Source organism: Hyperolius riggenbachi, chromosome 9, assembly GCF_040937935.1.
Source record: "Hyperolius riggenbachi isolate aHypRig1 chromosome 9, aHypRig1.pri, whole genome shotgun sequence".
Classification (NCBI taxonomy): Eukaryota; Metazoa; Chordata; class Amphibia; order Anura; family Hyperoliidae; genus Hyperolius; species Hyperolius riggenbachi.
In genome coordinates, this window is record NC_090654.1 from 197,552,678 (window position 1) to 197,696,303 (window position 143,626).

At 44.0% G+C, this 143,626-nt stretch overlaps 1 protein-coding gene across 2 annotated transcripts; it reads left to right on the forward strand.

The window, feature by feature from the left end:
- Positions 1-12,126: 12,126 nt before the first annotated feature.
- HEATR5A (HEAT repeat containing 5A) lies at positions 12,127-111,303 on the forward strand. 2 transcript variants are annotated; one of them, XM_068253858.1, is made up of 36 exons: positions 12,127-12,356; positions 22,105-22,316; positions 23,668-23,776; positions 24,883-25,032; positions 26,114-26,276; positions 26,456-26,616; positions 33,177-33,426; positions 37,848-38,003; positions 38,106-38,356; positions 39,829-39,940; positions 42,491-42,643; positions 44,712-44,811; positions 45,337-45,446; positions 45,567-45,730; positions 47,728-47,903; positions 48,502-48,607; positions 56,462-56,652; positions 56,740-56,899; positions 63,773-63,962; positions 65,495-65,664; positions 68,062-68,088; positions 73,053-73,191; positions 82,096-82,275; positions 82,424-82,660; positions 85,156-85,337; positions 88,091-88,159; positions 90,276-90,452; positions 92,829-93,009; positions 93,751-93,999; positions 96,329-96,456; positions 98,173-98,320; positions 98,799-99,071; positions 102,666-102,890; positions 102,966-103,108; positions 105,753-105,966; positions 107,820-111,303. In XM_068253858.1, exons 1-36 carry the CDS (start codon positions 12,237-12,239, stop codon positions 108,125-108,127), a joined length of 6,084 nt encoding a protein of 2,027 aa, XP_068109959.1. In that variant the 5' UTR covers positions 12,127-12,236; the 3' UTR covers positions 108,128-111,303. The 2 variants fall into 2 exon arrangements, with proteins under 2 accessions (XP_068109959.1, XP_068109960.1); XM_068253859.1 differs by lacking the exon at positions 68,062-68,088.
- Positions 111,304-143,626: the final 32,323 nt, after the last annotated feature.

A 143,626-nucleotide genomic window follows, 5' to 3' on the forward strand; every position in this document is an offset into this window, starting at 1 on the left:
GGCCCATTCACACTAGAGCGTTTTGCCACGATTTAGGCAAAACACTCAAACGCTAGTGCTTTTTAAAAGCGCAAGTGTAATAAAACCCTATGGGCCCATTCCTACTTGGGTGATTTGCGCTAATCGCCGCAAATCGCCCAAAATTGCGAGACGCAAATGTGTCGCCTGCACCATTTTCAGCTGATTTCCCGGCGATCGCGTTTCAGTGCTATAGAAGCACTAAACGTGATTGCGGAAAAATCGCCGCAGTGTTCAGTGATCTTTCTGCGTGAAATTGCGGAAAAAAAAAATCACTCCAGGCCCAACTCTCACCCTCAGTCCAGCGCTTTCCCCCACTGAAATAACACGCTGAAGGCTTCAGAAGCATTGGTGGTCCAGGCTTGCACGTGTGCAGTACAGACCCACTCCTCTTCAGAAGTGCTCGTATGGTGTACATGAGTATTCCTGAAGCCTTCACAAGGATTCCCAAAGGCGGACTTTGGTGTGTAGAAGCAGAAGACATTCATGCTGTTTCTGGCAGCATCATCAGGAGGCTGCCCAATAAGTCACTAGCTGCTGCTAGTGTAATTTGCAGATCATAGATCCAAAGCATGTGTTCAGTATATAAACTTGGATCACCCACATTGTAACCTAGGAAGTTGCCTAGGACCTGGTGTTTCTCAAGGGGCCTAGCTGCCATATACTTTAAATAATGCTATACCTAAAACCTAATTCTTATCTAAAGTCGCAGTCACTAGCTTCTGGTAATATTGCAATTCAATGTAATTGAATTGTGGTCTGAAAGTGCACTAGACGCATAGCAAGCACTTTAGAAAAGCAATTACATTTTTCCTGTGCCCACTGCATTTGTACAGGGAACCAGATATTTTCAGGGGTGAAATAGAACTTATTTATATCAGGGGGCTGTAGAGTCGGAGCAATTTTTGGGTAGCTGGAGTCGGAGTTGGTGAGTTCATAAACTGAGGAGTGGGATGATTTTTGTACCCATTTCATAGCACTGCTAGGGCTGTGTAGTTGGAGTCGAAACAATTTTGGGTACATGGAGTTGGAGTCAGTGGTTTCATAAGCTGAGGAGTCGAAGTTGGAGTCAGATGATTTTTGTACCGACTCTACAGCCCTGATTTTTATATTGACAGTTGGGTAAAGCCAGCAATCGGTTTTAATGTGACATTTTAGGATGCATTATGAAGCACCCAAACATGACATCCTTTTATGTCAACCCCTTTATCTATTGTACAGCATTGCATAATATGTTGGCACTTTATAAATAATATTTTCCAATTATTTATATACAGTAAATCCGATCAGCTAAAGTCAAATTTTCACACAGGAAGAAGACAGGCTTGCATTGATGTTCCTGCCTATCACCCTCCCATTTCCTTCCCTTCCTCGATCCATTCACTATGTGGTGTTCTGATTATTTCTGTATTTTAGGGCTTGAAAGTGGTGCAACTTTTTTTTCTGTTTTTAGACCCTAAAATTCTGATCTAATTAGACTCCTGACTTAATTTCTGGTATCTTGGGGCATATGTCTTCCTAATTTTGTTAGGAGGCTTTTTAATATCTATCAGCCACACACTCCTAGTACAGGATCTTCTCAAAAAATTAGCATATTGTGATAAAGTTCATTATTTTCTGTAATGTACTGATAAACATTAGACTTTCATATATTTTAGATTCAAATACACACAACTGAAGTAGTCCAAGCCTTTTATTGTTTTAATATTGATGATTTTGGCATACAGCTCATGAAAACCCAAATTTCCTATCTCAAAAAATTAGCATATTTCATCCGACCAATAAAAGAAAAGTGTTTTTAAAACCAAAAAAGTCAACCTTCAAATAATTATGTTCAGTTATGCTCTCAATACTTGGTCGGGAATCCTTTTGCAGAAATGACTGCTTCAATGCGGCGTGGCATGGAGGCAATCAGCCTGTGGCATTGCTCAGGTGTTAAGGAGACCCAGGATGCTTCGATAGCAGCCTTAAGCTCATCCAGAGTGTTGGGTCTTGCGTCTCTCAACTTTCTCTTCACAATATCCCACAGATTCTCTATGGGGTTCAGGTCAGGAGAGTGGGCAGGCCAATTGAGCACAGTAATACCATGGTCAGTAAACCATTTACCAGTGGTTTTGGCACTGTGAGCAGGTGCCAGGTCGTGCTGAAAAATGAAATCATCTCCATAAAGCTTTTCAGCAGATGGAAGCATGAACCCACTTTTGTACCAGAAAAAGCGGCAGAAGCGCATGACCTGGGCTACAGAGAAGCAGCACTGGACTGTTGCTCAGTGGTCCAAAGTACTTGGGAGACTGGGGAGAGGGAAATGCCAAAATGCCTGAAGTCCAGTGTCAAGTACCCACAGTCAGTGATGGTCTGGGGTGCCATGTCAGTTGCTGGTGTTGGTCCGCTGTGTTTTATCAAGGGCAGGGTCAATGCAGCTAGCTATCAGGAGATTTTGGAGCACTTCATGCTTCCATCTGCTGAAAAGCTTTATGGAGATGAAGATTTCATTTTCCAGCACTACCTGGCACCTGCTCACAGTGCCAAAACCACTGGTAAATGGTTTACTGACCATGGTATTACTGTGCTCAATTGGCCTGCCAACTCTCCTGACCTGAACCCCATAGAGAATCTGTGGGATATTGTGAAGAGAAAGTTGAGAGACACAAGACCCAACACTCTGGATGAGCTTAAGGCCGCTATCGAAGCATTCTGGGCCTCCATAACACCTGAGCAGTGCCACAGGCTGATTGCCTCCATGCCACGCCGCATTGAAGCAGTGATTTCTGCAAAAGGATTCCCGACCAAGTATTGAGAGCATAACTGAACATAATTATTTGAAGGTTGACTTTTTTTTGTTTTAAAAACACTTTTCTTTTATTGGTCGGATGAAATATGCTAATTTTTTGAGATAGGAAATTTGGGTTTTCATGAGCTGTAAGCCCAAATCATCAATATTAAAACAATAAAAGGCTTGAATTACTTCAGTTGTGTGTATTTGGATCTAAAATATATGAAAGTCTAATATTTATCAGTACAATACAGAAAATAATGAACTTTATCACAATATGCTAATTTTTTGAGAAGATCCTGTAGTTCTGGTTTACCATATCTTGCTGGCCAATCTGTAATTAGTTATCTTATACTGTACTGTACTTGGTATAATGGTGACATCTAGTGGTAAAAAAGTAGACTGTAGTAGCAGCAGCTTGAACTGCACCAGTTAATGAAATTAGGCACCTGGCCCATCAAGGATGACAAACATTATTAAAAATGTATAAAAAGAATGGAAGTAAGGAATAAAAAAAAATGGTAAAAGTAATGTAGTGATACAGTACTAATATGGTACAAATATACAATAATGACAAAGTACTAGAATGAAAGGAGGTGGCCATATATTCTGTGTAACACATTAATTAGTATACAAGAGCAAGGATGGTAATTAGGAAATTATTCCAGTCATTCATGAAGCCCCTCAGATTGGAGGGATCCTAGCACCTTTATTGAATCTGCACATTGGTGCCCTCAAGATCACTATGCAGTGGCACTGATTTAAGCAGTGTTCACATCATAAATCGCTAACCCCAGCGTTTTGCGATTTTATGTGCGATTTGTTTTTAGCATCTCCCGGCACTTACCTGCGCGTTGTGATTTTTTTATAAAGCGCTTTTCTATGCGCTTTTGTTTTTTCACTTCCTGACGTCAGTCATGAAGTGAACTCTTTCACCCGGTAATGAATAAATACAATGTATTTATTCATAAAAGCGCTGGGGAAATCGCTATGCAAAGCGCTTTTTCAAGCACTTTGCGATTTCCCTACACCTTCCATTGAGGCAATTCTCCCTGAAAATGGTACAGGCAACGTTTAGGTGAGCGGACCGCTCATAGGTGAACACTCATTGCACAAGCACTACCGTCTTTCCCCGAAAAGAAGACAGTGTCTTAAATTAATTTTTGCACCAAAAGTTGTGCTAGGGCTTATTTTCAGGGGATGTCTTATATTTCTATGAACACACAAGTTTCTGTGCTGTGTGTCCACCTGCCTTCCCTACTGTGCCGCCTCTTGCTCAGCTGGGTACACCTCTTGTGTGCCTCTTTTTCCCCTTTGTACCTTTAGTGCCCCCTGGTGTCCCCCTCTGTAACTGTGTCCTCCTCTATCCCCTGTCCTCCTGTGTCACGTGTCCCATGTCTACTTGCCCGCAAGACCATGGGCTCCTGTAATAAAATTTCCATGTTTTTCCCCCTTACTGCCGCTAGGGCTTACTTTCAGGGTAGGGCTTAAATTTTGAAAATGCTTAAAATTCTTACTAGGGCTTACTTTCAGGGGATGTCTTAATTTCAGGGAAAGAGGGCAGTAGGGCAATTTTGAAAATTGCTGGTGCTTAAAAAAAAAAAAAAAAAAGCCAAAAGTGCCCTTAGGCCTTTTACACACTACATGCGATTCCGATTTTTTTATACCTCCGATTTTTTATTCTGATTAAAAAAAAGTAGCAGCATGCAGTACTTTTTTTTTTTTTTTTTTTTTTTTAAATCGGGATTAAAAATCTGATCAGAAAAAAAATAAATAAAAAAAAAAAAATTCGGAATCGCATATAGTGTGCAAGAGGCCTTAGGGTGAACAAGCCCTTAGGGCCCGTTCACATCTGAAATCGCAGTGCGGGAGTGATTTTCCCACGATTAACGTGGAAAAATCGCTGGACACTGCGGCAGTTTTGGAGTGATCGCGATTAGCGTGCTGGATCGCGGAACGCTAATTGCCGGAAAACCGCTGCATGCAGCGCGTTTGCAGTTATCACTAAAGTAAGAACACTGCCAATGGCTACAATGTGTAGCTGTTTTTACAAAACCACTAGCGGTTTGCCCTGATCGGGAATCGCGCGATTCCCGCTCAGGTGTGAATGGGCCCTTACTGTGGTTGAAGAGCAAAGTGATAAAGAAGATCTGCATTTGATTCATTAGAATTTTTCTGTAGTAGGGTGCTATAACTGTATAAATTGCATCTGGGTCATATCAGAATATAGTAAGTATTGATGAAAGTTAGCGAATCAGATCTTGTACTAGTGCAGTAGCATGCACACACACACACTTGTCAGTGAAATATTTTTATACTAAATTCATTACAATCTGGATTTAGTTATAAATATGTTTCACTGCCTGTGTGTCCAAGAGAGAGCAGTCACACGACCGCTTCTCTAACATTAATTGCAGAGTCCCCCTGCAGATTCAGATATGCACCAATCCCTCCTACTGAAAAAATCCAAATACTACTACACAGTGCAAAATGTTTGCAAACCTTACCTGAACCTGCAGGGGGACTCTGCAATTAATGTTAGTAGAGTAGCACAGGGTGAAGTGCTGCCACCAATATCACCCTGTGAGAGTTATATATTCATTCCCTTTTAAGGCTGTTGCACACCAAGAGCACTTCTGAATGCTTTTAAAAACGCTAGTGCTTTGAAAAGTGCTTGGCTAATGTATTCGTATGGGATGGATCACACCAGAGCAATGTGATTTTTTTCTAAACGCAAACGCGGGTCCTGTAGCATTTCTGTGCTTTTTTGAGACGATTCAGCCTCAATGTTAAGTGGAAAATCGCTCTGAAAAGCGCTAGAGCTGAGCGATTTTCCAAGCGTTTTGTTACAAAAGCTGTTCAGTTCCAGCTCTACTGTAACAAAATATAAAAAAGCTACACCAAAACGCTCTGACAATCGTTAGGCATGATTAGAAAATCACTCTGCACATGCCTAGAATTGCTCTGAAAAATTGCTTCAAAAAGAGCTGAGTGTTTGATTATGCTAGCGCTTTTTGGTGTGCACTGGCCACAAACAATACCAGTTGCCTGGCAGTCATGCTGATCCTCTAATGCATTGTCCAGCGAATGCATCGTACATGGAGGTGGCAAGAATGTACCCACTATACAGAGAGCAGTAATAACCCATAAGGGAAAAGCAAGCAAGAGAGGTCATCTCAGCGTTGCTGGCAGCCGTGTAGCGCCTGACTTGAGCACCACCATAGACATAATGTCATTACATCTATAGCAGCACAGTGGGATTTTAGATGTAATTTGGGGGCGCTGAATTATGTGCCCCCACATAATAGTAATTAAAGAGAACCCGAGACGGGGTTCTTCCATCGCAATCCATATACAGAGGCTGGGTCTGTCTATAGAGCCCAACCTCTGTTGCTAGTTAGTTTCTTTCAAAGCCCCCCCCTGCGCGCTGTCAGACCCCATAAAACACAGCCGCGCTGGCGACACGCAGCGTGTCGCAGCCGGCTGTGTTTAGCTCACTACTGTCAATCTTGCCGCTCCCCTGCCTCCTGAATCGCTCCGGTCCCCACCCACATCCCTTCCCTCGCCGCTGATTGGAGGGAAGGGACGCGGGCGGGGACCGGAGCGATTCAGCAGGCGGGGGAGCAGCCGAGACTGACAGTAGTGAGGTAAACACAGCCGCGTAGCGCGGCTGTGTTTTATGGGGTCTGACAGCGCGCAGGGGGGGCTTTGGAGGGAACTAACTAGCAACAGAGGCTGGGCTCTATAGATAGACCCAGCCTCTGTATATGGATTGCGATGGAAGAACCCCATCTCGGGTTCTCTTTAACGCTGCTCAGAATTTCAGCAGCAGCAGGTTGAACCGTCATTCAGCCCACCCTGCACCCAACTAACTGGGCGATGTAATAATATATACACATAGCGAGCCCTACCCATTTTTTGAGCTCACGTTCAGTGGGGTTAAGGGGTACAACAGTTTGCATGGGAAAGTAGTGTAGAGGGTGATAGTGTGTGGCTGATGGCTAGTATAGTATATATATATTTTTAAAGGTATATTAGAGAATATATATATATATATATATATATATATATATATATATATATATATATATATATATATATATATATATATATATATATATATATATTTATATTTGTTTCCTTACCATCCAGTAGCACTAATATCTTGGTCTACCAGAGACCATGATCTTAAAGGATACCCGAAGTGACATGAGACATGATAAGATAGACGTGTATGTACAGTGCCTAGCACACAAATAACTAGGCTATGTTCCTTTTTTTCTTTCTCTGCCTGAAAGAGTTAAATATTAGGTTATGTAAGTGGCTGACTCAGTCAGGAAGTAACTACAGTGTGACCCTTACTAATAAAAAATTCCCCTTTTTTCCCCCTCTTTCTTGCTCTCAGAAGCCATTTTCTGCTAGGAAAGTGTTTTATAGTTGGAATTTCTTATCAGTGAGGGTCACACTGTAGTCACTTCCTGTCTGAGTCAGCCACTTACATACCTGATAGTTAACTCTTTCAGGCAGAGAAAGGAAAAAAAAAAAGGAACAGCATAGTTATTTGTGTGCTAGGCACTGTACATACACGTCTATCTCATCATGTCACTTCAGGTATCCTTTAAAGGATACCTTAGTTCTAAGCAAAATCTAAAAATGACGCCGTGTGTGTGGGGAGAGGTGAACATAGGCTTACTGCACCTCCCATGACCCAGCGTCTGCCTCCGTTCGCCGTTAACCAGGTCCTGGTCGGAGCGTTCTGCGCACTTTGACCCAACATACTGCGCTGCGCATTTGCAATATGTCCTCTTTGGCAGCTTGTGACTTTGCTCGCCAGGAACCCAGTGTGCTGTACGCACACACTCCCAACACAGTATGTCAGGTCAAAGGGCGCCGACCGCCCCGACCAGGACAGTGGCAGCAATAGCGGGCGAACGGAGGCAGACGCCAGGCCATGGGAGGTGCAGTAAACCTATGCGCACCTACACACACACAGAGACACACACACACACACAGCAGACTGAGGTATTCGTTAAAGCGGTGGTCCTCAAACTATGGCCCGCAGGACGATTGTGGCCCCCTGAGCCTTTTTTACCGACCCCCCCACACATAAAATGTATTACTTATAGATGCGGTCAGCTACATCTTTAAATATTGGTGGTCCGCATATAGAAAAGCAGTGCTGGCACGACCCATCCACATGGAAGCAAGAAAGCAGTAATTCACTAGTTTCCAATCAAATTCCACAACAGGTGACACTGCTGTCCAATTGGACTGCAGGTTGTTACCTGGGTATGCTGCACTGTCTGGCCTGCAAAGACTTCTACATCATTTTATGTATACTTCGGCCCCCCCAGCAATCTGAAGTATGTTAACCCAGCCCTCGACCCAAAATGTTTGGGGACCCCTGCTTTAACCACTTGCCGACCAGGGCTTCCTGCAATGATCGGTGCTGCTTGGGCTCTCCAGCCCGCAGCACCGATCAGGAGTGAGCCAGGGCGATCAGACTACCCCCCTTTTTTCCCCACTAGGGGGATGTCCTGCTGGGGGGGTCTGATCGCCGCCGGCTCTGTTCGTTCGGCGGTGGGGGCTCCTCAAAGCCCCCCTCCGCAGCCATTTTCCGCCTCCGTCCCCCTCCGGCGTTTCCCTTCCTCCTATGGGCAGCGCAGGACGGAGATCCGTCCTGCGCCGCCTACAACAGATGCCGGCGAATGAGAATGCGGCGATCCCCGGCCAATCAGAGGCCGGGGATCGCCGATCTGCCTTACGGCGCTGCTGCGTATGATGTAAACAGCGGGGATTTCTTCCTCGCCTGTTTACATTTTGCCGGCGAGCCGCGAGCGGCAGCTCTCCGGCTGTTCACGGAGACACCCTCCGTGAACTGACATGGAAAGGCCGCTCGATCGAGCGGCCGTTTCCATGGTAACCCGCAGACGACCAGTTTACGCCAATCGGCGTTAGCTGGTCGTCAAGAGGTTAAAGTATAAATCCAGAAATTAAAAAAAAAAAAGTTTTACTTACCCCAGGCTTCTTCCAGCCCCTAGAAGTCTAGTAGGCCCCACGGTGTGGTTACGCTCTGAGCCAGGCCTCCACTCTCCCCTCCGTAAGATCGCAACCTGCAGCTGGGATCTTGTGATCATGCTTAAGGCGACAGGAGTGCCCAGCGCTTGCGCAGTTCAGAGACAATAAAACTGAACAAGCGCAGACTACTCTCGGCGCTATCACGAGAGGCTCTTTCATAGCCTATCCACCTACATCACATATGTCAAACCAAACCAGGTATAAATTGGAGAGCAGCAGAAGTTGGGAATCTCTCACCACTCTAGATGCAGTGCTGTGAATCCTTATGTCCCAAAACCTCCACTGTCTGGCATCTCCTGTGAGGCTGTGATAAGCTGGCACTGGAAGTGGTGACAGGATTCACGCCTTCTGCTGCCCTATACTCTGCATTTAAAGGCTCATACACATCAGACCATAGTCTTTTGAAAATGAAAGATCACAGACCAATTTTACCCCCTTCCATGTAGTATGAGAGCCATACCTACACAGTCTATTCTATGGAGCTGAATTCCCCATCAGACTGAAATCTTTGCAAGATGCTGCACACAAAGATGCTGTAGACATTCAAAAGATCAGTATCTGCAAAAGATCTGTTCCTGCAAAAGATCCGTTCCTGCAAAATGCATTCATAGTCTATGATATCTGCAGATCATCATACACACCTTGTTTAACAGACATTCATCTGCAGATCAGATCCACCAGGATGGATTTTCAGATCTGCAGATGATTGTCTGATCTGCAGTAGTGTTGTCTGGATCATGAACAAGTGATTCGGATCACAAAGGGGGCAGGTCCACCCCCCTCTCAGCGGGCAGCAGGGTCCTGGAAGCAGAGCCGAGATGGATCGCTCTGTTGGAGGGGAGCCAGCCTTGCAGGGACAGGTAGATTAGAGAGAGGGGACATGGGTGCCGCTGCCAGATATGTGTAGAGCACACGTACTGGCTGGAATGTGCTGCTCATTATAGGCTGTCTGTTCCTGCACAGTGAACAAATGGGAAACTTTTGGCTCAGAAGCACAGCTCAGTAACTTTGTAGACAGCGTGCTGGGCTAGGACAGGGTAGGCACTGTGATTGCAGGGCAATATGATCCTCCTGCACTGCTCTAAACAGCTGCACTTCACTTCTGGGAATGCTTTCTTTCACTGTGCAACGTTAAAAGTATACAGATGAACATATATGTGAAATATATGTAAAGCATAGGATTGCAGCATGTGGGTATTGTGTGCAAACAAACATTTCTGCTCTCTGCTCGTCCCTCCTCCCTTCTCTGTTCACTCCCTGCCAGTCTCTGTCTATCTTCTCCCCTTCTCTGTGTGTCCACCCCCCTCCCCTTCTCTGTCCACCGCAGGGAAAGTCCTGTCCTGCTAGTCATTTCACCCCCGAATGCTTCCCTAGTAAAATGATCCAAGATTCGGATCAAAGATCTGGATCTTTTCAATGATCCGATTCGAATCATCCGAATCATTGAAAAGATCTGAACTTCCCATCTCTAATCTGCAGATGAATGTCAGTTAAAGGCCTGGTGCACACCAGAGGAGTTTTTCTAAGCGTTTTGAGTTTTTAAATCTGCTGCTAATGTTATCCTATGTGTCTGTGCACACTGGAGCAATGAGGTTTTGTAAAAAAAAAAAAAATATAGCATTACATTGGGAAGAGCTTTTAGAGGTTTCAAAAGCTCTTCCCAATGTAATGCTATGGGTTTTTTTTTACAAAACCTCATTGCTCCAGTGTGCACAGACACAGAGGATAACATTAGCAGCAGATTTAAACACTGAAAACGCTCAGAAAAACTCCTCTGGTGTGCACCAGGCCAAACAAGGTGTGTATGATGATCTGCAGATCTCATAGACTATGAATGCAATTTGCAGGAACGGATCTTTGGCAGGAACAGATCTTTTGCAGATACTGATCTTTTGTGTCTGTACAGCATCTGTGTGTGCAGCTTCTTGCAAAGATTTTTTTTCTGATGGGGAGTTCAGCTCCATAGAAAAGACTGTGAAGGTATGGCTCTCATACTACATGAAAGGGGGTAAGATTAGTCTGATCTTTCATTTTCCAAAAACTATAGTCTGATGTGTGTATGAGCCTTTATATTGCTGCTGGGGGGGGGGGGGGGCACACAGACACCACCAGAGAGGTGGGAGGAAGACACCCACCACAGGGAAGCTGTATTGGGGAGGGAAGGGGAAAGCCCACCACAAAGTAAGCTGTATTGGGGTGGGGGGGGGGGGCAAAGCCCACCGCAAGGTAAGCTGTATTGGGGTGGGAGGGGCAAAGCCCACCGCAAGGTAAGCTGTATTGGGGTGGGAGGGGGAAACTCACCCCTAGAGAAGCTGATGAGGAGAGAGGGGGGAAAGCCCACCACCAGGAAGTAAGGAGGGAGGGTGGGAGACGACCATCAGGGAAGCTAGATTGGAGATGAAGCCCTAGATCACCAGGGAAGCCATATGTGGGAAAGCGGGAGGAGGCACTAGACACCAAGGAACTGTATTGGGAAGGAAGGAGCACCACTAGACACAAGGGAACTCTATAGGGGAGGGGGCCATTAGACATAATGCTACATGTAGGTGGAAAAATTGGTCAGTGATTGGCCAATAATTGAAATGGATTATCAGGCTATAGCATTGGAGAGGAGGTTAGGCCTGGGGGAAAGTTGGTGGGGGGCGGGGGCAATACAATAGCATAGTTTGACATACACTTTCTTGTTGTACTGCCTGGTAGGACAAGTTGACAAAGTAACATAACACATTAAAACACCAGCAAGTGCTAAGGGCACCATGGGGATGAAAGTGTTGGAGGATCATGTAACCAAAACATGGACAGATGAGTTACCTTTCTGCTTGCTACGCTGCAGTTCATGGGCCACAAGCCTGCCATGGGCCCCCTTGCCTCTTGGTCCAAAAAGACCCAAGGCAGTTGCTTTTGTTGCCTCATGAGGCAGTTGCTTAAACTTCATACCATTTAATGCAATTAACACAGCTATGCACACATCGGTCGTTTTCTGCTCCTCTGCACAGAGACCAGATTAAAAAAAAAAAATCTAAAATCAAACAGCCTTTCACAGTCAATGCCTGATATAAACTGTGACCCTTGATTTAATCAATCCATTGTAAACACTGCTTGGTGAATATCTAGCTATGATCCAAGCTATGTACCCGTGTGCACTGATCACACACACGTAGCGATCGCTGCCAGCCCAATGCTAATTTGCATTGCTAGGTCACTAGACGAAACACCCTGCTCCAATCAATCCTTTCGGCGCTCCGCAGACAGTGAAAGCCGATGGCCGAGCCACAGAGTTGACAGGCCTTGCAGGGCGATTGCCGATAGAGGGACTGGCGGCCCCAGCAGCAGCGCAATACGCGGATCGCAGATGTGAGAAGCTAGTATGGAGCACTCGGAGCGACTGCAGCTGTTGGACGTGGCGGGGCTGGAGGAGCCGCAGCGCAGTCTGCGTATTCTGGAATGGCTGCAGCATCTGCGGATAGCGCTGCCAGTTACCGCTCGGGTAATAATGGGGGCGGGTCTGAGGCGCTACCACTCCTTGTACATGGGGGCTTTTGTGAGCACTGCTCGGTTCTCTGAAATCAGCCCTTATTAGTAAACTACTAATGCAGCCATGCCCCTAATGTAACCTGCAGTGAAAGTAGTGCTTCCCACCTGAGCATAGACTATACACTCCCTCCATCTCTTCTGTGGTCCCTCCTCCTTAACTTGTCATCATAGATACCTGTCATTGGTGGGATAGGTGCAGGAATAGCTTGGCTTCCATTCACTCTTACTAATCAAAAAGTGAACCTCGCATTATTTTCCAACTGTCCCTCTTTAATCGGAGGGACAGTCCCTCTTTGGGAACACTGCCCCTCATTCTTTTCTCCTCATTTGTCCCTCTTTGAGGACTTTGTCCCTCTTTCTATGTAAATATATGTATTTCTCTACTAAAAATGTTTTTGATTGACTCTAAACTTTATTCCCATCCTTTAAATTGATATATTACTATAAATTGTAAAATGTTAATATGAAGGAAAATTAACCAGGATAGAAAGGAGGACCACTGTGGTTTGAATTATAAAACAACATATTTTTCTTATACGTGACTAGGGGTGTGATGGGGGCGTGGTCAGGGGTGTGGTTCAAGTGTCCCTCTTTCTCATCTCAAAAAGTTGGGAGGTATGTTATTATAATAGTACAGACATTTACCACAGTTTTTTGCAGAGTATGCTAGTGACTTGTATTACAGCATAGTATGCTGTAATACATGCCACTAAAGCTTAAGCCGTCCATACATTTGTTGATTTGTGGCATAAATATCTGGGCGATTTAAGCTTAATGAGATCAATGCCGCAACATAACCATTTATTAATTCGATTGATTTTCAGGAAAAAAGATCCTGCACAAATGGGCTCTGCTGGGTGCAGGGGTTAAACTAGAAATCACTGCCCTGCCCCCCCCCCCCCTGCAAATCTTTGGATGGGGCCCCATCCCCTACACACTGAATAGGGACTGTCTACAAATTTCTGTCTACAAAACTTTGTATGATTTGTTATCAGTGGCTGAGCAGATGCAGTCATTAGAACAATTGTGCTGACAGCAGAAAGATTTTTCTCTCCTTGCATTTAGTTGTCAGAATCGAGGATTGGGCCCCCTGTGGCTTCTAGGCCCCCCTAGAGCTGCATCCCTTGCAGGGTCTATTGTTATGCTGGGCGCATAGTGGTGACAGTGTTCGATATTCTGGCAATCAACAGACCTGATGGACCCCAGGCCAGTCTCCCCCATGTAATGCTGAAATCTATTGGAAATCAGTGTGTGTAGGCAGGTAATAGTTCCATCTCTGGTCAGATTTGATCACAGAGGGATCAATCAGATGGTTGATCAGGACTAATAAAGGGACACATAATGTTCTTCTAAAGTACCCATAGTGTAATTTCATAGGCACAGTGATGTAATAAATAGCCCGCTAGCCTTGCTGCACGAGAGAGAGAGATACACATAGCCATTTCCTTTTTCTGCCAAGAAAACGGACGTGAAATTTAGCTTTTTATGCTATTTTTTTTTTGCTTTCTATTCCATACTGCTACCACCTAAACTGTTGTGAACAATGTTTTCTGCTAAGCATTATCCTAACCTCAAAGGGGCACATTTTAGCAATTAAAAGAGAAAAAAAAGCTGTTTGTGAATAGCATTTCAGATGGTTTCTAGTGTGAAGGTTGAAAAGGTTGTTATAGCCCGAAATTTGTCATGTGTTGGAGAATAAACCCCTCTGAGTACACAACTTTATGGGTACATTTTTACTATTCTGAAGAAAACTGCAGTACATTATAGGCCCAGTGCACACCGAGCAGTTTTAGAAGCGATCCGCCAACCGCATCCGCCTGTGAAAACGCTAGGCTATGTATTTCAATGGGATGGTGCACACCAGCGGTTTGAGGTTTTTAGCAAGCCGCAAACGTGGCTCCTGCTGCACGTTTGCGGTTTGCAGAAGCGTTTCTGCCTCAATGTAAAAGCAAGAAGTTTTGAATCAGGATGATACCATTTATTGGCTAACTTAGAGATGGATAAACAGTGAGCTTTCGACTTATAAAAAGCCTTCGTCGGAACCAGTCCGACGAAGGCTTTTTATAAGTCGAAAGCTCACTGTTTATCCATCTCTAAGTTAGCCAATAAATGGTATCATCCTGATTCAAAACTTCTTGCTTTTACTCATGGCTAACACGGTACAACACTTTACTGCCTCAATGTAAAGTATAGGAAAAACGCAAACCGCTCTGGAAAACGCTAGATCAGAGTGGTTTTCAAGGCATTTTTGTTACAGAAGCTGTTCAGTAACAGCTTTTACTGTAACAATATTATTAATCTGCTACACAAAAACGCTCCCAAAAACTGTGGGCATGTTTAGAAAACGTCTGGTGTGCACTGGGCCATAGCCAGTGGCTGTATTCAGTATTTAAGACTGTGTACACACTACCAACTGATGTCACCCTTCAGTGTTTAGGACCTGATCCCATTGGGCAACATTGCTGGGCCGGGCTGCACACACGTGTCAGGTGTGTAGCTGACGACGGGCTGTGTTGGTATGCATGGGGGGGGAGGCGACAGAGGGCTGACGAGCCACGCGTACGACGTCATATAGTGGGCGGCGGAGCGGCGCAAACAATGGCATCAGTGTTGCTGGGGTTGAGTGGATCTGCCCAGAAGATCGATCGTCATTATCGGCCGCCTCAGCCAACTTAAGTCAGGTGTGCATAAAGCTCCATACACACGCTCAACAGCTGTCTTTTATACAGCACAATTGTTGAACAACTTTTGTTGTGAACCAAGTTGAAACATCTAAAAAAAAAGTTTTGCTATTGTTCAAAAAGCTGATAAGACTGATAAGAAGTCAATCCTTATACTGGGCATACATGGCTCGATTTTGCCACTCAATTCTCCCGCTCGATCGATTCCCCGCTCGATTCCGCAGCCGATTCTCTTATCTTCCGCTCGTTTTTCTTATCTTTTTTGCATTATCTTCAATGTGGAATCAAGCAGCGAAATGATCGGGCCGGAGATCGGACATGTCGGAAATTATCTATCGAGCGTGTATTCCCAGCATGCGTTTTGAGAAGACCTCAGAATTGTGACTCATTGGGCATGCAGTACTGCTTCCTCTCAGTGTGAGCAAGGTGTCAATGTGGCAAACACACCTCATTGTGATACTGAATAGAACGGACAATTATTAACCAGCAGTTGCTGTGGTTAGCAGGTCAGACAGGTTAGCAGTAATTTGCATTTTCATTTCCTACCTCAGAAAGATACAGGTGTGTGTAAAAGTCATGCAGCATCTACATGAAATCCAACTTACCCGAAGAGAAATTAGGAAGTTAATAATAAAAACATTAATAATGCATACTAAATTTTAATTGAGAGAAAAAGTAATGTTATATTTTATTCCAAAAATAGAATTGTATTATAACATTTAGTTTTAATTCTTCAATGACTTTTTAGGTTTAAAGCAGCGGTCCTCAAACTAAGGCCCGCGGGCCGAATGTGGCCCCCTGAGGCTTTTTTACCGGCCCCCCACACACAAATTGTATCACTTATAGATGCGGTCAGCTACGTCTATAAATATTGGTAGTCTGCTTATAGAATAGCAGTGCTGCCACCACCTATCCACATGGAAGCCAGAAAGCAGTAATTCGCTGGTTTCCAATCAAATTTCACATCAGGTGACACTGCTGTCCACTGCAGGTTGTCACCTAGGTAAGCTTCACTGTCTGGCCTGCAAAGACGTCTACATAATTTTATGTATACTCCGGCCCCCCAGCAGTCTGAAGTACATTGACCCGGCCCCTGACCCAAAACGTTTGGGGACCCCTGGTTTAAAGTGTACCTGAGATAGGGCAAGAGAAAAAAAAAACATACATACCTGGGGCTTCCTCCAGGCTGATCGCTCCCTTGCCATCCTCCGCTGCCTCCTGTATCTTCCGCTAATGGCCTTGGTCCCGGCAGGGCGCGCTCCCCCATTGCACTTCCGTGCCCGGAATGTTCTGCGTCTGCGCATTAGTACTGCGCAGGCGCAGAATGCACCTTTCGACGGGGGCGCCGGGCCATACAAGCGCAGCTGACTTACTGGAGCCGATTGCGGAAGATCTAGGAGGCAGCGGAGGATGGCATGGGAGCGATCAGCCTGGTGGGGGCTAGAGCAAACCCCAGGTATGTATAATATTTGTTCTGATGCCCCATCTCAGGTTTCCTTTAACCTCCTTAGTGGTATGCCCGACACTGTGTCGGGCATACCGCTCTGTGACCCCAGGAGTCCCCCATAATTAAATATTTGTGCCAAATGACTGTAAACCCTCTAGCTAGCACTAGGCTAGCTAGTAAAAGTTCCGGGCACCTGCCACTCCTCTGCGATCCCCTGGTTTATACATCACCCCCCCCCCCCCCGGATCCAGCGATAGCGCAGCCTCCCGGCACAGTTCCGGTCTCTATGGGGAGGATCGGGTTTGCGCATGACGTTGGCGATGTCATGACGTTGGTGACGTCCTGACGTCATGTGCGATCCTCCCCATAGTGAAGACCGGAGCTGTCCAGGGAGGCTACACCGATCGCTGGATCCAGGCTGGGTAATGTATAAACGGGGGAGCAGAGGGTGCCGGACACTTCTACTAGCTAGCCTAGTGCTAACTAGAGGGTTTACAGTCATTTGGCACAAATATTTAATGATCGGGCAAAAAGTAACAAAACCTCCTTAGCGGCGTAACGCTCAGGAGGTTAAAGTAAACCAGAGGTTCAAATAAACTAACGAGATAAACAATTGTATTACTTTTTCTACTCCTAAAAAATGGCTTTAGTAGATATCCCACAGTTTTACTTTATGTTTAAAAATTTACACAGTCTTTCAAGTGTCCCAGAGCTCAAATATATGAACTTTGACTTACTCTCAGAAGCTGTTCTCTGACAGACGTTTTATGGCTGCAATTCCTTACCAATGAGTGCTACACTTCTGTCCAACTAGGTTATGACTTGAAAGAAACTGTCACTTGTATTTTTAACCTCTTGACGACCAGCTAACGCCGATTGGCGTAAACTGGTTGTCTGTGGGTTTCCATGGAAACGGCCGCTCGTTTGAGCGGCCGTTCCATGTCAGTTCACGGAGGGTGTCTCCGTGAACTGCCTGCGAGCCTCCGATCGCGGCTCGCAGGCGAAATGTAATCACGCGGGGAAGAAATCCCAGCAGCGCCGTAAAGGAGATCGGCGATCAGAGGCCGGGGATCGCCGCCATCTGATAGGCTGAAGCCTATCAGAGGCGGTACAGGAGGTATCGCCGTCCTGTACCGCCTACAGAGCCAGGGAGAGGGAGGGAAGGAGAGGGAGGGGGGAATAGCGCTGTGGAGGGGGGCTGTAAGGAGCCCCCCCCCCCGCAATGCACAGGAGAGCGGCGGCGATCAGACCCCCCCAGCAGGACATCCTCCTAGTGGGGAAAAAAGGGGGGAAGTCTGATCGCCCTGCTGTAATGACGATCTGTGCTGGGGGCTGAAGAGCCCACCCAGCACAGATCAATAGGAAACCACTTGGTCGGCAAGTGGTTAAAATGTTAACCCTTTCAGGCAGCAAAAGAAGAAAAGGGAACACAGCCTAGTTATTTGTATGCTTGACCTTGTACATGCACATGTCTATTTCATCATGTCACCTTGGGTACACTTTAGAATAAGAAAAGAAAAGAATACTGGAGTAATTACTTGATCATTACAGCCAATAAAGTTACCTGTAGGGAAAAAAGTGCTCCAAAGGGGTACTCCACTCGGGAGAGGGAAGCCTCTGAGTCTTCTAGAGGCTTTCCTCGTCCTCCTACACTTGGCTGTTCCAGCGCTGCGTTCCCGAAAGACTATTGACTAGGGCTTTAGCATAAAAAGCCGCTACCGATCAGGTCTGTGCTACTGCACATGCACTAGCATCAGGAAAAAAATGATCAGTGCAGTAGCATGTACCCGATTGGACTCAGCTTTTTCTTGCGAGCATGTTACTGCGCAGGCTTTGTGCAACGTGCTTCAGAGGTCTCAGTGCTGGAACTGCCTGGCAGGAGTGGACGGAGAAAGACTGGAGGATACCCCTCCTAAGGTATAAAAAAAAACTAGGTAACAAACCTCACAGATTTGGTTTAAAGGACAACTGAAGCGAGAGGGATATGGAGGCTGCCATATTTATTTACCTTTAAAGGGGCACTATGGCATAAAATTTTAACATTTAAAATATGTTCAAACATAAATAAGAAGTACCTGTTTTCCAGATTAAAATGAGCCATAAATTACTTTTCTCCCATGTTGCTGTCACTTACAGTAGGTAGTAGAAATCTCACAGAAGCAACAGGTTTTGGACTAGTCCATCTCTCCATGGGTGGATTCTCAGGGATTTATTTATTTTCAAAAGCACCTAGTGAATGGCAGTTGCTCTGTCCAACTGCCAAAAAAACTGTGTAGCAAGCAGGGAAGCTGGCCAGCATCATTGTTTAAATCTTTTTTTAGGGAATATCTTTATAAAGAATAAAAGCCTTGCTGAGAATCCCCTATGAAGAGATGGACTAGTCCAAAACCTGTCGCTTCTGTCAGATTTTTTACTACCTACTGTAAGTGACAGCAACAGAGTAGAAAAGTAATTTATGGCTCAGTTTACTCTGGAAAAACGTACTTCTTATTTGTCTATGTTTGCACATATTTAAAATTTTACAATTTTTTTCGCCATAGTGCCCTGCAAATCCTGCTGATCCTCAGAACAAGAACAAGCATGCAGCAGATCAAGTGATTCTGACATTATTGTCAGATCTGATAAGATTAGCTGCATGCTTGTTTCTGGTGTGATTCAGTAACGACTGCAGCTAAACAGACCAGCAGGGCTGGTATTGTTTAACAGGAAATAAATATAGCAGCCTCCATATCCCTCTCTCTACAGTCGTCCTTTAAAATGTACCCGAGGCGACATGTGACATGATGAGATAAACCAGGCTGATTTGCTGCCTGAAAGAGTTAATTTCTAGACATGGAAGTGACAGCTTCTGTCTTGTTGGTACCTTGTTGTGAATATATTAAACATCACTGATAAGCTACTTACAACTGTAAAGGTAGCCATACACTGGTCGATTTGCCATCAGATTCGACAAACTGACAGATCCCTATCTGATCGAATCTGATCAGAGGGATCGTATGGCTACCTTTACTGCAAACAGATTGTGAACCGATTTCAGCCTGAAACCGTTCACAATCTGTTGTGGTGGTGGTGGTGCTGCCGCCGCTCCCCCGCCCGCATGCCCGCATACATTACCTGCTCCGCCGGCGCGACTCCAGTCCCCAGGTCACCGCTGCTCCGTCTCCGCTCTGGTCTCCGGCCCCGGCATGCTTTACTTCTTCCTGCCCGGCAGGAAGTTTAAACAGTAGAGAGCCCTCTACTGTTTAAACTTCCTGCCGGGCAGGAGGAACTGAAGCATGCCGGAGACCAGCGTGGACACGGAGCAGCGGTAACCGGGCGTAGACGTGCCGGCGGAGCAGGTAATGTATGCGGCTCTATTGCGTCGGTCGTCGGGTACCCGAACGCCGCTAGCGACGCGCTCCCTACCCGCGGGCGATCGACGCTAATTTTCCGCACGGAGCGATCGACGGGATCGGACGAAAAGGATCGAAATTCGGCGTGTAGCGTGAACGATTGGCAGCAGATTCGATCCCAGTGATCGAATCTGCTGTCGAAACGGCGGCGAATCGGGCCAGTGTATGGCCACCTTAAAAGTTTTCCTGATAGAATACTACTCCTGAGGGCAGGGGAGAGCTATAAACTGTCAATAGTTCATGTATTTTAAAGTGGATCCGAGATAAACTTTTACTCATTGTGTAATTGAGTTCCTTTCATATAGTTTATAGGGCATTCCTCAAGCCAAATACTTTTTTTGTTTTGTTTTAATACTCTAATTCCCTATAAACTAAACAAGCCACGCCCACAGTTTCTCCAGAGAGCCTTGGCACTCTGAGCCTTAGTAGCAAGGGCTTATGGTAGCTCAGTCTGGGCAGGAGGAGGTTACTAGCCAGAGATTTCAGAGGCAGAGGGGAGGAGGGAAGAGGAGAGTGAAGTTTTCACAGGCTGAGGGCTGGAAATATAGATCATCTTGCCTGTGTGTAATAGGACAAACAGAACATGGCTGCCCTCATTGTATCACAGGTATAAATAATCATAAACTGTTGAAGCTGTATGCAGCCAGATTTGCTGAGTAAACTATCTAAAATTTAGATAAGATATATAGACATGTTACTTTTTATAGTTAGTTTTTCATCTCGGATCCGTAATAGGCTGCCACTGATTAGAGACAATAAAACATTATGTGCATGCGCAGTGAGCTCCCGATGACGTGTGCAGGAGCGAGTGCGCGACCACAGCCGCAGTTCTATTTGTCTAGATGGACAAATAATTAGCAGGTTACCAGCGCGCAGGCAATAGAGCATCTGAGGAGGACGGCGCAGGACATTACAGCTGCAGGGGGTCGATAGAAGCCCCAGGTAAGTGTCAGTTTTAGCTTTTTTAATCATACCAGAGAACCCCTTTAAACCGTCCCACGCTGCGTTTCAAGCTGCGTCATGTGACTACTACGCTTCCTCCTTCAACCCGGAAGGAGGAAGTGTTTGTAGTAACATGACCGCGGCTTGGGACGCGCCATGGGACGGGTTAAAGAAGAAGGCTGCTGGATAGAAGGCTGTTAGATCAACAGGGCTGCCAGGCAACTGGAAATGCTTAACAGGAAATAAATATGGCAGCCCCCATATCCCTCTCACTTCAGTTGTCCTTTAAAGTGGATCCAAGATAAACCTTTACTCATTGCATAATTGTGTTCCTTTCATATAGTTTATAGGGCATTCCTCAAGCCAAATACTTTTTTTGTTTTGTTTTAATACTCTATTTCCCTATAAACTAAACAAGCCTCGCCCACAGCTTTTTAGAATGCCTTGGCACTGTAGCAAGTGCTTATGGGAGCTCAATCTGGGCAGGAGGAGGAGAAGGTTACTAGCCATTGATTTCAGAGGCAGAGGGGAGGAGGGGAGGGGACTGAATTTACACTCAGGCAAGCTGATAGCATCTCCAGCCCTCAGCCTGTGACAATGTGACAAACGGAACATGGCTGCCCTCATTGTATCACAGGAATAAATAATCATAAACTTTTGAAGCGGTTTGCAACTAGTTATGCTGTGTAAACTATCTAAACTTTAGATAAGATATATAGACAAGTTACTTGTTATAGTTAGCTTTTCATCTCAGATCTGCTTTAACCCTCTTCCCAGGCCTGTGCTTACTGTACAGTAACAGTGATGTGAGCCAGAGGGCGCCTGTCTGTCTCAAATTATTGTTACACCAGAGGGGCCTGTCTGTCTCACATTCTTGTTACATCAAATGCAGACACAAGAAATGTATTTGACTAGACATGCTTTTTACCTATTTTTGTGGATTTCCATTTACACTTGAGAGGATGTCACAGTGGTTGCCAGCTGGCAAACAACTAGTTTACCACACATGTTTTCCACTATATTGGCTCCTGATGTCTCTTTGAGGTTTCCTTACCACTAGACAATAATCTAGAGTTGTAAACATAAATGACACAGTAACTAAATATTTCAAAACGCATAATAATTACTCTTACAGCGTAATGAGAGTGGAAGCAGTCTATTTCTCATGCAGTTGTTCTGGAGGATTCCTGACATGGCATTTATCTTTTTTTTTTCTAACTTAGAGTTTCTGTTTTTCAGGCTGATGTGAAGCAGAATCAGAAGCAGCTGGTTGAGCAATTGACTTTGATCATGATGGGCTCTCCCGGCCCTCCAGTTCGTCGACTTGTGGCCCATAACTTTGCTGTAGTGTACAGTTCTGGAGATACGTTTTCTGTATATGAGACAATTGATCGCTGTAATGAGCTGATCCGAAGCAGGGATGACTCTCCTAGCGGTCTTCCCAACAAGCTGTACGTATTAGCGCATTGTGTTTGAATTCTACTTTTGCTACTTATGTTTTGGCCCTGCCCTTATCCTTTAAAGGGAAGGTTCAAGCAAAATAAAAAAATGAGTTTCACTTACCTGGGGCTTCTACCAGCCCCATGCAGCCATCCTGTGCCCTCGTAGTCACTCACTGCTGCTCCAGTCCCCCGCTGGCAGCTTGCCGACCTCAGAGGTCGGCGGGCCGCATTGCGTACATTTTTACGCATTCCCGCTAGTGCAGGAACATTAACACATACAATTTTACGCTCTACTGGTTGAATGCGTACATTTTTACGCATTGAACCAGTAATGCATAAAATGTATGTGTTAAAGAGACTCTGTAACAAAAATTGCATCCTGTTTTTTATCATCCTACAAGTTCCAAAAGCTATTCTAAAGTGTTCTAGCTTACTGCAACACTTTCTGCTATCACAGTCTCTGTAATAAATCAATGTATCTTTCCCCTGTCAGACTTGTCAGCCTGTGTCTGGAAGGCTGCCAAGTTCTTCAGTGTTGTGGTTCTGCTATGAACTCCCCCTTTCAGGCCCCTCTCTGCACACTGCCTGTGTGATATTTAGATTAGTGCAGCTTCTCTCTGCTCTCTTATCTTTTACAAGCTGGATAAATCGTCCTCTGAGCTGGCTGGGCTTTCACATACTGAGGAAATTCAGACAAAGGCAAAGCTGTTTGCATGAAAAAAGAGCAGCCTGAAACTTCAGTGCATGAGAGATGCAGGGGGAAAGAAACACACAAATGATCTCTTGAGATTCAAAAGGAAGGGTGCATACAGCCTGCTTGTGTATGGATGTATTTTCTATGTGTGGACATACTGTACATCAACCTACTTCCTGTTTTGGTGGCCATTTTGTTTGTTTATAAACAAACGTTTTAAAACTGTTTTTAACCACTTTTAATGCGGCGGGGAGCGGCGAAATTGTGACAGAGGGTAATAGGAGATGTCCCCTAACGCACTGGTATGTTTACTTTTGTGCGATTTTAACAATACAGATTCTCTTTAATGTTCCTGCACTATCGGGAATGCGTAAAAATGTACGCAATGCTGCCCGCCGACCTCCGAGGTCAGCAAGCTGCCAGCAGGGGACTGGAGCAGCAGTGAGTGACTACGAGGGCACAGGATGGCTGCATGGGGCTGGTAGAAGCCCCAGGTAAGTGAAACTCATTTTTTTATTTTGCTTGGACATTCCCTTTAATGCAGTGTTACTTTTGTCCTTTTTCCTGCACTTCTACTTTGATTTTTCATATGTGACTCAAATTAACCACCACATCCTGAAATATATGGGGGAAATTTGACTGTTCTTCTATTTTCTCATTATGCAGAGCTGCAGTTTCCTGCCTCGGAGCTCTGTATCAGAAGCTGGGTCGTCTTCTGGGAAGCACATTCGGTGACACAATTGCTAACCTACTGAAAGTTCTGCGTAATGCAGAGGTAAAGTCATGCATTCAACTTTCCTGGTATCAGAACAATGTTCTCCAAACTTGTCTTCAGGTCACCCAACCAGCTAATCGGCATTGTTAAGACCATTGGTAAGACTGGCAACACCATGGCTGATTTATCAAGACAGGTTAGGCCCCTTTTACATTATATGCTACAGGATGTGTGGTTGCCGAAAACCACCACATCCTATAGCAGAAGTAGGGATAGCACTATAGGACTATCACACTGAAAGCAATGCGGTATGTTGCGGAGGGTCCCATCTCTGCTCCACAAGATTTGCATTTGTGGTGGTGAGGTAACCCCAGAAGTGAGGCCTCACTGATTTCGTTGCATTGTGGCTATAGCACGCGGTGCAATGCAATCAATAAAGTCTGCACCGCAGCAAGTATAAAAGCTTGAATAGGAAACCTGGAGCAAAAAGTGGACCAGTTGTCCAGTGGAAACCTGAATGAAACAAGAACACCACTTACTCTGAGCAACTGCTCCAGACTTGCTCCAGTTTTCATGACATATGTCTTGAAAGATCAGTTTCAGTGCTATGTGTGTTCTCTATAGGTACATTTCATGTTTTTATCCAAAAACCACCAATGAGAACTTGTATACCGCATTCACTGCAGTACCCCATAAGTTCTGATACTGTCATGTGATTTATTCTGATTGGTCGGTTCGGGGAGTTTGTTCAATAAATATAAGTATGCTAGCTTTATTGCATTAGGCTGTGTGGCATGAACAAGGGCAGAGCCCCGAAACAGAGAGAGCCGTAGCCATTCTTTAGCCTTTTTGTCCTATTAAGTTTTAACTTTATTAGAGCTATTTTTATTGAAGCTGATCCTTTCTAGAGTATTGTTAACACAGCAGAACAACTTTGGCTGGTGCTGAATAATGCTGAGAAAATTCCTGGAAATGTAACTGTCAGCTTGAAATTTACAAAAAGTGAATATTTCTGTGACTGAAAAATCTTTATCACAAAAATATTGTCTTTTATGTTGTTATTAGAAAATTAAGAGTTTGGTTTGCTTTTATAGGCACTATATAGTGTTTGTTTTAGAAAATTGATACAAGAGATCCCAGGATCTCAATTTTTTTTTTTTATACAGTCTCAGGGCCGTGCAGAAATAATGATGAGTTTGGAAAAGATAGTGGCTGGCCTTGGACCCTCTGCTGCATCCTGCCATCGAGATATCTACAAGGCGGCTCGTTCATGTCTGACAGACCGTTCCATGTCAGTGCGCTCTGCAACTGCACAGGTACACAGCTCCATACGCTGCACTTCCTTCCTGTGATTGACTAGGTAGTTCTAGTGTGAGATAAAGTTGTGTGTACAAGTGGCCAGAGAGAATGGGGTGACTTAGTACACTGATCATAGACTAGTGGATATGTCTGGGCTTTGTGGATTTAGACCTCAGGATTGAGTGCTGGGTGGTTGTGCTGGCAGGGAAGGAGTTATGTACAGGGTGACTGTGAAAATACGAAACTACTTGACAGTGGTGAGGACTATTGTCTTGGGTAAACAACCAACAAAAACTGGTACCTGACTGTGTTGGCTAATCTGAAACGCCACATGGTGATATTTATTTTTTTGTTTTGCTTTTGTTTTTTATTTCTTTTAATCGGGTTCACTTTTAAGTTCTCATTTTGTCTTAGTAGTAGTGCTTGTGTAGATGGGAATTAGAGGAGAGGAGGTTGACAATCACCCACCAACTACCCTTAAATTTCACTAGGTATATGTGTGTTAGTAGTAGTGCTTGTCTTAGTAGCGCTGCCAAAAAACCTTAAACTGGGTGCACATATGAGACTACTGTCTCCGCAACAGGGATCAGGATATGATCTCTTTAGGCGACAATTCGTCGCTGAGGCTGTACAGACACATGCCTAGTCAGCAGGTTAGCGATGTGTTCCATCACTGGAGAGCCGTGGACAGACAATATGAAGCACGCAACAGAGCGGGCAGAGTGCGGGAGATAACAGTGGAGTCGGGTTGTGCTCGGGCGAGATGATCCGGTATGCTGGATCTCTTGCTGATGTATCTGGCCCAATGCGCAAACACACCAGATTCTTGCCCGAGGTGGTCTTCAGTGTGTATGAACCTTTTTTTTTTATTAAATTATTCTTTATTGATTTTCAAAATATAAAAGACAAACAAAAACATAGAACCTGCCAGTCCACACACGCAGGTGGGAACCAGATAACTGAGCATCAAACAATCCTTACTGATTTATATCATGCAAAGCACACCCCCCCCCCCCCCCCCCCCAAATTCTCAGGATACATGGTGCAATACTTATATGTGTGTGTATGAACCTTAATCTTCTCCTTTTGTGTGTACAGTGTCTGCTCGCTCTTCAGAATGAAGCATCATTTATGTGGAGCTCTGACCTGGAGAGCTTAGTATCCCTTTGCTTCAAGGCTTTTGAAGGAAGCAGTTATGATGTCCGCCTAGCTGTCGCCCGATTACTGGGGAAGGTGTTGGCAAGAGCAGTGCAGGGAACATGTAAGCCAAAAATAGTTTACACTGCTACCTCTTTAGAAAATAAAAGGTCCTTCTAAAAATGTTGTTCTTAATTTCATATGGTTTAGTTGCAATATGAATTTTTGGTTTTATATTGGAATGCCATCTGTAGCTCGATCTTAGACTTTAATTCTATTTTTTCATGATTTTTGTCTGTTAAGCTCCCTCGAGACAGAGCATTAGGAAGCTTTCACTGCAGGAAGCTCTCGGTCTGTTGTCGACTGGATTCCTTAGAGGAAATTCTGGCTTTTTGAGAGGAGGAGGAGACATGCTAGGAGGAAATTCCAGCACCACTCGCCATGTGCGGCTGGGAGCAACTCAGGTACAAACAAAAACATGATTTCTGATCTATGTGCTATAGATATTTTGATCGTAGTATTGAATGAAAATGCCATTGTTTCAATAAATTTACATTAAGCCCCATCTACACCATCAATTCGATTCAATCAGACATGTCTGATCGGGATTCAATTCGATAGTGTGGTCGAATGTCATTGCAAAACAATGGCAAATCGATCACACTGCAGATCGAATCCCGATCAGACATGTTGGATTAAATTGAATCGGTAAATCAAATCGCACAAAAAATTGTGTGGTGTAGATAGGGCTTAAGATTTAGTATGTTTATATTTAATGCTTAATGTATTGAAACAGTCACATAGTGTATGGATACCCTACAGTGAGAACAAAGTGATGAGATAAACAATTGTATCTATTTTCCTACTCCTACAAAAAAATGACTTTTAAGCCTCATCTACACGGTACAATTTTCCATCAGATAGACGGATCTACAGGGAGTGCAGAATTATTAGGCAAGTTGTATTTTTGAGGAATAATTTTATTACTGAACAACAACCATGTTCATAATAAACCCAAAAAACTCATTAATATCAAAGCTGAATATTTTTGAAAGTAGTTTTTAGTTTGTTTTTAGTTTTAGCTATTTTAGGGGGATATCTGTGTGTGCAGGTGACTATTACTGTGCATAATTATTAGGCAACTTAACAAAAACAAATATATATATATATATATATATATATATATATATATATATATATATATATATATATATCCATTTCAATTATTTATTTTTACCAGTGAAACCAATATAACATCTCAACATTCATTCACAAATATACATTTCTGACATTCAAAAACAAAACAAAAACAAATCAGTGACCAATATAGCCACCTTTCTTTGCAAGGACACTCAAAAGCCTGCCATCCATGGATTCTGTCAGTGTTTTGATCTGTTCACCATCAACATTGCGTGCAGCAGCAACCACAGCCTCCCAGACACTGTTCAGAGAGGTGTACTGTTTTCCCTCACAGTAAATCTTACATTTTATGATGGACCACAGGTTCTCAATCGGGTTCAGATCAGGTGAACAAGGAGGCCATGACATTAGTTTTTCTTCTTTTATACCCTTTCTTGCCAGCCACGCTGTGGAGTACTTGGAAGCGTGTGATGGAGCATTGTCCTGCATGAAAATCATGTTTTTCTTGAAGGATGCAGACTTCTTCCTGTACCACTGCTTGAAGAAGGTGTCTTCCAGAAACTGGCAGTAGGACTGGGAGTTGAGCTTGACTCCATCCTCAACCCGAAGCGAAAAGGCCCCACAAGCTCATCTTTGATGATACCAGCCCAAACCAGTACTCCACCTCCACCTTGCTGGCGTCTGAGTCGGACTGGAGCTCTCTGCCCTTTACCAATTCAGCCACGGGCCCATCCATCTGGCCCGTCAAGACTCACTCTCATTTCATCAGTCCATAAAACCTTAGAAAAATCAGTCTTGAGATATTTCTTGGCCCAGTCTTGACGTTTCAGTGTAACGATCGGTGTAACACAGAGAGGATCTGATTACTGGTGATCTGCAGTATCACCGAGAATACAGAATATACCCGATTATTGATGATCTGCAGTATCACCGATAATCAGATATATCTTCTAACCTCTGGACACCTGAGAGATGAGAGTGTTTGGTGCAACAGTAATACTTTGAGGAACGCACCCAATAGATGGGTGCTAGACAGTAAGAGATACTGCTATGCGTCAGATTCCTTCTACAGGCCTGCAGCTCCCCAAGGGGCGGAGCGAGGCTGAGAGAGAGAAGGACAGAAGGTGAGTGACACCAATGGTGAAGTGTCACTGACAGGTCTGTGAACTATCTCCAGACAGGGAAGATAGTTCTCGAGGTCGGACAGGCTAGGTCGGCAACAGACAGACAGATAAGGTACAGAGACAGAAGGCAGATGTGGATTCCAGAGACTAGCCGAGTTCAGCAACAGAGTATCAGAATGACAAAGGTACACAATCAGAGATCAGAAGAATGGTCAGGAAAGCAGAAGGTCATAACAAATAATCAACAATGCCTAGACTTGAGTGTGAGCTCCAAGATTCTCACACTCCAGGAACTAGACTAGATAATACGAATAATACAGATGGTACAGAATTCCTAGACTAAGGTGTGAGTTCCTTGGCCGTCAACACCTTGGAAACTGATCTAGATAACAATACAGATGATAACAGAATTCCTAGACTAAGGTGTGAGATCCTTGGCCATCAACACTTTTGGAAACTGGTCTAAATAACACAGATACAGACAAGGTCTGAGTGCTACCACGTAGTGATCGCAACGGCAGACAACCAGCAAATGCCCAGCCACCAGTTTATATAGTTCAGCGCTCTCCAGCGCCTCCCCCAAGTGCTGGACCAATGGAAACCGTTTCTGGCGTCAGCTGACCAGCCTGGTCAGCTGATCCCCCACTGACTGGTATAAAGCTCTTCCTCTCAGCGCGTGCGCGTCCACCTAAACCTATGTGGACTACAGCTCCCAGCCACACCAGAACCCTGCTGTGAAATGCCTGTTGTGCTGCACGCGGAATCCGCCGCCAGCGCATGCGGCGGTTCCTCCGCGTTCAGGCAGACACAAAGACGAGTGAGCACATACATCAGTGGTCACGCTGGACGCAGAATCCGCTGCCCTGCCAGAAGCGCATGCGGCGGTGCTTCCGCGTTTTCTCACATTCAGCTTATGTGTCTTGTTCAGTGATAGTCGTCTTTCAGCCTTTCTTACCTTGGCCATGTCTCTGAGTATTGCACACCTTGTGCTTTTGGGCACTCCCATTATGTTGCAGCTCTGAAATATGGCCAAACTGGTGGCAAGTGGCATCTTGACAGCTGCACGCTTGACTTTTCTCAGTTCATGGGCAGTTATTTTGCGCCTTGGTTTTTCCACACGCTTCTTGCCACCCTGTTGACTATTTTGAATGAAACCCTTGATTGTTCGATGATCACGCTTCAGAAGCTTTGCAATTTTAAGAGTGCTCCCTCTGCAAGATATCTCACTATTTTTGACTTTTCTGAACCTGTCAAGTCTTTCTTTTGACCCATTTTGCCAAAGGAACGGAAGTTGCCTAATAATTATGCACACCTGATATAGGGTGTTGATGTCATTAGACCACACCCCTTCTCATTACAGAGATGCACATCACCTAATATGCTTAATTGGTAGTAGGCTTTCAAGCCTATACAGCTTGGAGTAAGACAACATGCATAAAGAGGATGATGTGGTCAAAATACTTATTTGCCTAATAATTCTGCACTCCCTGTATTAGATAGATCTAATAAGAAATTGCATCATGTGTAGACGTCCAAATTGTTTCAGATTAATTCTGAGATAGATTTTGCTTTGATATGTACCCAAAATCTATTGCAAAATCTAACGCAATCCAATTAGACGGGCTGGAAATTATCTAATACATCTGTCTAATAGATCCGATCTGATGGAAAATTGTACCGGTTTTAGCAGTCTTTTATTCAAATAATATTTCTGTTGGTACATTTCAATTGATTTTTTAGGTCGTATTCTGTGTACACCAGCAATGAGGTTACAGATGTTTCGGTTGTTTTGTGACCTTTCTTGCTTATTCTATAAGCAGTAAAGTGTTGTACCGTGTTAGCCATGAGTAAAAGCAAGAAGTTTTGAATCAGGATGATACCATTTATTGGCTAACTTAGAGATGGATAAACAGTGAGCTTTCGACTTATAAAAAGCCTTCGTCGGACTGGTTCCTGACCAAAACTGAAAAACACAGCTTATATACACTGACATACAGAGGAAAAACATTCTTTGCAAACAAAAATGTAATTAGATGCCTTAACTGTTACTGAGGAGGCTTTCCCAGGCATCCTATCTAAATTGATAAGATCAATAGAATCCTCAACATGACATAAAGCAGACTCTGCTGATGGGGAGACATTGTAAATTCCGAATTCAAATGGTAATACTTACAAAGATTGAGGAAGAATACCTGAATACTTGTCATATAAAACCCATGGCCTACTTCCGTTTTTATCGACGACATCTTGATCATCTGGTCTGCAAGTGAGGAGGATCTTACCCAATTTCACAGGAACTTCAGTGCCTTCCATCCCACAATCAAACTGAAATTGAGCTACTCTCACAGGGAGATTAACTTTCTTGACACCACCATATACATCAGAGAGAACAGCTTACAAACGTCCATGTACCGCAAACCGACGGATCGTCCCACATACCTCAGGTATGACAGTTTCCACCCCAAACACATAAAGAATTCCATAATTTACAGCCAGGCAATAAGATGCAATCGGATCTGTTCTGACAAGGATGACAAAGACAAACACCTGGATTACCTGAAGAAGAATTTCATAAAACGGATACAATCCTCTAATGGCTGAGACCCAAATCAAGAAAGCTAACAACATCCCTAGGACTCAGCTCCTGGAGTACAAGCAGAGCCAGGAAGAGAGCCGTGTCCCACTGGTAGTAACCTACAACCCACGCCTGGAAATCTTAAGAAAGATTGCAAAAGAACTTCATCCTGTTCTACACAAGGATCAGAGACTGAAAAAGATATTCCCTGAACCTCCCCTCCTAGCGTTCCGACAGCCACCGAATCTTAAAGGGAAGGTTCAGGGTGGCTCTTAAAAAAATAAAAATGCCCATCCACTTACCTGGGGCTTCCTCCAGCCGTGGGCAGCCAGGACGTGCCCTCGGCGCCGCTCCGCAGGCTCCCGGTCCCCTCCGGTGGCCGACCCGACCTGGCCAGGCCGGCTGCCAGGTCGGGCTCTTCTGCGTTTCAAAATGCGCCTCACGGGGGCGCGCTGACATCATCGGACGTCCTCCGGGCTGTACTGCGCAGGCGCAGTAGTTCTGCGCCTGCGCAGTACAGCCCAGAGGACGTCCGATGACGTCAGCGCGCCCCCGTGAGGCGCATTTTGAAACGCAGAAGAGCCCGACCTGGCAGCCGGCCTGGCCAGGTCGGGTCGGCCACCGGAGGGGACCGGGAGCCTGCGGAGCGGCGCCGAGGGCACGTCCTGGCTGCCCACGGCTGGAGGAAGCCCCAGGTAAGTGGATGGGCATTTTTATTTTTTTAAGAGCCACCCTGAACCTTCCCTTTAAGCAGATGATAGTGAGGAGTGCCTTAAATAGGCAAGAACAGAATGGAACATTCCCCTGCCGAGGGAAAACGCGTGGGACCTGTAAACACATCCATTCCACTGACAGGTTACTAATACCAGGTACACAACAGGAATACAAAGTACAAGGCACCTTTTCCTGTGACTCATCTAATGTGGTATACATGATCATGTGTGCAAAATGCCCCAAAGGAATTTATGTGGGAGAAACAAGTTAACCACTGCGTGATCGCATGGCACACCACAGATCCACTATTAACAGCAGGAAAAAGGATATTACAAAATATACTGATCTCCCAATACCAACACACTTTTGTTTACCTGGACACAGTTTAAGCGATTTTCGCGTCACTGTATTAATGGGTGGCTTCAAATCGGGAAACATGAGACTAACACAAGAAACTAAGTTTATACATTGGTTCAAAACTGTAGAAGATGGTTTAAACAAGGGCTCTAACTTCTTGTGCTGGTATGATGGGTTTTAAATGCCACAATTCTTTAAATTTAAATTTTTCTATCTTTTCATTCATTTTTGTGCCATATGCTGTGTAAGATGGAATTCACTGTCACTATTCATTTTATTTGCTTTCAGGTGCTGGCTTTAAATGCCACAATTCTCTTAAGCTTAGAATTAAAGGGAAGGTCCAAGCAAAATAAAAAATGTGTTTCACTTACCTGGGGCTTCTACCAGCCCCATGAAGCCATCCTGTGCCCTCGTAGTCACTCACTGCTGCTCCAGTCCCCCGCTGGCAGCTTGCCGACCTCGGAGGTCGGCGGGCCGCATTGCGTACATTTTTACGCATTCCTGGTTCAATGGTAAAAATGTATGTGTTAATGTTCCTGCACTAGCGGGAATGCGTAAAAATGTACGCAATGCGGCACGCCGACCTCCGAGGTCGGCAAGCTGCCAGCGGGGGACTGGAGCAGCAGTGAGTGACTACGTGGGCACAGGATGGCTGCATGGGGCTGGTAGAAGCCCCAGGTAAGTGAAACTCATTTTTTTTATTTTGCTTGAACCTTCCCTTTAATGGTGCATGTAACCAGGCCAGTTACCATTTGAATTCGGAATTTACGATGTCTCCCCATCACCAGAGTCTGCTTTATGTCATGTTGAGGATTCTATTGATCTTATCAATTTAGATAGGATGCCTGGGAAAGCCTCCTCAGTAACAGTTAAGGCATCTAATTACATTTTTGTTTGCAAAGAATGTTTCTCCTCTGTATGTCAGTGTATATAAGCTGTGTTTTTCAGTTTTTGGTCAGGAACCAGTCCGACGAAGGCTTTTTATAAGTCAAAAGCTCACTGTTTATCCATCTCTAAGTTAGCCAATAAATGGTATCATCCTGATTCAAAACTTCTTGCTTTTGCTTATTCTATAAATGATATTTTCTTGTTTTTCTTTTTACTGTTCCTGTAGGCTTACATTGTCTTTATCAACACACTTGGAGGACAGTGGCTCTCCAGAAATGTCCCTTTGCTTTTGTCACACGTGCTAGAGCTGGTCTCTCATCAAAAAGCGACACAGAACCCAGTGGAAGCTTGTTGCACTAGACGTTGTGTATCCTATATTCTCCGAGCTACCGTAGGGGAAATACTGGGTGAGAAGGCCCAGCTGGAAGCTGCTCGAGAGATCTGTGAAGTAGTCAAGAAACTCATGAAGTCTGTGGGTATGTGTAAACTGTGTAACTAGCGGAGACAGAGAAAAGTGAAATCAACAGCTTGTTGGTTTATAAACAAGAAAAATAATTATAATGATAATGAAAAATGTATTTTAACCTCCTGAGCGGCGTAACTAGGGTGGCCATCCGTCCAGATTTAGGCCGGACAGTCCGGATTTTGGATTGCTTGTCCTCCGTCCGGCGCAAGGCAAGGAAGGACGGCCAGATGGCCTCCTTTTTGGACGCTGGGCTGTGTGGAGGAGGGAGAGAGCGCAGAGAAGAGTTAGCGGTGGGAAAGGGGGGCATATCCCCCCCCCCTCACCTTTGGGCTCCCCATTCCTCGCTCTACCCTCTAGAACTAAAGTTTTGGGGTGGCTGGCAGCGGGCGGGACTTACCTTGCCTCGCTCCAAGCGCTGCGTAGTGATGTCCGGTTCATGAGTCATTTGATCCTGTTCTTTCCTGTGAGTTTAATGATCCGACTCATCCACTGAACCGAATCAGTTCCTGTCTCATCCACTGAACTGATTCGGTTCAGTGGATGAGTCGGATCATTAAACTCACAGGAAAGAACAGGCTCAAATGACTCATGACCCGGTTACTACTGCTTCGCCGTGGAAGGAGGCAGAGGTAAGTCCCGCCCGCTGCCAGCCACCTCAAAACTTTAGTTCTAGAGGGTAGAGCGAGGAAGGGGGAGGGGAGCCCAAAGGTGAGGAAAGGGGGGGGGGAGATGTCCCCCCTTTCACCTACCGCTCTCCCTTCACTGAGCTCGCCCCTCCTGCCGGGAGGGGGGGGGGGGACACCTACAGACCTGGCTACATATACTTGGGACTCATAGACCTGGCTAAATATACTGGAGACACCTATAGACTTGGCTATATATACTGGGAACACTATACACCTGGCTATCTGTACTGGAGACACCTATACACTTGGCTAACTATTCTGGGGGAACCTAAAGACCTGGCTACATATACTGGGGACACCTATAGACCTGCCTAACTATTCTGGGGACTCCTACTTACCTGGCTAACTATTCTGGGGACTCCTACTTACCTGGCTAACTATTCTGGGGACACCGACAGACCTGGCTACATATACTTGGGACACTCATAGACCTGGCTAAATATACTGGGGACACCTATAGACTTGGCTATATATACTGGGAACACTATACACCTGGCTGTCTGTACTGGAGACACCTATACACTTGGCTAACTATTCTGGGGGAACCTAAAGACCTGGCTACATATACTGGGGACACCTATAGACCTGCCTAACTATTCTGGGGACACCTACAGACCTGGCTACATATACTGGGGACACCTATAGACCTGCCTAACTATTCTGGGGACACCTACAGACCTGGCTAACTATTCTGGGGACACCTACAGACCTGGCTACATATACTTGGGACACTCATAGACCTGGCTAAATATACTGGGAACACCTATAGACTTGGCTATATATACTGGGAACACTATACACCTGGCTATCTGTACTGGAGACACCTATACACTTGGCTAACTATTCTGGGGGAACCTAAAGACCTGGCTACATATACTGGGGACACCTATAGACCTGCCTAACTATTCTGGGGACACCTCAAAACCTGGCCATCTGTACCGGAGACATCTATAGACCTAGCTAACTACTCTGGGGACACCCAAAGACCTGGCTACCTATTCTGGGGACAACTATACTCATGGCTACTTATACTGGGGACACCTATAGACCTGGCTACCTATGCTGGGGGTACCTATTTTGGGGTAACTGCTGTCAGATTATCTGTATTTATGGGGAACCACTGTTAACAGATTAAGTGTATTTGGGGGAACTGCTGTCAGATTATGTATGTTAGGGGCACGGCTGCTGCCAGATTTTGCGTATTTTGGGGAACTGCTGCCAGATTGTGTATGTTTGGGGGACCACTGCTGCCAGATTACATGTATTTTGGGTGTTATGTGTATTTTGGCTTTTGGGTGATCCGCTGCCAGGTTTCGCGTATATTTTAGGGAACTGGTTCCAGGTTATGTGTATGTTGGGGGAACTGCTGCTGCCACATTGTCTATTTTGGGGGAACCACTGCCATATTATCTGTATTTTGGAGGAACTTCTACCAGATTACGCGTATTTTTGGTGAAATGCTGTCAGATTACATCTATTTTTGGGGGCTACACTACGGCAGAGCTCAAACTTCCCAGGCAGACCATTTACACCACTGCTAAGGTCATGTATATTTGGCCCCACCCACAACTACGCCCACTTTATGCTTGACCACGCCCACTTTCGGCACACTCAGTATGATGTCCTCCTTTTCAGGGTGTGATGTCCTCCTTTTTGGAGTTCTGCAAGTGGCCACCCTAGGCGTAATGCTCACATGGCTGTAAAACCTGTAGCTAGCACTAGGCTAGCTAGTAAAGGTGTCCGGCACCGCCCGATCCCCAGATCCAGCCAGTTTATACATTATCCAGCGATCGGCGCAGCCTCCCCGCACAGCTCCGGTCTTCACTGTGGGGAGGATCGCACATGACGTCATGCGCAAACCTGATCCTCCCCATGGAGAGACCAAAGCTGTGCAGGGAGGCTGCGCGATTGCTGGATCCAAGCTGGGTAATGTATGAATGGGGAGATCCAGGGGTGCCAAACACCTTTACTAGCTAGCCTAGTGCTAGCTAAAGGTTTTACAGCCATGTGAGCAAATTATTTAATTATGGAGGACTCCTGAGGACAGAGAGCGGTATGCCCGACACAGTGTCAGGCATACCGCTAAGAAGGTTAATAATGTTTAAGAGCCAGCATGAATTAACTTATTACTGTGTTTTTGTTCTTCATTTTTGTATGCATTGGGAAGAGTTAGATCTCCCATCAGTTTCTTATTCTTGTTTCTAGATCACTATGGTAAGTTCTGCAATAAAGCCAATGAGATTCTGCTAACAGGAAGCGAGGGAACATCATCTCAGTGGGGACAACAGAATACCCAAGCAGCTCGGGGTGACTCAGAACCACTAGGAAAGCAAAGAGAACTAGAAGAGACAAAAAAAAGCCCTCCTACTAAAAAGCAACACTCACTGTAATTTTCCTCCTTAAAACAGAAGTTTTTTTGCGATAATTCAGCTTTAAAGTGGATCTCCAGCCCACAAATTTAAATCCGCAAGCCTTCCTGTAAAAGAAAGTTATAATTACCAGCGCTGCCTTGTCCTTCGAAACCGCCCCAAAGACCCCCAAATCACCTGACTTCCGGCACGTAGCTCCGCCTCCCCTTCCTACCCGGAGAAAAACCGCAAGATGTTTACTCCTGTAAACATCTTGGCGTTTTTCTTTGGGGAGGTGGACGTTAACAAAGATCAGTAGTGGCTGATAGTGTAATGGTTAAGGGCTTTATCTCTGACACAGGAGACCTGGCTACTGCCTACTGAGCGCTCCCTTGTGGCTGCAACCGCTTGGAGTCTGCCAAGAGAAAAGCACAATATGAATGTTATTTGTCTTGTCTTGTCTAGTGAGTGGTAGTAAGTTGTTTTTGTTTTGCATTGCAAGTCAGAACATGATGGGCTTGATTCACAAAGCGGTGCTAACCTACTTAGCACGTCTAAAGTCTTTAGACGCGCTAACCAGGGTGCTAAGTAGGTTAGCATCGGATTTCTCAATCAGATCGCGTGCTAACTTTGCGCGCGCAAAACATTACGCGCGCAAAGTCCTATGCGCGCTAAGCCCATAGGCTCTAATAGGCACTTCGCGCGGAGCGCTCTGTGCAGTGCGCGCGTAAAGTTTTACGCGCATAAAGTTTTGTGCGCATAAAGTTTTACGCGCGAAAAGCTTGTTTAGACGTGCTAAGGGGGTTTTCACAGGCGCGCTAACAGTTAGCACTGCTTTGTGAATCAAGCCCGAAGGATCTGTATATGCTTGTTCAGGGTCTATTGCTAAAAGTATTTCAGGCAGAGGATCAGCAGGATAGCCAGGCAACTAGTATTTCTTAAAAAGCAATTAATATGGCAGCCTCCATATCCCTCTCGCTTCAGTTGTAAGCAAAAAATATCTCTCATGATGCATCACTATTGAATGTGCAAATCATCCTTTGTTATGCCTTTGTACAGCTGAACACACATCCAGAACTGCTGGAGTGCAAAGTATACCTATGGCCATATTAATCCATCTTTCGCATTAATGAGGACCAGCTAGTCCAAAACAGCTGTATGCATGTTGGATTAGCATGATATGTAAAATTAAGAGGCCATAGGGACACTGTGCAGTCCAGCAGTTCAGGATGTGTGCCTCTTACCATACTAGTTTTAGGTCACCATGAGCTCACTGAGGTCTCTGTAACAAAAGTCCTTTTGAGAACTTTGTTCTTTCCTACTGACTCTTACAATTGGTGTACATGTCATTCTAGCTACGTAACCTTTTTTTTTTTTTTTTTTTAATTATGTACTAGATGCTGTGCTTAATGACGGTAATCAGGAGACACGGTTCTCTCCCACTGATGTCTCTGCCAGTCAGCATGTGTTGGTGTGTGCCCTGCAGGAGCTTGGGGATCTTATTTTGGGACTGGGTACCACAGTCTCTCCTTTGCTGCGTGACTCCAGTATTGGTAATCTATGTGTGTTTGTAGTCATGGGGCTGATTGTCATGTCTGAGGATGGGATAACTAGACTAACCTTTTTCTTTATGCTGCTTTACCTCTGTCTTATAGGGGTCCTGGACACTGTGATTTCAGTAGTTCTTCACCCTAGCCTAAGTGCCCGCTTAGCCTCCGCTTGGTGCCTTCGCTGTTTGGTAGTGTCTATGCCTTCTCTAGCAGCCCCTCTCTTAGATCGATGTGCTGAACGGCTGATAGCTCTGAAATCCGCTCCTGAAGCAGTGAGTGGGTATAGTCTTGCAGCAGCTGGACTGCTTGGCTCTATTAGACTGTGCTCACTTGGTGTACCACAGGGGAAAGGCAAGGTAAGTATGTTTGCACTATTAACTTACACCTATTAAATCAATTACTGACCACTATGTGGACTAACTCTTTTGCATGTTACATAGTTGCATATGTTGTCTTTAGTTGCTTGCTGTTGTCACTTTGCATGCTTTTTAAGAAATATATGTTTAACTGCATTCACAGCTTTTCTTGTTACCTGTAATCACTGTAGTTGCAGTACTTGCTTTTCTGTATTGGTTTTCTTCACAATTACTGTTGCCCATTACAACCAATTCACAGTTGCTGTTGCCTATTACAACATTCCATGTTTTGTTTTTTGTGTTGGTTTTTTGGTTCAATATAGCAAATGACACTCTTAAAAAACATTGGTGACTAAAAAAATGATGTGAAATGCATTACTTGCTTTTGTTCTAACGTCCTCCTTTCTTAGGATGTACCCTCCACCCCTGTTTGTTCTGCTGCTATGCTGTCTGTTTTCAGGCCTTGACTTATATTAGCCATGACGTTTGATCCGGAACGAATCACACAGACACCGCTGTCCACTGGTCGGAGTACTGTGAGGGAGCCCCAGGCAGGAGGAGGACGCCAGGAGCGAGGACAGCGCCGTCGGAGGTATTAGTTCCGGATCAAAAGTCATGACTAATATTAATCAAGGCCTGAAAATCAACAGCATAGCAGCAGAATGGCAGTGAAAGGGGGAAACCAGAGGGCACAGCCTGAGAAAGAAGGACTGTCACACTTAACACTCCTGGGTTCCAACAGAACTCTTTTGTAGGTGACAGCGGGGGTGTGGCTTCATCACTGGTGCGGAGTTCAGGGTATTTAAACCCCGACCAAACAGTGCTCAGTGCTGTTATGTCCTTGTATCTCCCGCGGCGTGTGTCCATGCTGTTCCCTGTGCCTGTCAGTCCTGACAGTCCTCACATCAGTCATGTCATACCGGTCACGCTAGTCCTTTCAATCAATTCTGTCATGTCAGCCCTTATTTCCAATCATTTTTCTGATTGGTTTTGTATGGAAGTGATCAGAAAATTGATGAGAAAAAGAATCGGAAATTAGATTGGACCTACCGGAAATAATCGATTTGACCCATCTATCTGATGGGAAATTACATGGTGTGCACCAGACATTACATTTATCCAGGCCACATTTGCTGGGTCTCTGATTTTTCCCTCTGTTCTCCAACATAGTTGAACCTTAGTAAACCATTTTGTTTAATTTGGTTTACAGAAGGGAATCCATTTGCTTTATTACAATTGGATTGCAGCCTTCAGGTGCTTGTATATCCCTTGGTTTTTAGTGTTGTTTTGCAGGACTTGGAAGATATGTGATAGCAAGCTTTGGAATAAGCAGTTCACCCGCTGCTGCATCTAGAGGATGTTTATTCTGCTTCTCTTCACCACTAAAATGATTTGTGAACCCCATGGTGTTATAAAGAGCTTTTCCGGATAGACCGTGCTTGTCTACTTCTGAACTGAATTCTTTATTGCAGGTGGTAATGAGCCTGGCAGAAGACTTGCTGTGCTCTGCAAGCCAGAACAGCCGCCTCTCCATACACAGAGTACAGGCTGGTTGGCTGCTTCTCGCTTCACTTATGACTTTAGGTAAATGTTGATTGTTAGATTTTTACAACAAGAACAAAAGTACTAAAAAAAAAGTTAGCACTATGATTTTGTAAATGTACTAGCGTTTAGTCTGCCAATTGTCACAATTGTCAGTTGGTTTGGGTGGGCATCTCAGACGCCAAAGAAGTTGTTGGCTAATGGGTCGGTGATTTGGAGACACTGTGTGCCCAATAATACCTAGCCGATCGGCTATAAGTATGTATTACATAGGGAGTATTTAGAGAAGCCGTTCGACTATATGTAGACAATTGGAATAGGAGAGGGTAATAATGTTAGGGGAGGGGGGAGGGAGTTGTGGTAGTGTTAGGCATGAAGGGGGGTTAGTGTTAGGCACCAGGAAGGGGGTTTAATGTAAGGCACTGGGGTGGAGGGGGGTTATTATGATAAGATGCCAGGTGAGTATATGGTATAGGTGGCCACACACCATACCATTTTTTTAAATATCTGTTCAATTCAAGAATAGCAATCAATTTTTTCTGGTTGATTGTAACATTTCAAAAATTGGACCATGTACCACACACACATGTTCTATTTTTCCTCATTTATGATAAAAATGATTGGAAACTCTGAGAAAATTGCTTGGGTGTATATATTAATAAATTGAAAATCTACCACACACCCTTCAATTTTCATAAAAATTGGTGATCAGAAAAATCCACCATTCCCGATCAAGTTTTGTCGAATAAAAACTGGAAATCTGATTGGATTTATTGCTCAACTAAAAAAAATAGCTTTTGATTTTTTGGGGGAAATCCAATTTTTTTTTTATTGAATTGACGTAAAATTGGATCATTATATTTGTTATGATCATGTCTGCAGCGTTTACTGCTGGCTGCAGTGGTATTGTAACCCAAGCAGTTCTGATGTCATTACATGCATTTTCTTGCATAGTTTGGTTTGCACTTAAACTAGTTGCTGATTCCATCTGCAGTCACTCTGAAATTAATGACAGTTTAACATGCTCTTGTGTAAACAAACATTGTCTGCTGCAGTGGAGGGGCAGTCCCTTTCCTGCAGGCTGCATATCATTGTCTGCCTTTTCCTGCTATCAGCCTGTGATTAATTACCATTCACTTGTGTGGGAATCTGCAGGTCTGCTCCCATTGGATGACCTCAGTATAAAGAACTGCTTCCTGCAATGTCTCATGGGCTACCATAGTCTCAGATTCAGTCTGTTACTCTGCTCGTGCCCCACCTCGTTCCTGGTCTGTGTGGACTGCGCTGACTCCTGCGAAGGGGTCAGCGAGTCCTCCTAGTTCTGCTCTTGTTCTAGAAGTTGTTACTTGCTTGTCTTGTGTCATATATTGGTTCATCGCCAATATATACGCATACTTGCGCATTTTGTTATTTTCTTTGTATTCGTGTTACGTTGATACATCAGTGTCGCTGATATATACGTACACAAACTGTTTATTTCCTGTGTTCAGTCAGTCAGCCTTCCAGCACGCTTTGGTAGTTTGCGCGTATCGTGAGCACCCGTGCTGAGGTAGTATCCTGTTCCTGGTCCTGTTTGTGGATTGCGTTCATCTCTGCGAAGAGATAGCGAATCCTTCTGAGTCCTGTTCCCTGTATTACTCCAGTCTTAGTCAGAGTTCCTGCTTATGTCATATATCGGTTCATTGCCGATATATACATATGTTAGTCAGACGTTACAAATAGTTTCATTGATAGCTGTAATTGTAATACGCTAGGAAATCATACTTATTGTATATTTATCTGTGTTACGTTCATCTATCTTGATCCTGCTACTTCCTGACTATCCTGTCCTGTCTTTGTGAGGCACGCCATTGCTGCTAACGCATTGGCTACCTCATTCCAGTCTGTTTTATTGTGGACGCTTGCTGTCACTAAGTAGTGGCTAGTTTAGCAAGCGTTCATTCTGTCTACCTGTCCTGATCTCCTCAGTCCTGGTTTATGCGCTCAGCGCTACTTTGCGCTGAGACGTTATTACGAAAGTGTTGTTTGTGGCTGTTCGGATCTGCACCGGCTCTGTGCACCACAATCTCCTATTGGAGTCAGTCCTCTCCTCCACTAAACTGGGGATATCCTGATTCCTTGTGCTGGTGTGTGTACCTCCTTCACGTCAGCTTGTGTTGTATGCTGACTGTGGAGATTACACCTCCAAGCGTGACAATATTGTATTGTGTGTGTGTGTGTGTGACCACCCTAAAATATCAGTAGTAAAACCCGGTGCCTTATTGCAAGTGCAGAAAACACAGCTTTTGCAATGGACAGAACAATACACATTCTAGATTATTTGCAGTTAGTTTATGGCCATGTATGCATGCCTGGGATTGGGAGTAGCATGTTGATATTATTATTCCATGCCAGGGGAGGGCAAAACTGTACCTGAAAACACAGCAAAAGGCAATGTATTTATATCTGTTTTCCTAATCTGATGGACAGATTTATTATAATTCCAATCACAACTTTCATGATGTAATTTGCTGTAACTGTATAGGAAGTTTAGATGTGGTACAGGAATCTCGATTATCGTACTTGTTTTACCAACATGAATACATTTTCCAGGTCCTGCCATGGTCCGGCCCCACTTAGGCCGAATTTTACTTCTTTGGAGGAGTGTTTTCCCACAGGGCCCCCAGGACTTGGACACAGAACAAAGCAGGGGAGATGCTTTCACCTGGCAAGTGACACTGGAAGGCCGATCAGGGGCAATGAGTGGTAAGTATGATCTGATAACACAGTGAACCACTTCATGGTATAGAAAGCTTAGGGGTCACATGATAGGTACTGGGCTCCAGTAATGCAGCCTTATGGGTCTCACATCCACATGGGCAACACTTAAGCTGGCCACTAACGGTCCAATTTCTAGCGAAAAATCGTTCGAGCGATCAGAAATTCTGATCGGATTGGTTGTAAATAATCTCCATAGGTGGACACAATCGATTATGAACGAGTGAAAAAAATGTCGCCCGAATGAATTTTCGTCGAACGAAAATTTGGATTTTCTTGGTGGTCGTGATAGATAGGAAGCAAAGATTGGTTAGTTGATGGTGTAGTGAACGATTTTTCAGGCGATCAGAATCTCTGATCGCTCGAACGATTTTTCGCTAGAAATTGGACCGTTAGTGGCCACCTTTACCAGAAGAGCTGAATATATTGCAAGAATGTATCCAAACCTCAGTGCAGCAAAATGACCTCTGATTTCTGTGTGTCAGACACAAGCACACACAGATGTATAGCTAGTTACCTCAGCTGCTGGGCAGTGGTAAAAAGGATTGTCTGCAATGGCTTGTAAAACACCCATTTCACAACCAGGCATACATTTTAATGTATATACTGTACTGAATGTAAAGACTTTAGGATTTTTGCAGTCAGGACAGCCAACATTGGATGCCCTTTGTCTTTGTATCTTCATTTTGAATCCAGTTCAATCCATTTCAAACAGGAATCCACAAACAGGAAGCACAGCCCGTATCCTTGTAGATGCCTCGAAATGCGTACATATTAAATAGGCGTCGGGTAAAAAGGGCGCAGGAAATAGTCGCTAGTGGAATAGCGGTAAAATTACAGATATTCTACTACTTACCAATTCCAATTATAAAATATTGGTAATCTTTACCAATATTTTATTATGACCAAACTCTACTCTCACTCAGAACCCTCCCTCTACCAATGACTAACCGTAAAGGTGTCCACTAATGATCCAATCTTTTTTGTTCAATCTCACCCTTTCCAATGTAATATAAGGGACTGCCTAAAGTATCCATCTAATATATTCGCTCAGTTTACTCTTCTACTGCATGGATTTGGTAAGATCTTACAAAAAAGATAGGATCATTAAAGTGGACCTGAACTTCCTTTAAAGGGGTTCTGTGGTAGTGCAAAAGTAAAACAAGCTGACACTTACCTGGGGCTTCTATCCGCCTCCTGTAGCAGTAATGTCCCACGCCGTCCTCTCCCGATGCGCCGTTCCCCGTGTAATCACGCGAGTGATTACACTGAGGCTGCACAGCCGAGCTCTCGCTTCCGCACGCGTTATCAGAGCTTACTGCGCAGGCACAGTACAAGAAAACTTCGTACTGCGCCTGCGCAGTAAGCTCCCGATGACGCGAACGGGAGCGCGCATCATTTGTCTGTCGGCAGACGAATAATGCCCGGTGCCGACGGCGGGGAACGGCAGATCGGAGGAGGACGGCATGGGACATTACTGCTACAGGGGGCGGATAGAAGCCCCAGGTAAGTGTCAGCTCGTTTTACTTTTGCACTACCACAGAACCCCTTTAAGGGCCTGAGCCCACTGACGCAGTTCTGTCCGCTTTTCAGTTAAACATCAATGTTAGAGATGCTGAAAAGTGGATAGAAGCGGATACAACTGCATCAGTGGGCTCAGGCCCTAAAAGATACGCAACAGCAATAATAACCTTTAAACAAAATACATTTCTTTGTTGCAGCTGATACAAAGCCTAAAATAAATCTTCACTGTTTCTACTTCTTGATTCATGGAAGCAGACATATTGTTTACTTCAAATGAGCTTATCTGCCATCTCAGCCCAGGGCCCGCTATTTTATCAGGCGTCTAAATGACCTCTGGTGCCCTTTTTACCTGCTTCGCTAAAGACAGTGTCTTCAAGCAGGTGGATCAATTTTGGGGTGGGATTAGAATGTTTGATTGATATTTGTATTCAGTAGATACATTATACCTTTGTTTATTTGCATTAAGATATTTTGTAAGTAAACCTGATTTAATTAATGAATTAAACTCTGACACATCCCTGCTTTCTCACAGCGATACAGAGCTTAATATTGCACTGTGGGGAGCTCCTGACCGAAGATGTTCTGCAGAAACTTCTACCTCCCTTACCTTGTGCTGTGACACTGCTTACTCGGTATGTGTTTTTAGTTCTGTGATTAGTAATAACAGAACCTGCTGGGTGTTTCAAATCCACAGAATAATGAAAATAAACTGATGACATAAACAATTATATCTGGCCTACTCCTAAAAATTACTTTTAAAAAAACTCAGTTTTATTTTCTTGTTAAAAGCTTAAAACACATGTTTACTGTCTATTGACCTTTTCATCTATCCTCTGTGTGCAGTAGCTGTTCTCTTCCAGGAATTCGTTTTATGGCTGTAATTCTTTATCATTGAGGCAGAGTATAGTCCAACTAGATCCCGACCAGAGAGTGAAACTGTCACTTGTATATAAAGAAAAAAAAAAAGAACACAGCCTAGTTACGGTATATGCTTTAATGACACTGTACATACACATGTTTATCTCATCCTATTACATGTCTGTTTAGGTACCCTTTAAGACTGTTGTGGAATAGGCTTTGTGTTTGAGATCATATCTTGTTTGGGTTTTATTGTTTTTTTTTTCCTCTTATTAATCTAACCTCCTTCTTATGTCTAGACTACCTAGCCTGCAGAAGTTGTACGGAAATCCCTTGAAGGCTTGCTCTGTGCTCTACAGACAGAGGTTGTATCAGCTGCTGAAATTACTGCCACCTAAATCATATGACGGTATGATGTCCTCTGAAGTGTTCAGTCACAGAGTATGGCGTATTTCACAACCAGAATGACACTGATAAAAATGTACTATGTAGCTTTGATAGCCTATTAATTGTTCCATATTATTTGCAGGAAGCATTTGTATGGTTATGAAGGAACTGGTTGCCGACCTGTCCTCCCCTGATTACAATCCCAGTGGTGCTGTGTTCCTGCTGCAGTCACTCTGCCACACTGATGACTTGGTGCTTCTGGGGCCATCACCAAGCGAGAACAGTCACAGAGCTGTGGAAGAGCAGGTAAAGTCTGTTCCTTCGCTAGGCATCTGATAGTTGTCCGATATGTTTTGTACATAATTGGACTGAGCAGAGTTTAGTAGTAGTTGATGAAATGCTGTCTCTTTTGTTTATTTACTACTGTGCAGGGGCGTAGCAATAGCCATAGCAGCTATAGCAACTGCTATGGGGCCCTTGAGAAGAGAAGGGCCCAGATGGTACTTGATGTCTTTACTATTAGCTTTGCTTTTTTTCTCCACCCTCTGACTTTGTCTCAGTGCTCATGGACTATACACAGTGTGCAATGCATGAGACTGTAAATTGACCAATTAAATCATATTCATAGAGTAGGGACAGGTAGCATTGCTCAAGAGTGTCCAGATCTGATGGCCCCACAAAAATTGTGCTATGGGGCCCCATAATGTCTAGCTACACCACTGCTCCTGTGTTTAGATTTTTTTTTTTAGATTTGTTACAAAAAAAAAAAGAAACCAATAAATATATTACTGTTGATTCTTCAAAGAGAACCAAATGACAAGTACTAAAATCAATATTTGTTTTTTTACCTTTTTAGAGTATACATTTGAATGTAGTATATTTAAGGTTACAGAAATTCAATCTATTTAAAGTGTACTAAGTCTGAAATCTACTAGGCACACCTGCAGCATATAAGCATATACAGTGTGTGTGTGTGTGTGTGTGTGTGTGTGTGTATATATATATATATATATATATATATATATATATATATATATATATATACATGTTGGAAAATATACTGTAAGTACCGTGTGCAGGATGCAGTGGAACAGATGTGCACATTGTTTGAAATGGTCCATACACTTCAAATTCTTACATTCTACTTATATTTATTTCACTTCTGAACGATGCATACTATTGCTCAGTAGAACATGCTGAAATGTCCATCTGTTGACTACTATCATTTAATCTGTATATTGTCCATCACAATTCCCTGTATTTGGTTGGCTGATCAGACTTCTTGTTTGACTTGTGCTACCATTCACAAATACTTTCTGCCTTCCCCAGACCTGCTTATCTCTAGCTGTTGGATTTGGTGAGACAACATATGTCTGTGTCAATACTTGCCCACCTATCTCAGCAACTAAATGCAGATTACATTGGTTCGCAATCAACACATGCCCACAGCTTTTGGGGATAATAAGCTATTTACACATTTAAAAATTTGTTAATATTATTGATCTACTAGTCGACCTAAGCTCGCTTAGAAGCGGGCTCTAGGTCTGTCACCGCCGCCACCACCGCATGTCAGCGCACGTGCATGCCCACTTGATGCGCACCAGCTAAGCACGCACAAGCCGGCGTGCACACATGCCCACCTAGCCCCCCTGGCCCGTCCTCGTCCCGTCCCAATGGCTGTCAGTGCGGCACATGCGCAGTATTGCAAAAGCACTGACACAGGGACATGGGACACTGGCAAATTATTATATAGGATAAAGTGCCAGCGTATTCCATGGTGCTGTACAGAGTAAGAACAAAATGTGGGGTACATAATGTACCCCACATTTTGTTCTTAGTAATACAGACAGAGGCATGCACAAAATACAACACTAGTACCTAATGCAGAATTAGTAGACCTAGTCATTAAACAAAATATATAGCAAATTCTAAGACACACAAGTATGAGAGAGCCTTGCCCTTGAGAGCTTAAAGTCCAAAGGAATAGTGGGGAACAAGAGGTGGAGTAGTAAAAATATGTAGTAATACTTAAAGCTAGAGGCAGTGTGTTTTAGGTTCTATATAATAAAGAGTTCAACTTGGCCATAGGTTGGAGAGGGAATAGCCTAAGCTAGAGCATATGCTTATCGGAAAAAGTGAGGTTTGAGGGAGCGATTAAAGATTTCAAAAATTGGAGAGTGTCAGATGTGTTTTGGGAAGGAAATTCCAGAGGAGTGGTGAGGCCGTGAGAAGTCTTGTATACATTAATGCTTGTTGGTGTCTACATCTTACATGTTGTTTTTTACTATGCCTCTCTTGTACAGCTCCTCCTCAGCAGTGGCATTCCAGGGGGTAGTTTGGAATATGATCCTCATGCCATTTATCAGATGCCGCCTGAAGGAGAGTCTGTGCCTGCATCTCTGCCTCCAGCCTTCACAGTCATCCAAGCTGCAACCTCACTCTTTGGTGTCTTGCTGTCAAATATGCCAGAGTCACAAAGGTAGGTTTTAGCTAACCTTGACATTTTTAGAGTGGAAGTGTTACTTATGGTTTCTACACACTTCAAATACAGGTCATCCAAAGTGATAATTTTCTTATCATTTCTGGTGGGCTTTTGGTGATCAAATATGTTGCTGTTTGCATGGGGGAATTTGGAGTGAGTGAGCTGTTGGTGCCTGCGGTGGTGCATAACCAAAATTGACCATGATTTTTCTGTAACATTCGATCGAAAGGCATCAAGGGACACCTGGATGCTTTTGGAAAAGGTCCCCTAAATCATTGTTCCCTAACCCTGTCCTCAAGGCCCACCAACAGGCATGTTTTGTGGAAATCCACAGAGGTAGTTAATCCACACTGCTGAGACACTAATTACCTCACCTGTGCATGTTTGTGGTTTCCTGCAAAACATGTACTGTTGGTGGGCCTTCAGGATAGGGTTGAGGAACTCTGCCCTAAATGATCCCAAGCAATCATTTTGGCTGACCCAAGTTCCATGTGTGTGGTGACCTACAGGATTGTGATGTCTTCTCCATGCAAGGATTGTGATGTCTTCTCAATGCAAGTATCAATCACTGTGACCTTCCTCATTGTCATTGCAGAGTTCAGATACTGGAGCAATTGTTGGATTCCATCAAGCAAACAAAAGGCTCCCGTCAGCAAAGTGTTCAGCTATCAGTTCTTACAGCTCTCTGCTGCTTCCTTAAAGTAAGTCTTTCCACCTTTGTGTCAGAATTTAAAAAAAAAACAAAAACAAGAAGGGAAAGATCCAAGAGCCAATAGTGTAGATGGTTGGAATTACAGAATGGTAGTGTAACGATCGGTGTCAGCACACAGAGAGAATATGATTATTGGTGATCTGCAGTATCACCAAGAATACAGATATATACCTGATTATTGATGATCTGCAGAATCACCGATAATCCAAGTATAACTAACCTCTGGACACCTATATAGTGTGAGTGTTTGGTGCGACAGTAATGACTTTGAGTAAGACCACCCGAGGAGCAGGTGGTCTTTGGCAGTGAGGGCGATACTGCCTTCTGAGAAGTGCAAAAACCTTCCAGCAGCCTGAGACCTCCAAAGGGGTGGAGTCCCAGGCTTAAAGAGAATCTGTATTGTTAAAATCACACAAAAGTAAACATACCAGTGCGTTAGGGGACATCTCCTATTACCCTCTCACACAATTTCGCCGCGCCTTGCCGCATTAAAAGTGGTTAAAAACTGTTTTAAAAAGTTTGTTTATAAACAAACAAAATGGCCACCAAAACAGGAAGTAGGTTGATGTACAGCATGTCCACACAGAGAAAATACATCCATACTCAAGCAGGCTGTATACAGCCTTCCTTTTGAATCTCAAGAGATCATTTGTGTGTTTCTTTCCCCCTGTTCTCATGCACTGAAGTTTCAGGCTGCTCGTTTCTTCCTGCAAACAGCTTTGCCCTTGTCTGAATTTCCTCAGTATGTGAAAGCCCAGCCAGCTCAGAGGACGATTTATCCAGCTTGTAAAAGATAAGAGAGAAGAGAGAAGCTGCTCTAATCTAAATAATACACAGGCAGTGTGCATAGAGGGGCCTGGAAGGGGAAGTTCATAGCAGAACCACAACACTGAAGAACTTGGCAGCCTTCCAGACACAGGCCGACAAGTCTGACAGGGGAAAGATACATTGATTTATTACAGAGACTGTGATAGTAGAAAGTGCTGCAGTAAGCCAGAACAGATTAGAATAGCTTTTGGAACTTGTAGGATGATAAAAAACAGGATGCAATTTTTGTTACGGAGTCTCTTTAAGGTAGGAAGGACCTGTGAGTGAGTGACACCTGAAGGTGGATGTCACTAGCAGGTCTGGAGACTATCTCTTAAGGAGAGAGATAGCTCTCAAGGTCGGGCAAGCCAGGTCGGCAACACACGGACAGACAAGGTACAAAGACAGAAGGCTGATTCGGTATCCAAAGGCAGGCAGGGTTGGCAACAGATAATCAGATATGTGTAGGTACCGAAGCAGAGGGATAGTCAGAAAAGCAGTAGGTCATAACAGATGTCAAACAATGCCTAGTCTTGGGTGTGAGGTCCGTGGTCTCTACACCCTGGAACTAGTCTGAAGTATAACACAATGATAACACAAAGTCCCTAATCTTGGGTGTGAAGTCCGTGGTCTCGACACCCTGGAACTAGTCTGAAGTATAACACAAAGATAAACAGAAGTAATCTGGCTCAGTGTGAATTCCCAGGTCCTCCTGGTTCTAACACACTGTAGGATCTGACTAAGGTCTGAGTGCTTCCACGTAAGTGTTCGCAACGGCAGACAACCTGAGACTGACCAGCAGTGACTATATATAGAGCAGTGCTCTCCGCCGCCACCCATCAGTGATTGACCAATAGTCACTTGCTCTGAGTTCAGCTGACCAACCTGGTCAGCTGATCCCTCCTCGGCTGTCATAAAGGTTCTGCCTCTCAGCGCGCGCGTATTTCTCAATCTGTGTGAACTAACAGACCCAGCCACACCAGACGCACGCCGCTGCGTGCAAACCGCCGCGCTGGACGCGGAATCAGCCGCCTTGCTGTCAGTACATGCGGCGGCTTTTCCGCGTTCCATTACAGTACCCCCCCCACTTCCCACCAGGCTTTCCAGGGTGCAAGTCATGGAATTCCTTCTTCAATTCCTCTGCGTGCATACGACAGTCTGGCACCCAATTTCTCTCCTGTATGCCATCTCCTTTTCAGTGAACCAAATACTGCACAGAGTTCTGCACAAGCCGTGAGTCCAGAATCTTTTCAATCTCATACTCAGGTTGGTCATCAATCAACACAGGGGGGAGCGGAATCCTCGTGTACCGCCGGCTTGAGTAAGGACACATGGAATGATCTCACACCTCGCATGCTGGTAGGAAGATCAATGGCATAGGTGACATTATTGATTTTTCTGGTCACTGGAAAAGGACCCACAAATCTAGGGCCTAGTTTGGGTGACAGTTGCTTTAGAGCCAAATGTCGTGTAGACACCCAGATCAAATCCCCTGGAAAAAATTCCCATTCTATGGAACGTCTCCTGTCAGCCTGTTTCTTCTGGTTCTGAAAAGCCCTCCCCAAATTTCCTTTAACCATTCCCTAAATCTGTTTCAAGGACTTCTGCCAATTCTCCAGGGCTGGAAACGGAGTAGAAGCCACTGGTAATGGGGCAAACTTAGGTGACCTTCCCGTCACCACCTGAAATGGGGAAAATCCTGAAGAGGAACTCTTCAGATTGTTGTGTGCAAATTCTGCAAACGGCAAAAATTTTACCCAGTCGGTTTGTGCATCTGCAACATAACATCTCAGAAACTGTTCCAGGGACTGATTGACTCTTTCGGTCTGGCCATTGGTCTGTGGGTGGTAGCCTGATGAAAAAGAAAGATCCATGTCTAACTGATGGCAGAAGGCCCTCCAAAACTTAGATACAAATTGGACTCCCCGATCTGACACTATATTTGTCCTTTTAGGGGGACAAAATGAGCCATCTTACTGAATCGATCGACTACCACCCAAATGACCGTCATGCCCTCAGACCTGGGGAGTTCGCCCACAAAATCCATGGACAAATGGGTCCAAGGTTCACTCGGAATTGGTAAAGGCTGCAATGTTCCAACAGGTGCCTGACGGGAGGGTTTGCTCCTAGCACACACTGCACACTCTCTTACATACTCCTTACAGTCTGTTGCCAATGACGGCCACCAAGCACATCTAGCAATTAGATCCTGAGTTCTGGTGGCCCCCAGATGCCCAGCATTCTTGTGGGAATGAAACAGCTGCAACAGTTGTAGGCGAAAAGGCAATGGCACAAACATGACCCCCTCAGGCTTCCCCTCTGGAACATCCTGTTGAAATGGACTCAGAGTGACAGTCCAGTCTTTCCAGGTCTCAGTGGCTGCCAGGACCACCTTCTGAGGTATAATGGTCTCAGGGTCTGAGGGCTGTGCTGTCTCGGGCTCAAAACACCTGGATAAGGCATCAGCCTTGATGTTCTTACTACCAGGGGTATACGTGATTACAAATCTGAATCTTGAGAAAAATAACGACCACCGGGCCTGTCGGGGGCTAAGTCTCTTAGCGCCCTCAATGTACTCCAAATTTTTGTGGTCAGTGTAAACTGTAATGGTGTGTTCTGCCCCTTCTAGCCAATGTCGCCATTCCTCAAAGGCCAACTTGATGGCTAGAAGTTCCCGATTGCCTATATCGTAGTTTTTTCTCTGCGGGTGAAAACCTACGGGAAAAATAGGCACAGGGATGCAGTTTTCCCTGTAAACCAGAACGCTGAGACAGCACAGGCCCTACCCCTACCTCTGAGGCATCTACCTCCACGATAAAGGGAAAGGTGACGTTTACATGTCTCAATATGGGTGCAGAACAGAACAATTTCTTCAGAGTGAAGAAAGCAGCATGGGCCTCTGGGGACCAGTGGTGAGTATCTGCCCCTTTCTTGGTGAGACTGGGGAGAGGCGAGATCACCGTAGGGTACCCCTTTATGTACCTCCTGTAGTAGTTGGCGAACCCCAAGAATCTCTGGAGAGCTTTTAGTCCTACAGGCTGAGGCCATTCCAAGACAGCTGAAACCTTTCCAGGGTCCATAGAAAGGCCAGAGGTCGAGATTATGTACCCCAGAAAGGCGACAGAGGTCACTTCGAAAATGCACTTTTCCAATTTAGCATACAGCATATTCTGTCTCAACTTCCGTAACACAAACCCAACATGTTTCCTGTGTTCTGAGAGGTTGGATTAGAAAATCAGTATATCGTCTAAGTACACCAAGACAAATTTGCCCAACACCTCTCTGAACACCTCGTTAATCAGCTCTTGGAGGACGGCCGGGGCATTACACAACCCGAAGGGCATCACTAGGTACTCGTAATGCCCGTCGGGTGTGTTAAAGGCCGTCTTCCATTCATCACCGTCCCTGATACGCACAAGGTTGTATGCACCCCTAAAATCCAGCTTCGAGAAAATCTTAGCATTGGTGACCTGGGTAAACAAATCGTCAATTAAAGGCAAAGGGTAACGATTTTTTACTGTAATCTTATTTAAGCCCCGATAATCAATGCATGGACGGAGGCCTCCATCCTTCTTTTTCACAAAAAAGAATCCTGCCCCTGCTAGTGACCGAGAGGGACGAATAAAGCCTTTAGCTAAGTTTTCTCGGATGTATTCTTGCATAGCTAATTTCTCTGGCCCAGATAAATTATAGAGATGACCTCTAGGGGGCATACAACCAGACCTGAGATCGATGGGACAATCAAAAGGACGGTGAGGAGGAAGTTTATCTGCTGATTTGGGACTAAACACGTCTGCAAATTCTGAATACTGGCTTGGCAAACCTTCCACCTGAATCTTGGTGTTACCCAAGGTTGCCTTCGCTAAACAATGATGATGACAATGGGTAGACCAACTCGTTAGCTGACCTGAAGCCCAATTGATCTGAGGAGAGTGAAGTTGTAACCATGGCATGCCAAGAATGATCGTGGAAGTTGACATCCGCAAAACCAGAAACTGTAGACTCTCTTTGCGTAATACCCCCACCGTAACCCTTAACTCTGGGGTCTGAGACAGAGGGTATTTACTCTGCAGAGGAGAGCCGTCCACTGCAGTGACCAGAATCCGTTGATTCAAAAGGGAAATAGGAATCCCTAATTTCTTTGCAAATTCGTAATCCATAAAGTTGGCTGCTGATCCAGAGTCTAGGAAGGCCTCAGTGGCCACTGTTTGATCTTCCCAAGATATAGTACAAGGGAGGAGCAAACGTCTATCGTCTAGAGGTAAAGACTTCGCGCCTAGGGTATTACCTCCGACTACACCTAGGCGGCAGTGTTTCCCGACTTCTTGGGACAATTCTGCACTCTGTGACCCTCTTCTGCACAGTATAGACAGAGCTGTTCTGTTTTTCTGCGATTCCGCTCCACCCGGGACAATCTTGACCGACCAATCTGCATTGGTTCTGGTGGAGGTCAAACGGGTGGAGGAGAGGCGTAGGAAACATATCTCACATTGTTCCTACTCCGAGTCTGTTTCTGGTAACGTAGACGACGATCAACCCTGACTGCTAATGAAATGGCCTCATCAATAGACTTTGGCTCAGGATGACCCAGCATTAGATCAGATACCGCGTCTGACAACCCTGACAAAAAACAGTCCAGAAGTGCGAATGACCCCCATCTAGCTGAAACTGCCCATTTTCTGAACTCAGCTGCGTAAACCTCAACCGGATCCCTGCCCTGCCGCAAAGTCTTGAGCTTCCGCTCAGCGGTAGAGGCAATGTCAGGATCATCATAAATTATAGCCATAGCTTTAAAAAATTCCTCAACTGCCTCATGCCCTGTCTGGAGACTATATGCCCAGGTCTGGGAATCCCCTGACAGCAGAGTCTTAATGAACGTAATTTTCTCTGCCACGGTTCCCGATGAATTAGGTCTCAACTCAAAGTACGATAACACTCGATTTCTAAAATTCTGAAAGTCAGATCTGTGACCAGAAAACTTTTCGGGCACAGGCATACGTAAGTCTGTACCTGGAGGAGATCGCACTATATTCACAGCCGTCTGTAGGACTTGTGCAAACCCAGACAAAGCGTTGATCTGGGTCTGATGACTGTCCAGCACTTGGATGAAATTCTCCACCGAGGTGGTGAGTGCATCAAGACGGCTGTTAAGTGCGTCCATTTGGTTTTGGGTCTGCCGTTATGTAACGATCGGTGTCAGCACACAGAGAGAATATGATTATTGGTGATCTGCAGTATCACCAAGAATACAGATATATACCTGATTATTGATGATCTGCAGAATCACCGATAATCCAAGTATAACTAACCTCTGGACACCTATATAGTGTGAGTGTTTGGTGCAACAGTAATGACTTTGAGTAAGACCACCCGAGGAGCAGGTGGTCTTTGGCAGTGAGGGCGATACTGCCTTCTGAGAAGCAGAAGACAACCTTCTGAGAAGAAGAAGACAACCTTCCAGCAGCCTGAGACCTCCAAAGGGTGGAGTCCCAGGCTTAAGGTAGGAAGGACCTGTGAGTGAGTGACACCTGGAGGTGGATGTCACTAGCAGGTCTGGAGACTATCTCTTAAAGAGAGAGATAGCTCTCAAGGTCGGGCAAGCCAGGTCGGCAACACACAGACAGACAAGGTACAAAGACAGAAGGCTGATTCGGTATCCAAAGGCAGGCAGGGTTGGCAACAGATAATCAGATATGCGTAGGTACCGAATCAGAAAGCAGAGGGATAGTCAGAAAAGCAGTAGGTCATAACAGATATCAAATAATGCCTAGTCTTGGGTGTGAGGTCTGTGGTCTCTACACCCTGGAACTAGTCTGGAGTATAATATGATGATAACACAAAGTCCCTAATCTTGGGTGTGAGGTCCGTGGTCTCGACACTTTGGAACTAGTCTGAAGTATAATAGAATGATAACACAGAGTCCCTAATCTTGGGTGTGAGGTCTGTGGTCTCGACACCCTGGAACTAGTCTGAAGTATAACACAAAGATAAACAGAAGTAATCTGGCTCAGTGTGAATTCCCAGGTCCTCCTGGTTCTAACACACTGTAGGATCTGACTAAGGTCTGAGTGCTTCCACGTAAGTGTTCGCAACGGCAGACAACCTGAGACTGACCAGCAGTGACTATATATAGAACAGAGCTCTCCGGCGCCACCCATCAGTGATTGACCAATAGTCACTTGCTCTGAGGTCAGCTGACCAACCTGGTCAGCTGATCCCTCCTCGGCTGTCATAAAGGCTCTGCCTCTCAGCGTATTTTTTCAATCTGTGTGAACTAACAGACCCAGCCACACCAGACGCACGCCGCTGCGTGCAAACCGCCGCGCTGGAAGCGGAATCAGCCGCCTTGCTGTCAGTACACACGGCGGCTTTTCCGCGTTCCATTACAGGTAGTTATACGAGTAAAACTATGTTCACAAAACTGAGTTACCTTCAGACAACCATCTTATGTCCTTGTGGGGAAAATTAGCCTGTACCACTCAGAACTGCCAGGGTTTTCACAGAATGATCACTCTCCGGCTAAAAAAGTCAAAAAAGAGGCAGGAGGTAAAGAAAATGAGTGTAAGTGACTGAGACTAACCTTGTAGGACTTATCAGTGATTTTTTTTTTGTTCTTGTACTTGAATCCGGCCTCATGTTTCACTGCCTTTATTTACGGTAGGTAGAGTTCTCTATAACAATTTTACATCACAGTGTTTAGCTTTGAGAGTACAAACCACCTTTACAACATCTCTGCATTTTTCTGTTACAGGGCTAAAGTGTGATGAAGGTTTTGTGAAGCAAATTGCTGAATAAATAGCCTAACCTCCTTTGTAATTTTGTAATAAAAAAATCAAGATTTGTTTATAACAGCATAATGATCACACTGCACTGCACACAGCTAGTGGTTGAATATCATAAGAGTCCAAGACAAAGAGAGGAACAGTGTTGGGATTCAAGTTTCCAACATTTCAATTTCCTGTACAGTAAATAGGTTGATTTATCTTGTGTAATTTATCTTGTGTGTCTGATCATTAATTGTTTTCTTTCTCTGCAGCACTTGAATTCTGGTAGTGGGAATTTAGGGCCGGAAGAGGCTCGAAGACCATGTCTCTCCCTAATTCTTGGGGCATTGGAGAGCAGCAACCCAGGGCTGCGCTGTGCTGCTGTGGAGTGCATGGCCAGGCTAGCCCATGTAGTGGCTGAACCTTCCTACACATCAGCATTAGCACAAACAAGCTTTGATAAGTACGCTGGATGCTGTGACCATGTCATATATTTAGCTCTACTTTAGGTAAATATTGCATTTTCTTTTACTCTCTTTCTGTGTTACAGGCTGAAAATAGCCAGAGATGTTGTGGCCAGAACCAGTCACTCTCTAGCCCTGGGTTCTTTGCACAGATACCTTGGAGGAGTCAGCTCGCCCCAGCACTTGGCTTCTTGTGTAGCTGTGCTTCATTCATTGTCTCAAGATACCACATCTCCAGAGGTTCAGGTGGGTTGACCATAAGAATTGGCATATATTCTGCTCTGTAACACAGACGGGGGTATCTTAATGCCAGAGTTTGTTTCAAGATGGATTCCTCTAGGTCATTTTTTGCTAAATCATATCACTTGAAATCATACTAACAATAACCGCTATAGTTAATGCCGTGACTATATACTATGTAAAGTGCTGCCGAAGATGTCGGCGCTATATACGGTAAATATACAATAATGATAACAGTTCTGGTGAGTATTGTGATCCCTTAGCCCTTTTTAATCCTATGTCGGACTATGTCCAGCATTGGCCTTATCCAGCATAGGTCCGTTGTAGGAGATAGTCTGGCACAGGAAAGTACAGGCAATCCCCTACTTTACAAATGACTTGAGTTAAACATTTTCATACATACAAACAAATTTGTCTCTATTGTTCAAAATATTTTGTTGTTAAATGTTGCAGAATTGCATTAACTGCTGTAAGTAGTTTCAAACAAATTAAAAGAACTTTGAAAACCACCTACAACATTATTTATACTGTATGTTCAGATCCAGAGTTGACTGAAAGTACATCATGTATCCACTTTTACCTGTATAACACAGGACTCAACTTACAAGTTCAGCTTACAAACAAACTCCCGGAACATAACCTGTTTTTAAGTGGAGCACCAAGTATATGGCTGTTGCACACTTTGGTCACTGCTGGCCCCATCCTCCACTGCAGCACCATGTAATTTAGATATTACATGGGCGCATTTGGGCTTGCCACTAGGGACGCCGTTGTCAGATGTAGTCCGGCATGACGTCAACCTACGTGGATCAAAGTCCAACACTTTGATTCCCTCTGGCACCTCACTATGCTGTATAAATATTTAACCCATTAAAAGTTTCAATACCGTTATCTCGTTTGAGATAAGTGCACTGCTTTGGACCTCCGGTGGAACTAGTGCTGTAAATTCTTGGAATGCTTTGATGTCTCTCTGCTTCAAGAAAATATAGAAACTGAAAGCAGAAGTCCTCTGTTATTGTCTCACACTGCCCCCTAGTGACAAGTGGCTCTAAATACACACCACAGCAATACTAATTAGAAGCAGGAAAGTGTAACTAACAAATAAAAAGAATATGCTAAAATACATTGGTCTGGAGTAATTCCAAGCCTCTAAATAAATTGGCTGCTAAAGGGTTGAATCCCCCCGCTGATGCTGGGTCTACTCCTCGCTCTAGTGTGAGGCGGTAGAGACCCCTCCAGCTCTTCAGCACACAGCGGTCACCCCCCTCCACCCACAAAATAGAAAAATGTAAGTGCCACGGGGAAAGTGGGTGATCACTAAATTGGATTGGAAAGGGTTAATCATTCCATAAACAGGGAGCCTTTCTGCAAAGTTACCATACAGGAAGTTTTTTTTAGTTTAGACAAGGATGTGTTCTAGAAATATGTATGCAATTCCAGTTGTGCATAATTTAAACTATACATTTGCATTATACTCAATAGAACCTTCTATAATTATGGTCTAATGCAACCAAGTTATACAATCTATTTCAGCACAGGCAAGATCAAACTGAACATGAGTTTATACTTAGAAGCTCTATCATGTGCTGCCAGCATGGGTCCAAACCACAGATCCTATTTATGTAGAGCATGAAGTCTCAGTGAATCTCTGTGGCATATGAAATCTTTGAATAGTACAAAACATTCTCTTGAATTTTTTAGAAGAATGATCAAGAAAACGCAATGAGATTGCAATTGAACCACTTCCCTTCTAAGGGGTTTTTCTTTTTGTACCAGAGCAATTTTCACCTGTCAGCACTCCTCCCATTTAATCGCCAATAACTTTATAGCTAACTATCACAATTAAATGATTTACCGTATATCTTGTTTTTTCCACCACCAATTAGGCTTTCTTTGGGTGGTTCATCTTGCTAAGAATTATTTTATTCTAAATGCATTTTAATGGGAATAATAAGAAAACATTTAAAAAATCATTTTTATATAATTATGTTTTTTTTTTATTGCAACATTTAAAATATTTCCCTAGTACAATGTATGAAAAGATGTAGCCGGCACCATCACTTGCTCTTTTACTTTTATTAAAAGACTGTCATTAGTATACAGATGACAAAGTATACAAGTAACAGCGACGTTTTGGAGCGTTCAGCCTGCTCCTTTTTCAAGCCATGACAGTCTCAAAGTACTCCGTTTGTAATCACATATATATATACCACATCACATATTCAAACTACCCAATGACAGGCTTTCAAATCCTCTTAAGCCAATCCCCTTCCGTTGTATCAAAAGCGGACCTAATGGGGAACTTGTGTACAAGTATATGGACCAATGGCGAGAGACACTCACCTGTGCCGTGCGTCCGCCCCACCTGGCACACCGACCTCGGTTCAGCATCCAAGTCACGTCAGGGAAGATGTTACCACCCCTTTGTCAGTGGACCAAATGGGGAACAGCCGGACGGGACAGTAGTGTAACGTCAGAGACGTTACCAGGGAGACGCGAGGGAAGCGCACGGAAAGCTCCGTGTACTTCCTAACAGCGGAGAGATGACGTCACCGCGTAAGCCGGCTGATCACGTGGAAGTATCCACCAATCAGCCGGCCCTGCGTCTCCCTGAATGGCAGCAGCGGTGCCGAGCTGGCCGCGTTGCCATAGAGATGTAAATAGAGGCTGAAGCAGTGTTAACAGAAGGGGCAGACGCACATCCACATGCAGAGGGTCATCATGCTGCAAAAGAAGAGATCAGCACCCATACCCAACATATTAAAACAGTGCAAAGTCACCATAGATAAATATGGAATAATATGGAACTCAGGGACCTGGGGAAACGCCTGGCCAAGAGAAGGCCAATGTTTTTTAATTATACGTGCTATGTCCACACTAAGAACATTGTATTGAGTGACAAAAGGAATATGTTTCCCGGCATCTCTCCTAGATCTCTTAGATGTACACAATGCCATTCTGCGAGCCTCTGCAACCAAGTCCTCAGGGTAATGTCTGTCTAAAAATTTCTGTGACATCTCACTAAACCTAGCTTCTCTCCGATCGTCATCATCCACTATACGACTGACCCTTCTAAATTGGGACTTAGTAATGGACCTGATAGTATTAGTGGGATGGAAACTTTTGTATGACAGGATAGCATTCCTGTCAGTGGGCTTGACATACAAGTCAGTGTGAAGAGAGGCATCAGACAACATTACTAACGTATCTAAAAAATTGATTTGTTGTTCATCACAATGAGATGTGAGTCTAATGGGTTCACACTGCCCATGTAGTTCCCCCACAAATTGATCAAGGGTCCAACGCGGCCCCGCCCAAGCGCAAAACACATCATCAATATAACCTAGCCAACACAGGGCATACTTTTTAAACAATGAATTATTGTAAACAAAAGATTCTTCATACTGATTCATGTATATGTTTGCGTAGGACGGGGCCACGTTGGACCCCATCGCCATTCCACGTACCTGCAAATAAAATTTGTCATTAAATACAAAATAATTGCAAGTTAACACAATCCTCAACAGCTCCACAGTGAATCGAATCTGATAGCCATCAAAATCATAGTGATGGCTATCAGATTAGATTCATTGTGGAGCTGTTGAGGATTGTGTTAACTTGCAATTATTTTGTATTTAATGACAAATTTTATTTGCAGGTACGTGGAACGGCGATGGGGTCCAACATGGCCCCGTCCTACGCAAACATATACATGAATCAGTATGAAGAATCTTTTGTTTACAATAATTCATTGTTTAAAAAGTATGCCCTGTGTTGGCTACGTTATATTGATGATGTGTTTTGCGTTTGGGCGGGGCCGCGTTGGACCCTTGATCAATTTGTGGGGGAACTACATGGGCAGTGTGAACCCATCAGACTCACATCTCATTGTGATGAACAACAAATCAATTTTTTAGATACGTTAGTAATGTTGTCTGATGGCTCTCTTCACACTGACTTGTATGTCAAGCCCACTGACAGGAATGCTATCCTGTCATATAAAAGTTTCCATCCCACTAATACTATCAGGTCCATTCCTAAGTCCCAATTTAGAAGGGTCAGTCGTATAGTGGATGATGACAATCGGAGAGAAGTTAGGTTAAGTGAGATGTCACAGAAATTTTTAGACAGACATTTCCCTGAGGACTTGGTTGCAGAGGCTCGCAGAATGGCATTGTGTACATCTAAGAGATCTAGGAGAGATGCCGGGAATCGTATTCCTTTTGTCACTCAATACAATGTCCTTAGTGTGGACATAGCATGTATAATTAAAAAACATTGGCCTTCTCTTGGCCAGGCATTTCCCCAGGTCCCTGAGTTCCATATTCCTCCTCTTTTTTTCTTACAAAAGGGCCCCTACCCTCAGGGATCAACTGACCCATGCTGAAATGAGGTCACTTGTCAGGCCCCCTGAGGGATCTAGAAAAGGTATGTACCTCTGCCTCAACTGTGTTCACTGCAACTCAGTCATCAGAAGTGATGTCTTTACCCATTCTAGATCAGGTAAAAAATACAACATCAGGGGTATCTACAACTGTGATTCCAAATATGTTGTGTATATTCTCAAATGTCCATGTGGCCTTATATACGTGGGAGAAACTACCCAAAAATTTAAAACTAGACTCTCAGCTCACAAGCATGCAATCCGGGAACGCCTCATGGACCAACCAGTTGCCTGTCATTTTGCTCTCTGTAAACATACTGTTAGTCAGTTATGCTGTCAAATTATTGACAGCGTTCCCATTTTGAAACATGGTGGTGACAGAAACAGGCGGTTGTTGCTCCATGAGGCTTTCTGGATTTGCACGTTGGATACCATTGAGCCCTGTGGCATGAACCGAGAATATGATCTCACACCATTTATATAACCTTTAATATAATACTATCTACTATGTCCCTGGTTACTTCTGTTCAATATGTCCTTTATCTATGGTGACTTTGCACTGTTTTAATATGTTGGGTATGGGTGCTGATCTCTTCTTTTGCAGCATGATGACCCTCTGCATGTGGATGTGCGTCTGCCCCTTCTGTTAACACTGCTTCAGCCTCTATTTACATCTCTATGGCAACGCGGCCAGCTCGGCGCCACTGCTGCCATTCAGGGAGACGCAGGGCCGGCTGATTGGTGGATACTTCCACGTGATCAGCCGGCTTATGCAGTGACGTCATCTCTCCGCTGTTAGGAAGTACACGGAGCTTTCCGTGCGCTTCCCTCGCGTCTCCCTGGTAACGTCACTGACGTTACACTACTGTCCCGCCCGGCTGTTCCCCATTTGGTCCGCTGACCAAGGGGGTGGCCTGACGTGACTTGGAGGCTGAACCGAGGCCGGTGTGCCAGGTGGGGCGGACGCACGGCACAGGTGAGTGTCTCTCGCCATTGGTCCACATACTTGTACACAAGTTCCCCATTAGGTCCGCTTTTGATATAACGGACGGGGATTGGCTTAAGAGGATTTGAAAGCCTGTCATTGGGTAGTTTGAATATGTGATGTTGTATATATATGTGATTACAAACGGAGTACTTTGAGACTGTCATGGCTTGAAAAAGGAGCAGGCTGAACGCTCCGAAACGTCGCTGTTACTTGTATACTTTGTCATCTGTATACTAATGACGGTCTTTTAATAAAAGTAAAAGAGCAATCGATGGTGCCAGCTACATCTTCTTTTCATCATCTGCTCAAGTGGTGATTGAGCCTGCCTGGGCACATCAGTTAAGACCTTCGTGGGGTAGTAAATTTCTTCAAGTTTGATATTCCTAGTACAATGTATGGCGCCAATATTTTGTTTGGAAATAAAGGTGCATTTTTTCAGTTTTACCTCCATCACTAATTACAAGCCCATATAGGCAAAATTAACAGTAATAACTCTAGACATACATATTAAAAAAAAGTTCAGCCCCTAGACTAACTATTTGTTGTTTTTTTTTTTTATTTATTGTCATTTCTTTTTAAATGCTAATGATTAATTTGGGTAACTATGGGAAAGTGGGCGAGGTAAGGGGTAATTTTAATGGTATAGGTACCAGTAGGTGGTTTTATTGAATAAAGAGTAAGTAGGTGTAATTTTACTATTTGGCCACAATATGTCCTCACGCATTTTCTTCCTGCCGCTTACAAATAGTACGCGAACAGGAAGTAATGCGTGCAAGTGTAACTTCTTTTGTTATAATCACCGCAGGCATCTCATTGATGCCGGCGATCATTGACACAGGGACTTAGATCAATGAATGGGAATTGCGTTCATTCATTGTTCTCCCCGCTAATGATCAGCGGCGAGAACCTGTGTGGGAGCGAGCGACGGCTGTCGGATTCAATAGACAAATATCTACGTCCCTGAGCAGGAACTGAAGTCCCGCGGGATGTAGATATACCATACTCAAGTGATTAAAGGACTTCTATTATGAAAAGTGGTAAAATGCATTCATATGAGATATACATTACAGTAAGTTGTAAAAATCTGACAGACCTGACAGGTTTAGTCCATCTCCTCATGGGAAATATTCAAGATTTTTTATATTTTTAAAATCACTTGCAGTTGCTCAGTCCAGCTGACAAAATAGTTTGTAAACAAGTAGGGAGTCTGGCCAGGAAAGTGGTATAGGTCCAGGCAATTATTTTGTAAAGACTAAAGCAAATACTGTGAATCGCCCACGAGGAGATGGACTAGTCCGAAACCAGTCAGATATTTTAGAATTTTACTACATACTGTAAGTGATAGCCACAAAGGAAAAAGTGATTTATAGTGCACTTTTCTCTGGGAGAGATGTATGTCTTTTATGTATGTCTTTACAGGTATTTTTTTTAAAGTTGTAATCATAGACTTTTAAGAATAAATGAAGATGGACATCCGTTTATTTGAACGTTGGTGATATTTTTACAGACCTGGGCGCTGCATTCTCTCTCAATCATCATTGATACCTCAGGACCGTTATATTATCTTCATATAGAGTCCACACTCTCACTCATCTTAACTGCTTTGATGATGACAGCACCATCACACACAGAGGTCCACCGAAGCCTCGGTCGCTGTCTCAGTGCTCTTCTAAACACTCTGGGACCAGAGCTTCAAGGTAACATTCTTAAGAAATCTACATCATGGGAACATACCACTTTTTTTTTTTTTCTAATCAAAATGATTCAGTTCTAAAACAGCACATCTATGGCATGTGCAATGCCAATAAATAAAAAAAAAAGTATGGTATATAAATTTATGAGATAGTGAACTGTATGTGTAGTACAGCTAAGAAGTAGAACATTAGTAGCAAAAAAAACAAAAGCCAGTCTCATATTGTTTTCCAGTACAGGAAGAGTTCAGCTTCTCTGAGCTCTTCGTCCCTCTGACTCGAATACAGTCCTGTGCTCTGAAGCACTTAAACAGCCAAGGAACAGCGAGAGACAGGTTGTGATAAGGTTTTACTGCAGGAAAGTTCAAAGGGTCATTATTTCTGCTTTGCTTGATAACTTAAAATACAGAGTGTGGTTTCTAAACTGCAAATATGACAGAATGATGCAATGTTCTAAAAAAAAAAAAAAGCTATATAACTGAAAATAATTTTATTTTTTATTATTTATTTTTTATTATTTATTTTTTTGCTACTAATGTTCTATTCATTATCCGTACTATACATACAATTCATTATATCATATGTTTTGGGGTTTTCTTTCGCTTCAGGGTTGTGTTAAAGTGACACTGAGGCGGAAAAAAAAACTTATAATGAATTGTAGCAAAGAAAATAGTCTCATATTTTTATTTTCAGATATATAGCTTTTATTTATAACATTGCATCATTCTGTCATATTTTGCAATTTACAAACCATAATCTATATTTTAAACTATTAAATAGCAAAGTTAATGACCCTTTCATCTTTCCTGTAGTAAAATTGTATCTAAATCTGTCTCTGATTGTTTCTTTGATGTATAAGTGCTCCAGAAAATAGCACTGTAGCCAAACCAAGTTGGGTCAGAAAAGCTCTTTTGCATAGGTAGCAACTGAAGTTTCTTAACTCTTCCTGTACTGGCAACAACATGATAATTAATTCCTTGCTACTAATGCTCTATATCTTAGCTGTACTAAATCTACAATTCATTATACTTTATTTTATTTTTTTTCGCTTCAGTGTCTCTGTAAATATTAAAGTTGATAATGTGACTGTTGCAGTCTCTGGTTTCTGCTACCACCTCTGTTTTTTTAGGGTTAGGCTGTCTAGTGGTAGTCATGGCTGGACTAGAGATCTGGTTCTGCTGATAGTCACTACAGATTTGGGGTTATGTCCACATTCCAACATTGACAAGTCAGTAAGAGAGATAGCTGGTTACAGAGGATCATGGACACAGAAGCAGCTAAATCTGTAACCTGCAGTTTAAGGATTAAAGATGGATTGGTACGATTTATCTTTAATTACTGATCAACAGTGGAGAGAGGGTGGAAGGAATAACTTCCCATTGTAGTACATCCGTACCGTGGTGGGGCTGTTGGTGGGTTGTTGTTTTTTCCAGTAGACATTTATACTAATTATGAATTAATTTCTTTCTTGTATTTTCTATTTATATCCTCTGAGCATCTTGGCCACAAATGGTTATTTACTTGTCCTTTGCCTACAGGGAGTGGAGAACTGGCATCTTCACAAAGAAAGTTCTGTTTGTTGGCTTGCTCTGTGATGCAGGAGCATCCAGACTGTCTGGTTCAGGCCCAGGGCATTGCCTGCTTACAGCAGCTACACATGTTTGCTCCCAAACATGTCAACCTGTCCAGTTTGGTGCCCACTCTGTGTGTAAGTATTGCTGTGTGGCATTCCATCACTGTTATATGTATATTCCTGCTGTTTGTTTAGTGGAAGGGTACACTAATAGGATCAGATTAATAAACACCGTATTGTACATCATAGAGTGTTTTGCATCATGGAAATGTATCCTAGTTACAGGACGTTCCTGATATAGTAGAATGTTTGTTTAATTGCCAATATTCTACTCGGAGATACTTGTGTAAGAGAAGTCACAGTCCGTGGGGGATCATATAATTGAAAATCAGTACACTTACCGATACTCTACTATCAGGGATTGTAGAATCAATATTCTACTATATCTGTTACACTGAGTGCCATAATTTTGTAGTGCTATTAATTGCTTTTAATTTTGTTTTAAAAAAATATATATAAATTATTTAGGCAGTGTTTACCACTTTACATATTTGAAATTTATCACAGGTGAAGACATCTTTATTCCTGCCAGGTAATCTCGGCAGAATGTTTGATTAGTGAGAGTTCCTGAAGCCAGTACAAAATATATCTGGTCCCCCATAATGCTTGGTGGTGGAGGGGATGTTGCTATATACTAATGTACAGTGATATATAGATATAAGAAGTGTTACTGATGCTGGCGCACATCCCTCGCTGCCCCTCCCCCAGTGACGTACTCCCTGCTGGACAGGAAGTACATCACAGGGATTCCTGGGGATCTCTGTCGTATTCCATCGTTTTGTGTGCTAGGCCCCACTGCCTTGCATTGTCGTCGCGTTACCCTGTGGCAAAGCAGGGTAATGTAATGCACACTTGTAAAAGGGGCCTAATGGATAGCGAGCGCTAATATGTTCAAAGTTCCATTCCTGGGTAGAGGTCCACTTTAAGGGATTATGTTTTTCTAGTACAGTTTACACAATGCTGTTTCTTTAACAAGAGTAAGGACTATCTTATCTGTCAATTGTTTATATAATGTTGGCATTTTATACAGTGCATTGGACCCCTATCCAAATCTACCCAAACATTTTACAATGTCCCCTCCATCCTCACTACAGCACTGCACTGATTATGCACTGATGATGATGTTCAACTACTAAGAGGTTTTTTGATCGTGGAAGCAAATTAGAGAAGCTAGATAGAAACAAGCCTAAAAAACAACCCATTGAGATATTAGGATTGATTCACAAGTCATAAATTATTTCACCTTACTTATTAACTCTGCTTCTCGGTTTACCTCATAAATTAGATCTCTTTACCTGTTTACAGAGCCGGGACAAGGTCCTCCAGCACCCAAGGCTGAGACACCAAAGTGCGCCCCTCCATCCCTGCCACCCGAACCATCAAACACTGATTGCTATTAGACTAAGAGGCGCCACAGGGCCCACAACCTCCCCAACACCTTAATCTCCAGTTATCTGGCTTGCAATCACTGCCATGTATCACCTTTTCTTATTTCTTTCTGCTTCAAACACAATTAGGAATGACAGCTGAATGAATTCTGCGCCCCCTCCTACACTGCGCCCTGAGGCTGGAGCCTCTCCAGCCTATGCCTCGGCCCGGCCCTGCCTGTTTATCTCCTGAATTAAGGCTGAAGTCTCTTACACTTGCTAAATTAAACTCAGCCAAGGTGGTCAATAACCACTTCTGTTGAGAATCTAGCGAGAGTTTAGCAAGCCCCCGGACACCTTGCACAGCAATCAGTCCGGTGGGTCGAGTCGACCGAGCGCATGCCGAGAGCATTGTTCTCACTCATCCTGCCCACTGCATGACGCTCCTCGTGTCCTGCTCAGTCGGCCCTCCTCCACCTCATAGAGCAACAGAGTATTTTTTGTGACGCGTCTGTACAGTGTCAGCCCTGCACTGTCACCTGAGAGATTGAGTCCCAATCCCTGCCAAGTGACATGCCTCGTATGTATGTACAAATCTTTATATACATGCTAGAGGGTGCTCAACCAAGGTGGCTGGAAAGGACTACTTCAGCCGAGAATCTGGCATGTATGGTGGTCGTGATGCATCGCTGGAACATCTGGAGTGCTGGATCATCTCATCTGAGCACAGGCCAAGCCCACTGTTTTCTCATTACCCCTCCCTCTCCATTCTTCCATTCCCCTTTATAACAACAGATATGTCTACAGTCTACATAGAACTGTTCCCCAAATTGTTGCTTAGGGATCAAGTCCAGATCTCTGCTGGCGACAGTACCTGTGTGTGCATCTTTAGCTCTTCTTCTCTGCTTCTCTCATGAATTATCTCTCCTTATAGGTGAGGAAAAAAATAAGTTAGGCACTATAATTCCAGGAAAAAAACCACTTTCTTAGTGGAAAGGGGAAAGAGGAACCGCATGGGAGAAAAAGCTTGAACTTAGTCCCTGATTTATTGTCCATAAGTCTACTTGCTCCTTCCTCACACATTTGTCACTTTTATCTCCTGCAGGAGGTCTTGCTGGATAACTCTATGTTGGTATGTCACCTCCCCTCCTAGAGTTTGCGCTGCACCTTCTTGCATCCCTCTTCTTTTGTAAGGCAATACTTGCATCTTGCAGAGCTTTGTAGCCCATTTGCAGTTTTGTGCAAAGCTTATCTGCTGATATGGTCACAGAAGAAATCTATAGGAAAAAATAGGAAGTTATGACAAAACATTATATGGGACATAGGTGATTCCAAGTTTAAGGGGCAATACAAACTCAATTTTGTTTAAAAAAAAAATATAAATAAATAAAAAGAGAATTCCTGGACGGATCAAATATCTCTTTCTTGCTGACAGGCTTAAACACTACTTGGTTTGTAGATGCAAATACACAAAATTCCTGCCCTTTCTAATACTTAGTTTATAGATTTTTTTTCTCAGACAAATGCATGAGGATTAATGTAAAATTAAAGGCCTCCCTGTGATAGCGGTCTTGCCTTGTTTTGTGTGGAGCTAATCTGATTGCTCCTAGTTTGAGTGGACCACAGTCTTATGTCTAATCACACATCCCACACAAAGCTCCCGACTTTCCAACGCACAGGGTGGGTGGGATGTGGAGCAGGTAGAGAGATGAGACAGTTTGAGATGCCCACTAATGTTTGCATTGGGTTTGAGGGAGCTAGCTTGTCTAGAGTGAGGCCAAGGCTGGTGGATTTCTTCTTAAAACAGTAAAGGTGGCCACACACCATGCAATTTTTAACATTTCTTTTCAATTCAAGATATACAATCACATTTTTCTGATTGATTGTAACATTTGATTAATCTGACCAATGTACCAACGATGAAACAAAAAGATTGAAAACTCTGAAAAAATTGCTTGCGAAATTCTCTCTCTACTATACACCATACAGTCTTGCAAAAAATGTGATCAGAAATTTCTGCCACTCATGATCAAGAAAAATTGGGGGGAAAAAAAAAATCTGACAACAAATTTCACTCGATTTACAAAATAAAAAAAAGTTTACATTTTTATGCAGAAAAAATAGGTTTTTTTTATCGAATTGCTGTAATATTGGATCATTTTAGTGTATCATACGTGACCACCTTAAAGGTGCACATATATGGTACAATTTTTTAATTTTTTTTCGATTAGATAATTTAGTTAGATTATTCTGTTAGTTCGAATATAAAAATGTTTCCAACATGTGTGATTGAATTTTTTAGAAAAAAACTGGATAATCAATCGTTTTTCTTGATCGAAAAAAAATATTCTTTTCAACTTTCATTCGATTGTTTTGGTTGCAAAAACGGGTGAATCTAACATTTTTTTTTATTGTACCGTTTATGGGTACCATGGGATTGAACAGCTGATTGTACTCAACAGTCACGTTCTTAACTATATCATTTTAATAAGTATTTAGTACATAGCCATGTCACTAACTATCCCATAGAGAAAATCACAATCTAATCCCTGCCACTCAACTTGGAATCATTTATTACCCCACCAGGTGTTTTTATTCTGTGCTTTCTGAGATTTTTTTTATTTTGAGAAAAAAAAGTGTAATATTTTGCCAGTTTCATCATAGCCGTGTATTTCTCAGTCTGTGTGCATTTGAACTATTTGCAAATGTTTGCAGTGAATAATCGATGTTGCCCTTACTCAAATGCTTTATTCATACTGTTTATAACCAGAAACCAGGCTGCCTTCATGCATAGTGAAGCTATGGGTCTGCATCACGGCTGTTGCTGTCTCTCCTGCTTTTTGCATGTTACATAACATTTTCTGGAGTGTTCACACTGCTTGTTGCTTGATTTTTGTATATATTTATCCATTCTGGTTCCAGCCGTTTTGTTTGTAAGTATAATGTTCATACTTTACAGTTACAGGATGTTCTGTACATATGCTGAAGATGGTATTCCAGCTTATCTCCCTTGCAGGGCTGGTTCTAGTAACAGAGCTCCCAGGCATAGTTAATCTGGGGGCCACCGAACAGACCTTCCTGCCAACCAAAACGGTGCATTAGGGGTTGATATATAGCAAACAGTGGGTGTATAAAATGGTGATGCGCTCAGTGTCGGACTGGGAGGTGGAAAAACTGAGGAAATCCACCAAGCAACAGAAACCCTGAGTTATCACTCCCAATAGAAACATGCAGCAAGTCTTCAATGTGACCAGCAAGACCTGATTACTGCTGCTTGGCCAGCAAGTGGATTTCCTCAGCTTTTCCAGCTCCCAGTCCGACACCGGATGCGCTCCTTTAAAAAAAATGAAGACATTGTAAAGAATATATGTTAACACTGCAATTCCAAGTACAAGTGGTCCACAAGCTTCAAATTTTGACAATAACAATCCTAATTGGTTAGCAGAAGTCCTAAATTATTTTTCAAGCCAGAAGACATGCATGACAGGATAGGATTCCTCGATAGATGAAATCCTAAACTGACATACAGGCCCATATGCAATTCAATTTTTCTCCTGAGTTTTCTCCTAGGTGATATTTTAGACTTGTCAATTAAATTCCTTTTAAACCACCAGCAAGCAAACAATCAAAATAATTTTGATAGTACTTTTTCGCCTACTTTTTGGTACTTTATCTATTCCAAAGTGCTGAAAAGTTATTTTAAAATGATGATGAAAAATTATCTCCTGGGAGAAAACTCAGGAGAAATAGTTACCAACGTGTTACATAAGAGAAAGTGTGAAAAGTGGGCTAAATACTTATTAAAGTGTAACTGTAGGGCATAAAATCGAAAATCAATTCTTTATTTTTATCTGGTAAACCAGTAATAATGATGGTAACCAGGCAATCCAAAAGTTAAAATCACTATTACTTTTCTTGTGATAAATGATCATTCCCAGTTTACATGACTCTTATTTGGTATGCACAAAGGAAGCTGCAGTGCATGCTAGGTTGTCATTTCCCTTCAGACTTACCTTATGCAGCCCGATTGGCTGAAGGCTCTTTCCCTCCTGTTTTCCCCTCCCGCACCACTGTTCCTCTCTGATTGGCCAATATTTCTTATGCTGAGACAATGCACTTTCTATAGTGGAGGGCAGGCAATGCATACGCAATCAGGCAGAGGTTAGTAAGGGAGGAAATGACATAGATTGACTTCAAAATAGCCGCAGTTAAAATGGGAAATGCTAAGAAGGATTTTCTCTTTTTTTGACTGTAAAAAATCACTAAAATCAAAACGTGGACAGTGCAATACTTATGTTATGTAAGTCAAGCAAGTATTTATCTACTTAGATATATGTTTTTTTTCTGAGATAGTACGGCTGACAGCTCCTCTTTAAGGCCCTTATTCAGTTCCCTTTTTTCTCCTAGATGATATTTCCATACATTATCAATTAAATGCCTTTAAGCCACTAGCTCAAAGGCAAGAAAATAATTTTGTCAGTGCTTTTTCACCTACTTTTGGTATTCTTTCCATTGCAGAGTGTTGAAAAGTTATTTTAAACAGAAGATGAAATATTATCTCCTAGGAGAAAACTTAAAAAAATACCCTCAACTTGGGTTACCTGAAAGGATTTAAGTGCTATTCTATGTTCCTTTTATATGCTCATATTGGACACAGAGGACAATAGGTTTTCAGAATAATCAGTGAAAGCTTATACATATATGCAGATAGACATAATTGAAAGGGTGATATGGGAAATCGCATTGCAAAAGCTTCCATACACAGCCTTATGGGCTGTATTTGCATTGCTAATTGGTTATGGTTTTTCATGTTCACATATTGTGCTTATGCTGCATTTGCACTGTGATACATGTAAGCAAATCCTAAGACTACAGCTTGTAGGTGGTTTGTATTGTAATGTAGCTGCTATAGAATGCTAGGAGTAAAGTCACAGTAGAGATAATAACCGAACACCCGTATCTGTTGTATTTCACAGATGTTTACCCTGTACCTGTCATAATGTTTTTGCTTCTTCTGAATGATATTGCACTAGCTATTCATAGGAATGCTCCATGGTATTTTCTATCTACTGTGTGTATCTCTCTCTCTCTCCATCCCCTATTTCCAGCAAAGTAAACAAGATGAGACTTGGAACTGTAGTTAACTCACTGTCACACAAAAAATACTTTAAAGTATAAAAGTAGTGCTGGATTACTGGGGATGTGAGCAGACTCAGAGCATGCTATTAATCTGTTAGCGCCACCAGGATCTTCACCATGTTACACAGTCCAGCATCTCCTCTCTTATGATGTGCACCACTAGAGTAATCGGAGAGGAGACGCTGATCTGTACGATATGGTGAAGATCCCAGAGGTGCTGACAAGTGAGTGGCGAGCTCACATACTCTTTATATGGGGAGAGAAGCTACCTGATGCTGGGGGGGAGGCACATCTGGCTATCTAACCTCGGGAGGGGGAGTTGCCTAATACTGGGGGTACATCGGCTATCTTACCTGGGGAGGAGGGCTGCCTAATACTGGGAGTACATATGGCTAGCTTACCTGGGGAAGTGGCTACCTAATACTGGGAGTAGAACTGGCTACCTATACTGGGGGGAGGGGAGCAACCTACCTAATGCGGTGGGCAGATCTGGCTCTCTAAACTGGGCAGGGTTATTTCCCTAATACTGGGAGCACATTTGCTATACGTATACTGGGACAAGCACAATTGTGGGGGGGGGGGGGAGGCTTGGGTTGGAATCTCCACCTCTAGGAAACCTTCTCTGCTGGAGAACCCTGTTCCGACCCTGCCTCTCTGTCTCATCAGGAAGCTACAATGGAGAATGAATGCCATAAAATAAATGACACGATGACACACAGCTAGTTTCTGTTTGAATATTCTCATTGATCATATATGGTTGGATGATATTTACAAATGGCTTCCACTTCCATTCACGCCTGTGACGTTTGTCACTGACCTGCAGTGCGTGTGGTCTCTTCTACCCATCATTTGTGTCATATCTCAGGTTCACCTGTGTAGTCCTCACCTGGTCTTGTGTCGAGCAGTGTTAGCATGTGTTCTGTCTCTTCTATCCGTCATTTGTGTCATATCTCTCAGGTTCACCTGTGTAGTCCTCACCTGGTCCTGCGTCGAGCAGTGTTAGCATGTCTCAGGCAACTTGCACAGCGAGAAGCAGCAGAGGTATCAGAACACGCAATGACTGTGGCCAAAGATGGGCACGAGGGCTTCAAAATGGGTAAGTCTGCTTATTGTTTTAGCATATAAACATCTTTCGGTAATCTTTTTTTTGTTTTTAGAAGGCAGCCTTTGCTTCTTTTACTGGAGTTCATAGCTTTAAAAAAACAGCAACTCTGTCTTATTGGCAAACTTTCTTTGTTACATGAGACCTTTCTATATATTCCACTGGAGGTCATATGATGGACTATTTCTATTGAATTCTTCTTAAAATTCACTTTTAATTTATCTGGTCTGTACGAAAACTCAGAGAAGCACATGATCAGTTTGATTACGTTAGCAGAAAAGGATTAAGATGAAATGGGGCCTTAGGCAAGATAGCAGTTATTGCCCACCGCTGATGGTCACCTGGCTTTTTTTTTTAGTAAGGTGTGGTGGGGGCTAGCATCTGCCAGGCCCTTAGACTCTCCCTAGGCCCCACGCATCTGCCTAGGTTTGCCTTGTGGATAGTCCGTATATGCGTGTTAGATTAGTAAGGCTCTGCTTAGTTGTGTTCCCTAACTGCTTGAACACATGATCGTGACCAGCAAACTGGAGTAATCGCATGCGTCTGTAACAGTTCCACAATACTAACTTCTCCAGGAAACAGTGGAAGTCAGCAGAAAATGCATGCCACACATAATGTTGCTATTGAAGTTTTTAAAAAAAATTGAAGCAGATAGCAAAATAGAGCATGGACACTGGGTGAACATATAGCAGTTCTACAGCTTTACTAGTAGCAGGTAGAGTACGTCAGTCACATGACCTCCATAACAAAGTACTACGTTAATGTGCGATTACGTGATGATTCCTGTAATAGGAATATAGGAATGCTTTTTTCTTTCTTACACTTATGCTTTTTCCTTTCTTTCTTTACCTTAACCACCCCCTCCCCCCCCCCCCCAATCCCCTGTATAGGTGTCCAGATCTGGCCCTAGTTTTAGGTTGCTCCCCAGTATAGGTAGCAGGTGTGCTGCCGTTATTAAAGAGACTCTGAAGCCTCTTAATACATTAGTCCTACCTAAATCGCCGCATTTCCACGGCTGTAAACTATCTAAAACCCACCTAACTCCCCGGGGGGCGATCTGTGCCGATCTTCTGTGTGAGGCAGAGCTATGAGCTGCAGCCCTGCCTCACACGCGTCTATCAGCGTGGATCGCCGCCTCTCCCCCGCCCCTCTCACTCTTCTTTCGCTGAGAGGGGTGAGGAAGAGGCAGAGATCCGCCGCTGACAGACGCGTGTGAGGCAGGGCTGCAGCTCATAGCCCTGCCTCACATGGAAGAGCTTAAGGCAGCAAATCCACGACCAAGAAAGTCGTGGATTTTGCAGAGGAGAGGGAGGCGGGGTTAGGGGGGGTTTAGATAGTTTATAGCCGCGGGAATGCGTCGGTTTAGGTAGGGCTAATGTATTAAACAAGATTGTTTAATAAAAAAAGGATTTTTAAGAGGCTTCAGAGTCTCTTTAAGTACACCCTCCAGTATATGTAGCCAGATGTGTCCCCAGTATTGGGTAGCCCCCAACCCCACCCAGTATAGGTAGCCAGATGTTCCTCCAGTTTTAGGCAATCCCTCTTTAATGTAGATAGCCCCCCCCCCCTCCATTATAGGTAACAGATGTGCCCCCAGTTTTAGGTAGCCCCCACCCAGCCTAGATAGCCACATGTGCCCCCAGTATTTGGTAGCTTCCCACCCAGTATAGGTAACAAGATTTGACCCTCTATTCGGATGCTTGCTCCCTTCCTAGTATAGATATGCAGATGTGACCTTAATATAAGGTAGTCCCCCACCCAGTATAGGTAATCAGATGTGCCCCCAAAATTAGCTAGCCCTTATAGGTTGCCATATGTGCCTGCAGTTTTTAGGCAGCCCTCTTCCCACACACTCTTTCACACGCACACATAAAACCAGTATAGGTAGCCAGATGTGCCCCCAGTATAAGGGGTAGTCCTCCCAGCCAGTGTAGGTGGCCTAATGTGCCTCCCCAGCATTAGGTAGACCCTCCCGCAGTATAGGTAGCTAGATGTGCTCCCAAAAATAGGTAGCCCATCGCCCAGTATTTGTAGCCAGATGTGCCCCCAGTATTTGGTAGCCTTCCCTGATTCCTTTTTTTTTAAAAGAGAATTTTTTTTATTGATTTTTGATTTTTATAGGTTAACAAACATTAACATCATAAAAAACAGAACAATACAAGTACAATCCGGTATTCTCCCACAGTTTTCATGACATAATTTCTTCAATTACATAGGTTGTATCCAGAGATATGACAAATTATCATACAGAGAGTAATAATATTACAGTGGTAATACATTGCCCCATTCCGAACCTCATACGACTCTTTTAAATATAGCTTAACATTGTGCCCAATATAGTGATTTGTTTATCTTAGTGAAGATCCTGTATCATCACAGAGATGTCCAGGTGGGGTATTATAGTATCCAGGGCGTCGACCCAGGTGCTCCATATTTTCCCAAATTTTTTAAACTGTGATCTAGACTGATAAGTAAGCTTATATAGCGGCAGGGTACTATTTACTGTCTCTATCCACTGTTGTATGAATGGTAGTTTATTTTGTTTCCATTTAGAAGTGAGGGTCTTTCTGGCATAAAATAATAGTATACGTATCAATGTTCTCTTATGTGTCCCACACCCCACATCCCCCAGGATTCCCAACATACATGCTTGAAAAGACATGGCGAGTGGTAGTTTGAGCTTATTGGACATGAAATGAATGACTGATTTCCAAAAATCCTGTACCTGGGGACAGTACCACACACAGTGTAAGAAATTAGCCCCACTTGCACCACACTTGAAGCATGCGTCTGTGGCTCCCTTTCCCATCTTTGCCAGTCGGGTTGGTGACAAGTAGGCCTGATGCAGCCACTTAAGCTGAATCACCTTGTCTTTTGAGGCTATGACAGTTTTATAGTACGTGTCATGGAATTCAACCCACTCTGAGTCAGCAATACCATCCACTTGACCTTATAACTATTTGCATTATTTCTTAGTTTTGCAAGTAATATGAATTCATAGTACTTTGATATTAGTTTGTCAGTATCCTTCTGCAGAAGTAAAGATTCTGATGGTGTAGGGGCTAGTACCACTCCATGTAGACCAAGCTGGGTTTTGAGTGCGTGCCTAATCTGAAAGTATCGAAACAGTGAGTGTCGTGGAAGCTGAAACTCCTGTTTCAGATTGGCGAAGTCCTTAAAGGAACCCTCATTATATAATTGGTTAACGTATTTAATGCCCGCTTTGCACCAAAAATGTATATCAGGTATGTTTTTGAGTTCCGGGAGTTGGTAATTATGCCATAGGGGAAAACTGGGGGATATAGTACTAGGTGAGGGATCACATATTCGTTGAACTTTTTTGTATATCTTAATAGTGTGTCTAATCAGTGAGGTGCCTTCATTCCCTGTTGGGACTTTACTTCTATAAATGGCGGAGCAGAGAGCCTCGTATGAAGTGGCGATGTCCGCCTCTGTATTCATGTCCGAGTTAGTTCTCACTGAACCTAACCAGCTCTGTATGGGCACCAGCTGGGACGCCAGGTAATAGGCCTGAAAATCAGGAAGTGCCAGCCCCCCCTCCGATATTGGCAGGCGAAGAGTTCGCAGCGAAATTTTTGCATTGCTTCCCGCCCATAGGAAACTAGAAATAAGGGAGTCTATTTTTTTAAAAATACTTTGCGGAATCCAGCAAGGAGACATCTGTAGAATGTAGAGTAGCCTCGGGGCAATGATCATTTTAATTGAGCATATTCTACCGTATAGATTTAATGGTAGATTCGACCATCGCTTCAGCTGAGACTCAATAGATACCAGAACCGGTTGCAGATTGTATTCTTTAAATGAGTTTATATCTCTATGTATCCATACTCCCAGGTATTTAAAACTGTCCACTATCAACAGCTTGGAACTTGGTGAGATTATATTAAGGTCAAACGTGTCCAAAGGAAAGAGGACTGATTTTGACCAGTTGATAGTGAGTCCCGACATTTGCCCAAATATATTGTATAATTCTAGGACTACTGTCAAAGAGGGACCAGGGTCAGCCAGGTATATGAGCATATCATCTGCATATAAAGATATTTTCTCCACAGTGTGGTTGATTGTGAGTCCTCTAATGTCAGGGGCTCTGCGTACCGCCTGTGCCAGAGGCTCTATTGCTAGAGCAAATAGCAGAGGGGATAGTGGGCACCCCTGCCTGGTGCCTCGGCCAATTTGGAAGGTTTGGGATATAACCTGGTTGACCCTGACCCTCGCAGTTGGTTTAGTATACAAAATTTGAATCCATTTGCAGAAGCGAGGACCGAATCCAAACCCCCTAAGAACCTGCATTAAATAAGGCCATTCAATGGAGTCAAATGCCTTATTGGCATCGAGGGAGAGGATCACCCTGGCATTTGAGTTACGATGAGGGAACTGGATATTGGACAGGAGCCTACATATGTTCATTCTTGTTGACCTCCCTCCTATAAATCCACATTGATCCGGATGAACCAGTTTATGCATGACTTTTTCCAGTCGGATTGCTAATACTTTAGACAAGATTTTTGTGTCTGTGTTAATCAAAGAGATTGGTCTGTATGAATCACAGGCCAGTGGGTCTTTGCCTGGCTTCAGGATCAGGGTGATTAAAGCATCTCTCATTGATTCTGGCAATTCTCCGAGTTCAAATATATCAGTAAGTAGGGAGGATAATCTTGGTAAGATATCTTCCTTGTTTTTAGAGTACCATTCTACTGGAATGCCATCAGGCCCAGGTGCCTTACCTTTATTAAGGCAGGATAGAGCTTCCCCCAGTTCCTCCGGACCAATGGGCAACTCCAATAGCTCAGCTTCTTCCTCAGTTAGTATAGGGAGGGAGAGCTGGTCAAGGAATGTGGCAACCTCTCCGCCCCCAGTGTGTGTGCGGGAGGAGTAAACCTGACAGTAAAAATTCCTAAAGGCCTCTGCCATGTCCACAGACGTCTCCAGCCTTGTCCCATCTGGATGTTTTATAGCCGCTATGGGCGTAGTGTCAACTTGGGCTTTAAGGAAATACGCTAGTAATTTACCGCATTTATTGCCATGTTCAAATTGGCCTTGTTTGTGAATTATATCTTTACGCTTTATACTGTTAAGCAGTTCTAATTCTAACTTTCTCCTAGCCATTTCCCAATGTGTGTATCTATTTGGGCAAGGGTCCAGGATTAACTGCTTTTTGCATTCCTCTGATTCTTTCCTAATATATTCTTGATGGGCTTTATTATTGTTCCTAATTATAGACATGGCTGATCTAAATGCTGCACGTAGTACAGCCTTCCCCGCGTCCCAGCAGATGCCCACACCCGCTGTACCCTCATTCTCCCGCCAGTAGTACGACATATTCTTTTGGCATTCGGCCAGGATAGTTTCATCCTCCAACCACACCTGCCCCATTCTCCAGAGCCCTGCACAACTTGACCCCGGGGTGTTAATTGTACACACCAGAGGGGAGTGATCCGAGATACCATGTGACAGATATTGTATATCAATAATATACGGAAGTAAATCTTTGGAGGTAAGAATCCTATCTATACGTGACATCGTCTTATAACTGTCAGAGTAGCATGAATATTCTCTTTTAGAAGGAAACTTCCACCTCCATGCGTCATATAACTGATAAGTTTTAATCCACTCACAAAAGGATGCGAAGGTGCGGTGACTTTTGTTTAATCTATCAAGATCCGGATCGATAATAGCATTAAAGTCTCCTACTACCATTAGAGGGCCTTCCATTATATTGTGAAGTTTTGAAGTCATCTCTTCCAAAATTTGCGTTTTAAATGGGGGTGGAATATAAATAGATGCCACTGTAAAGACATGACCCTCCAAATTGCATTTTATAATCACATAGTTACCTTTAGGATCAGTATACGCCGTCAAGATTTGGCCTGGAAAAGATTTACTAATGAGCACCGCTGTGCCCCTGGAGAATGAGGAGAAGTGGGCCAGATAATATTTAGATATCCATGGTTTTTTTGAGCAGAAGAGCCCTAGATCCCATCAGATGGGTTTCCTGTAGGCATATCACATGTGGTGATTGTTGCCTAAGATACTCAAACACCAGCTTCCGCTTAATATTATTGTTTAGCCCCCTCACATTCCAGGTAATTACCTTAAACTGCATAGTGGTGTATTGAGGTTAACATAATTGGGTACATTATTGGCTAGGAATGCGGACATAGCAAGATAATATTCCTCTATCAATTCTATGTAGATAAACATTATGCAGGAGAACACCAGAAAACAACACATAAAAACAGAACAGAAATAACACCCTTTAACCCACCCTGCTCTCCGACTAAAAAACCTTCGGGAGCTTTTATCCCTAACAGTTCCCATTAACTCTGGTTGGGGTACTAACTTGAGGCCAGCTACCTAGAACCCGCGTTTTCAGTGGTATTGTATGAACGGATACTATCGCATACAAGAGCGTTTTGGGGGGGGGGGGTGAGGGGGAATATCAGGTAACATCATCGTTAGCCCATAGAGGTATAGGCATTGGGTAATAAAACTATCCATCTGCACCTTTTCGGTAGTGGGTCTTGTGTCCTGGACTGTTTCTTAGAATTCTGGATCCTGCCCTGTTATAAATCCATATATGCATATAACTGACTCTTTGAGCTGTTATTAGGAGTTTGGAATGGTAGGGGAGAGGGAGAGAAGGGGGTTAGGGGTAGGGGGTGAGGGGTAAGGGGAGCAGGAAAGGGATGGGGGGTAGGTGTTAGGAGGGGGAGGGGAGTAGGTTGAGTCAGTAATTATAGATTAGAGCAGGGATCAACATATATGAGCGTTTTCAGGTTGGGATTACTTCAGTATCTAGATGACTTATATATGAAATATAATTACATAACTTAATAAAGATAGGTTTGCAAGGCACCAACAATATAACTCCTAAGATGCAAACTATTAGCTCAGAAATTTATAGTATTCTGTTGCCCTCTTCTGGGCAATTCAAGTATTACTCAGTTGCATATATTATTATGGCAGTATACTTTTAAACATAGAATAGAGAGAATAATAAGTATTAAACTAGAAATCATCTAACTTAGTATTGTCCAGCTGATAAATAAAGAATTAATTCACAATTCTAGTATATAACGTCTCATATAGTGACAAAGAAGACCTGAAATAATTGTTTTTTAACAGGACAACAGAAAATCAATATAAAATATAGCCTAAATATCAGCTCCTCTAACTGAAGCTGAGATGTATTAATCAGTTTAGTGCTTCCGTGTGTTGATAGTGTCTTGTAGCATGCTACCAGTCAGTAGCGTGTATATCAGGAGCACACTATGGATAGCCAACGCTAAACTGAATATCACGGCAGCATAAAAGTTATTCCAGCCGAGAAAAGAACCAGTTTCAATGGTGCTGCGTGTACTTGTGCAACGACGATGCTACACCAAATATAATCTTCTTAACACATAGTGGATAAAGTTATTTCCTAGAAGGACGGGGTTTTACAGTAGAAATTTTCATCCCATGTTCCTCCATCCATTTTGTAGCTTCGCTTGGAGAGGTGAAAAAATGCGTTTTGGAATCATACTGAACGCGCAATTTAGCTGGGAATAGCATGCTATATGGGATCTGCAAGTCTCTGAGAGAGTTTTTAACAGTGAAAAAGGTAGATCTTTGCTTTTGTATCTCGGTTGAGAAATCTTGGTAGATTGAGATCTTCACCCCATTAAAAGCCAAGTTGGGGGCAGTACGTGCTGCGCGAAGTATTTCAATCTTATCTCTGTAGTTAAGCAGCTTTGCAATAAGGGGACGTGCATTAACCCCTGGTTTGGGTGGGCCCCCAGGAACCCGGTGTGCCCTTTCCACTGCAAAGACATGTGAGGGTTTCAGATCAGGCAAACTATCCTTTAGCCATTCCTCTAGGAAAGTTTCTGGGTCTCTGCCTTCCACTCTCTCAGGGAAACCAATGAATCTAAGGTTAGATCTTCTGGAGCGGTTCTCCAGGTCATCTATCTTTAATGTCTGCGATTCTGATGTCTGTTCTAGGGTAGCCTGTGTACGCTGCATAGGATTGACTATATCTTCTAGCTGCCCCACTCTGTGCTCTGCTTCCTTTGTTCTGTCCTTTAGTTTGTTAAAATCATTTTTTAGGAAGGACATTTCTGCGTGGATTGAATCTAATCTGGAGGTCAGTGACATTTGTAAGCCACGTATAGCCTCCAGCAGTTCTGCTCTTGTGGGCTCTGGTGTCTCTCCCCCACCTTCATCTGCGCCATTTTGGGCCTGTTCCCACTCCCTCTCTCCAACATCCCCCGCTCCCCTCCTCCCGTCTCTGGAGGGTAGGGGTTGTGGTACCTGTTCCGGAGGCTGGGGTGCGACATTCTCCTCTGCTGGTGCTTCTATTGCAGCCGGCGAGGCAGGGGGGGAGGCCTGTAAGGCGGATGAGCTGCAGGCCGCATTGTCCCCGGCGCCATCTTGCGGCTCCGTCCGCGCGAATCTCGCCAGCCTCTCCGCTGCGTCATAGACGACCGGTGGCCCATACTTGGTCATCTCCGGGTCCTGTGTCCGTTCCCCCTTCCGTGCAGCTGTTCGGGAAGGTCGGTGACGGCGTCTCCTGCTGCGGTTTGCCAGGATTCTACCGCGGGTTCTCTGGAGCTGAGGAGAAGTGCGTCCTCACGCTTCCATTGCTGGCCACGCCCCCTTCCCTGATTCCTAGTAAGAATCTGTCAGTGTATCACCACCACTGTATATGGGGCTGTTATCGATCTGTGTACGGCTAGCATTACAGAACCCATCAAATCTGTTGGCCTACTAATATCTAGCCAGATGAAATAATCATTTTATGTTATTAAGTTTTTGTAACTCTTATTTTCTTTGTATTTGTTGTTCTACCATGTTCCCTCCTTATCAATGCTATATTTTCATTCTTGCCGTGGCCAGATGTCAATATGCGAGAGCTTGGCTTGGAGGGGGTTCTGCTGAGCCTTCTGGACAGGGAGGGTGACCAGCTACTGCTGCAAGATGTGAAAGAAACATTGCTGCACATGCAGAGCTGCACAGGGCTAAGCCGTCTGTCATTCTGGCTGCGCCTACATAAAGACATTCTCTCCACCTCTGCAGGTAAGCACACAAGAGACAACATTAGTGGAATTTTTAATTACTTGCTACTTTGTTGATAAACTAAAAAGCTCTACGAAAAGCTAATCAAATATTTTTCCTGTTTTTTTTTTTTTTTTCTTTTTTTTCCATATTTCTTCCCTTTTCATAGATTTTGCAGCAGTGGCCTCAGTGGATACTACTCAGGAAGATGATGGTGAACAATCCACAGATTCAGTGCTAACAACCCAAAAGGAGGAGAGCTCCACCCAGTCAGTCAGCCCCCGCTGGCACTCTCGAGTGTTTTCTATGGAATGTGTATGTCTGTTAGTGTCACAGTGCGAGGAAGTGGGCGGTGCTCACTTCAGCTTGGCACAGGCTCAGGAGTACAAGCACAAGGAACCGGATCGTAAGTCATGGCAATACAGTATTCTAGAAAGAAGACAATAGCACACCATCTGTATGCTGAGTCATGCGATAGTCATAAAGTTTTTCTATTTAAAATAGAGGGTAGCTAGAAAATGCCTTGGTTTCTTCTTCACGGGTCTCTAGAAATCTTCTAAGATTTTCCTCTTAGACACTATAGATAAATCTGGCCTGTGAGTGCATCAATGTAGATTGGTAGCACCACGAGTAAACCTGCTCTTTAACCACTTAAGTACCAACGGTCTATGCCCCCTTAAGGACATCTGGTACCAGAAACCAAGGAATACCAACGAATTGCCACACATACTCGCCACAGCCCGCTGTCCACATTGCAGGCTGGGAACCACAAGCCACCCACTCTGACGTCTCTATGACGGGAGAGTTCCTGTGAGCCGGTCAGGAGCCGCTTTCATTGTCTCCTGACTGTGTCTATTAATGTAAGCCAATGGGAGTTGCTTACATTGATAGACACGGTCAGGAGCCAAGGAAATTGGCTCCTGACCCGCTCCCAGAACTCTCCCGTCATAGAGACGGCAGGGAGAGTGAGCTGCAGTGGGTAGATAGCGAGGGGAGCTGCGAGTACGCACGGCGTCGGTGAGTTGAAATCTATGCCCTGGCAGCCACATCAACATCACAACAGAGCGTAGATTTCAATTAGCGTTGTCCTTAAATGATTAATGATACTGGCTCTTAGAGAGAGTCAGTACAGCTTAAAAATGGGAGGGTTCCCTCTGAAACAGCATCTGTTGCTGTTGGCTACTCTATCAATGCTTTATCAATAATGGACAACTGTAGTAGGAATAATATGGAGGCTGCCATATTTATTTCCTGTTAAACAATACCAGTTGCCTGGCAGCCCTGCTGGTCTGTTAGGCTGCATCAGTGTCTGAATCACACCAGAAACAAGCATGCAGATAATCTTGTCACATCTGACAATGATGTCAGAAACACCTGATATGCTGCATGCTTGTTCAGGGTCTATGGCTAAATATATTAGAGGCAGAGCATCAGCAGGACAGCCAGGCAACTGGTATTGCTTAAAAGAAAAATAAATATGGCAGCCTCCATATCACTCTAGCTACAGTTGTCCATTAAAGTTAACCTGAACTGACGCTCGGGTTCAAGATCAGATTTTACCGTGAAGAGAGGGAAGCCTCAAGATCCTATTGCGGCTTCCCTCAGTGGTCTGAACCCCTCTGTTGCTGAGAGCGGCCCTGCGCGCATGCATAGTAGCGCTGAGTCCGTGGCTCCGGCTTACTGCGCAGGTGGGCTTGCGTGGCTACTGCACGGCCACAATACAGGAAGATGTGCTGCGTGATGCCTATATGATTAGCAACAATGCCTTGTCGCTAATCTTCGGGGGGGCACGCTCATCAACAAGGGACATCAATACTGAGGCTTCCCTTTCTTTAGTTAAGTATCTAATTTTATACTGGAGCTTTGGCTCGGATAGACTTTAAAGAGCATACTTGGCTCTAACAAGGTGCTGCCAGTCTACATTGTTATTTTCTAATTGTACCCTTTGCCTCTTGTTAAAAATTTGATATAGTAAACAGTATGGAAGCTGTGTATTAGCCATTATGTTACATGGGGCCTTGTTATAGAAAGAAAAAAAACTGCTAAACTTTTAAGATCCCCACTACTTTCTTTTTTCTTTTTTTTTAAGCAGATCACCCCTTGAAAATTGCTATATATATATATATTGTTGTTTTGCTTTTTTTTTCCAGTGTCAGTCAGTCTGGTCACCAATCATAGTTCACCTAAAGTGGCAGGCCAAAGCTCCGTTCCCTTTGGCTTGACTTAGGTCATTATCTGAATGTTGCTGCTTGCCTGGTGCTTAGGCCATTAATTGTATGTTGCTGCTTGCCTGGTGCTTAGGTCATTATCTGTATGCTGCTGCTTGCCTGGTGCTTAGGTCATTATCTGTATGCTGCTGCTTGCCTGGTGCTTAGGTGCTTAAAGAGACTCTGAAGTCTCATAAATTTCACGTTTTTGACGTGCATGGAGGCAGAGCTGCAGCTGAAAGCTCTGCCTCCCAGGGCAGCAAAATCCACTAACCAAGAAAGTTGTGGAGTTTGCAGGGGGAGTTAGGGGGGGATTTAGTTAGAGTTCAGCCGCAGAGATGCAGTGTTTTAGGTAGTGCAATGATGTTAAAGTGATTTTTAAAATAAAAACGGGAATTTTACGAGACTTCAGAGTCTCTTTAAGCTTTATTGCTTTCTGTGTCCTTACTACAGATACGCTACTTAGACAGAAAGTGAAGAGTACCAGACTCCAAACAGAAGAAATAATCTGACACATTCTCTTAACTCCTTCCCCACTCTATCCAAAATGACAAAGTTTGGCTGCAGTTCCAATTTAACTTACAAATATCCATGAGCACTTTAAACTACTATGCTTTTCAGCTTACCTGTACCTAACGTGCAAATAGGACTTTCATATAGTTCAACAAACTGAAAGCCATTTCTTATTTCTCAGGAGATTTCCTGGTTCTTCACCTGCAAGATCTGATCCGCATGTCCTTCATGGCTGCCACAGATCATAGTGAAGAGCTGCGTCTGGTTGGGCTTCAGGCATTGCTACAAGTGATACATCAGTTTTCCTCTGTGCCAGAGCCGGAGTTTCCTGGGCATGTTATATTGGAACAGTATCAAGCCAATGTAAGTTCTGACGAGAGTATCCTAAAAAGGAACTTTAACCAAGGATTTAAATTTATACAATCTTTAGCTGATACCCTTTTTCCCACAGGAAATCTTCACCTTTTGTCAAACAGATCATCAGGGGGTATGCCCTGAAATACACTGGGGCAGTATTATCAAGAGGAGCACAAAATACTGAAGCAGTTACCTAGAGCAACCAATCTGGTTTAATTTGTTACAGTCCTCCAGTCCTCTTTGTACCTGTATAGATAATACACTCCTCTGTCCTTAATAGAACATCCTCACAAGAATGGGACATTTTAACCTATTTTAGTTCCTGGACGTAGTTTCTACGTCCAGGAACCATGCGCGCTCCCGTGGCCACGCGCGCTCCCGGCCCGTGGTTCGTTAGCCAGGCAATCAGTGAATCGGGCTATGGTGCCCGATCACTGATTCCTCTCCCCCGCTGAAAAAGCGACAGCTTCTCTCGGAAGCTGCACTTTTTCTGACTGTTGCCTTCCCCATGCGTCTCTCTAAGCGTATGTCATGTAAACAAACTCATGGCCGCCATCTTGTGGCCAAAAAGTAAAACTACAACTAAAAGTAAAAAAAATAAAACTAAACACACATTTACATTATAAAACTATTGTTTACATCCCACCCTCCCAAAAAAATTCCAAAATAAAATGTTTAACCGCCCTGGCGGTAAGCCCGAGCTGAGCTTGGGCTATGCCGCCGGGAGGCACCGCTCAGGCCCCACTGGGCCGATTTGCATAATTTTTTTTTTGTTACACGCAGCTAGCACTTTGCTAGATGCGTGTAACCTCCGATCCGCCGCTATATCCGTCGCCGCAGCCCTCCAAGAGATCCCGTTCTTTGAACGGGATCTCTTGATCTCCGTTCGCCGAAGGCGATCGGAGGGGCTGGGGGGGGCTGGGGGGATGCCGCTCAGCAGCGGCTATCATGTAGCGAGACATTGTCTCGCTACATGAAAAAAAAAATGTAAAAAAAGGTATTTGCTGCCCCCTGGCGGATTTTAACAAACCGCCAGGAAGGTTAATATAAAAAAAAAAAAACCATTACAATAAAAAAAAATTTAAAATATTTACCTAAGGGTGTAAACTTTTTAAATATCAATGTAAAGATGAAATATTTCTATATTTTTTTTATTTTAAACTTGTAAATAGTGATGGATGGAAAACGGAAAAAATGCACCTTTATTTCCAAATAAAATATTGTCGCCATACATTGTGATAGGGACATAATTTTTAACGGTGTAATAACCGGGACATATGGGCAAATACAATACGTGAGTTTTAATTATGGAGGCATGTATTATTTTAAAACTATAATGGCTGAAAACTGAGAAATAATGAATTTTTTCCGTTTTTTTCTTATTCTTCCTGTTAAAATGCATTTACAGTAAAGTGGCTCTTAGCAAAATGTACCCCCCAAAGAAAGCCTAATTGGTGGCGGCAAAAACAAGATATAGATCAGTTCATTGTGATAAGTAGTGATAAAGTTATAGGCTAATCAATGGGAGGTGAACATTGCTCAAGTGAAAACGACAGAACGCGAATGGGTTAATAATCCTGTTTGTGGTACTCACTGCGTTGCATCCTCTCTATTGTGTAACACAGCTGGAAACATGCGCACTCTTACACATGTCAACACATGACATGCAGAAAATTTCAAACATTTTTCAAGTATGAACATAGCTTTAAACTTGTCAGTCACATTAAGTATATCCAACGTGTATAATACATATTCACTGTAGTCCCCCGCCCCACTACTCGACATAGAAAAAAACTGATGGCGTTTTTCAGCGGGGGTGGAGGGGGAGGATCTATGCACCCGACAGGTAATTATAACTTTACAGGAGAAGGATCCCTTAAATATGTGTTATATGCTGGATATCTACTTTAGGCTGCTTTCACAGTGGGACATTACAGGCACACGTTAGAGCACCCTGTAACGCAGCCCAACTCACAGCAATGAAAAATCAATGGGCTGTTCACAGTGCCCACGTTGCATTGGAGTATAACGCTGCACGTCCCATGAAAGTGCAGCGTGCTGTGAGTTATACTCGTATTTGGCTGCGTTCGGATGTTTGCACATGCTCAGTGCTGTCTTGTTTTTTTATTTGCCGCATGCGCAGTTTTCGTTCGATAGTAAGCGTCAAAAAGTACGCTTCACGGACGCATCAAGAGACGCATAACGCGGCTCTATATAACCTCCAACTTCAATACTAACATGGGTTGCGTTAGGGGCACGTTATGCGACCTTAACGTCCCATGAAACGCAACGTCTTCGTGTGAAAGAGCCCTGAAGGTACAATTGTACAATACAATGATAGCTTCCAAGCAAAACGAACCACTGTCTTAGGAAAAGTTGGCTAATTGCAATCATTTCTTCAACAGAATGGTCCTGATGCAGTAAGTTCCGGTAAAGTTGCCATGCGTAAGGAGTGCAAAACAACTTTACTATTACTATTACTTGCGCCGTGTGCTGTGGTAATATGCATTTCTACGGTAACCTTCTCCCTGCAAACAACAACTTTCTCGGAGTTTACTGCATCAGACCCATTGAGATATTATGACTGAAAGTGAGAACTCATATTTTAATAACAATAAATTGAATATTTCATTTTTTATTTAAATATAATGGTTTTAAATTCTTCAAATTTATCATAAAAACTGATTGCTCATACCTATGTGTAGACAGCAAGATCCTTCTCTCATTGACTGTTCACCATTTTGTATCTGTTCCCACAGGTCTTAGCAGCAGTCAGGCCAGCATTTAACTCAGATACTTCACCTGCCGTCACTGCCAGAGCCTGCCAGGTAACTGCTTATTCTTTACCTTGCATAGTAATCAGCAGTGCATGCTGTTGGAAGTGATTTTGTCTTTTAGGTTATTTTTAAGCCTTGGGACTATTGATTTATTAATTTTTTTTTTACATATCATGGGACTATTGATTTGTTAATACGGTAGCTTTGTTTCCTTTAGGCTCATGAACAAAAGTACACTTAGCTTGTGCTCATTCAGTACTTGGCAAATCAGCATGTTTTTTTAAACTAGTAATTCTCATAATGAAGTCCAGTCATCAGTATGGCTCAGGGACATGTATCGGGTTGTGCTCAACAATGACGCAATAATGGGAATTCAGTCCTACTCCTAATCATGGGACTGCCCCATTTATATGGTATGCAATATAAGGTATTACAGAAGCTGGTACAGCAACACGAGTCAGGATTCTTGTGCTCTTCATCAGTTGCCCCAAGTGTTACCGTACTTTCCGCTGTATAAGACGCACCTATTCTAGCGAGAAAAAAAGCCCTTGCGTCTTATATAGCAAATGCAGGGAATCCCGGCTTACGAATGCATGCCGATAATGTTGGAGATGTCTTGCATCGGCTCCCCTTCTGTCCCCACTCCCCCCCCCCCCCCCGTGTGTTCCGATTCCCCCCTGCCTCCTGCTCCTTCCCCCTTTCTCCTGCTCCCCCTGTGAGTAGAAGTATACAGCAGCAGTGTCTTACCTAATCCATGGCACCAGCGAGGGTCACAGACCTCTTCACTTCGCGCAGCTCCCCCTAGTGAACGGCTCGGGAAGTGGGGGGAGCAGAGACACAGAGGGGAGCGGACAAACTGAGAGGGAGGGAGTGGGGACAGAGCGGGCACACTGGCGACAGAAGATCTGACAGACGGGGCTACACAGGGGACAGAAAGGGACACAGGCACAAAAGGGAGGACAGAAAGGGACACACTGGGGACAGAAGGGGAAACAGGAGGATACCAATTGAGGAAGAACATGTACAAGACGCTCCTGGAACATGGACGCACCAGATTTAATATATATATTTTTTTCTTCTATGTTTTTTGCCCTCTAAACCTAGGTGCGCCTTATATTCTGGAGCGCTTTATACGCCCGCAAATATGGTGATTGTAATGTGGTCACCATGCCATGAGCTGTGAAATGTATCTGTAATCAAATTATGGTTTCTTTTCTAGTAAAATGAATGGAACTACTTGGGAGGACAAAATGATGATTTTTGAGGCGATTTTGCATTAGTGGAGGGTATAAAAAGAACGCAAAACGCTCACAAAATCTCTTTGTGCAGCGATTGCGTTTGCGGTTATAAGAATAAATACAAGCATAATGTCCATATTTCCTCAGGCTCTTTTTCAAACTGTACGCTTAACAACTGAAGCTTTTTCACAATGCACTGCTATGGAACAACTGATCAGTTAAAACCTACTCGTTTTTCAGTGTACAGTGGGAAAGAGGCCTAATTTAATGGGCATTAGTTTTACAAGATAGGAAGTGGCCAAAGGTGGTATTCAGCATCTGTTTCTTGAATTAAAATGGGCTACAGACATATTAAAGGACACCTGAACTGAGAGGGATATGGAGGCTGCCATATTTATTTCCTTTTGACCAATACCAGTTGCATGGCTGTCCTGCTGATCCTCTGCCGGTAATACTTTTAAGCCGCATCTACACAAGTAGATGCGGCCGCGATGCTGCTTATCAATCGAGCCGCTGATGCGGCTCGATTGATAAGATCCGACAGGACGGATCTCCGCACCGCCGATTCCCTGCTCGCTCCCCGCGAGGGGACAATGGCAGGGAATCGAGCGGAAGATAAGCGGCGCCGGCGGGGACGAGCGGGCACGAGCGGGGAATCGAATGCGGCGCACGCGCGGCGAGCGGGGACGCGGCGGGCACGCGGAAGAGGCGATCCGGCGGCTAATCGAGCCGCCGGATCGCAGCCTCATCTACCCGTGTAGATGAGGCTTTAGCCATAGACCCTGAACAAGCATTCAGATCAGATATTTCTGACGGGATTAGCTGTAGGCTTGTTTACTATATACTGTGCTGCCAATTCCAGCACCTAGAGAATGTAAACTGGCACTTGAATGTATAATGAAGTAATGTCCTGTTTATTTCGGATGCAGGTATGCAGTGCATGGCTGGCCAGCGGTGTGGTAAAGGAGCCATCAGACCTGTACAGAGTTCAGCAGCTTCTCCTGTCCTCTCTGAGCAAAGTGCAGATGACAAAAGAGGCCTCCAGCGTGTACAGCGAGAGCACTTCCACTATGGAAACACTGGCAGTACTAAAAGCCTGGGCAGAGGTAAACAAAGCACACACAAACAGTTATGTCCAGTATAGGTCAAAAATAAAATAAAAGTCCAGGAGCTACTTTTTTTCTATAGACATCAGATGGTAAAAGCCAAAATACATAGGTGAAACTGTTCAGTTAAAAAAAAAATTAACAATACATGTAAAAAAAGAAAAAAAGCTAGGGCTAAACATTTGTGTCTTAGTTATTGCACAGCTAGTAATCCCACATATACTGTATAATATTCCTTCAGCAGCAAACAGTTGCACCAATTCATATCTTCAATTGCACATTGCTCCAGCCAAAACAAAATTAACCAATTGCTCTCAACACAGTTCCAAGCCAATCATATACAGATCAGCAAATACGCATTTGGCCCAGCCAGCAGACGCCTCTCTTCCAATGTCTTCGTAAACTCATGCAAAAAAAAAGGAGGATGAAAGCATATATGGTGTAGTATGTCTATAGTTGTATCAGACACCTCCAGTGCTCCCATGCACACCTCACCACCTGTGTGAACCAACACCAAGGAGTAATATAAGCCTCTCATCAGATTGCCTGGCTGACCCAGCACAGACCAGCGAATATATTTGAAATCTCCAATCCTAATACAATAATCCTAATAATACAGTTTATTCCATTACAAAAGTTTTAAAAATACTGCACTTACAATGTCTCTCTTAAAATGTGCATATCATATCATATAGTTTTCCTCATGTAGTTGGCGTCTCTTCTCCTGCTAGATGGAGTTTAGCAAGGGAGGATACTCCAGGGCTGAGCCTAGAGGGAGAGGAGATGCCAACTACACATGTAATACTATGATATGTTATGATATATGCGCATTTTCAGAGAGACCTTGTAAGTGCACTATTTTAAAATGTTGTAATGGATTAAACAGTATTACACTATCTTAGTTTCTCCAAGCCACCACTGACTGCCCACTCATCTGCACACTAGACCACATACTGTAATGTATGCAGGGCCGCCACCCCTGCATACATTACCTGCTCCGGCCGGCACGAGTCCCTGCTGTCTTCTCCGCTCCGGCTACTGAACTTCCTGTCCAGGGGAAGTTTAAACAGTAGAGGGCGCTCTACTGTTTAAACTTCCTGCCGGGACAGGAAGTTATGTGTAGCTCTGGAGAAGAAACGAAGCGGAGAAGAAACGGTCTGGAGCCCGAAGCGGAGAAGACGACCAGGGGACTCGGGCCGGCCTGAACAGGTAATGTATACCCGCTGTATTGCATCGGTCGTCAGGCATTCGAACGCCGCTAACAACGCACTCCCGACCCGCCGGCGACCGAGAAAAATCTTCCACACGGAGGGGTCGACGGGAACGATCGATTTCGGACAGAAATCGATCGTCCTGTCAGCAGTGTGCACGACGATTTCACAGCCGTTTCGATCACTGTGATCGAAACGGCTGTATATCGGCGGGAAAATCGTTAGGTGTATGGGCCCCTTAACTCTGGGACACTTAATAGGCTGCCACTGATTAGAGACCGTAAAATATTCAACATACTTTGCAAATGTTTAAATATAAAAGAAAACCCTGGGATACTTAATAGAATTGTTCATCTCATCTGTTTATTTTCACCTCAGGTTCACTTTAAGGAAAGGCATTTTCTTTCCCTTTTAAGGATAATTGGCCAAAGTTTAGTAAGGCCTTTTTTCCCTCCTTCCTCTGGATCAACTGAGTGAGGGTGCAGGCTAGTGTTGTACCATATATTCTGGTTGGACTCGATGGGATGTATATCTTTTTTTCAACTCCACTATGTAACAATCGCCTCTGCTGAGAATCTAGCGAGGGTACAAAGAACCCAGATGTGGTTTGTTGTACTGTGAAAGGTGCTGCTGACTTCCACAGTAATACATCACAGAGTAAACTAGACATGTGTTCACAGGTTGTATCTAGTCTCATTTCATTCCCTCCCCCCGTATGGCTCTAAGTGACATTCTACACCCATTTCATACTTTGAACCCTCAGCCACATCACTCAGGGCTCCATCGAGTTATGTTACCTTCCAGCTACTTACCATACACTTGTGTGTGAAGACCCATCTATCCAGACACCAGCTCTAAAACCTGGAATTAAAAAAAGGAGAGACACCAAATGACAAACTAGTAATTAAGAAAGCTAAATGCACAACATTCACATGTCTAAAGGAGTACAGGGGTCACTTCACAAGATTAGTCATTTTAAAGCATGGATATTTATCTGAAAGATCTCTCCCCCACAGTGCGACAAAGATGAGCAAAGCTGGACAATGCAGTGCTGAGATACCCAGAGAAATGGGCTCCCCCCTAATTTGAGACACACACACACACACACGCTACGCCACTGGTTTGTACGTTTGGAAGGCTAAACAAGCTGTTTGCTCTGTAATAGATCTATATTGCTGCCATGGAGAGGAAGGCAACAGGACTGTCTGCAGGGAACCCCACTGAAAGTCTTCTTTCCCTGGTGCAAGCTGACATCTCTACTCTGAGCAAGCTCTGGATGTCTGCTCTGCAAGATCATGCCCTGCTTACCCTTCCTGCAGAGAGCAGCCAACAGTTACCGGCTCAAGGTAAGCCCAGCTCTTTGTAATGGTGACCACTAATGATCCAATCTTTTTAGTCCACTTTTACCAAATCTTTGTAGTATAGGGTAAATTGAGTAAGTATATTGAATAAATAATATAGGCAGTTCGCTTCTATTACATGGAAATGTTAAGATTGGATGAAAAAGTTTGGACCGTTAGTGGCCACCTGACGTTTCCATGCAGCAGTTTTTTGTTTGTTTGTTTTTTTTGCTACAACTTGTATAATTGATTAAAACCACATAAGGATTATTATTATGTATGTTCTGCAGTACTGACACATTTTCTAAAGCAACTTACAGACAACTTACAGAATAATTAAGCACTATTGAAACGTCTTCAGTTTTTGAGTGGACTGTTGATCTCTACACAATTTAGGCTCTGGATACATGAAGCACTTGCTAAAACTGCACCACACCTCCCATAACCTCAGATCAGCAGGATCCATTAACTTGGTCACTCCCAGAGTGCACCTCAAAACCTTTGGAGCCAGAGCTTTCTATCATGCTGTCCCTACCCTTTGGAATTACCTACCATACCCAGTAAGGAATTCCCCAACCCTAGCGTCATTCAAATCCAGACAGAAAAGCCAACTGTTTAGCCTGGCATTTACCAATTAAGCAATTACTGGTCTGAGCCAAGCTTATTCACTTTGAGTCCTATGGAAGAAAAGCGCTTTACAAATGTTGTTTGTAGTTGAGTTGATGATTTCTTTCTGTCTATGTTCAGGTGGAGCTTTCTATACAGCAGAAACAAGTGATGCGGCTAGGCCACACTATCAGTGTTCCTGGGCTTCCATCCTGCATGCTACCTCACTGTGGCTGAGCAGCTGTGGTTTCATCCATCCAGACCAGGACGAGTCTGGCAGCCGCCTTTCCCGACCAGTCACTCCAACTACTATGGGACAGGAGCGGAATGCGAAAGCTCCTGACAAGTCAGCTGAGGATGTCAACTCGGAGAAGTTTCACCTGATTCTTGGTACATGGCCAGTGTATTGTGTCTTCACTATAAGGGTGTGGGTAAATGTGGGATTCAAAGTCCATCTTATGCTGGGAATACACCATACAATTTTCTGTTAGATTTACCTGCCAGATAGATAAAGTTCAACATGTTGGAAATGTATCTATCTTACCATCTATCTGCCAAGCAATTAGGCATTGTTCTACTCAGCAGGAGATAAACATAAGACAATGCATCAGAGATGATGACCATTCTCTACAGAAAATAATCTAATTATGCATTCTAACAGAAAATCTAACAGAAGAATCTAACAGAAAATTGTATGGTGTAATCCCAGCATGCAGTGCACAATGGTCATATTTACAGCTATTTGGTAGACCACTTTTCAAGGGTATTTGTTTTTAAACATACCAGGTTTATTTAGAAGATATCAAAAATACAGTATGGTAAAAACTGTATTTCAAATGCAATAACATGAGTAGAGCACCACATGATAACATACATTATTTGTCACAGGCGTTTACATCAAGGTTCAAAGCATAGGCACTCTAAGAGAAAGCAGGGAACATTCTCAAAAACCTGGTGTGTTATCCATCAGAGATGGACGGTGCTACTGGAAACCTGCCCTACAGATAAGAAAAGCAAATTGAATTTATTAGTTCTCGACTGCGTTCAAACCTGGCCCAGCCCCAGTACACAGGAAAATGCTCCTCCACTGAACATTGTGATGAAATAATTGATAATGTAATTTTACCACTGTCCAGAAAATGTATTCATGTAGTTTACTGCAGAGTTGTTGAAAGTTAATTAAAAAAAACATTGAAACATTGTGTCTAAGGAACACTAAATACCAGATCCGCTTCCATTTAATTAAACTTCACATTAATATCCAAATACTCAGCCGACTATGAGTCACATATTATCATAGCAGACTTGGGGACTAAACAGTGAGCTGCACAGGTGAAAGAAACATGGAAGCTGCCAGACTGAACGTATAGTAAGGCAGAGAATCAACATTACAATCAGCCAACTAGCATTTTCAAAGTTGCTTGCCTGAAACAGGTATATTGCAGTGTGAGATTACTTGTGTTACATACGTTCCAGAAGTGTAGGTTTGTAATGGCGATGGCCATGTGTTCAGCAGTGATATCTACTGTACATGAAGCCACAGAGGTCCTTTTTGAGTAGCACCACCATTTCCCAAACCATCCAGTCACAGCATTTAATAACACATAATGGGAGTGGATTTTATTTGCAAAACTGCAACTCCCTAACCTTTCCCAGGGTTCCTGTAACCAAACAGGCATTTAAATGAAACTGTTTCAAAGAGTTATGTGGCTGGCATGTTGGACTAGTTTATTACTACAGGCAAGGCCGGCGCTACCATTAAGGCAAAGGAGGCAGCTGCCCCATGGCCCCAGAGCTTGTAGGGGCCCCCAGTGGCTACAAGAGGAAAAAAAAATTTTCAAATCGGCCTTATAGTTTTTGAGAAAATCGATTTTAAAGTTTCAAAGGAAAAAAAAAACACATTTAAAAACCTGCCGACTTTAATGGTTAATAGCAAATCCACCTTAAATGCTAGAACCCCTAAATTTGCAGGATATGTTAAGGAGATCATTAGGAATAAGAGGAAAAAACAATTTTTCAAAAAGACCTTATAGTTTTTGAGAAAATCGATTTTAAAATTTAGAAGGAAAAAAGTATAGTTTTAAATGCGGTAAATGTAACTTTTAGTAGCAAACGGTAGTGTAATTTTACATGCATCAAACGAAAGCGCAAAAAATTTCCTGACGGGGTTTCCAGGGGGTCTATACGCAGCCGCAGCGCTTTGGCCAGGGATCGCTATACAGCCGCAATATGGCTGTATGAAGATCCCTGGCATTTTTTCCTATTTTCCCAATTTTTTTTTATGTTTAGAGCGTGGGAATTTAAAAAAAAAAAAATTATGTGGGGCCCCCCCTCCTGAAACTTTTTAACCCCTTGTCTCCCATGCAGGCTGGGATAGCCAGAATGTGGAGCTCTGATCTATTGGGACTTCACACCCTGACTATACCAGCTGCAAAAAAGGTCCCCTAATGCCGATTTTCGTTCCGGGGTATATGTTGGGGGGGGCCCCCAGGTTTATTTTGCCCTGGGGCCCCATTGTTGCTTAAACCGGCCCTGACTACAGGAACTCAAAACAGAAGCTTGATATCTCAAAAAAGGAGGTGTGCAGATGACTGAGAGGAGTATCAAAACATTTTTTTTATTTATGTGTGTATTTTGCGCTGGCTGTGAGAGAAATCTGTATATAGTTAAGACTTTTAACTATTAAGACTTTAGTATTAATACTAGATTTTCTTTATAGGAATCTGTGTAGAGTTTCTCTGTTGTCTCCCTGTGGATGCGCCTATGGAGAGAATCACTGCCTGTCTGAGGGCAATGAAAGCACTGTTTGGAGTGTCCTGGCCACGAACTCATTTAGGGGCAGACCAGGTAAATATTATAGCATCTGGTTTGGTATGTGCAGGGGTGTATAGGGGTATAGTGTTCTTGTGTTGCATAACAGATCAGACAGTTGGCCATGCTAAAGTGACTAATGTAAAGTGAGTAGATGATGATGAAGTTTATAATTGGAGGTTCTTCTTCAAGTGTCTTCTCCTTCCAGGGGGTCATTCTCCACAACATCCTGTTTGTAGTTTTTTTTTTAACGCATTCTTTATATCTCAGAGGGAGAGGTAAGTGATAGATGGATTCTCTCTTTCCCTATACCCTAGTTAAGCGACTGGATAGTGTTCTGGTTAAGGACTTTTCCTCTGACACAAGAGACCAGGGTTTGAATCTCCGCTCTTCCTGTTCAGTAAACCAGTACCTATTCGGTGAGGAGTCCTTGGGCAAGACTCCCTAACACTGCTACTACCTAGAGAACGCGCCCTAGTGGCTGCAGCTCTGGTGCTTTGAGGCTACCAGGATAAAAGTACATTGTAAATATTTTGTGTCTTGTCTACCCTTATCTCCAAGAGTGTTCTTTGTAAGCAGCCATGAATAGACTATGGCATCATTTGCCGTACTTCCCTTTTTAATTTCCTTCACCTTACCTCTATACTCACCCTGTCATTTCCAGTATGTCGTCATTAAAATATCTGCTTGTCCATAGAATGTTCAACATTTTTTGTCCACAAGACACTGGTGGCCTGATACCTGGCTGTTCCCTGGTTCTTAAGCAAGAAAATCTGGTCATTTTCTCACTTTGTTTAGACAGTCCAGGTTTTTGCTCTGTACAGCAAGGTGGATCAAACGTAGCCTTTGGTTAGTCAAGCTGTTTCCATGCGACTTTTCATGCTTCCTTATTGGTTCTTGAACATTATGGATGACTTCACTGACCAGGAGGGGAGCTCAGGTCAAGCAATGTCATCTGACGTGGATTTGGACCCATTTGGGTGACATTGCAAGGCAGAGGCTCTGCAAATGTGTCTCTCAGCAACATATTCTGTTCTATACAGGAGGCTGGAGCAGCGCTGTAGTGACGTTGTCGGGGCGGGGTAAGTGGGGAAAGCACTTTTATCTCCTGTCGCTTGGCTGAAGTGATCTGCCAGGAGGCTGAGTGGTTGAGAGGTGTGGTACACATGCTGCATTCTTGGCAGAAGCGGTCCTTATTGGAGTGTGTATGGGCCTTTACACTAGTGCTTTCTGCATTTGTGCAGCCAAGGAACATTTTGATACATTTTTATTGTAGGTCACCTTTGATTATGACATTTATTCATCACATTGTTTCCATGACCTAGTTTGCTCCAGGTTCACATTAAGTCGTGTGGCTCATGCAGTTAATGAGAGCTCCTATCTAGCTCAAACACTGTCCATTCACATGAATGGAAGCACTTTTTAAATGGCGGTACCAGCTTTTCCTGTCCACATGTCGATCCTCTCGTCTCGTTGACATTGGCCCCCAGGGGGCTTAAAACGTAATGAGGAAATGCTGGTGAAAGCTTGTCTGCTCATTTGCATAAGAGCTTCTAGCATCGCCTAAACACAATGCCGCCAGAGGCCTTCGTGAACCAGCCCTTACAGTTATGAAATTGCATACGTTGTTACAAAAAAAAGTCCATGGGTGTTTGCTTTTCTTTAAAAGAATACGTTTTATAACATTTATTTTGGAAAGTTAAGTGCAGAGCCAAATATTGAAGGCGTAATTTGTTGTCATGTCTCTTCCAGCAACTTGCCATGGAATTGGTCACTGTGTTGCATCGATTGTTGCTCATGCGTGAGTCCTTGGAAGTACAGCTTTTGGCATTGGAAGTTGGAAAGCAAATTCTGGGTGCAACTCAAGAACATGTCCGGGAGAGGAGGAGGAGTGCAGAAGGTAGGAAATATATGGTTACAGAATGTTGTGCATGATCATGAGGAAAGTTGTGTTTAACAGCAAACAGGATTGTTACAATAATAGGGGCAAAAATAAGGATTAGTTGCAGAGAGTAAGGGTTTTAAATACATTACTTGATATTAAGGGGCGTTAAACCTTCCGATTCAATAATTTTATTGAATTGGAAGAGAATTGGTGAAGTTTGGTCAAAGAATAATCTATATATCATTTTTCATTACATTTTATGAACTTCTACCTGGTTAGGAGACCCTTTACCAGCCTTTGAGGGACGGGTTGTGGTGTTTGGAAAACAGTGACTTTTCTTTCACAGAAGCACAAGGTCATGAATATAAGTACAGCAGAAAGGCAGTTGGGGATGCAAGATAGTGAAATTGTAAGATCTGGAGCTCAGAGATAGATATTTGATCTTCTGCATCGAAAGTGGTATTACAGTATAATTGTTTGTCTCTCTTTCTAGTTGATGATGGAGCTGAGGAAAAGGAGACATTGCCGGAGTTTGGAGAGGGACATGACACCGGTGGCCTGATACCTGGCCATTCCCTGGTTCTTGCAGCAATGGAGCTGTGCTTCTGTATATTAATCAGGCAACTTCCCCAACTCAGTCCCCGGCTGTCTGGAAACACAACAGGAAGCAATTTAGCAAAACAGCCTCTGTCACACGAAGCCAGCCTGCTCGTTTCTGCTTCTCTGGGTATTCTAGCAGAGCTGCCTACTCTGTGTTCACCAGAAGGTACAAGAAGACCGAGCATTCCTGCTGCACTTGTTCCAGAATTCAGGCCTTAGCATACCCTCCTGCTACAGTCACATCTCATAACTCAAATCATACCACAATTAAGGTGCCCACTAATGATACAATCTTACCACTTCAGTGTAATAAGAGAGACTACCTAAAGTATCCATTCAAAGTATAGTCATTCAGTTTAACCCTTGTACAATAAAGATTAGGTAAGGCTCGATAATCAAGATTGTATCATTAGTGGGAACCTTTAAGGTGCTCATACATCTCTCGACTTGGCGGCCGATCGACCATCGGATTTAATTATTATCAAATCAGATGAAAATATGTGCCGCCAAGAGCATGCCCAATCGACGATCCGAAATTGGTTGCATATATTGATTGAACATGCTTCAAGATGGGACGAGCGATGAAGCCCCTATCGCTGTTCCGCCAGTGTATAAATGTCCGTAACCCCCCCCCCTCCCCCCGGTGTGTGCTTTTATACACTAGGAAAGCAGCAGACTCGGACTATTTCCGAGAGATCTCATGCTGAAATTAATCGGGAATAGGACTGTGGTGTATGGCAGCCGACACATCTCTCTCAGATTTAATCGGAGACAGATTTGTCTTTTGGTCGAAACTGCCCATCGTTTCTAGATGTATGGCTACCTTTAGCATCACCTCACACATATAACACTCACAGGCCTCTAGTGGGGAGAGCTCTTGTAAATGCAACAACATTAACATTCAAAATCGCATTGCTAAGGAGTATATGATCCTTTTAGATAATCTTTATTGGGAACAAAATGTTACCATATAATGAAGTCATCTAAAAGTACATTGTGCTTTTGTGGTGTTCCAAATCTAATGCAGAATACACCCATAACGACAATCATGCCACAAGCACACACTGAATTCAACCTTCTAGACTGGTGGCCACAGAGTATGTATGAGTGATGGACAATTCACAGTGTACTGTCATTCAACAAATACCTCATTAGCATGTACTGTACATTAATAGGAAGTTTGTAATCTCTTTCTTCATTCATGCACCATGCCGTTAATTCCCAGTGTTTGTCAAGAGATGTTTTTCTTTTACCACCCCAGCTATGGAGTTTAAAACCAGTCGCCTCTCTGTGCACATATTTGGGCTCTACAGTAGCTGGGTACTTCAAAGTGGGCCAATAACAGCACTTCTAAAACAGGCTGCAGCGTTGCCTTGGCCACCTATGCATTTCACCTGCATTCAGTCACACATCCAGCCCCACCTTCATTACACCTCCATTCAGTCACTCCCCCACCACACCTCCAGTCCCACCTTCATCGCACTTCCATTCAGTCACACCTCCAGTCCCATCTTCATTGCGCCTTCATTCAGTCACTCCCTCACCACACCTCCAGTCCCACCTTCATCGCACTTCCAATCAGTCACACCTCCAGTCCATCTTCATCGCACCTCCATTCAGTCACACCTCCAGTCCATCTTTTTCGCACTTCCATTCAGTTACACCTCCAGTCCATCTTTTTCGCACTTCCATTCAGCCACACCTCTAGTCTATCTTCATCGCATTTCCATTCAGTCACACCTCTAGTCCATCTTCATCGCACTTCCATTCAGTCACACCTCCAGTCCCAACCTTTATTGCGCCTTCATTCAGTCACACCTCCAGTCCCAATCTTTATTGCGCCTTCATTCAGTCACTCCCTCACACGGCTCCAGTCCCACCTTCTTTCTTTATTTTAACATTTAGAAATTTTAGCATAATGTAATACTTCGTAGTCCCTTATGAAATCTGTAATTACCCAAATAACCTACCTACTTTTGTGGTTTCACAAAAATGGCAGCAGTGATGCTGATTTCTTTTTCAGGTTATTATGTACTGTTGGAGATGGACATTTGTTTAAACTACTTCACCTATATTTAATTAAAATATTAATTATTGTCCTTTTTACAGCTAAGCACCATAAATGCAACAAATATACTTTAAAAATTCTACTGACTCCCTTTAAGTCCACTGTAAGTCTCAGCGCTGTTGTCACTCCTCCATAGTGTCACAATAGCCTGTAGGCTAGCAACGCATCTGTACAACACTTGGCCCTGAGCTATTGCTCGAGGGTTTTAGGCCTGATACCTACAGTGGGATGCAAACGTTTGGGCAACCTTGTTAATAGCCATTATTTTCCTGTATAAATCACTGATTGTTACGATAAAAATGTCAGTTAAATATATCATATAGGAGACAAAACACAGTGATATTTGAGAAGTGAAATTAAGTTTATTGGATTTACAGAAAGTGCACAATAATTGTTTAAATAAAATTAGGCAGGTGCATAAATGTGGCCACTGTTGTCATTTTATTGATTCCAAAACCTTTAGAATTAATTATTGTAACTCAAATTGGCTTGGTAAGCTCAGTGATCCCTGACCCCAGCCCCAGGACCTCTCCACGCCAATTGGTGTGAACGGCCTTCTATATGGCTAAAAGGAGAGCGCGCGCAGGCATCTCCTGCTTGGAAGCGGTGACTGGCGCAGCACCGTCTAATTAGGGTGTACAGCGCTGCGATCTACAGTAGTGCTGTGCTGAGGCCAGCCGTGGCTGGCGGGGGGAGGGAGGGAGGAGAAAAAAAAAATAGGCACATTTATAAAATAAACATAAAAATATTTATATAAAAAACAAACAAACACGGGGAGCGATCAGACCCCACCAACAGAGAGCTCTGTTGGTGGGGTGAAAAGGGGGGGAGGGGGAATCACTTGTATGCTGTGTTGTGCGGCCCTGCAGCTTGGCCTTAAAGCTGCAGTGGACTATTTAACAAAAAATGGCCTGGTCTTTAGGGGGGGTTTACACTGCGGTCCTTAAGTGGTTTACCTCCTTGCCGGTTATCCCGAGCTCAGCTCGGGGTAACCTGCGTAGGAGGATTTCTTAGGCCCCGCTGGGCTGATTTTGAAAATTTTGCTAGCTGCGTGTGGTACGCGTTCGCCGCGCTGAGCCGCCCCCCCAGACCCCTGCGCAGCCTGGCCAATCAGTGCCAGGCAGCGCTGAGGGGTGGATCGGGATTCCCTCCGACGTCGGTGAGGTCATCCCGCCCCGTCGCCATAGCGACCGGGGAAGCCCAGCAGGAAATCCCATTCTGTACGGGATTTCCTGCTTACGGAGTGGGTGGGGGGATGTAGCTGCTCAGCGGCTATCATGTAGCGAGCCCTGGGTTTGCTACATGATTTAAAAAAAATAAATTTAAAAAAAGTGCTCTGCTGCCCCCTTGCCGCGGGAATTGGACTGGCAAGGGGGTTAAACAATTATTGCACACTTTCTGTAAATCCAATAAACTTCATTTCACTTCTCAAATATCACTGTGTGCGTCTCCTAAATAATAAATTTAACTGACTTTTTTATCGTAACAACCAACGATTTATACAGGAAAATCATGACGATCAACAAGGTTGCCCAAACTTTCGCAGCCCACTGTATGTGTGACACAAATTGTGCGTGTTTGTATGTACATTTAGAAGTATACCACTCTTTGTATTTATTATTATTTTTTGTATAACATACTACCTGTTGTGATTGGTTTGTTTATAGTTACACAATTATTCTTATTCCCTAGGCAGTGTGTCAATTCTTCCTACTCTGTTATACCTGGTATTGGGCGTCTTGCAGCACACAGCAGAGAAACTCCTGGATGGGCGACTACCTCTGACAGTCACCTCTGCCTTACAAGCTCTGAAATTGATTGTATCTTCTCCAATGTCACGAGTAGAAAAAAACAGGGCATCATGGTCTAGTCTTCTACACAGTGCTGTTACTTCCATGCTTCAGTCCTGGGACTCAGGTATGCTTGGCATGTAGTGATAAACCATTTATCTTCAGAACCATTATCCACAATACTGACTATCATCTGTTGCAGGCCCAGAAAAGGACCAAATAGCCCTTCTAACTGTCCTTACCGTATTTTTACTATCGGCCAATCCGGAGGTGTTATCTGAACCAGAAATCCAGAGTGCTTGCTTGCAGAGGTTTCGCAGCTGCATTGATAGCAAGGATGCTAATGTAAGCTTTATTCAACTTCATAGATAATAGTTCATAGGACAAAGAACTTACATAACTTACATTCACGATTCTGAAACCGGTTTATAAATATATCAAGGATTGATTCTGTCTACCTTTTGTATACCAAGTTAATGTAATATCTGGTTCTTCAGGAACAATAAATTATGTTCTTACCAGATATCTTCAATTGGAACTCTACATAACATTTTTATTTAGCCTTGTTTTAGGTATGAACGTTTTAGAAGTTTTTTGGTTGTTTTTTTACATCTACAGTAGTTTACACTACCTAGTGTATAGCTTTGATATATTGTTATGGATTATTACACTTAAAACGTACCAGAGATCATAGACTAGAAAGAAACGATACTTACCCGGGGCTTTCTCCAGCCCCATAAACACGTGTGAGTCCCTCGTCGTCCTCCCGCGTTCTGCCATTCAGCGGTAATCAGCCCCAGTAACAAACTCAGTCTGGACCAGTCAGGGTCTTTGCGCATGTGCGGACCTTCCGCTCATGCGCAGAAGACAAACTAATGCGACTGAAGCAATTACCGGGGCAGAACGGCAGACTGCAGGAGGACAGCGTGGGACTCGCACGTGTTTATGGGGCTGAGGGAAGCCCCGGGTAAGTATCAATTTTTCTATTTAATAAACTTTGGTTTCCTTTAATGCTAATAGATTCTCCATGTAAGTATACAGAAATCATTCCAGAAATATGGAACATGGATTTTGGTTAACACCTATACTAACTAAGAACACAAAAATGTCATTTTTGCTTTAAATGTATGCATACTAACATTCAGGTATGAATGAAGAATAGAAGAATATAATCTTTTTTTAAAGTGGCATGTTAGCTTTGTTTTTGATTATTGGCACTGGCTCTCCCAGAACATTATTATTATTATTTATTATATTTATAAAGCTCAACATATTACGCAGCACTGTACAATAAATACATATAATGATACAAAGGATGACAGATGTAACAAGATTATACATCATAAGACAAAGCCATACAAGGCAACCAGGGTAGTACATGATCATGCGATTATGGGCTGATTAGGTAGGCCCAGTGTTACTGTTACGAGGTGGTCATAAGAAAGGAGCAGACAATCATGTAAAATACACTAGGGAAGGTAGGACCCTTCCAAAGGCTTTCCATCTAAAATGGAGTTATGACTTGGCCGAACTCACTTGGGAAATTTCAAGTTCTTTTCCCCCTATGCATTTCACCTTAAAATGCATTGGATATGATGCCTCCAATCAAACATTGCCAAGACAATTTTTTACCTGCTCAGGACATTGCTCAGGTGAAGCCAGCAATTGAATTTTTAAAGAGAATCTGTATTGTTAAAATCGCACAAAAGTAAACATACCAGTGTGTTAGGGGACATCTCCTATTACCTTCTGTCACAATTTCGCCGCTCCCCGCCGCATTAAAAGTAGTCAAAAACAGTTTTAAAAAGTTTGTTTATAAACAAACAAAATGGCCACCAAAACAGGAAGTAGATTGATGTACAATATGTCCACACATAGAAAATACATCCATACACAAGCAGGCTGTATACAGCTTTCCTTTTGAATCTCCTAAGATCATTTGTGTGTTTACCTTCTGTCCCCTTCTTCTCTCATGCACTGAACATTACAGGCTTTCCTGCAGACAGCTCTGCCTGTGCCTGTGTTTGTAATTCCTCAGTATGTGTCAGCCAGCTACTTTCACAGCCTAACAGAGGAGAATTTTTATCCAGCTCTCTTCTATCACTGATAAGATAGCAGAGAAGCTGCTGGCTTATGTAAATAAAACACACACTGGAGTGTGCATAGAGGAACAGACCAGCACGGAAGAGTTGGCAGCCTTCCAGACACAGGCTGACAAGTCTGACAGGGGAAAGATACATTGATTTATTACAGAGACCATGGTAGTACAAAGTGCTGCAGTGAGCCAGAACAGATTAGAATAAGTTTAGGAACTTGTAGGATGGTAGAAAAAACGTTGTAATTTTTGTTACAGAGTCACTTTAAAGTAAATTCTGAGTGTCAGGTGACACTTTTTTAATTTCTTATCACTTCAAATTCATATGGTCCCAGAACTTTAATCAGCAAACCCTGCAAGCAATGATGAACTGCCCTTACTAGTTAGCAATGGACCCATTTTCTGCTGGTGTTCACCAGGTCAGAGACCCTGAGATTGCCCATTTAAGAAAATATTGGACTGACAAGCTCACTGTGGAGAGTCATGGAAATTTTGGTTTTTAATATTTGAGTCAGACGAATAGTGGTGAACTTGGATTGGAGCAATCTTGGGCCTAGTCTAGAATTGTCAGTAGAGCAAACTGAGGTTAGGGCTTGCGCCACTGTTCACTGTCTGAGGCTGAGGGACATCGTAGATGAGATTAGATCTGGTAAATATAGATGTAAAATTGGCTAAGAACTATTTTTTTTGAAGACTTCCTTCATATCTCTTGATTTGGTACTTATGAAAAAGTCTGTAAGAAAATGACATGCTGGTATTACCAGCTGTACAAGCACTTGATAGTGTGCAGGACAGTGCATTATTTATGATATTAGTACAATTCATAATAATCACTGTTGGTATGGTAATAATCACTGTTAGTATAGTTTAATCCTGTGCTATTTTTTCATTTAGGAACAACTGAAGTGCTACCGGCTGATCCTTTCCATTTTCCAGCATCCAGTTCCTGAAGTAGTTGCTCCATACATCTGTAACCTAGCACCTCGAGTGGTTCGTCACTTGAGCCATGCAGATAGCAGAAAGCCACAAAGTCAGGCTGAGCTTTTGGTTCTGCAGGAGGGCGTGCGACTACTGCAAGCACTTATCACAGCAACCGAAGAAAAGAACCGTAAGAATTGTCTTCTCTGCATTATTTCTGTGTTGTAGTTTTAGCCTCGTGTGATGCATTACAGAATTATTTGCAATGTACGTTGAGGTGTTTAGTGTACAAATGTAGATTTCATACTAACTGCCAGATTGTCCTAGCTAGTTCAGCCCGGAAAAAGAACACAGAAAACCTTGAGAAAGCCTAGAATTTCATCATCACACCTATAGGTGATTCCTACTATTCCCGGTGTTAAGGTAGCCATACACTGGTCGATTTGCCATCAGATTCGACCAACTGACAGATCCCTATCGGAGATGCTTTACTTCTTCCTGCCCGGCAGGAAGTTTAAACAGTAGAGCACCCTCTACTGTTTAAACTTCCTGCCAGGCAGGAGGAACTGAAGCATGCCGGAGACCAGCGCGGACACGGAGCAGCAGTGACCGGGCGTAGACGTGCCGGCGGAGCAGGTAATGTATGCGGCTCTATTGCGTCGGTCGTCGGGTACTCGAACGCCGCTAGCGACGCACTCCCTACCCGCGGGCGATCGACGCTAATTTTCCGCACGGAGCGATCGATGGGATCGGACGAAAAGGATCGAAATTCGGCGTGTAGCACAAACGATTGGCAGCAGATTCGATCCCAGTGATCGAATCTGCTGTCGAAACGGCGGCGAATCGGGCCAGTGTTAGAGTGCATGAGTCTACCATGATAAATACACTGCACAAATTAAACAGGCAAGACCAATGTCTGCTCATAGACATTAAGGCAAAAGCTAGAGCTTCTAAAAAATATTGCTCTGGTCAGATGAGGCAAAGATAGTTTTGATAGTGGACCAGACATTTGTCAAAGATAAAGCTAGAATTTCACCAAATGAAGAGAAGAGGGAGCACACCTGGTGTAATACCCATTGATGCAATTTGCAAAAGTACAAGATAAAAGAGGAAATACAGCTAATCTCACTGAACCAGGGGATCCTTTAACGGCCATGGGTAACGTGATGGGTGCTTGTGGAGCTGAGAGGGACCACCCATGAACTGGCGTCATAGACCTGACTAAGACACAGGGAGTGTCGAAACAAATAGGTAAACTTCAAGAATAGCCTATAAGATTAATTTTCTCACACAGAGTACTCATCCTCACTAGAATGCACAAGTTCATCTGAATACACTTCTTGAATTTTGGTTAATAAATCTGTCAGTTTTCATCGGAGTGGATCCAGTAGTAATTACGGTAACTAGTGTTCCGTTCCACCATATGGCTGATTCAATTCCTAACAATTCTGAACATATACAGTACATGATTATTCCTTAAAGCTTTTAGAAGTGTTTAAGTTGTGTCTATCATTTAACAATATACATGCCATTACTCCTTCACATATCTGTTGTCTGGTATAATTCTATCTCCCAGCTGCTGTTTTAGTCCACCTGTATTGATATTTTTGGAGGATGAGGCGAGTGAAGACATGTTCAGCTCTTCATAATGGGGAATTGCAGATTTTGTGTATACTGCCGACCTACTCATTCAGAAGCTATGGATGGACTCCTGAAGAACAGTTTTCAGAGGATCATTTAGTATCTAATGAAAACGATTACATTTTATAATGAGCTATGTGATTTCAGCCTGGCAATGCTAAAAGTTGGACCTTTTTGAGACTGGAGTTAAACTTGAATGATCTTCTCAAACATTTTGCAATGTACAGTATATTGAGCATTATCAAAGCTTTAAAATAATCTAGGATGAGGATGCAACATGATTTCAGCACTGGGATGGCAAAGGGAATCTTAAGCCAATGATTATCCATTATTCTCCTGTAAGGTTTAACTATCTGAAGTCTAGAAACAAACTTAATGTGATCTTTGTGTTTCCTCCTGCAGGCCCTCCTGTGCTGTCCATGCTCTTCCACCTTCTAATTTCCTTTCTATTGGATGAAAACGCACTCAGCACTGCACCTGCATATTCCAAAGCTCTTCATGACTTTGGCTTACATGGCTTGACGCAGTTCGGTGCTAATTACCCAACCCAGCTTCGTTCTCTTATGAGTTCCTCTTCTTCCTTACGTTCTCGCCTAGAAGCTGCTCTTCGCGGTAATCAAGAGAGCCTCAAACCGAAGGTGTCTTCTCGAAATGTTAAGGGAACAGGCCAAGGCTCTCCCAGCATTCAACTGAAGACAAACTTTCTGTAAGGCCTATATACTTCTTGGAGTTTCCACTACTTTGTTCCTGCCGTCTTCATGCAAGGTCAAAAGCCTTCTTTGCTGTAAGAAAAACCTGCAAAAGACTGATTACACAAGATTCTGGCCCAATGGTGGATAGAGGGAAGGATTTTCAGTATATGCCACGATGACATTACACATAATTCTTACCTTAAATGCCTTAATGAACTGGTCAGCAACAAATGAATAGAACCAATCTGATCTTGTTAAACTTCCTGCACTAAACGGAAACTCAACTTTTAGGAGAAGTTTCAAAACTTGGTGACTATGAATGTGGAAGAACTGTAGTCATTTTTAGTCAGTTAGAGGAAGTACAAGTTTATGTAAAGAGGCAAATGTGAGATCTTTTAAAGTGTTTCCCAAACTTTTTTCTTTTTTTTTTTAGATATTACTAAAAGTGCATTTTGTAGTAAGCTCGATGAAGCAATTAGCTGGTTTCTGCTAATTTGCCAGTTCTTAGAAATCTGATCCGTCAGTGAGGGAGAATTTGGAAAACACTTTTCTAGACTGTATATGTATGAAGGGATATAGGGAAGTTCTGATACGTATGAGGGACATTTCTAAAACTTGCTGAAAATTAGGCACTTTCTGCAATTAGCTCAATGCTCAATGTTACTAGTTATTTCCATTTCTGGATAGGAAAAAGAAAGTAATTACTACACACATCAGAAAAAAATAACACTAATGCGCAATGCGTAATAATTGCCTAGTTTGCAGCCATCGTTTTACATCGGTCTCATTTATGTTTGGAACATGTCTCCTTTTTATACAGTTCTTCCTGCTAATCATCATTGTGCCTCTCTCCTATTGCACTTTGTAGTAACTGTAAAGTATGTTGTATTGTGTGATAATCAGATAAGAATGTTGCAGTATGTAGTATTAACCAGTCTTGTGGTGACAATTATGTCATGAATGAATCTTCTGTTTTGCACTGCCGTACCGAAAACTGTGTCTAGTTTTAAACTGTCTACGTATTTACCTTTAATTTTCTTTTGTAACAAGTGCACTGCTTTCCTGTTATGTCTTGGGGTCTACTACTATAATAATAATAGAGAAAATTATTTTAGTATCGCAAGTCCATCGGTTCCAAAAGCTAGCCACCAAAGGTGCACAAAATTCCCAGTTACTTACCTTTGCTGTGTACCTTTAAAGAGACACGAGGCCCAGGGGTTGAGTTGGAGAGAAAAGACCAGACAAGTCATTTTAACTTTTTATGAGAAGGGGATACATACAATGTTTGTTTTTAGACTGAAAAGTTTCTTTAACCACTGCAGTACCAAAAGTCTCTTGCCCCTTAAGAGACTTATGGGTAAAAAAAAGGGGCTAACCAACGTCACGCCACACGGACCCATATCTCTTGCAATGCACCTGTCGCTGAAGCCCACTCGCTCTGCTGTCGGTATGTCAGCAGAGCTCCATTACCCGGTCAGGAGCTGATTTCATTGGCTCCTGACACTGATCACTGTGAGCCAATCTCATGGAGCTCTACTGTCATACCAACAGTAGAAGAGTAGGCTGCAGTGGTGGGAGAGCAGCGTGATCAGCGGTAGCGGCAGGAGGGTGTGGCACAGTAATTAAAATCTTACGCCGTGGCAGGGATAACGGGTCCCCAACAGGGCGTACATTTCAATTATCAAGGTCCTGAAGCTGTTTTAAAGCACTGCTATGACTAAACAAAACAGTTCAATTTAAAATACATGTGTACACACATACTGTATATATATAAAAAAAAGTGCATTTGTCACAGAGTTAAGTACACTGTAAATTATTTTCTAGTACATCCCATAGGGAATTCTCAGGGTTTCCTTTATTGTTTTTAAAAGCAGTCTCTAGCAATGACCTATACAAAGATGCTGACCCACCTCAGATTTATAATACTTACTGTAAGTGACAATTATATAGGAAAAAAGTAATTTACAGTGCATCTTACTGTTACATGTGGATGTGTTCACGTGTAGTTTACAGTTTTGTTTTGTTTTTTTTAGATTTTTACAGTCTAGGCTGAAACAAATTATAAATAACTTCATCATTCATGGTTATCTTTACGTTTCAACTTGTAACTGGTCCAAAATGTATCCTTCTGACAGCAGTAATTATTGAATGCTGAATTTACAGACTTACTGCTTTTACACTGTAACACAGGATTAAGGGGCGAGTATCTAGAAAGCAGTTGCTGGTTCCTTATGAACCAGAGCTCACAAGGCAGGTAGTTTGGGCACTGCAATGTTAACTGCAGCTATAGCGGTGCCCTATGTATTATTTGGGCTCTGGGATTGTAGCCATTAATAACTAATGTGCAGGAATGGGTGGTGTTAAAGTGGACCTGAACTCTTGCACAGGACAGAAGGAAAACAGATAAATGCACCTTGTATATATTTAGAGAGTTTAGCCTGTCTAAATCCCCCTCATCTGTGTCTAATGCAACTGTGAATTTTTGCATGACATAGATGTTGATCCTATATCTCGCACTGACTTAAGAATTCACTTAAAAGACAATAATCATTGTGATTCTGTGAAAGTATTGCACCACTTCAGACAAAAAGAAAAAAATTTTATGTTACGTTGGTCTACTTATTTTATTTACAGTAGACGTGCATTTGACTTGATATTTTTCTTGCTGAATAAACAATAACACTAATCATTGACAGAGCTGCTTTACCAAGTGCAAAGAAACTGGAGTTGTTGCCTAAAACAACCATTTACGATCCTTGTATTGAACAACTAGAAACCTGATTGGTTGCTCTGGGCAGCTGCTGCACTCTTGTTCCACCTCTCCTTGCACCTTTATTGGTAAATCAGCCCCATTCATCTTTAATCACTGTGCCCTGTCTGTGTTGTATCCCTTCTGGTGTTGATATGTATGTCTCTTGCATATTGTGTGAATGATGCAGTATTATTAATCACTGTGAACAAAGCACTATGTTGTTAATCTTAAGAGTGAGATTATGATTTGTTTTCCAAGCAGTAGTGAACTAGTTTTATGTACTTTTTCTGATTATGTTTTGTCTTTTTAATCATTTCCATGTCTTGCAGTCTCTATGTTAAAACATTAAGTGGATTCAGGTGCAGTTAACTAACTGATAAAACTAACTGTGTAACAAAAACTGTTTTCTAATACTCCTAATAAATACAATGTAATTTCTTCAGATTTGTGATACCTTTTTAGCTTGTATACTTGAAAATATTTATTTCCTATATATCTTACAGTGCCATATTTTAATTTAATTATGCATAAATATAATAGGTTTTTAAATATTTTTTTTTTTTTTTTACAAAATATAAGTAGAACACCTGCTGTTCCAGTTCAGAGGTCCTCCTGACAGCTAGGGTTGGCTACCAGTTAGCTGGATGGATGTCTTCAGCTGGCAGAGCAGTCACTTTTTGACAAGACCTGTGGCTCAGTTTGACCAGAAGTGAGCAGACAGCGGTTAGTTGCTGAGGAGGACATGCAATTGGTGTGGCAGATATTTTTCTTTCTTAGCTCCAGATAAACTTCAAAATGTTTTAGAAAATGATTGGCATAATTAAAGGGACTCTGAGCAGTGCAGAAACTATGGAAAGATGCATATCATTGTAAAGCTCTCTTTCTCCTCTTTCCAATGATATATAAATCGTCGCCCTACGCCTTTTAGCTTTCGCTATTTTAGCGATTGAAATTGCCGCGGCCACGATTTCAATCGCGAAAATAGAGAAAACTAAAAGGTGTAGGGCGACAATTTAGATGTCGTCAGAAAGAGGAGAAAGAGAGCTTTAAAATGATATCCATCTTTCCATAGTTACTTGTATTACACAGGACGACACTTTCCCCAGTGTCAGCAGCTCCATTCAGCAGAATGGAAAAAGTCACCCTGTGTAATACAAGTAACTATGGAAAGATGGATATCATTTTAAAGCTCTCTTTCTCCTCTTTCTGGCGACACCTAAATCGTCGCCCTACGCCTTTTAGTTTTCTCTATTTTCGCGATCGAAATCGCGGCCGCTGCAATTTCAATTGCGAAAATAGCGAAAACTAAAAGGCGTAGGGCGGCGGTTTATATATCATTGGAAAGAGGAGAAAGAGAGCTTTAAAATGATATGCATCTTTCCATAGTTTCTGTACTGCTCGGAGTCCCTTTAAGTTTTAAAGCAAATCTGTAATAAAAAACAAACACCTGGGGGATACTTACCTTGGGAGGGGGAAGGCTCTTGATCCTAATGAGGCTTCCCTCATCCTCCTCCATTCCAGTGGGTAAATACTTAACTACCACAATCCAGCGCTGGTACAGTAGCGGCTTTCCATTCAGGCCTAAGCAGAAATAGCTAAGCCTGATAGTGTCCATTCTAAAGGGCAAGCGACTCTCACCTGCACAGTACAGCAGACCTGATCAAGCTCGCTATTTCCGCCTGAGCCCATCGGAAAGCTGCTACTGCATCTGCTCTGAAACCTGGGAAGGTCAATATTGCCGCGCCTGCGCAGTGCTTGTCGGGGGAATTTTTGGGGCTACCAGCACTAGAACCCCCAGGCTAAAGAGGAAGGGAATAGCCTCAGGAGGCTTCCCACTCCTGAGGTAAGTAGCCCATAGGGGCTGTTTTTTTTATTACATATGTACTTTAAATAGTGTTCTCTTATGTGAATTTGAATCAATTGTGGACTGAATTTGAATCAACACCTGGACTGCGAAGGGTATGGAGGCTGCCATATGTATTTACTTTTAATAACTATACCAGCTTCCCGGCTGTCTTCCTGATCTCTTTCGCATCAGTAGTGTCGGAATCACAGCAGACACAAGCATGAGGCTAGTCTTATCAGACTTCAGTCAGAACACCTGATCTGCATGATTAGCAAGCTTGTAAGGAAATACAAAAAGAAGGGGACACCGAGAGCCTTCTAAGTGTAGTAAGTACTGGTACAGGGATGAAATGTGTATAGTAAGTAATCAATTCTCACAAACCAGGGTTACCATTAGGCAACCACTGTAGATGCAGGTGGGGAGATTAGACCTGTCCCTAGTCGCTCTCTTTAGATCAAGAAAAAAGGGGGATAACACCCCTCCACCAAGGGGGGACTATGGCAATGTATTGGAGAAAAAAAACGAACAGAGGCGCCTAGGGTTATCTTGACCAATTGCTACGTTTGCTCCACTTTTATTGCCTGATGAAGCAGGATTATGCCTGTAAAACGTGTTGCACTTTACATGGAGTAATTCAATACATTTGTATGGTATTGTAATACACAGTTTCTGTGTCTGCTTAGGAAGTAAGTCCACCGCTGCTTCCTCAGCATTTTTAACTATTTTAGATATTGTTATACTTTTGGCTCCTCTGTTTTTTCTCTAATACATTGATCTGCATGCTTGTTCAGGGTCTATGGCTAAAAGTCTTAGAGACAGGATTAGCAGTACAGCCAGGCAGTTTGCATTGTTTAAAAGGAAATAAATTTGGCAACTTCCATATATCTTTAACTTCAAGTGTTATTTCAACACAGTTTATAAGAGTTAGAATATTTAGCACTGTTTATATCTGACATTTTCTCAAAAAGAGCTCCTGTTCTATACCAGGACTAGTTTGATTACATGACAATTAGAGCAAGCCTGATAAAAGACCCTGATTTGAACAAAATGTGCTGATTTCTGTAGCTCAAATTGGACTTCCATGACCAGCTAAAGCTGCTGAAGTCACATGACCTGCTAATGCAGCTGTACAGTAGATCTGCTTTGTGCCACTGAGCCAGCATGCATTTTTTGGGTTTGTCAATATTTACCTCAGGATCAGAGTTTGCACCAGAGAGTGAAGAAATAAGCCAGATGCAAAGGCAATGCGGGAATTGTGACATTGCAATGCAGGAGCCATGCCTTGACTCTTAAAGAGAACCCGAGATGTGTTTAAAGAATGTTATCTGCATACAGAGGCTGGATCTGCCTATACAGCCCAGCCTCTGTTGCTATCCCAAACCCCACTAAGGTCCCCCTGCACTCTGCAATCCCTCATAAATCACAGCCTCGCTGTGAGGCTGTGTTTACATCTGTAGTGTCAGTCTCAGCTGCTCCCCCGCCTCCTGCAGAGCTCTGGTCCCTGCCCCCGTCCCTTCCCTCCAATCAGCAGGGAGGGAAGGGATGCAGGCGGAGACTGGAGTTCTGCAGGAGGCGGGGAGAGCAGCAGACTGACACTATAGACATAAACACAGCCAGCTCTGACAAGCTGTTTGTCAGCAGCGTGGCTGTTATTTATGAGGGATTGCAGAGTGCAGGGGGACCTTAGGGGGGTTTGGGATAGCAACAGAGGCTGGGCTGTATAGGCAGATCCAGCCTCTGTATGCAGATAATATTCTTCAAACCCACCTCGTGTTCTCTTTAAGTATTGTGGATGTAGAAGGATTAGGCATAAACAGATGATATAATACAAATATGTAGTGAAAATACACAATGGCGCCACTGGAAGGACAATACAAAACCAAAACATAAAGCCAAAAAATGCAACAAGGGTGCCAATGCTATGCCTCCCTCATTTTAAAGGTCTCTATTCACAAAGCATTACCGCATTCGGTGATGCTGATAACAACTGTTTTACCGATCACCTTCCCAAGTTACAATTCACTAAACTTCTCTGCACAGAAAATCACAGTTCCCTATTAGTGAGGTAAATTACCGACTTGTGCGGTAATTACCTCAGGAAATGTCAATTCACAAAGATTTCAATTACCGGCCCAAATTGTTTTTTTTTCTCCGGGTCACAGCAGCTGATCACTGGCTCTCCCCCTGCTGTGTCTGTGTGGTAACTTGACGCACAGACTTTGGGGACAGCCAGGCAGCCAATGGGGAGAGCCACACAGCCTGCTTAAGCTGATTGCATGGGACAGGGATGATGGTGGGTCTTTTAGTGTAACAAAGCAGAAGAAGCTGATAATTCTGTGGGCACCCCTACATCCCTTTAGATGTGCATATATGTATTTAAGCACATAGAAGAGCTCTGGTGGCGGCAGTACATCTAAAGGGATGACAGTATGCACAGGACGAAAAACCTCCGAGTCATACACACAGCTCCCTGCCTACCTGCTGCCCTGCTAGAAGGCTGGTAGGTGACACTTACTGACCAGGGCTTAGTGAATTGAGGCCTATTTGTTTTGGTAAATTACCGAACTTCTGCGTCATGGGGGAAAACTTTAGTGAATTTGGAGGAAAAAGTGTAAAACACAGCAGGAGGTATTTTACCGTCCAAAATGCATTTACCGAACTGCTTATTGTGAATAGAGCCCTATGTGTCTATCCTTTCATGTTTACGGGCATACCATCATTATGCATTCCTACTACATCTTTAGTCCACACCTCGCTGCCATCTTAGATCTCCTAACATAGAGTGCCTCAATGTCACTGCAAATACCTCACTTACTCTCCAAATATATTAATTTCTTTTTAAACAATGCCCATACATCTTCCATTTCCGCATTGACGTGGCAATGAAGAAACGGAAGATGTATGGGCACCATGGCAGACGACAGCGGACAGGTAGAGTATATTAATGCACGGGGGGCACATTTACATGTGGGGGGGGGCAGCGGCCTGAGGTTTCATGCCATTACCGTCACACCCCCGATCGACCATGTCGGCCTGAGATTTCCTTGCATGTCCGATCTATGCATAAGACCAAGTTTGGCCCGAAATCAGTCGAATCGTCGATCAGGCATGCTTGTGACGGCACAGATTTTTATCCAATTCAATATTTATTTAATCAGATGATCGATCAGCCGCCAAGTCGCCTGATATATGGCCACATTAAAGCCTTCCCTCTCCCTAGGTAAGTAGCTGATTTTTTTTTTTTTAACAGTTCCCATTGACTTTAAAGACAAGATCTGAGTGAAAAAAAACACAAGTTCTACTTACCTGGGGCTTCCTCCAGCCCCTGGCAGCCGATATGTCCCTCGTCGAAGCTCTGATGTCCCGGGGTCCCCTCAGTTGCAGATCCTGACCTCGCCAGGTTGGCATCTTCTGTGGCTGCACTGTTCACAATTGCATTCACATGGCCTGGAGTGTTCTGCACAGGCGCAGAACTGCACCTGTCCTGTTTTCTAACAGTGAGTGACAGCTTGAGATAAGATTTTACTGCAGGAAAGATCAAAGGGTCATTAGCGCTGCTCTGTTTTACAGCTTAAAATAGTGTGTGGTTTCTAAACTGCAAATATGACAGAATGATGAACTGTAAATAAAGTTATATAACTAAAAATAAATATATAAGACTCTTCTTTGCTACTAATGCCCTATTAATTATCCGTACTATACATACAATTCATTATATCATACGTTTATTTTTGCTTCAGGGTCACTTTAAAGTGTATCCGAGCTGCAGCTTAGGTCAAAAATCACATACTTACTGCTCGTGGACCCCCCAAATATTACTGACAAGGGCTTGTCGGCAATCTGATCGGGTTCACGCTCCTCTCCTGCACAGAGAGCTGGAGGGTGCTACTGTGCTGGTGCAGCCATGCTCATGCCAGGAGACAAGCGCAGCCCCGAGCAGCAGCGGAGGAAAGCCTGGAAAGCCTCTGGAGGATCCTGTGTCTTCCCTCTCTTTAGGTAGGTGTGTGATTTTTGCTCCCAGCTTCGGCTCTGGTTTTCTTTAAAGTGAACCTCGGACTAAAAATCTACTCAGCAGCACTGAAAAGGCTTGGTGTTTCTTTAACAGTTTCACAGCATCAGAACTTTGTTTTTCTTATAGAAGCATAATTTTTAGCTGCATTTTTAGCTAAGCTCCACCCATCAAAGAAAACTGCCCAAGCTTTTTTTCCCTGATGCTGTGTAAAGCATGATGGAATTTCCTATGTTGTTAATCAAGTTGCCTAGCAACTGTGAGGGGTGATCAGCACACAGGACAGTTGGAACTGTGTCTCATGCTCCCTGTCACCTCCTTTTAACCAAAAAGATGGATGCCCTCATAAAATCAAACATTTGCCTATTATCATATTGCCTATTATAAGCAGGGTGGGTAAGAGATTATATTACCGATCTATTTTAATTAACATAACTAGTGTAACTTAATGACAGTATGTTTGTTTAGGCTTAAGTTCCTCTTTAAGGTGGCATTCACAGTGGGACGTTGCGTTTTAATGCGACGTTAACGTCGCAAAGTGTCTGCGTTACGAGGTAATGCACTGCAAGCAGTGAGTTACCACAATGCAACATTTTTAACGTGACTTTAACGACGCACTGTGAACAGCAGATAGGATTGGCATTGCAGTGCGGTAAACTGCGTTATAAGAGTTTATAACACGCGACCATAACGTCCCACTGTGAATGCGACCTCAATCCCGCAGCACAAACTGATTACACAAACATACAATTCACCATAAGAGACCACCACTTGCTGGATAGATGGACATGCTTATTTAAATGATGTCGTTAGCTGGGTAAGCAATGCCTAATCTTGCCAGCTGTTTGGGTAATATGACTGACTTGTCCTTTTTAAATTTTTGGAGACCGGCTGCATCAAAAATGAAAGATGTATGGGAGGGAAACTAAGGCTTCAGGATATGTCGAATTGTCAGGTCCACACACAGGTTCTACTTCTAGGACAGATGCCTGTTACCCTTAGAAGTCATCCCCATAGAAACTAGGGAAAGTTACATAACTATGTCAGTCACACATCTGTATTTGCATTTTCTTTACCAAAATCATGTATTTGTTTCTCTTTTGCTTAACCTGTTTTCTGTAACCCAGGGAACAGTGGCTTGTAAATCCTCACATGTTTATACAGCACAGTATAGAGACTCTCTTGTGTTGATCCTTTTTACAGGAAGACTTAAGGGCTCGTTCCCACTGTTGCGACGCGATTTCGGCCGCATTCCGACGCTTGTAAAAACGCATGCGGATGAGTTTCCGCATGCGTTTTTACCCGCGATTTCGCATGCGATTTCGCATGGCAGGGTGCCATGCGAAATTAACCATGACACTGCCAGGGCTAAATAAAATTGAAAAAGGTGCCATATCGCGGGTAAAAACGCATGTAACAAACGCATGCGTTTTTACTATTAAATACATTAGCGGCGATTCGCACGGATTCCCGACGCAGGCGAAATCGTTGGCTCTTTTGTGCGTTTTTTTCACGCTGAAAAAAACGCACCTCAACAACGCTACAGTGGAAACAGGCCCATCCACTTGCATTACATGTGCGGATCTGCATGCGTTGGACGCATGCAGATTCGCGATAGTGGGAACGAGCCCTTAATCAAATAAAAAAATGAGTTTATCTTACCTGGGGCTTCTTGCAGCCCCCTAGAGCAGCCTTTCTCAACCTTTTTACCCTGGAGGAACCCTGAAAATAACTTTTGGGTCTGAAGGAACCCCTGCAAACAATGTTTTAATCTTCTTGAGGAACCCCTGCATTTATTTTTTCGGAGACATGGTCTTTAAAAGTAGGTGAGGCTGTAAATTTCACTACCTCCTATTACACTGCCACTCATTATACTGTGCTCATGATTATTCTGATCCCCAATTTAGTGCTTCTTTTTACAGTACCCCCCTATTATAATGTGCTCTATTATACTTCACCCACCATGGCAGAAAATGCCAGGGAACCCCTGCAGAGTCCTCAAGGAACCCTGGTTGAGAAAGCCTGCCCTAGAGTCATCCTGTGCCCACGACTTTCTCCCTCCGGAAAGCAGCGGCGACCCCCGCAAAGTTGGCTGCCTATCCCATATTGATGAATTGTGGGAAACGGAGGAGAAGGAACCCGGTGCTGTCTGGGGAGTGGCTTGGTGAGTGGATTTTGACAGACCGTTGTTGGTCACAAGCAGTGCCTAAAGTGATGACAGCTGCCTGTTGGGGTGGGTGGCAATACAGCAGGATGAGCAAGAGGCATTGCTGCACTGCATGTAGCATCCAGAAGAAAACGAGATGACTAGAAAAGGCAGTACTGAGGTTTAAAAAGCGCTTTTTATTCAATTGAATGGACAGTGCTTAAGAGACGAATGGCAAGCGCCACAATTAACGCAAGTTCAATGTGTGAGTCAGTCCTTATTCTTACAAAACAACATTTTTTTCCTGTAGCATCCTTGTCAGCATATCATTCATGTTCTTCTAAGGACAATACTTACTGGAGTGTTGGGGCAAGTTCTAGGTAAAAAAATATTTTTAAAATATATATGGGGTTAATAGGAGTTTGGAGTCAGAGCAAAAGCCATTAGTATGCTGACATGGATGCACCAGGAAAAGAGAATTTTGTGAGGCAAGTTTTCCTGTTTTCTTACTAAGCTGGGTGGTGGGTGCATACACAAATTCAATTTTGATTGGCCAATTTTACCCCTTCCATGTAGTATGAGAGCCAACAGATTTTTTAATATAAACAAATTGTGTTGGTAAGATCTCACGCTACAATGAAGTGGAAAAATTGGCTAATCAAAATTAGAAGGTGTGTATCAGGCTTTAGGCTTTAACAAGCTGCATTACTCTGACTAGGGCTGTTTCTAGCTTTTTGTCATCCTAGGCAAGACACCCCCCCCCCCCCCCCCCCCAAAAAAAAACAAAAAAAACAAAGATAAACCGCACAAACAAAGGGGGTTTCTCCCCCTTGTGGACCAGAGCAATTTTCAACTGTCAGCGCTCCTCCCTTTCTTTCGCCAATAACTTAATTACTACTAATCACAGCGTAATGATCATTATCTTGTTTTTCTCGCCACCAATTAGGCTTTCTTTGGGAGTTACAGTATGCCAAGAATTATTTTATCCTAAATGCATTTTAACATGAATACTAAGAAAACAATGAAAAAAGGAATTCTTTTTCAGTTTTTGGCCATTGTACTGTGGATAAAAGCCACACATTTTATTTGCCCATTTGTCCCGGTTATTGCAACGTTTAAAAAGTTTCCCTAGTATAATGTATGGCGCCAATATTTTATCTGGAAATAAAGGTGCATTTTTTCAGTTTTGCGTCCATCACTAATTACAAGCCCATAAATTAAAAATTAATAGTAATATACCGCCTTGACATACATTTTTAAAAAGTTCAGTCCCTAAGCTAACTACTTATATATATATTTTTATGTACTTTTTCTTCCCCCCTTTATAAAAAAAAAAAAAAAAAGTTTGGGTACTATGGGAGGGTGTGGGAGAGAAATAGTTAATTTTAACAGTCAGTGTGGGGATTTTTATTAAAGAGACTCTGTAACCTCAAAAACATCCCCTGGGGGGTACTCACCTCGGGTGGGGGAAGCCTCCGGATCCTAATGAGGCTTCCCACGCCGTCCTCTGTCCCACGGGGGTCTCGCTGCAGCCCTCCGAACAGCCGGCGACAGACCCAACTGTAAATTCAATATTTACCTTTGCTGGCTCCAGCGGGGGCACTGTGGCTGCTTTCGGCTCCGAAGTGGACGGAAATACCCGATCTCAGTCGGGTCCGCTTTACTGCGTAGGCACCGGAAACTTGCGCCTGCGCAGTAGAGCAGACCCGACAGCAATCGGGTATTTCCGCCTACTTCGGAGCCGACAACCGTCAGAGCGCCTGCGCAGGAGCCGGGAAGGTAAATATTGACGTCATCTTTCACGGAGGGCTGCAGCGAGACCCCTGAGGGATGGAGGACGGCGTGGGAAGCCTCATTAGGATCCAGAGGCTTCCCCCACCCGAGGTGAGTACCCCCCAGGGGACGTTTTGACGTTACAGATCCTCTTTAAGCAAAAATGAAATTTGGTGCAATATACTATTTGGCCACAAGATGCCCTCAGTCATTACTTTCAATTCGCGTACGTAAGCAAGTGAATCGGAAGTAATGCGTAGCAGTGTAACAGGAAGATACAATGAATGCCGGCGTCTCGTAGACGCCGGTATTCATTGAATCGGGGACTTCGATTTATGAATGGGACCTTGTTTCCACCCCATTCCTTTAGATTGTAAGCTCTCAAGGGCAGGGCTCTCACCCTTTTGTGTCATGGAATGTTTTTAATTTAATTGCTTGCACTTTGTTAGACATTTATACACTTTAGTCATTATGTTAAATGTGCAATTGTAATCAGCAGTGCTGTATTTTGTATCAGTGTTCATATTTGATGTATATCATTGTCTGTATCATTATGTATCCCTTGTTTGTTTTCTTACATTGTACAGCGCCACGGAATATGTTGGCGCTTTATAAATAAATAATAATAATTCATTAACTCCCCCTCTAAACGGGGTTAATGGCAGCGCGCAAGGGCGAACGGGAGCGAGCGGCGGCTGCATGCTGCTACAGACTTGTATTCACGGCCCTGGTGCATCCTGTCAATTTTGCAGGGCCGTGAATATACTTCACGGCATGCAGCAAGTAGTTAATACAGGGAGTACCCAAGATACAAACAACCAGCCAATCGTGTCACATTTTATTGCACTCCCCCAGCTTAGTGTGTAAATGCAGAGTATAGTACAACAGAAGCTGTGCTCTCACCTCTCCACCGGAGTCCAGTGCTGCGCTCCAGCATGTGCGCTCACTGCGCGGCCTAGTGCCCGGCATCTCCTACCCCATGTAGCATGATTACACAAGACATGAGGAGAGTAAAGTGCCAGCGAGGGCCGGATTTACCATAAGGCATTATAGGCACGTGACTACAAGCACCTGATGATGAAAAGTGCCTCCCTCCCACCTTAAAGGGAACCTGAAGCGAGGAAAATTATTTAAAATAACCACATGATGTAGCTGCAAATGAATATTACATACTAACCTCACCATCTGTTCCTCTCAGAAGCTCACCATTTTCTTCTTACAGTGATCCCTTCCAGTTCTGACAATAATTTGTCAGAAATGAAATATACCAATTGCTGTCAGTTATATATCAGCAGCTGTCAGTTATAACTGAATGTGCAAGGTAATGTCCATGTTTCCCTATGGCTCAAGTGGGCAATATTACAGTTTAACAGTGTGATGACCAGGAAGCTGTTATAGGGTAATGGCCATTTTTAAAATGGAGGACGGAGAAATCCATTGACCACAGTGGACAAATGGGACGCAGGAGAGGAGAAAGAGATTGATAAGTAGACTATGCAGGAAGTAAGTATGACCTGTGTATGGTTATTTTGACTTCTTATTTTCAGTTCAGGTTCTCTTTAACTATGCAGAGTGCTGAGCAAAGGGTAAATATGAGGTTACTCAACCGGGTCTCTGCATTTCACTCACCAAATCTCCCTTCAGTCTGGGGAACATCTAGCAACCTAATACTTGGGGGCACCTCTAGCTACGTAATAATTAGGATAGCTCTGGCTACCTAATAGAAAAGTGCACCTGTAGCTACCTATGACGGGCAAGGGAAGGAAGGGAGAAGTGACAGACGGGACAGCCTGCACATTTGCTGTGCGGTTCAGTGGGAGTTTGTAGGATCATGGAGGGCAAAGTCAAGGGTGCCAGGACATCTGTGCCTATAGGCTCTTATGATGTAAATCCGTTCCTGGTGCAAGCATTTAAAAACAACAGGAGACTGCCAGGCACAGCACGGGGAGGTGAGAGCAAAGTTTCTGCTGTGCAATTCTCTGCATTTACATACTGGGCTGGGTGAGTAGAGATGGCCCGAACGGGAACCGGCAAGCTTTCAGGGTTTGCGATCGCAGAGAACCGCAAACTTTTCCTGAAGTTCGATTCGCCCCCATAGTGCATCATTAGGGTCAACTTTGACCCTCTACATCACAGTCAGCAGGCACATTGTAGCCAATCAGGCTACACTCCCTCCTGGAGCCCCAACCCCCCCCCCCCCTTATAAAAGGCAGGCAGCGGCAGTCATTGGACTCACTCATGTGCCTGCAGTAATTAGAGAAGGGAGAGCTGCTGCTGCTGCAGAGAGAGCTACATGGAAAGCTTAGTTAGGCTCTTGTAGGCTTGTTAGCTTGCTCCTTGCTTATTCTTATTGCTAAAAAAAAAAAAGCACCCCTTAACAGCTCGTTTGAGAGCTAATCTTGTTCTTGTCATCTTTTTTTTTCTTCTTTTCGTGTATGTGTCCCACAGGGGCGTAACTAGGCCCCGCCGGGCCCCCCTGCAGAATTTCAGAGCGGGCAGGGGCTGCAGGGCCTATTGTTATGCCACTGGTTGCATAGACAGCCTTGGTAATTCCTACTGTGCCACTGCCAGGCCCAGCACATTCAGTGACTACCTGTGTGTGTGACAGGCAGCTGCACATTTGTAATCCCAATCACTGCACCTGTTCACTGTTCAGTGCACCTACCTACCTATACCTACGTGACTGCACGCATAGTTAATACCACCAGTCATTGCACCTGTTCACGGTACCTGTGTGTGTGTGTGTGACAGGCAGCTGCACATTTGTAATCCCAATCACTGCAGTGCATACCTGTAACCTGTTCAGTGCACTTATGTGAGCGCAAGCAGTGTAATATACCACTAGTCACTGCACCTGTTCACGGTACCTGTGTGTGACAGCTGCATATTTGTAATACGAACCCCTGCATACCTGTTCACTGCACCTGTGTGACCGCACACTGTTTAGTATACCAGTCCATGCATACCTGTTAACTGCACTTGTGTGACAGCTGCACATTGTATTGTAATACCAGTCACTGCATACCTTTTACTGCACCTGTGTGACTGCACATTGTATTAGTCAAGTCAGTGCATACCTTTCACTTCATCCCCCCCGATATGGACAAAACAACAGGCAGAGCCAGAGGCAGACCGAGAGGCAGGCCACCCAGCAGGTCTGTTTGAGGTCGTGCTGACATGATTTCGTGCGGCCCTGGCCCAAAGTACAGTGCTCAGAAGAAGGCACGTCCCATCAACTCCCAAGATTGTTAGGACGTGGTTGACTATTTAACACAGAACACCTCATCTTCCGCAGCCACCAGCGCTACTACAAGTACCACATCCGCTACATTTGACACTTCGGAGGAGTTATTTGGTGGGAAATCACTGATTCACAGCCATTATTGTTAGAACAAGATGAAGGCGCTAAGCAAGTTACACCACCTCATATGTCTGAGTTAGGCGACACTATGGACGTAACGTGTGAGGAGGAGGACGATGAAGTACCTGCTGTTGGTGCAGTTTTGGAGGTGTTTGATACAAGCAAAGCTGGGGAGGATGATTATGATGATACGGATGCCACGTGGGTTCCCAATAGAGGAGATGAACAGGGGGACAGTTCAGAGGTGGAGTCAGAGAGGAGTAGGAGGAGACGAGTTTCTGAAAGAAGCAGGGGGAGGTCGTCGTCAGAAACAGGTGGTGGCAGTGTCCGGCGCCATGTATCGGCACCTATGTTCAGCCAGCCAACATGCCCTTCAACGTCAGCCGCTGACGCCACCATAGTGCCCACACCCCAGGGTGGCTCAGCAGTGTGGACATTTTTTAGTGTGTATGCCAAAGATCAGAGCAATGCCATCTGTACTCTCTGGCACCAAAAATTGAGCCATGGAAGGGCCAACACCTACGTAGGGACGACTGCCTTACGAAGGCACTTGCTGAAAAGGCACAAACTGCAATGCGGAGACTACCTGAGCAAAAGCAGCGCACAAAAGCATAGCCACCCTCCTTCTCCTCTTCCTCCTTCAGGTGCATCATCTTCTTCAGCCGCTTTCTCCCTTGCACCTTCACAATCACAGCCAACCGCATCCACTCCGCCTCTCACCTTGAGCAGCTCCTGCTCCTCTGCCCACAGCAGTAGCCAGGTGTCCGTGAGGGAAATCTTTGAGTGGAAGAAGTCAATGTCTGGCAGTCACCCCCTTGCGGGGCGACTGACAGCTGGCTTGTCGGAACTGTTAACCCGCCAGCTGTTACCATACCAGCTGGTGGACTCTGAGGGCTTCCGAAAATTTGTGGCCATTGGGATACCGCAGTGGAAGATACCAGGCCGCAATTATTTCTCAAAAAAGGCGATCTCCATACTGTACCGGGAAGTAGAAAGGCAAGTGGTGTCATCTCTGGCACACAGTGTTGGGTCAAGGGTCCATCTGACCATGGATGCCTGGTCTGCCACGGTCAGGGCAGGTACATTACTTACACAGCCCATTGGGTCAACCTGGTGACTGATGGCAAGCAGGGAGTATGTGGCTGTGCAGCGGACCAACTTGTGACACCTCCACGGCTTGCAGGCAGGCCTGCTGCCACCTCCTCTCCTTCTCCTCCTACTCCTCCTCCTCCTGCTACATCCTTTTCGCTGTTGTCCTCCTCCTCCTCCCCCTCCATGGCTGAGTGGCAGCGCAACTCTACTGAAACTGCGATCTCCTCTCCAGCTATGCAGCCCCAGCTCCCCAGGGCCTATGTTGCATGCCAGGTATGATGGTGTCATGCCATCTTAGACATGTCTTGCCTCAAAGCAGAGAGTCACACTGGAGCAGCTCTCCTGGCTGGAGAACAGGTGGATCAGTGGCTGACCCCGCACCAACTGAAGATCGACAACGTGGTGTGTGACAACGGCAGCAATCTCATTTCGGCTTTGAATTTGGGAAAGTTGACACATGTACCCTGCATGGCACATGTGCTCAATCTCGTAATCCAGAGATTTGTGTCTAAGTACCCAGGCTTACAGGACGTCCTAAAGCAGGCCAGGAAGTTGTGTGGGCATTTTTAGGCGGTCTTACATGGCCATGGCACGCTTGGCCGATATTCAGTGGAAAAATAACTTGCTGGTGAGGCGCTTAAATTTGTGATGGAATTCGACCCTCCTGATGTTCGACCGCCTGCTACAGCAGGAGAAAGCCGTCAAACAGTATCTCTACAACTACAGTCAAAGGACACAGTCTGGGGAGATGGGTATGTTCTGGCCGAAGTATTGGACACTCATGCAAAATGCCTGCAGGCTCATGCGGCCGTTTAAGGAGGTGACAAACGTGGTGAGTCGCAGTGAAGGCGCCATCAGCGACTTGATCCCGTATGCCTTCTTCCTGGAGCGTGCCGTGCGTAGAGTGGTGGATCAAGCTGTGGATAAGCATGAACAGGAACAGTTACAGGAGGAAGCGTTGTGGGATCAATTTTCATCAGAACCAAATGTTTCCTCAACACCTGCGGCAGCACAGAGGGGGGAGGAGGAGGAGGAAGTGTTGTGTGGGGAAGAGGAGTCAGATGATGAGAAAGGTGTTTTTTGAGGAGGAGGAGAAGAACAAGCGCAGCAGGCATCGCAGGGGGCTTGTGCTGCTCAACGCTCCCGTGGTATTGTTCGTGGCTGGGGGGGGGGAGGACTGGAGAACTTACCTGACATCACTGAGGTAGAGCAAGAGGAGTTGGATAGTACGTCTGGATCCAACTTTGCGCAGGTGGCGTCTTTCATGCAGTCTTGCCTGTTTCTGTGGAGAAGGAGGAGGTAGCAGCAGAAGAACAACTGCAGCAGGCGTAGCAGGGGGCTTGTGCTGCTCAACGTCCCCATGGTATTGTTCGTGGCTGGGGGGAGGAGGAGGAGGACTTGCCTGACGTCACTGAGGAAGAGCAAGAGGAGATGGAGAGTACGTCTGGATCCAACTTTTTGCAGATGGCGTCTTTCATGCTGTCTAGCCTGTTGAGGGACCCTCGTATAAAAAAACTCAAGGAGAATGAACTGTACTGGGTGGCCACGCTACAAGACCCTCGGTATAGGCACAAAGTGGCGGACATGTTACCAACTCACCTGAAGGCAGAAAGGATGCTGTACATGCAGAACAAGGCTGGCAACTATGCTTTACAGTGTGTTTAAGGGTGATGTCACAGCACAACGGAATAAAGGTACCACTGCCAGTAATCCTCCTTCCATGTCCACGCAGGCAAGGACAGGACACTCTAGCGATCTCATGGTGATGTCGGACATGCGGACATTCTTTATTATTTAGCGCTTCCGGATTCACCCTCCACCAACGCCTCAACTGGCAGGTAGCCAACTACCTGGCCTTAAGTGTGGATGTAGACACTGTGAGCAGCGATTAACCCTTGGACTACTGGGTGTGCAGGCTTGACCTGTGGCCAGAGCTGTCCTAATTTGCCATCCAACTTCTATCTTGCCCTGCCTCAAACATCCTGTCAGAAAGAACCTTCAGTGCAGCTGGAGGCATTGTCACTGAGAAGAGAAGTCGCCTAGGTCACAAAAGTGTTCAGTACCTCACCTTTATCAAAATTAATGAGGCATGGATCCCGGAGGGTTACTGCCCGCCCGAAGACTAAGTCAGTCCCCGCACACAGCATCTCTGCCTGCACGCCATGTGACTGGCTGCCTGCCCCAAGACTAAGTCAGTCCACACACAGCATCTCTGCCTGCAGGTCGCCTGACTGCCACCACCAACAGGGTCCACCAGGACTCCAGGCGGAGTCCTAGCAGCGGCCGCTATAATAATTTTTCTGGTGCGTGTACATGCCTGCCTAATTTTTCTGGTTGCACTGCAGCTGTAACAACAAAACAAAAGGCATGTACATGTGTTAATTGCCCTTTGTGATCGTTACCCTGCCGCGGTGAAGGGGCTTGTGTATCACAATAAAGCAATGACCGTGACCGACGGCTATATGAGTGTGTTGGGGGGCACACCCAACCCAAGAAAATAGATAATAAGTTTGTTGCTTCATTGTGGACAGACCAAATTCGATCAGCTGGACACTCAGTCACTGTTGTTCTGTCATTCAGCTACCTCAGCCCGACCATATGGGCTTGAAAACCGCCATGGCCTGCACTCTGGCAATGGTGCGCACCAGTCCAGCACAGCCGTCACTACACAAACAGCTGTTTGCGGTGCGTTACACAGTGAGTTTGGTCTGTCAGTGTGAAGCAGTACACTAATTACACTCCCTGATTGATGTATACACATGCAAGATGTTTTAAAGCACTTTAGGCCTCCAATTTACCATGCAATGTGATTTCTGCCCTTAAAATGCTGCTGTGCGTCAAATCCTGATTTTTCCCGGGGACTTTTGGCATGTATCCCACTCCGCCATGCCCCCCTCCAGGTGTTAGACCCCTTGAAACATCTTTTCCATCACTTTTGTGGCCAGCATAAATGTTTCTATTCTTCAAAGTTCGCCTCCCCATTGAAGTCTATTGCGGTTCGCAAAAGTTCCCATGTTCGCGAACTTCCGCGCAAGTTCGCGAACGCGGTTCGCAAACTGAAAATCGGAGGTTTGGGCCATCTCTATGGGTGAGCACAGAAGGGGGACAGAAGGAGGCACAGTGGGACAGAGGGATGCACAGGGGGTTAGTCTCCTCCAATAAGATGGTCAATTGTGTTTTAGTTTAGAATCAGTAACTGTGTATGCTCTCCATGGAAGAGAAAAGGCTGCAGGTTGAGAGTTGAGCAGTATGTCTGTCCCACAATCGTTCCTAAAATGCTGCCTGAAACGATTGCTGACAGTCGTTCAGAGTAATGGATTGACAATCTCTATTACGAACCAGACGAGGGGGAGACAGGAGAACCTATTCATCAAAACAAGTTAACCAAGCAATAGATGTTACACGGATAACAAATTCCCAAAGATAAGGCGTTAAATGTTTGCTTAGGTAGAGTTCACACTTATCCCTGCAAAGTCTGCATACAATTTTCCGCACTTATGTTTCTGCATTTTGAGATTTTCAGTTTTTGCCCTTGTTTTTTTCCCCTCTGTGATACTGTGTTTCATGCAAATGTATTAATTTCAAAAACTATTTATTGTGGATAACAGGTATAAGGTCTCATTCACACCTAAAATGGACAATGCAAACGCAAGTGTTTTGTGTTTTTGTGTGCGCTTTTTCCCCCCCTCCAGGCCACCCACTGTGAGCTGCGTATCTGGATAAATCACTTTTCTAAGCGCTTTTCCAGAGCGGTTTTGTAATACACTCCCTGACGCAAGTCAGGAAGTGAACTCTTTGACCCGGAAAATAATGAATACAATGTATTTATTCTTAAAAACGTTCACACAATCGCTGCACAAAGCGATTTCGTGAGCGTTTTGTGTTTTTCCTATACCTTCAATTATAGCAAAAACTCCCCAAAAATGGTACAGGCACCGCTTTGCCAACCGCAAATAGAGCTCAACACGCTGATATGAACCTTCTCATAGAGATTCATTGCACAAACGTTTTATGGGCGATTTTGAAAAAAGGGCAAAAACGCCCTTAGTGTGAACAAGCCCTAACACAGTCAAGCTGTTCATGTCTGGCTAAGGACCAATGTGATCAATGCAAAATAGAAACTGCAATACATAAACATAGAATGGATATACTGTATTACATATACAGTATTTGCATATAAAATGCAGATTGGGAAACAACATTTATGCACATTTTTATGCAGGTTTTTGTATTTAAATTATTCAGTGCATACCAATGACGTTAATTTACATGAGAATATATTATTTTTATGGTACTTACTATCTGTATAGCACCGTCATCTTCCGCAGCGCTTTACAGAGTACATATTCATGTCTGACAAAGGAGTTCACAATCTAATCCCTATCACAGTCATATGTCCAGTATATATATATATATATATATATATATATATATCATAGTCTACGGTCAATTTTAGGGGGAGCCAATTAACTTATCTGTATGTTTTTATGCAATTTAAAATTGTAGAAAAATTTACAAAACCCATTAAAAGCAAGAGAAAAGTGAGTCAAATAAGATACTATTGAAATACATTAGTTGTGTAAATCAAATAAGTGTAGCCCCTAATTCTTGAAGGCCTTTTTCATATAGGAACCTGAAGGCAGTGAATTCCCCACCTTTTAGCTGCTCATGTGTACTGGCTGGGCATTGCTAGCTCTCGGCATGGGCAGTGGAAAGGATGCCACTGCACTTCTTGATTCACAGGATGGATGTTGCCTGCCTGCCCATGCTGAGCACTTGCAGCTACCTGTAAATGCCTGCCAATCAAGGGGAGCAGCTGACAGGTGGTGGGTGCACTGCCTGTCAGCTGCCCATGTGAAAGAAGCTTTAGTTATTGTACAGTTTACACTAAAACACACTGCATAAAATATCTTCACAGTATATTAATATGCAGTACAACAATTATAAAAACAATTATAGTGAGAAGAGGTGCTCCCAGCACTTATTGCATTTACAAAGACTGTACTTGACAAAGCCAGTCTGAACTGAAATGCATTATAATAAAGTATGTACCTATATATTATGCCACAACAACATTTCTTTTTTAAGAGAGAAGTTTTCATTGTTTCATATATATTTAGATTTTTATCTATAGTACATGGGTCTCTCTTGAGTAAAAAATATCTCCAGTTATCCCTTATTTCCAAGTAGGGTCCATAGCCTTTCTTCTAGTGGCCTCGCACTACTACCAGAGTAGTTGGACTAGAGGGTGACACGAAGAGAGTGACTGCTGTTTTTGACTGCAGTGAGTAAGGGGCTGGTTTCAACTTCCAAGCCATTCACCCCTGACACACACATTGTGGTTGTCTACCAACAAAAAGATTGTGAGTACTGTATATTCTGGCGTATAAGACTCCTTTTTAACCCTTGAAAATCTTCTGAAAAGTCAGGGGTTATCTTATACGCCGGGTGTCATTGATGCCGGGTGATACACCCTATCCTGTTACCGACTCTCAGATCTCGCTGCTGAGGACTGTAGTGAAGCGGCGCTGGCGCACATGTACGAGATCTGAGAGGCAGAGAAGGAGGTAGGTAAATAAGATACAAGGATGTGCCAGAAAGGTGAAAGAGGCATGTTTTATGGGCACAGCACAATCTATCCTTCCTTACCGCTTTGATAAACAGGTAGACAAGGAGAGCTGAACAATCCACTTAGGAAGAGGGAGAGTGGACCAATCCAAGCAGTCAGTTGCCTGTATACTGTTATATACTGGGTACCACAAAAAGTACAGCACCAGTATCTGTTTATACGTAGCACCAGTATATGATCTTTTAATTTTTATTAGGTGTGCGTTGGAAGAGGGGTAGTCTTATAAGGCAAGTATATCCCAAATTCTATATTTTAACTGGAAAAGTTGGGTGTCGTCTTATACGCCCAGTCGTCTTAAATGCCGGAATATACGGTATATATCAACTTATTCAACATTTTCTCCTGGAGCCCTGAGATGAAACACCAGGGGCCATATGCAATTTGAGATGATAAGCTCAAAATGTGCAAGCTTCTTATCACCTCACATTGCTTAGGATTTACCAGCAAATTCAACTGCCAGTTTTACAGTTTTACCTGAGCGATGTTAAAGTGTTTAAAGAGGCACTTAAGCCAGGGGAAAAAAATAGTTTTACTCATCTGGGGCTTACTCACGTGTAGAAGGAGACGCATGGCCAGGCCTGGTCAGACGCAGTAAGCCTGTCGGCCGAAAATGAGGCTAGCTGGCGGCGGGGGACGGGAGGATCCGCGAGGGCACGGGACTTCTGCAGGGGGCTGGTAGAAGTCCCAGGTGAGTAAAACTATTTTTTTTTAGCTTAAGTATCCCTTTAAGAGCATAACTCAGGTGAATACTAGGTATTCGCCTGAGGGATGCTCCTGTGACGCAAGCGATGTGGAGCTGTCCTTTAGCACCACAGCACTTCTGCCTCCCTCCCCTGGGAGATGTGCACACACCCAATGTATGGCGCAACACTTACCCGCCGGTCATTGCTGCTCACGGGACCACCGCCGCTGCCGTCCTCTTCTTACTGGGAGCCCCAGCAGAAGCATCTTTGAATGTCCCGCTACTGAATGTCCACTAGGTGGCCCAACGAGAATCATCCTGATTCTCATTGGACCAGTGAGGGAGAGGATAGCCAAGGAGCTGTCCTTCAGACCCATGGCACAGCTGTCTCGCTGCCCTTGGTCACGTTCCTGTGGCTGGGAGTGTTCTGTGCCTGTGCAGTTGCAAACCTTAACTAACTGTGCAGAACGCTCCCAGCCACAGGAGCGTGATCAAGGAGGCATGTGGCTGGGGCTGTGAATGCGCAGTAGTCAGTGACTACTGGGGCTGAGAACAGAAAGGTCCGGATGGACACCGAAGAAGCCAATGGACTACAGGGGGTTGGAGGAAACCCAGGTATGTAAAAATCCTTGTGCAGTATCTATCTCAGGCCCACAATGACCTCAATTCCCTAAGGCTAGGTCCACACTACTCCGTTTACAGATCAGATCTGTTTGAAACGGATCTGGTTTGGTATTTTGTTTTTGTCCTCCGTTTTTAACTTTTTAAATATGTTTGGAGCATATGTTTCCAGTCCGTGGAAACATAAGCCCGGGGGTGGGGGACGCCGAACTGGAGAGGAAGCAGCCAGGACTCCAGCTATTTGTGCAAAACTTGTTAAAATGTAAAGTATGTGGCGAGCGGGGAAGCATACCTTCTCTTCTTGCGTTCCACCGCTCGCCGATTGACTTCCTGCAATGTTGCCCTTTATATTTCGGAGGGCGGCATTGCAGGAAGTGACACCGCAAGTGGAGAGAAGGTAAGCTCCCCGCTTACTTTACATTTTAACAAATTTTGCACAAATAGCTAGAGGGGTAGCAGGGACAGTCAGGGACCCATGTGAGGGAGAGGGTTGACCCCCCCTTCCCCGCCGACCGATGTCACCCCCGTCCTGGCTGCTACCCCCTCCAGCATGGAGGCCCCCTCCCCACCCACAGGTTGAGGCATGGAAATGGATCCATTTCTGTGTCCAAAACTGCCTGTGTAGAGGGGGATCCGTTTTTACATTGCCCTTCACTACCCCTCTGTGTATGCGGGAATGATCACGGTCCAGGAAAATGCTGCAAATCTGGACTGTCCGTTCAGGTTTTTAAAACGGATCCCCCTGAATGCAGACCGATTTGTTTTTTTTTTAAAGTCAAGAAGGATGCTATTTTTAACATTGGTATCCGTGACTTTGTTTTTGATCTGGGCCAAAAAACTGAGCCACGGATACGTTTTTAAAACAAATGAGAAACCTACTCTAAAGGTAGTTCAGTAAAATCACTTTGTTCTGGAAAATACCCAAATTCACTACAGATTTTACGCATGAGGCAGAAGTTTGGTAATTTATCAAACACAAATGACGGTCTTTTAGAGTTCGTCCTCTTATGGTGCATACACACATTCAGTTTAGATTGAATGTAGTATGGGAGCTTACCTACACTGGTAACATTCTGTTCACACCTGAGGAAGGGCAACTCCCGAAACATGTAGCGTGTACCTCTGTGTGCTCTCAATACAGTTTGAATTACTAAAGCCATTGGTGTGCTGTCTCCATTTGTTTGGTTCAAGTGTTTGCAGAAGTGATTTGGAATAAAATGATTAATTAACAGCTTGGTTAATTAAACTTACAGTTACTTAAACTTCCAGTTACTTAATGATTGATAGGTCTGAGAAGCCCTGTGCAAAGAACTGTTTCAGGCTCAGCCGCTGCCAGTAATCATAGATGGAAAAATAGGAAGTTGAATTGCAGACCACAGTGGGATGCGAAAGTTTGGGCACACTTGCACACTTTCTGTTAATCCAATAAACTTAATTTCACTTCTCAAATATCACTGTGTGTGTGTGTCAACTATATGGTATATTTAACTGACATTTTTTATTGCAACAACCAATGATTTATACAGGAAAATCATGACAATTAACAAGGTTGCCCAAACTTTCGCATCCCACTGTATCTATTTGCAGTACTTTTTTTTTTAAATCTCTTTTGGTAAATGCCTTCTTCCCCCAGGAACCCACTGCACAAACATGCTCCGGACCACCAATCTGCTGTAGACAGGTCACTGAATGTTTCCTCCAGTTCTCAATTACTGACAAGGTTGGTTTAGGCCCCGTTACCACTGAGTGCGGCGTCCATCTCTGAGACAGATGCTGCACTCCTGCTGATGCAAATCTGAACTGCCCTGCTGTGCCAATGCCAGGCAATGGGGATGCAGTGTGCGAAAAACTGCTGTTGCTCCCCCTTGCATGTGAATCAGACGCAGCCAGTGGAAACGGGGCCTTAGGCTGTGATCCAACAGATGTATGGTACAAATGAATAGAAACATTTACCACAGATTCCATTGGTTTTTAGTGCCTAGCAGTTTTGCGATCCGCAAGCGATCGGGATAGGATTGCCAACCACTGCACTCTAGAGAGGTACCCACTAATGATACAATCTTCAAACTTTCCAACTTTTTGCGGTAAGAAAGAGGGGCACTTTAAGACACTCCCCTGATACACCTCTAACCACGCCCCCACCACACCGATTGTCATTCATATCGCAAATAATGCTGAAGCAAAAGATGTAGTTTTATCAATGAAACCACACTGGTCCTATCTATTATCATTATTTTTTCCTCATTTTAATATTTGAAAATAAGAAATATATCAATGACGGGAATAAAGTTTAGAGTCAACCCCATTTTTTCAGTTGAAAAATACTAGGGATGGGACGAATCCACAATTTCTTCGAATCCGAATCAGAATAAAGATTAACTCAATGTATACATGCAACAGCATGTTTGTTGTTTATGCCTTGAAATGCCCTTGTGGGATGTTCTACGTGGGTAAAACCACCAGAATAGTAAAATCTAGGATTCAGGAGCATAAAGGTGACATTCGTGGTTATAAGCCAGGAGAAAAAAGCTGTGACACCTCAGTAGCCCGACATTTTTTTGAATGCGGACATAGGGTGTCACAGTTAAGATGGCTAGTTTTGGACCACGTACCACCGCTGCAGAGAGGTGGGAACAGAGACCGGATTCTCCTACAGAAGGAGGCCCGGTGGATGAGAAAGTTGGAGTCCATCAACCCCAAGGGGATGAATGAAATGTTCAGCTTGAAATGTTTTTTATGATGCTGTATTATGTGTTACTGACTTAATTTCTCTCTCTCTCTCCAATCCCCAGGTATTAATGGGACACACACCATCGTGATTGGTTGGGGGTGTCGGTTGGAGGGTGGTAAGATGGATCTGTGGTCCAAATATTTGCAACAGAAGTTTTTCGCAGTATTGTCTGTATTAGGTTTACCTAAGATGCAGTAATTTGATTTGTTAATCAGGTTTACCGAGGTAGACGGATATAGTAATGCCTCTGATCAGTGCCCTAAGGGGTTAACAAGACTTTGGACTGTGTGATGTCAGTGATCAGCTGACTTGTCAGCTGACAAGATGGAGGTGGTCCAATTTAGGGTGTGGTGGTTAGAAGTATGTATTTATTCACTGTGTGCCATTCAATGTATGTACACCTGATGAAGGGGATATGCCCCGAAACATGTCGTGTATTACTGGGATTTGATAAAACGCAAGTTTGAAGCCAATTGAGTGCCTCCTTCGTATTTACTACATTGAACCGTGTGTGGAGTGGTGACCCACAGAGGGATTGTGCACCGGCAACATAGACCTGACTAGGCCTATTCCACAGGGACTCGCTGCAGTTTGCTTGTTGTTGAAGGTTGGTTTAGGCCCCGTTACCACTGAGTGCGGCGTCCATCTCTGAGACAGATGCTGCACTCCTGCTGATGCAAATCTGAACTGCCCTGCTGTGCCAATGCCAGGCAATGGGGATGCAGTGTGCGAAAAACTGCTGTTGCTCCCCCTTGCATGTGAATCAGACGCAGCCAGTGGAAACGGGGCCTTAGGCTGTGATCCAACAGATGTATGGTACAAATGAATAGAAACATTTACCACAGATTCCATTGGTTTTTAGTGCCTAGCAGTTTTGCGATCCGCAAGCGATCGGGATAGGATTGCCAACCACTGCACTCTAGAGAGGTACCCACTAATGATACAATCTTCAAACTTTCCAACTTTTTGCGGTAAGAAAGAGGGGCACTTTAAGACACTCCCCTGATACACCTCTAACCACGCCCCCACCACACCGATTGTCATTCATATCGCAAATAATGCTGAAGCAAAAGATGTAGTTTTATCAATGAAACCACACTGGTCCTATCTATTATCATTATTTTTTCCTCATTTTAATATTTGAAAATAAGAAATATATCAATGACGGGAATAAAGTTTAGAGTCAACCCCATTTTTTCAGTTGAAAAATACTAGGGATGGGACGAATCCACAATTTCTTCGAATCCGAATCCGGATCCGAATCTAAAAAGGTTCTCGAATATCTCGAACCTTTCGAATCCCGAATCTAACGAATCCTGCACATACGAATTGTGCGATCCGTGGTATAGTTGCCCGCAGTATAGGTAGCGAGGTAAAGGTGCCTTCAGTATAGCTAGCTAGGTATGGGTGCCTTCAATATTGGTAGCTTTCAGTATAGGTAGCAAGGTATATGGGCCTTCAGTATAGGTAGAAAGGTATATGAGCCTTCAGTATAGGTAGCAGGGTATATAGGCCTTCAGTATAGGTAGCAGGGTATATGTGCCTTCAGTATAGGTAGCAGGGTATATGTGCCTTCAGTATAGGTAGCAGGGTATATGGGCCTTCAGTATAGGTAACAGGGTATATGGGCCTTCAGTATAGGTAGCAGGGTATAGGGGCCTTCAGTATAGGTAGCAGGGAATATGGGCCTTCAGTATAGGTAGCAGGGTATATGGGCCTTCAGTATAGGTAGCAGGGTATATGGGCCTTCAGTATAGGTAGCAGGGTATAGGGGCCTTCAGTATAGATAGCAGGGAATATGGGCCTTCAGTATAGGTAGCAGGGTATATGGGCCTTCAGTATAGGTAACAGGGTATAGGGGCCTTCAGTATAGGTAGCAGGGTATAGGGGCCTTCAGTATAGGTAGCAGGGTATATGGGCCTTCAGTATAGGTAACAGGGTATAGGGGCCTTCAGTATAGGTAACAGGGTATATGGGCCTTCAGTATAGGTAGCAGGGCATAGGGGCCTTCAGTATAGGTAGCAGGGTATATGGGTCTTCAGTATAGGTAGCAGGGTATATGGGCCTTCAGTATAGGTAGCAGGGTTTATGGGCCTTCAGTATAGGTAGCAGGGTATATGTGCCTTCAGTATAGGTAGCTGGGTATATGTGCCTTCAGTATAGGTAGCAGGGTATATGTGCCTTCAGTATAGGTAGCAGGGTATATGGGCCTTCAGTATAGGTAGCAGGGTATATGGGCCTTCAGTATAGGTAGCAGGGTATATGGGCCTTCAGTATAGGTAGCAGGGTATATGGGCCTTCAGTATAGGTAGCAGGGTATAGGGGCCTTCAGTATAGGTAGCAGGGTATATGGGCCTTCAGTATAGGTAGCAGGGTATATGGGCCTTCAGTATAGGTAACAGGGTATATAGAGGCCTTAAGTATAGGTAGGTATGTAGGTAGGTATAGGGGCCTTTAGGTAGGTAAAGGGACCTTCAGTATAGGTAGCAGGGTATAGGGCCTTAAGTATAGGTAGGTATGTAGGTAGGTATAGGGGCCTTTAGGTAGGTAGGTAGGTACGTATAGGGGGCCTTTAGGTAGGTATAGTGGCCTGTAGGTAGGTAGGTAAGTATAGTGGCCGGTAGGTAGGTAGGTATAGTGTCCTGTAGGTAGGTAGGTAGTTAAAGGGACCTTCAGTATATGTAGCAGGGTATAGGGCCTTAAGTATAGGTAGGTATGTAGGTAGGTAGGTATAGGGGCCTTTAGGTAGGTAGGCACGTATAGGGGGCCTTTAAGTAGGTAGGTAGGTATAGAGGCCTGTAGGTAGGTATAGGGGCCTTTAGGTAGGTAGGTAGGTAGGTAAGTATAGGGGCCTTTAGGTAGGTAGGTAGGTATAGGGGCCTTTAGGTAGGTAGGTAGGTAGGTAGGTACGTATAGGGGGCCTTTAGGTAGGTATAGTGGCCTGTAGGTAGGTAGGTAGGTATAGTGGCCGGTAGGTAGGTAGGTATAGTGTCCTGTAGGTAGGTAGGTAGTTAAAGGGACCTTCAGTATAGGTAGCAGGGTATAAGGCCTTAAGTATAGGTAGGTATGTAGGTAGGTAGGTATAGGGGCCTTTAGGTAGGTAGGTATAGGGGCCTTTAGGTAGGTAGGCACGTATAGGGGGCCTTTAGGTAGGTAGGTATAGAGGCCTGTAGGTAGGTATAGGGGCCTTTAGGTAGGTAGGTACATATAGGGGGCCTTTAGGTAGGTATAGGGGCCTGTAGGTAGGTAGGTATAGTGGCCAGTAGGTAGGTAGGTAAGTATAGTGGCCGGTAGGTAGGTAGGTATAGTGTCCTGTAGGTAGGTAGGTAGTTAAAGGGACCTTCAGTATATGTAGCAGGGTATAGGGCCTTAAGTATAGGTAGGTATGTAGGTAGGTAGGTATAGGGGCCTTTAGGTAGGTAGGCACGTATAGGGGGCCTTTAAGTAGGTAGGTAGGTATAGAGGCCTGTAGGTAGGTATAGGGGCCTTTAGGTAGGTAGGTAGGTAGGTAAGTATAGGGGCCTTTAGGTAGGTAGGTAGGTATAGGGGCCTTTAGGTAGGTAGGTAGGTAGGTAGGTACGTATAGGGGGCCTTTAGGTAGGTATAGTGGCCTGTAGGTAGGTAGGTAGGTATAGTGGCCGGTAGGTAGGTAGGTATAGTGTCCTGTAGGTAGGTAGGTAGTTAAAGGGACCTTCAGTATAGGTAGCAGGGTATAAGGCCTTAAGTATAGGTAGGTATGTAGGTAGGTAGGTATAGGGGCCTTTAGGTAGGTAGGTATAGGGGCCTTTAGGTAGGTAGGCACGTATAGGGGGCCTTTAGGTAGGTAGGTATAGAGGCCTGTAGGTAGGTATAGGGGCCTTTAGGTAGGTAGGTACATATAGGGGGCCTTTAGGTAGGTATAGGGGCCTGTAGGTAGGTAGGTATAGTGGCCAGTAGGTAGGTAGGTAGGTAGTATAGGGGGCCTTTAGGTAGGTATAGGGGCCTGTAGGTAGGTAGGTATAGTGCCCGGTAGGTAGGTAGGTACGTATAGGGGGCCTTTAGGTAGGTATAGTGGCAGGTAGGTAGGTAAAGTGGTAGGTAGGTAGGTGTCGCTCCCCCCCGTGCCTCCTCCGCTCACCCCCATGGCCTCCTCCGTCCCCCGTGCCTCCTCGCTCACCCCTGCATAAGTATCAACTCACATGTCCAGTCGAGCGCAGAGCGGCAGACCTCGTCCTTACTTCTCGGTTCCCTCTAGTGGCCGGACCGGCTTTTACTGATGACGTCATTGTAAAAGCCGTCACTAGAGGGAACCAGGAAGTCAGCGAGAGGTCTGCCGCTCTGTCTGCGCTCCACTGGACGGGTGAGTTGATACAAAGTATGCGGGCGGTCGGGCGGAGGAGGCGCGGGGCGGGCGGAGGAGGCGCGGGTCGGAGGAGGACGAGTGCGAGCGGCGGATGCGCGGCGATGCAGCGTCGGGATTCGGCGGATTCGTAAAGTGGAAAATGGCGTCGGGATTCGAATCCACGAATCTCGAATATTTCCTAATATTCGAGGGATTCGTGGATTCGTCGTCCCATCTCTAAAAAATACATATTTTTACACAGATCTGTACATTAGTCCTGAAAGAGGGACTGTCAGGAATATATTGGGGTGCTTATGATGTAAGGATAACAGGAACATATTCTTTCTTTTTTTCTGCCTGTGTTCCATGTAGGTCTGCTAGAAGGGAGCTGTGGCCGTTGATTGCTTGGGGCAAGGAAGTGGGTATTGTCTTGACCATATGAGGTGCTTTGAGTTTCTGCTAATGGGATTATCTGCCTGGCTTTTGAACTCAGGAGACGGCCCATTGTCTCAATACACAAAGCAAGCCTAGTCAGGAAAAGTCTAACACATGTCAACTTTTGGTGAAGAAAAACTATTTCACTGTGAGGAAATTAAATTATTGGTGGAGGTGAAAAGCCTCACTTCACAATCTTTGATTTATAGACTGTTACCTGGAAATGGAATGTCTGAGATTTAATTAAAACCTAGTTCCTCCCCTCCCCAAGGAAGTTGCAGCCTCCAGGCGTAGCTCAGAGTATTAAAAGCAGAGGCAGATACCTAATAAAGATCTGCTCTTGGAGATAGCGCATAGCTAGAGTTGATCTCGACTTCTGGTCGAACAAGCGGCATGCTCCTGCCGACAACATTGAGACCTTCAAGTTGGTAACGTTTTTTTTTAATCCCCATTTTTATTTCACGCAAATATCCGTGTGTGTTATCTTTGTAACTTTTATCTTGTAACTATTTTTACTTTGTTTTTTTGTAATCTTTTGTATATATTAAGTTCTGCATTGTTCTATGTTTTTCTGGAATATTAAATTATTATTTAATAAGCTTGACTTCTGCCGTACTAAACTAACACTCATAGCCTAAAGGAGACTGCAGTGTAGCTGTGTATAAGTCCGTGCCTAGTTGTATGTTTGAGCAACACTACCATATGAAATTGTAATTGCATTGTGTGTGGGGGCGTTTGTCATACGTTGGCCTAAAGCGCGCAGCTGACCCAACGTACGAAACGCCAGTGCGAGTAGCTAACAGTATCGTTCGGAACGACTGTTAGTGGTTTTGCTGCACGACAGTGTAACTTGCATTACAAGTCAGTGTCTGATTGTGCTGTGTTACTGTACAACTGTACTGTGTGTGTGGGTGCGTGGCGTTCTCGTATTCGGCCTAAGCGCAAAACTGACCCAAATACGAAAACGCGGAGTGCCCGCTGAGGGCTCGACAGCAGAGTGGGAGTGTCTAGCGAACCGCTAGTGGTGGCAGTGAGAGGTGTTCTGAGGGGTTCCAGCCTTGTTTTAGCTTGACTAAGGCTGCTTCCCCTCTCAGTCTGGTCAAACCCGCAGTCGGGAACCGTATACGCAAGCAGGCCGCGGACCGGTTCCTGACAGGGACAAATTGTAACGATTGTGGAATTCTCTCCGTGGTCAGCGCACAAGATGTGCGCTGACACTGCAGAAATCTTCCACAAGCGTATAATTTGAGGGAACCCAGCAAAAGGTGCAACGCACCTGTAGAGGGAGATTCCTGTCGGCAGATGGAGCTGTGGAGTGCAGAGGAACAGCTCCTCTGCCCTGCCACTGACGCCAGACAGAAATTGTACGAAGGGAAGAAACGCAGGGCAAGATAGCCCTGAAAGAGAGAAAGCAAAGCGACAGAGGGTATGTGTGTCCACCAATCTAGTCGCCACCCTGCGACGATGAACACACAACCATGAAGATCAAGTGAGAAGGCAATCGCAAGAGATGGCGATTGCTAACAGCGACATAAGACCGAATAAGCACAGATGAGGAATGTATGTACGTCCACCAATCTAGCCGCCAACCTGCGACGGTGGACACACAACAAAGGAAACCAAGTGAGAACGCAATCGCAAGGGAAGCGATTGCGAATGAGAATGAGCACAGGGACAGAATGTATGTATGTGCACCAATCTAGTCGCCAACCCGCAACGGTGCACACACAACAGCAGAAACAAAGTAGGAACGCAATCGCGGGAGAGGCGATTGCTAGAGGTGACACAAGGTTTAAACAAGACAGGGGACGAGAGTAGCAAAGGCACAGCAAGCCATACAATGAGAAGATAAGGAAAACAACAAACACTAACTAAACGCGAACACCGCACTCATTCGCAACAGCGAACGCGTTTACAGCGCGGTCTCCGCGTGTTAAGCACAACAGAGACAAGCACGCCTAACTAACCACCGACAGACAAACATGAAACAAAGAACGCGAGCGCTTGCTTAACGGTTACCTCACCGAGCCTCCAGCAAGCGTTCGTATCAGACAAGACAGATACACGAAAATAGGAATAAGTGAGCGATACGATCCACTGCTCTTTCCGCCAGAGCGAGTGCGATCCAAGTAAGGCAATAGAGCTAGCAGGATCCACTGCTCTTTCCGCCAGAGCAAGTGCGATCCAAGTATAGAAACAGAGCGAGCTGGATCCACTGCTCTTTCCGCCAGAGCAAGTGCGATCTAAGTACGACAGACAGATGAACAGAAGGGCCTACCAGTAACAACCGCTGCTCTGGTTAGCACCCCACAGACAGACAAAACAGACAATACAAATAATACAATCCTGACTGCTCTAGCAAGGATGCCTAGTGCAGTCCCAGGAATTACTCTAAGCTAATCTTTAAACAATAAGCATGGCTGACACTCCAGGAGTGTTTCACAGGACAAACCCTTATGACCAGCAAAGTACTGTGGAATCACATAGTATATATAGAGCCAGCCTACAAAGGATGTGGCTAGGCAATTTGCTTGACAAACGTATGCAAATTCCTCAGCAGCAGCAAGCTGCAAAACTGACAAAAGGTCTCTTTTCCAGAGACCTGCAGAATGCAGACCTGAACAGTGGTCAAAAAGCTGCCTGCGCAGGCAGCTGAGCGGATCATTACAGTACCCCCCCCTCTAGGGTCGGATTCCAGACGATCCTCTAAACTGATATTAGCAAAAGACTAACTGAAGACTCATTAAGGTCGGGACAGCCCGACAAGGCCCAATTCCAGAGTCAGCCCACCCGAAACCGACCTCATCGGAAGGAGAAGCCACCGAAACATGCCCATCAGTACCACAAGTCCCAGTGTAACACCCATCAGGACTGTGAATGCCAGAGAAGAAGCCATCGACACCCACCGAGCCATGCCCACCACCTTCCAGGGACTGTCCAAAAATACCAAACCTGCCACAATGCCCATTCGAAGTGTCCTTTTCCACAAAGCACCCACTGCTGATCTCATCCAAGGTAACAGGAAATATTTCTCCCAGGATCTCCCAGAACACTTTGAAGCTCCACAGAGATCCCAGGAGGGCAGAACGATCACCAGGCTCACATGGAGAACTATCAAGAACCCCTATGGAACCAATGACAATTCCGGATTCAGAATTACCAGGACAAGCATCAAGATCAGGGCCTTCAGGGACCACCTCTGGGCATGGAGGCAGGCAGGCAACATCAGAACAGGTTTCCACCGAGGAAGCATCTGAGCAGGCTGGCAACCAAGACACACTTGGGCTTTCTGGATCACAGAACACATCGGGGTACACTAGCCCAAGGGGAACCTCAGGACACGTCGAGGAACTGCCAACCTCAGAGTCCGTCACGACAAGACCAAAACCAGAACCGGGCAGAGAATCATCATGAGCAGTGGTCACAAGCACTGGACTTTTAAAAGAAGGCTTGGACTCAACCCTAGAAATTTCTGTGACTGTACTGGTATCTAACCCACATTCATCATTGACTACACAAGACTGAAGCTCCTTAAGAGCTGCAACAGTAGTCAGCACAACAGCAATGCCCACTGAAGTGGGCAAAACCTCAGACGGATCTGGGGGGCAGGAGGTATCTCCTAGAAGTTCTGCACCCTTTAGGAGGGACTTGGAAACCTCCAAAACACCAACTAAGACCTCAGAAATGTCATTTTCCAAGTTTTCTATGAAGGGTTCTGAACTATCCATGTTACAGGGCAAAATATCAGATACATTTTGCGGACAGAGCAATTGTCCCAGGGATGGTTCTGCCATCCGCTGAGACTGAATTTTCTCTTCATGAACCGGATGTACAGGAATATTTACTGAAACACACACTGACTCCCTAACTTCCATCTCACTGCACCCAGAATTCTGCGTAGCAGTCAAACTAGCTTGCAACTCCAAAACTGCAGAAAAACAGGTGAGTATAGTAGCAATACCTAGACGAGCCTCTAGGGACACTGCAGGAGATTCTAAGCAAGGCCACATTGACTCATCCAGAGTACAGGGTGCAGAATCAGCACTTTCCTCAGAGCAAGAAAGGGACTCACAAATGTCAGTATGAGTGGAAATCATGTTTTCATTCATGGTACAGGGC

What these genes read in the sequence shown, in the direction of transcription:
- HEATR5A (XM_068253858.1), top strand. Translation starts at nt 12,237, where the DNA reads ATGGAGCACTCGGAGCGACTGCAGCTGTTGGACGTGGCGGGGCTGGAG. An exon ending in TACCACAGGGGAAAGGCAAG is followed by an intron (nt 38,357 to 39,828) that starts GTAAGTATGTTT and finishes TCTTTATTGCAG; the next exon opens with GTGGTAATGAGCCTGGCAGA. An exon ending in AATATGCCAGAGTCACAAAG is followed by an intron (nt 47,904 to 48,501) that starts GTAGGTTTTAGC and finishes TTGTCATTGCAG; the next exon opens with AGTTCAGATACTGGAGCAAT.